General features: G+C 43.6%; 2 protein-coding genes across 3 annotated transcripts; one reads left to right on the top strand and one right to left on the bottom strand.

Annotated features, from left to right (window-relative positions):
- The first annotated feature begins 36282 nt into the window (after window positions 1-36282).
- LOC109888183 (beta-1-syntrophin) lies at window positions 36283-105257 on the top strand. Of its 2 annotated transcripts, none has more exons than XM_031816391.1 (7): window positions 36283-37217; window positions 67337-67553; window positions 72150-72357; window positions 78954-79090; window positions 80069-80265; window positions 95825-96039; window positions 104477-105257. In XM_031816391.1, exons 1-7 carry the CDS (start codon window positions 36692-36694, stop codon window positions 104567-104569), a joined length of 1593 nt encoding a protein of 530 aa, XP_031672251.1. In that variant the 5' UTR covers window positions 36283-36691; the 3' UTR covers window positions 104570-105257. The 2 variants fall into 2 exon arrangements, with proteins under 2 accessions (XP_031672251.1, XP_031672252.1); XM_031816392.1 differs by having other exon boundaries at window positions 36284-37217; window positions 104480-105257.
- Window positions 105258-111107: 5850 nt separating this feature from the next.
- Window positions 111108-141063, bottom strand: LOC116362113 (mdm2-binding protein). The gene is made up of 11 exons (XM_031816390.1): window positions 140979-141063; window positions 134671-134784; window positions 132050-132223; window positions 128193-128283; window positions 127866-128033; window positions 124123-124218; window positions 119540-119803; window positions 114168-114444; window positions 112412-112525; window positions 111709-111774; window positions 111108-111554 (listed from the first exon to the last, which is right to left on the bottom strand). The coding sequence occupies exons 1-11, from the start codon at window positions 141061-141063 to the stop codon at window positions 111519-111521; spliced, it is 1485 nt and encodes a 494-aa protein (XP_031672250.1). The 3' UTR covers window positions 111108-111518.
- Window positions 141064-144179: the final 3116 nt, after the last annotated feature.

Here is a 144179-nt window from a genome sequence, read left to right as displayed (position 1 = left end):
GGTTGCCCCCAACACTTTCAAACTAAAATCCCCGTCTTGGGGAGACATCAGGCAAAAATCATCCTTGGCCCTGGTTAATTTTAATCTTAAATCAACCGAATTTAAGAGTAACCGTTCTTGAAAGAAAATGTCAGAGTGTATAGGGCCTAGCAAATGAAACTCTCGAGATTCGGCGCAGTAGCGAGCTCGTGCCGCTAGTCCTTTGTTTGCACCGGTGGAAGGGTCTGTCGATTCCATAGAGGCTCCTGCAGTATCCTTGCTAAACAGCCCGGCGCTAAATTGGGTTTTGAGAGTGTCTTCGGAGTAGTTTAGTAAACACTCCATGATGGCTCTATAAGGGTATGTAGCGCTGCTTTGACTGATTAGGCGTTCACCCAAAGTCACATCAACTTGGGAGAAAATGGTGGCCAAGGGGTAATTAATGAGACTCACTTTGGCATCGTCTGCAATATTAGACCCATCTCTTTTGGTCACTTTTAGACGTAAATGCACCAAGGTGTTGTTGAGGTCCAGATAGTTGTCACCATGGCCTGGTATGAAAAATTCGATAGGCCCGTTATCGGTAATAGCAGAGAGAGGGGCTATCTCCACATAACTGGATCTATCTATTGAATGCTGCGTTAACGGTGCCGTGAAAAGATCAAGTTCTGTCTTTATAGCTTCAGAGGACATTCGATGTAAAAGAGCCATGTCACTTATTCTTTTAGAAAATACTTCCTAGTATTCTTTTAGCCTGTTTTGGTACAGACCTCCTCACTTTACCCCGTCTTTGACTTACTGAGGTTCTTTTAACAGTTAACCGCCGCTTTTTAGGTGCAGGTCTACGCCTTAAACCAGGAGGTCTCTTTTTTGGCCTTCGAGACAATATCATAAGCCCCGAGCCTTCTTGATGCTCCACCTCTGGTGACGCCCTTCGGGTCATAGCATTGGCTACAACCTCACTTACTATATTTTTAGCCGCTGATTTTAAATGTGGTTTGGCTATGCTGAAGCCTCTCTTCATAAACGGTAAAACCATCCTGAAGAGGTTACGGAATATACCTCCTATCCCCGAACCATACATTGTCGGCGCTCCATGATATCCTGGTAGTCCATTACCCACTTGATCCACATAGTATGAAACATAACGGTTAGGGTCGAGCTGATGGAGCTCCATAACCCTTTTATTTGTATTATGTTTATAAATATAATACAGCTATTATATATGTAGAGAGGTTTTGGTGGGTCTAAAGTGGAGTTTTACAATCGTTTTACCATAAGTAAATTCAATGTTTTCGTTCTGATCCGTTTTAAGCTCAACCAGAATGTTTTCAATATAGTTCTTGCTGACATGTACGTAGTGCGGCTTGTCATAATTGACAGTGACGATGTCCCCATCCTTGCCGTCTATATGAACTGTTCGCAGGAGGGGGACACAGCTGTCTCCGACCCTTTGATAGGTTATGATGTCGGTATAGACAAATATGTTGTAAAAGCCTGCATGTATATCCGCAGGGAATGGGAATAATTTATCGTTCACATACGTCCATTTATTGGGACCCATCCCCAACATGTAGGATAAATTACCGCTGGTCTTTATACCTCCGTTAGCAGGCCCTGAGATTTGTATCCTTTTATGGATTGGATTGTAGAATAGGAATATTTCCATCTTGTTCAGGGTTAGGTGTTCATTCAACTCTGAGACGATCCTGTCGACGGTTCTATAGAAACCTTTTTTAAGCTTAATAAGTTTCGCAGGTTCCGAGAACCTTTTGCAATAAAAATCACGGTCCTTAGCTTTGATATTATACCAACTATGGGGGTATGTAATCTCGCTGAGACCTACTTCCCAAGCCTCTGATAACTCTATAGGCTTTGGAAAATTGGTTGTATACTTCGAACTCTGATTATTCCGATATATCTGTGCCGACGCATTACTGGGGAGAGTCAGGTAGAAGCCGCTGTGTTCCATGATGCCCAACTGTGTACACGCGAATGATGCGCTAGTTATCATGACTAGGGGTTTAAATTAACCCCCGTTGCCTCCACCACATCCTGCTCCAATACCCAACTGTTGAACTTTTGAGGCCAGTTTTTCCAGCGGACCAGCAACCATTTTTTACCCTTTTCTCTCTTCTGATCTAGAATCTCCTCCACGTGAAAGACTTTGTCTTTACCCAACTGGACCTTCTGTAATTCCTTCTCATAAAAAGATCCCTCTATAAGATCCCCGTCATAATCTTTTAATTTGTAGACCGGCGGAATGCGTGGCAGACATTCGGTAACGGTAAACAACTCCGAGCTAAAGCCTTGTTCGTATTTTTTGTCGAAAACACCCCTCAACTTTGATATACGCACCAAGTCACCCACTAGGAATTTAAAAGTCATTTTTTTCTTACGGCGAAGTGGGAACAAACCATACATATTTTTAAAGACTTGAAAAGAGTTTTCCGAAGAGACCTCCGAGGGCTTCATACGTATAGTCTTATGGTAGCTGTGGTTGTAACCGTTTACTAAATCCTGAACTATGTCTGTATATCGGTTGGTGTTGTGAGCTGTAAAATAGCGCCACATCCGCTCTTTCAAAGTCCTATTAAAGCGTTCCACAACCGAAGCTTTCAAATCAGAGCCTGTAGCAAAATGTACTATATTATACTTATTCATTAGCTTCTGAAATGTTTGATTAAAAAATTCTTTTCCGCCATCCGTCTGCACTTTCTTGGGGGCGCCTCCTGCCTTCAAGATCGATTCAAAGGCCCTGGTCACCTCTGCCCCGCTCTTATTTTTTAACACCCTTACATAGGCTAATTTAGAGAAAATATCTATAACCGTTAGCATGTAGCGATTTCCATCATTTTTATCGGCAAGGGACTGCATGTCACATAGATCCGCCTGAAATTGGGATAATGGATGCGTAGAAAAAACTCTATTTCTTGGAAAATGTTTTCTTACAGGTTTATGTAGAGTGTAGGCATCTTGCTCTGATAACCATTCATTCACTTTAGCATCGCTTAACAGACTACCTGTTTCTTCGACTATAGCTCTCTGTAAACGCTCTTTACCCCCATAAGACCCGGGGTTAGAGGGATTATAATATATGTTTTTCAACAGCTGCTCAGCCATCCTTCTTGCCTCTCTGAGGTACAATAACTGTAATGAGCCACTTTCATATAACGACAACATTTCAGTTTGTGAATTTTTATTTTAAGAATGCAACAATTATTACGTATACAGACAATTCAGGATTTGTTGCAAGATACAAGTCCCCGTTTTCTCAACAATCACAGCATGCAACACCCTGTATATATTGTTTAGATTTACAGGTTTGTTTCGCTGAATTTTTAAAACACACACGTCTGATATATAAGTATATAAACAACAAATATGATACACATTCACATTAAAGGGTGGTTCAAACAAATAATGTAAAATCTTAGCCAAAGTTATTTCTAGTTCTTCAGAATCCTCAACAAGCCTTGATACCATATGTGACCATTGTAAACTCTCGCCCGTATGTCGGACATGTTTCATGATTTGCTCCATTTTTAACACACGCTCTACAATAACCCCTGTATTGTGGGTTGTGTAGAACTTTACATTGTTCACTTTATTTTCAATAATCTGATGCATAACATTTGTAAGGTCTCTCAAAAGAAAAAATGTATTTATTCGCTCAAACATCGTAGACACATAGTTACCCATAGCTCTAAATAAACAAAATGTCACTCGGTCTCTTGGGATTTATTGAGCCAGAAAAGCATCACATCAGCCATCACAGCTTCCCTGTATTTGTTGTCGTCCACCAGGGTGTGTCGGATTTCTTTGAGTTTCTCATGGATGAAGAGGGCCTCCTTCAGTTCATGTAGGAAGGCTTCGGTTACCCCGTAAACTCTAGGGATAGACGGCGCAATACCCATAGACTCCAGGGCGATGACCAGCGCTGGTATAAAACGGCAGGACCACAGTCTTTTCACCAGCTCCTCAAAATGATTGAAAAAGTAGTATCTAGGAGGGTCGTAGAGGCAAGGATGACGACGCTGGCTGGGATGATTGATCTCACAGCCGATGCATTTTTCTCGTATATATTCGCCAATCACCACGTTTAAAAGTGTAGCTACAGAGGCCTTGATTGTATCCACAAAAACAGTACTGGCCACCCCATCAAACACATCCTCAGGCTGGGTAAATGTCGGGGGTGTCACGGGTCTTGCCAGGGGTGCGTAGAGTGTAGGGCTTCGTGGCATAGAGTCTTTAGTGTCGGGCCCCCATGACGTAGTGGCTTCCTCGTAGATGGTCTGGAGATCCATGGTGTATGCTGAAATGAAGAACTGTCTGCTTTTTTTCTTTTTATTGTAGAACAAGGCCCTTGGGTATCTGGGGGGGCGGGGTTAAAGCATCCGCTTACTTAGTTTTCTTCTGACGCTGTATCTTCTTGAGGCTCTTTTGCATCGTAATCTTTACGATTCGTATATATTATGCACTTCTTTAAATGAACAAGGCTCTGACGCTGTTGGCTCTGTACAAAGAGAGCATCCAACGGTTGCAACATTTTCAATTCCAGTACATCCCAACTGTTAAAAGGAATAAGCAGACGCAGTCGGGTATCCCCAGTCAGGCCACCACCCCTAAGTTTGTGGTTTCGGATTGCCTCGGTGCCGATATAGAACTCCACGCTGCCGCACGGTCGGCCATTCTTTCTTTGTATTTTCACCCTGTGAAATATTTGTCCTGAGGAGTCCGGGGTACCTTCCCAACGGGTCTCGTGGCCCGTGAACACACTATACCCCTTGGTGATAAGGCTCAGTTCAGGACACACAACCTTGCGAAAAACCGACCAGTCTTCAACACCATATTCCAAGCCTACAGTCTGGTCTGTATATTCTTCTCCTTCATCTACCGTATAGAGGGTCACTCTACAGGCCAGGTAATCAAACCGATACCCCCACTGCTGGCCATTAGACATCAGCACTTGATCTGTCAGAGCATGTGCTGGCGGTATTTGGGTTCTATACACATTTAAAAAACGTTTTTTTGGCGCATCATATATTGCTGGTTGATACTTTGCCCTTTCTCTATGGGCAACCCGAAGGCCTGTTTCAGTTGTTACAGTCATCACTGCTTTGGTACCGATCCCAAATTCCATGGTTATTCTTAAGATCTTGTGCACTCTTAAACAGGTATTGTTCAGCGGCTTTATAAGGGGCCTTAACCAACCCAAACCGTGAGAAACAGTAACAGGTTGACGTGACACATGGTCACTTACTCAACCCAGGGCATGCACCCTTCTACATGACATAGGGTCATAAATCATTACATAGGGTCATAAATCAGGCTTGGGTCATCAATCATTAACGGCCTGTCAAAGGGACCCTTACTCACCCCATAGCCCCCACCTAACCAGGCTTGTCTATCAGGCTTGGGTCATCAATCATTAACGGCCTGTCAAATGGACCCTTACTCACCCCATAGCCCCCACCTAACCAGGCTTGCCTGGCCAGAAGACATGCACACGTCATCACTACATAGGGTTCACATAGAGTTCACATAGGGTCATCAATCAACATTTTGACCCGTGACATCTACTCTATTCTCTCTGATACCATCTACTGTATCTTGCCTATGCTGCTCTGTACCATCACTCATTCATATATCTTTATGTACATATTCTTTATCCCCTTACACTGTGTATAAGACAGTAGTTTTGAAATTGTTAGTTAGATTACTTGTTGGTTATTACTGCATTGTCGGAACTAGAAGCACAAGCATTTCGCTACACTCGCATTAACATCTGCTAACCATGTGTATGTGACAAATAAAATTTGATTTGATTTGATAACACGCTGGAGGATGTTAACAACATGCCCATGGAGAGGACACATCAGACGCTGTGATGCAGATGTTAACAACATTTTATATGTTGAAGCGGTTTCTTGAGTCAACGGATGCCATCATCTATACCCTGGTCATTGTCAATGCACCTGTTGATGCTCTGACCCAAGAGGAATGGGAGGTGATGGAGGAGGTGGTGGAGGAGGTGGTGGAGGAGGTGGTGGCGGAGGTGGTGGAGGAGGTGGGCGGAGTCCTGGAACCCTTTGAGCAGGTCACTGTGGAGATCAGTGGAGAGAGGTACAGTAAGCAGTTATTACTACATCATTATTTAATCCAGTATTATATATGTATATGAGCAGTAGATGAGAATGTAGTATCAGTAGACAAAACACGAACCTGTTACTGTTCTCTCTTTTGAGCTATGTGACAGCCTCAAAAATGATACTCCTGTGTAAGGATCTGCAGCCAATCACAGCCAGCCGCCAGAGAGAAGCAAATGTAACCACAGGACATGTGACAGAGTTGATGGACACCCTATGTTCATCAATGGACAGAAAGATCCACAGGATGGAATATGATCATGCGCTGTCAGAAACCGCTGCACTTGACCCCAGGTTTAAGAAGTTAGCCTTCAGTGATGCCAGAACGATTGATGAGGCTCTTCAAAGAATAACCTCAGCAGCAGGGAGGGACAGCCCCAGCAGTCAGCTGGCTCAGGCATCAGGGCAGCAGGAAGAAGAGGGATCAGATGGAGGAACAGCCCCAGCAGTCAGCTGGCTCAGGCACCAGGGCAGCAGGAAGAAGAGGGATCAGATGGAGGAACAGCCCCAGCAGTCAGCTGGCTCAGGCACCAGGGCAGCAGGAGGAAGAGGGATCAGATGGAGGAACAGCCCCAGCAGTCAGCTGGCTCAGGCACCAGGGCAACAGGAAGAAGAGGGATCAGATGGAGGAACAGCCCCAGCAGTCAGCTGGCTCAGGCACCAGGGCAACAGGAAGAAGAGGGATCAGATGGAGGAACAGCCCCAGCAGTCAGCTGGCTCAGGCACCAGGGCAACAGGAAGAAGAGGGATCAGATGGAGGAACAGCCCCAGCAGTCAGCTGGCTCAGGCACCAGGGCAACAGGAAGAAGAGGGATCAGATGGAGGAACAGCCCCAGCAGTCAGCTGGCTCAGGCACCAGGGCAGCAGGAGGAAGAGGGATCAGATGGAGGAACAGCCCCAGCAGTCAGCTGGCTCAGGCACCAGGGCAACAGGAAGAAGAGGGATCAGATGGAGGAACAGCCCCAGCAGTCAGCTGGCTCAGGCACCAGGGCAACAGGAAGAAGAGGGATCAGATGGAGGAACAGCCCCAGCAGTCAGCTGGCTCAGGCACCAGGGCAGCAGGAAGAAGAGGGATCAGATGGAGGAACAGCCCCAGCAGTCAGCTGGCTCAGGCACCAGGGCAACAGGAAGAAGAGGGATCAGATGGAGGAACAGCCCCAGCAGTCAGCTGGCTCAGGCACCAGGGCAACAGGAAGAAGAGGGATCAGATGGAGGAACAGCCCCAGCAGTCAGCTGGCTCAGGCACCAGGGGCAACAGGAAGAAGAGGGATCAGATGGAGGAACAGCCCCAGCAGTCAGCTGGCTCAGGCACCAGGGCAACAGGAAGAAGAGGGATCAGATGGAGCAGAAGCACCAGCAGTAGTGCTACAAACGTCTGCTGTTTGGATGCTGTTTGACGAGAGAGAAACTGGGGATGCAGCACGAAGGAATCCCTCAGCAGATGCCATAACGGAGGTCCGATCCTATTTGGAGGAGCCGCTGCAGATCCTCTGAGCTGGTAGAAGAACAAGGCCTCTGTCTACCCACGGCTTACTAATGTCAAGACAGGGAGACTCTGCATAGTGGTCACATCCGTTCACCTCTGAGAGGGTCTTCTCGAAAACTGGACAAATAATTACTGAGCGATTGAAACTACATCAGCCCCTCGAAAGTGAGGCAGCTTGCATTTCTGAATGCACATCTCTCATAAAAGCTAAATCTGGTCAGCATTGCTGTGTGCTGCTGGTTATAACATGGCAATAAAGGAGAGAAAATAGGGACCAGTTTAATGTTTTAAGTGGGATGATGCAGTTTTACACATTGTTATTTATTTTTCTTTGATGGTGCAATATTGTATGATGCTGTTCAGATTGTATTCGTTTTGAATGATCAGATTTATAGCCACTTTGTTTAGATACATTACAAACGTTTTCATGTTTAATATCATTATTTTCCAAAACAAACCAAGGCATTTTTAAATACATTGTGGTTCAGGTAGAGTTTGATTTCATTTAATTATTGTTTTAACACCAATCAAATCAAACTATCGCAAACTGTTTCGACTTGAAAAACAAAAACAAAACATATATATTTTTAAAGAGACGTTTGGGAGCCAGAAGAGTCTGTTCTTTTTGGTGAGCTGAGCCGAACGAGCCGGTTCACTGAAAAGAGTCGGAATGCCCATCACTACCAAGTGTTAGTCCGTTTATTTGATCATTATGACTTATACCGGTCTATCTTTAGTGGCTGACCTCAGTTTACATTCCTGTCTTTAGGAGTTATACAGTTCATGTGTCAGTCTACAAGAGAAAGGTCATCTCTTCTCTTTACGAGAATAATGATCAGCCTGTCTTTATGTTTGAGGTTTTGGTTGGTTTATGTCATCTCTATGACATGTCATATCTGTCATTTCAAAATGTATATGGTCACGCCTATATTTGGCGTTGGTAAAAACGAGCTAATTCTAGTTGGAGCGTCAGCGCTCGGGAAGACTTCGGGACACTTCACACGGATGAAGGCCTGGTTTAGGGGGGAAGGAGATGTCAGCGCTCAGGAAGACTTCGGGACACTTCACACGGATGAAGGCCTGGTTTAGGGGGGAAGGAGATGTCAGCGCTCAGGAAGACTTCGGGACACTTCACACGGATGAAGGCTTGGTTTAGGGGGGAAGGAGATGTCAGCGCTCAGGAAGACTTCGGGACACTTCACACGGATGAAGGCCTGGTTTAGGGGGGAAGGAGATGTCAGCGCTCAGGAAGACTTCGGGACACTTCACACGGATGAAGGCCTGGTTTAGGGGGGAAGGAGATGTCAGCGCTCAGGAAGACTTCGGGACACTTCACACGGATGAAGGCCTGGTTTAGGGGGGAAGGAGATGTCAGCGCTCAGGAAGACTTCGGGACACTTCACACGGATGAAGGCCTGGTTTAGGGGGGAAGGAGATGTCAGCGCTCAGGAAGACTTCGGGACACTTCACACGGATGAAGGCCTGGTTTAGGGGGGAAGGAGATGTCAGCGCTCAGGAAGACTTCGGGACACTTCACACGGATGAAGGCCTGGTTTAGGGGGGAAGGAGATGTCAGCGCTCAGGAAGACTTCGGGACACTTCACACGGATGAAGGCCTGGTTTAGGGGGGAAGGAGATGTCAGCGCTCAGGAAGACTTCGGGACACTTCACACGGATGAAGGCCTGGTTTAGGGGGGAAGGAGATGTCAGCGCTCAGGAAGACTTCGGGACACTTCACACGGATGAAGGCCTGGTTTAGGGGGGAAGGAGATGTCAGCGCTCAGGAAGACTTCGGGACACTTCACACGGATGAAGGCCTGGTTTAGGGGGGAAGGAGATGTCAGCGCTCAGGAAGACTTCGGGACACTTCACACGGATGAAGGCCTGGTTTAGGGGGGAAGGAGATGTCAGCGCTCAGGAAGACTTCGGGACACTTCACACGGATGAAGGCCTGGTTTAGGGGGGAAGGAGATGTCAGCGCTCAGGAAGACTTCGGGACACTTCACACGGATGAAGGCCTGGTTTAGGGGGGAAGGAGATGTCAGCGCTCAGGAAGACTTCGGGACACTTCACACGGATGAAGGCCTGGTTTAGGGGGGAAGGAGATGTCAGCGCTCAGGAAGACTTCGGGACACTTCACACGGATGAAGGCCTGGTTTAGGGAGGAAGGAGATGTCAGCGCTCAGGAAGACTTCGGGACACTTCACACGGATGAAGGCCTGGTTTAGGGGGGAAGGAGATGTCAGCGCTCAGGAAGACTTCGGGACACTTCACACGGATGAAGGCCTGGTTTAGGGGGGAAGGAGATGTCAGCGCTCAGGAAGACTTCGGGACACTTCACACGGATGAAGGCCTGGTTTAGGGGGGAAGGAGATGTCAGCGCTCAGGAAGACTTCGGGACACTTCACACGGATGAAGGCCTGGTTTAGGGGGGAAGGAGATGTCAGCGCTCAGGAAGACTTCGGGACACTTCACACGGATGAAGGCCTGGTTTAGGGGGGAAGGAGATGTCAGCGCTCAGGAAGACTTCGGGACACTTCACACGGATGAAGGCCTGGTTTAGGGGGGAAGGAGATGTCAGCGCTCAGGAAGACTTCGGGACACTTCACACGGATGAAGGCCTGGTTTAGGGGGGAAGGAGATGTCAGCGCTCAGGAAGACTTCGGGACACTTCACACGGATGAAGGCCTGGTTTAGGGGGGAAGGAGATGTCAGCGCTCAGGAAGACTTCGGGACACTTCACACGGATGAAGGCCTGGTTTAGGGGGGAAGGAGATGTCAGCGCTCAGGAAGACTTCGGGACACTTCACACGGATGAAGGCCTGGTTTAGGGGGGAAGGAGATGTCAGCGCTCAGGAAGACTTCGGGACACTTCACACGGATGAAGGCCTGGTTTAGGGGGGAAGGAGATTTTTATTTTGTATGTTAATTGTTTTGGTACTGTGTGGAGTTGGGGGATGTTTATGACATATTTGTTCTATGGAAAGTTTAGTGTTCGAGGTGGGGGGGGGGGGGGGGGGGGGGGGTACTGCCAGTTGTTCACTTTCATTAATTCGCAAAGCAGTGGCTATCAGAAACGCATCGATTAAAAATATTCTAACACTCGTCATGTTGTGGTAATAATATAATTTACAACTTTTCAGATATAATGACCAATGTGATTAAAGTTAGGTTGTGGAATGTGAACGGACTAGGTTCATAGGGGGGATTATAATCAGGTCCCTGATGCTTTTTTAGATGAATCCAAAACGGGTCTAACCAGGACCTCAAACTCAAGAAGCAATTAAAACACTGTGTGAAGATGTTGGTCTTTATGATGTATGGAGAATGATGAATCCAAACGCTCACGATACCACATTCTTTTCAAATAGCCACACTGTTTATTCACGCATCCACTACTTTCTGATCTCACACTCTCTCATAGATAAAGTGGGTGCTTGCAATGTGGGCACGATAGCTATGACAGATCATGCACCCACTGATCTGACTGTTGGAATAGGAGAAGAAAGAAACATTTGTAAATGTTGGTGAATGAACAGTAGCCTCTTAGAGGACAAGGTGCTTTGTGAATTCCTTAAAACACACATTACGATATTCTTTAAAAAACAAAACAATAGTGTGTAACAGGTACATGTCTGGGAGGCTTTTAAAGCGTACATACGTGGAGTAATAATTCAATGATCAGCTACCGTTAAGAAATTAGATAAACAGAAAATGAATCAACTTGAAATGGAGTTTAAAATGCTGGAAAGGGAATATCGGTCCAATTCTAAGAACGTTTCTCTGGTAAATCTGACGAAAAACAAATACGAGCTGAATATTCTGTTCAGTAAAAAAAGCAGAATATTCCCTGTACAGGTTGAAGCAGAGATGGTACGAATCTGGGGAAAAGGCAGGAAAATTGTTGGCCAGTCAATTGTAATCCAGAGAAACAGATGGTCAAGTAGGTGCAATCAGAAATAAGACAGGCAAGTTGATTACCGATCATAAAGAAATTAACAATATATTCGGAGACTTCTATCAGGGGCTTTCTACTTCAGACCGTCCTTTAGATATGCAGAAAGCAGAGGCACTTTTTCAGAATCTGAACCTTCCTAAACTAACAGAGGAAGACAGGAAGTGGCTCGACCGACCTATTACTTTAGAGGAATTGACTGAAACTATAAGACAAGCACCCAGTGGTAAAACTCCAGGGTTGGATGGGATACCCAGGGATTTCTATAAAAGGTTTGCAGAGCAGCTTAGCCCAGAAATATTGAAAACATTTAACACATTGATTGACAGAGGCGAGCTCCCACCTTCTATGCATGATGTAGTAATCACCCTAATTCTCAGAAAGGGAACCGGATCCCCACGAGGGTGGGAGCTACCGTCATGAGGGTGGGAGCTACCGTCATGAGGGTGGGAGCTACCGTCATGAGGGTGGTAGCTACCGTCATGAGAGTGGGAGCTACCGTCATGAGGGTGGGAGCTACCGTCATGAGAGTGGGAGCTACCGCCATGAGAGTGGGAGCTACCGTCATGAGAGTGGGAGCTACCGTCATGAGGGTGGGAGCTACCATCATGAGAGTGGGAGCTACCGTCATGAGAGTGGGAGCTACCGTCATGAGAGTGGGAGCTACCGTCATGAGAGTGGGAGCTACCGTCATGAGAGTGGGAGCTACCGTCATGAGAGTGGGAGCTACCGTCATGAGAGTGGGAGCTACCGTCATGAGGGTGGGAGCTACCGTCATGAGGGTGGGAGCTACCGTCATGAGAGTGGGAGCTACCGTCATGAGAGTGGGAGCTACCGTCATGAGGGTGGGAGCTACCGTCATGAGGGTGGGAGCTACCGTCATGAGAGTGGGAGCTACCGTCATGAGAGTGGGAGCTACCGTCATGAGAGTGGGAGCTACCGTCATGAGGGTGGGAGCTACCGTCATGAGAGTGGGAGCTACCGTCATGAGAGTGGGAGCTACCATCATGAGGGTGGGAGCTACCGTCATGAGAGTGGGAGCTACCGTCATGAGAGTGGGAGCTACCGTCATGAGGGTGGGAGCTACCGTCATGAGGGTGGGAGCTACCGTCATGAGGGTGGCAGCTACCGTCATGAGAGTGGGAGCTACCGTCATGAGGGTGGGAGTTACCATCATGAGAGTGGGAGCTACCGTCATGAGAGTGGGAGCTACCGTCATGAGAGTGGGAGCTACCGTCATGAGAGTGGGAGCTACCGTCATGAGAGTGGGAGCTACCGTCATGAGAGTGGGAGCTACCGTCATGAGGGTGGGAGCTACCGTCCAATTTCTTTGATAAATTGGGATGTAAAATTGTTTAATAAACTTCTGGCTATGAGGGTGAATCATATCATTGTGAAAATCATAAATCCAGATCAGGTGGGATTTGTGAAAGGCATCTGATAATCTTAGATGCCTTTTGCTTGTCATCTGGAAGGCGAAAGGTTTAGATACTTCAGTGGCAGCCTTCTCCCTAGACGCAGACAAAGCATTTGATGGCGTGGGCTGGGACTACCTGCAATATACTAGAAATATAATAGGATTTGGACAGGGCTTTCAAAATAGTATTAAACTTCTGTACAACGACCCCAAATCCACAGTAGTCATCTCCATTTTCTGTAGGACGAGACACAAAACAAGGTGACTGTCTCTCGCCTCTCCTATGTAAAAAGGCCAGGATGAAACTAACGCGATTAACAGACAAAGACTGAGAAGGGAGGATTTAAAGTTCCCTGACATGCAATGGTATCAAGAATCCTTTGTAGCTTCCCAAATAGGCCCTCTCTTTATTGAGGACTCGACTGGGCCAATCTGGGTGGACATGGAAGAGGAAGTTAATTCCCCATTCGGAGCATCATATTATTTGAGTCAACAAAAAGGTGGGACCCCAGAATCCAATAATGTCCCATACTAAAAAACTATATGGAGCCAGATTCATAAGAGAGAGAGAGAGAGATCTTCACCTTTAAACTCTGCTTTGTTATGGAACAACCCTAAATTGAAAATAGAGGGACACGTGGTTTTCTGGAAAGGTTGGTATAGAAAGGGGATCAAGAACATTGGTTGTCTGAATCAAGAAAAACACTTTTATCTCTTTAGAAGACTTAAGATCCAAGTATAATGTACAGAACCAAGACTTTTGAAGGTATCTCCAGCTTAGAGATTGTTTGCTTAAGGTAGGACAAAACAACAAATTCCCAGTACATTCCGATATAAGCGTTAAGATAGAAATCCTATGCAAATTACCACACACCACAGGGCTTATATACAGCCACCTTAAAGGTGCATTTAATGGAACTTGTAAGGGGCTAAAGGCCGTATGGGAAAAATACCTTGAGGTAACATTTAGAGAGAAGGAATGGAATGTAATAGTACCACAGATGCTCCTCCCTATGAGAGATGCCCGGTCCAAGATGATTCAATTTAAAGTGTAGTAGAGATGCTGCTCCCTATGAGAGATGCCCGGTCCAAGATGATTCAATTTAAAGTGTAGTAGAGATGCTGCTCCCTATGAGAGATGCCCGGTCCAAGATGATTCAATTTAAAGTGTAGTAGAGATGCTGCTCCCTATGAGAGATGCCCGGTCCAAGATGATTCAATTGAAAGTGTTCAACAGGATTCATTGGACTCGTCTGAGGTTGAACAGGTTTAATAGAATCCAGTCTATGCTGGAGATGTCAATCAAGTACAGGTGACTCCACTGCAGCATCCAGCGAGAGGCTCTTGGGTACACTGCAGCATCCACCGAGAGGCTCTTGGGTCCACTGCAGCATCCACCGAGAGGCTCTTGGGTACACTGCAGCATCCACCGAGAGGCTTTTTGGTACACTGCAGCATCCACCGAGAGGCTCTTGGGTACACTGCAGCATCCACCGAGAGGCTCTTGGGTACACTGCAGCATCCACCGAGAGGCTTTTGGGTACACTGCAGCATCCACCGAGAGGCTCTTGGGTACACTGCAGCATCCACCGAGAGGCTCTTGGGTACACTGCAGCATCCACCGAGAGGCTTTTGGGTACACTGCAGCATCCACCGAGAGGCTCTTGGGTACACTGCAGCATTCAATGAGAGGCTCTTGCTGCCAAAGGAATGCCTGACAGCTTGACAGATGTTTTGGACTCTACAGTGAAAATGGTTAACTTGGTTAAAACAAGGCCCCTGAACTATTGTGTATTTTCTGCATTATGCAATGATATGGGCAGCGACCATGTAACGCTTTTACAACATACAGAAGTGCGCTGGTTATCAAGGGGCAAAGTATTGACACGTTTTTTAAATTGAGGGACGAGCTTAAAGTTTTCTTTACTGACCATCATTTTCACTTGTCTGACCGCTTGCATGAGGATGACTTTCTCACACGACTGGTCTATCTGGGTGATGTTTTTTCTAGTCTGAATGATCTCAATCTAGGATTACAGGGACTCTCTGCAACTATATTCAATGTGCAGAACAAAATTGATGCTATGATTAAGAAGTTCTTCTTAGTTAGTTCTTCTCTCTCTGCATTAACAAGGACAACACACAGGTCTTTCCATCATTGTATGATTTTTTTATGTGTAAATGAACTCAAGCTTACGGACAATGTCAAATGTGATATAGCGAAGCACCTGAGCGAGCTGGGTGCGCAATTACGCAGGTACTTTCCCGAAACGGACGACACAAACAACTGGATTCGTTATCCCTTTCATGCCCTGCCTCCAGTCCACTTACCCATATCTGAACAAGAGAGCCTCATCGTAATTGCAACAATTGAATTTAATCAGAAGCTACTGCCAGATTTCTGGATAGGGCTGCACTCAGAGTATCCGGCTTTGGCAAATCGTGCTGTTAAGACATTGATGCCCTTTGCAACTATGTACTGTACCTATGTGAGAGTGGATTCCCGGCTCTCACTGGCATGAAAAGTAAATACAGGCACAGACTGTGTGTGGAAAATGATTTAAGACTGAGACTCTCCAATACAACCCAACATTGCAGAGTTTTGTGCATCCTGTCAAGCAGACCCTACTCATTAACCTGTGGTGAGTTATTCACACCCTTCTCATTAACCTGTGGTGAGTTATTCACACCCTTCTCATTAACCTGTGGTGAGTTATTCACACCCTTCTCATTAACCTGTGGTGAGTTATTCACACCCTTCTCATTAACCTGTGGTGAGTTATTCACACCCTTCTCATTAACCTGTGGTGAGTTATTCACACCCTTCTCATTAACCTGTGGTGAGTTATTCACACCCTTCTCATTAACCTGTGGTGAGTTATTCACACCCTTCTCATTAACCTGTGGTGAGTTATTCACACCCTTCTCATTAACCTGTGGTGAGTTATTCACACCCTTCTCATTAACCTGTGGTGAGTTATTCACACCCTTATCATTAACCTGTGGTGAGTTATTCACACCCTTCTCATTAACCTGTGGTGAGTTATTCACACCCTTCTCATTAACCTGTCGTGAGTTATTCACACCCTTCTCATTAACCTGTGGTGAGTTATTCACATCCTTCTCATTAACCTGTGGTGAGTTATTCACACCCTTCTCATTAACCTGTGGTGAGTTATTCACACCCTTCTCATTAACCTGTGGTGAGTTATTCACACCCTTCTCATTAACCTGTGGTGAGTTATTCACACCCTTCTCATTAACCTGTGGTGAGTTATTCACACCCTTCTCATTAACCTGTGGTGAGTTATTCACACCCTTCTCATTAACCTGTGGTGAGTTATTCACACCCTTCTCATTAACCTGTGGTGAGTTATTCACACCCTTCTCATGAACCTGTGGTGAGTTATTCACACCCTTCTCATTAACCTGTGGTGAGTTATTCACACCCTTCTCATTAACCTGTGGTGAGTTATTCACACCCTTCTCATTAACCTGTGGTGAGTTATTCACACCCTTCTCATTAACCTGTGGTGAGTTATTCACATCCTTCTCATTAACCTGTGGTGAGGTATTCACACCCTTCTCATTAACCTGTGGTGAGTTATTCACACCCTTCTCATTAACCTGTGGTGAGTTATTCACACCCTTCTCATTAACCTGTGGTGAGTTATTCACACCCTTCTCATTAACCTGTGGTGAGTTATTCACACCCTTCTCATTAACCTGTGGTGAGTTATTCACACCCTTCTCATTAACCTGTGGTGAGGTATTCACACCCTTCTCATTAACCTGTGGTGAGTTATTCACACCCTTCTCATTAACCTGTGGTGAGTTATTCACACCCTTCTCATTAACCTGTGGTGAGTTATTCACACCCTTCTCATTAACCTGTGGTGAGTTATTCACACCCTTCTCATTAACCTGTGGTGAGTTATTCACACCCTTCTCATTAACCTGTGGTGAGTTATTCACACCCTTCTCATTAACCTGTGGTGAGTTATTCACACCCTTCTCATTAACCTGTGGTGAGTTATTCACACCCTTCTCATTAACCTGTGGTGAGTTATTCACACCCTTCTCATTAACCTGTGGTGAGTTATTCACACCCTTCTCATTAACCTGTGGTGAGTTATTCACACCCTTCTCATTAACCTGTGGTGAGTTATTCACACCCTTCTCATTAACCTGTGGTGAGTTATTCACACCCTTCTCATTAACCTGTGGTGAGTTATTCACACCCTTCTCATTAACCTGTGGTGAGTTATTCACACCCTTCTCATTAACCTGTGGTGAGTTATTCACACCCTTCTCATTAACCTGTGGTGAGTTATTCACACCCTTCTCATTAACCTGTGGTGAGTTATTCACACCCTTCTCATTAACCTGTGGTGAGTTATTCACACCCTTCTCATTAACCTGTGGTGAGTTATTCACACCCTTCTCATTAACCTGTGGTGAGTTATTCACACCCTTCTCATTAACCTGTGGTGAGTTATTCACACCCTTCTCATTAACCTGTGGTGAGTTATTCACACCCTTCTCATTAACCTGTGGTGAGTTATTCACACCCTTCTCATGAACCTGTGGTGAGTTATTCACACCCTTCTCATTAACCTGTGGTGAGTTATTCACATCCTTCTCATTAACCTGTGGTGAGTATTCACACCCTTCTCATTAACCTGTGGTGAGTTATTCACACCCTTCTCATTAACCTGTGGTGAGTTATTCACATCCTTCTCATTAACCTGTGGTGAGTTATTCACACCCTTCTCATTAACCTGTGGTGAGTTATTCACATCCTTCTCATTAACCTGTGGTGAGTTATTCACACCCTTCTCATTAACCTGTGGTGAGTTATTCACACCCTTCTCATTAACCTGTGGTGAGTTATTCACACCCTTCTCATTAACCTGTGGTGAGTTATTTAGATTCTTTTTGAACAAATAAGGTTTTATATGTCAGATGGTTAAATAAAGAGCAAAATTATTGACTGTTAATATATTATTATTTCTGCCCTGGTCCTATAATCTTTGTCACTTCCCACGAGCTTATGTTTAATAAGTGTATTGTATAGTGTGTGTGTGACAGGCTTACAATTAAGGCAAAAAACCACATTTGAGAGTGCGCTGCCCCTGGTGCTTAGAGGGGTACGCAGCTGGAGGTTGAATGCTTGAAGGGGTACGAGACTATAATACGTTTGGGAACCACTGCATTAGACGTAAATATCTTTTCCACGTTAAACAAAATACACTGATATATTCACGAGTCAGGACATTTTTACCATTACACGGACACACACACTCGTGCACGAAGGCACACACACACACAAACACACACACACACAAACGCACGCAAGCACAAACGCACGCACGCACGCACGCACGCACGCACGCACTCACTCACACACACACACACACAAACACACACACAAACGCACGCACGCACGCACGCACGCACTCACTCACACACACACACACACACACAAACACACACACACAAACGCACGCACGCACGCACTCACACACACACACACACACACACACACACACACACACAAACGCACGCACGCACGCACGCACACACACACACACACACACACACACACACACACACACAGTGTCAAAAGGTGTTTCTTTTTATTGAAAGTCCTTCCTGCTCTCTGCCTCTGGGCCGGTTGGCCATCAGAAAGGTCTTCAGAAAGGCAGAGAGGACCTTTGGGGGGACTGGCCTGGACTGCAATCTGGTAAATATTACATGTATCATATTCACTGTGGGAGACAAACCGCTGAGTTGGCCCTAACGGTTCCACATGTGGCCTCACTGCCATCGAATCTGCCGAGCCACTGATGAGGGGAGAGGACAGAGAGAACCACTATGTCTGTCTGTCTTTCTTTCTGCCTGCCTGTCTGTCTGTCTGCCTGCCTGTCTGTCTGCTTGCATGTCTGTCTGCTTGTCTGTCTGTCTTTCTTTCTGCCTGCCTGTCTGCCTGCCTGTCTGTCTGCTTGCCTGTCTGTCTGCTTGCTTGCCTGCCTGTCCCTCTGTCCGACAGAGAGAAAGAGAGAAAAACAGAGAGAGCGAACCAGTCTGCCTGTTAATCTGAAATACAGTGAGGGAAAAAAAGTATTTGATCCCCTGCTGATTTTGTACGTTTGCCCACTGACAAAGAAATGATCAGTCTAGGTTTATTTAGGTTTATTTGAACAGGGAGAGAGAATAACATGAAAAAGATCCAGAAAAAACGCATGTCAAAAATGTTATAAATTGATTTGCATTTGAATGAGGGAAATAAGTATTTGACCCCTCTGTAAAACATGACTTAGTACTTGGTGGCAAAACCCTTGTTGGCAATCACAGAGGTCAGACGTTTCTTGTAGTCGGCCACCAGGTTTGCACACGTCTCAGGAGGGATTTTGTCCCACTCCTCTTTGCAGATCTTCTCCAAGTCATTAAGGTTTCGAGGCTGACATTTGGCAACTCGAACCTTCAGCTCCCTCCACAGATTGTCTATGGGATTAAGGTGTGGAGACTGGCTAGGCCACTCCAGGACCTTAATGTGCTTCTTATTGAGCCACTCCTTTGTTGCCTTTGGCTGTGTGTTTTGGGTCATTGTCATGCTGGAAAACCCATCCACGACCCATTTTCAATGCCCTGGCTGAGGGAAGAAGGTTCTCACCCAAGATTTGACGGTACATGGCCCCGTCCATCGTCCCTTTGATGCAATGAAGTTGTCCTGTCCCCTTAGGAGAAAAACACCCCCAAAGCATAATGTTTCCATCTCCATGTTTGATGGTGTTCTTGGGGTCATAGGCAGCATTCCTTCTCCTCCAAACACGGCGAGTTGAGTTGATGCCAAAGAGCTCCATTTCGGTCTCATCTGACCACAACACTTGTGGTTGTCCTCCTCTGAATCATTTAGATGTTCATTGGCAAACTTCAGAAGGCATATATATGCATATGTGCTTTCTTGAGCAGGAGGACCTTGCAGGCACTGCAGGATTTCAGTCCTTCACAGCGTAGTGTGTTACCAACATTTTTCTTGGTAACTATGGTCCCAGCTGCCTTGAGATCATTGACAAGATCCTCCCGTGTAGTTCTGGGCTGATTCCTCACCATTCTCATGATCATTGCAACTCCACGAGGTGAGATCTTGCATGGAGCCCCAGGCGTAGGGAGATTGACAGTTCTTTTGTGTTTCTTCAATTTGCGAATAATCGCACAAACTGTTGTCACCTTCTCACCAAGCTGCTTGGCGATGGTCTTGTAGCCCATTCCAGCCTTGTGTAGGTCTACAATCTTGTCCCTGACATCCTTGGAGAGCTCTTTGGTCTTGGCCATGGTGGAGAGTTTGGAAACTGATTGATTGATTGCTTCTGTGGACAGGTATCTGTTATACAGGTAACAAACTGAGATTAGGAGCACTCCTTTTAAGAGTGTGCTCCTAATCTCAGCTCGTTACCTGTATAAAAGACACCAAGGAGCCAGAAATCTTTCTGATTGAGAGGGGGTCAAATACTTATTTCCCTCATTAAATTGCAAATTATTTTGTTGTTATTCTGTCTCTCACTGTTCAAATAAACCTACCATTAAAATTATAGACTGATCATTTCTTTGTCAGTGGGCAAACATACAAAATCAGCAGGGGATCAAATACTATTTTCCCTCACTGTAGATCGGCTCCCAGAGCCTACAGCCATATGAACCCAACCAACTCGACCAACCAACCTCTTTTCATTTCACAACCGCCTTAATCAGTCCATCCTGCCGCTATGACGGAAGCCCCTATGCTGGGGTGAATTATTTTACACAGCACCGCCTGCTTTCACTTAGGGGCTGGAACCTCAGCACTGGTGTCCAAGGATCCAAGGACAGTGTCGTGACGTTGGCCTGGGGGATTGGTTTATGACAGTCATAAATACTCTTCCCCCCTTTTTCCTCTCCCTACCCTACTGAGGTTACATTCGCAAAACCCTTGGTTAACATAGAGATTCTGGGAACATCAGTAGGGGGGGGGGGGGGAATGAACTATATTCTGGTAATCTGAACAATTGAACATATGCGGTGGTACTTAATGAATATGATGTCAGTTGGGTTGTCATCTGAGACATTCTCATCAATGATAAGATGACATAAACTCTACAGTGGAAAGTCTACACATCAGAGTTATCGGATTCACATGGAATTGTTGTTCAATTTAAATGTTTGACTATTAAATTATTCATGATGGGATGAAATGTGATTTTACCTTCGAAAATGTGAGATTTGAGTTTTCATAAGACAGGGCTCTGCTCAATCAGTGGCCCGTCCCTGTGAAGGGACATGGGATATATCGTCAGGCTAAATCCAGCTAGCCAGGCTGCCAGCTAGTTAATACTAGCAAAGGGACGGCGACTCTTCCTTGATTTCACTATAATGAAAAGACACAAATAAAAAACGTTGCTATCATTAATGGGACCAGTGGGGACAGGATGTTACAAAAAGATGTCCGCCACTTCCACCCACGTGTACAAACGCACATAGATGTGATTTATTGAACCTTTATTTAACTAGGCAAGTCAGTTAAGATCAATGGCGTAACGCTTGTAGCAACCTTTAGGAGGGGGACAGGCTGCGTCCCAGAGTGGCAACCTATTCCCTATATAGTGCACTACTTTTGAACATAGACCTATGGGCCCTGGTTGAAAGTAGTGCACTACATAGGGAATAGGCTGCCATTTGGGACTCGATCGGGCTCCAGTCAGCCTGGCTGTTCACTCCAACTCTCTTTGATCCGACTGTGCATAGTGAAAACCACGAGAAGTGTGATTCTCTGTGTGTGTGTGTGTGTGTGTGTGTGTGTGCGTGTGTGTGTGTGTGTGTGTGTGTGTGTGTGTGTCTGGATCTCTGTCTGTATGTAGTCCTGCACGTATAGATACATGGTGTTGGTGGAGGTACCGACCCAGATGGATCTGGGAGTCCTGCTGCAGCACACAGGGGGGAGGTGGAAACGTGGGTCTGAAAGCCTGGAGCCCTGAAACAGTAGCCTATAGAACCCCCACTAACTACCAGAAAAACCATGAATTCCATATGAAATGAATACATTGATTTAGGTGTTAATGCAAATCATTCTGTAACCCTACACCTCTTAAAAACTAAACTATGAGTACTGTAAGTCAAACCCTGGATGGGAATATGTTTTAAATGAGACCACATGTCCTTAAGTACAGTCTCCTCAGCACACACACACACGCACCCCCCCACACACACACCCCACACACACACACACACACACACACACACACACACACACCCCACACACACACACACACGCACGCACCCCCCCCCCACACACCCCCCCCACACACACACACACGCACGCACCCCCCCCCCACACACACACCCCCCACACACACGCACGCACCCCCCCCCCCCCCCCCACACACACGCACCCCCCCCCCCCCCCCCCCCCCCACACACACACGTGAGAACAGTACCACGTGAGAACAGTACCACGTGAGAACAGTACCACGTGAGAACAGTACCAACTCGTCAACATAGCTCTTTATTCTGAGCAGCTTGTTTCTTCCCTGCTGTTTCACTGACAGGAACCACGTCCTACATTTCATTACAGAAAAATAATAAGCACATTTTTTTACATGGCATCCTATTCCCTACATAGTACACTACTTTTGACCAATGCCCAATGGCGCCCTATGCCATATACAATGCACTACAAATGTAGTGCACTACAAATGTAGTGCACTATAAAAGGAATAAGCAGCCGTTTGGGACGTGGACTAAGTGCTATGCTTGTTTGGGTCATCCTTCCTTTGGAGTTCCACAGTGGAGTCAGACACTCGTAAATCAGGGCCAAGAAATACTCAGGCCAGATTTATCCCAATCTAAAGTCATAAATGACACTGGAAGTTTTGATTTAATCTCTGTATACCCACTGGATAATACTGCTGCAACACTGTGGGCCAGACAGACTCTCCTGGATCTAGTCTGTCAACATTATAAAGAGAAAGGTGTTCTTTAAATAATATTATGAGGTTGAACCAGGGGTAGGATATTAACAGTGAGGATGCTGACGAAGTTGATGGGGGTTTTGTTGCCCAAGTGAGGCTTTTTATTTGGAAGGTGAAGAACTAATATTGCCGGCCACTGTACAAGTATTTACAAAAAACACAAATAAACAGGACGACGAACAAAAAGTTGGCATAATAAACTCACATGAAAACTTCACTCATGCCTGTACCAGGGAGGGAGGGAGGGAGGGAGTCAGTGAGTGAGTGAGTGAGTGAGTGAGTGAGTGAGTGAGTGAGTGAGTGAGTGAGTGAGTGAGTGAGGGAGTGAGTGAGTGAGTGAGTGAGTGAGTGAGTGAGTGAGTGAGTGAGTGAGTGAGTGAGTGAGTGAGGGAGTGAGGGAGTGAGTGAGTGAGTGAGTGTTAAAAAGGAATGTCACTCCCCGATCTGTTTCACTTGTGCTCGTCTCCACACCCCTCCAGGTGTCGCTCATCTTCCCCCACTTATACCCTGGGTATTTATACCTGTGTTGTCTGTCTGTGCCAGTTGGTCTCGTTTGTCAAGTTGACCAGCGGTCATCCTGTCAGCGCCTGTGGTTTCCCAGTCTCTATTTTTCTTGTCCTCCTGGTTTTTGACCGTTGCCTGTCCTGACCCTGTACCCGCCCGCATGACCACTCTGCCTGACCCTGACCCGTGCCTGTCCTGACACTGTACCCACCCGCATGACCACTCTGCCTGACCCTGACCCTGTACCCACCCACATGACCACTCTGCCTGACCCTGACCCTGTCCTGACCCTGTACCCACCCACATGACCACTCTGCCTGACCCTGTACCCACCCACATGACCACTCTGCCTGACCCTGTACCTGCCCACATGACCACTCTGCCTGACCCTGTACCCACCCACATGACCACTCTACCTGACCCTAACCCTGATCCTGTACCCGCCCGCATGACCACTCTGCCTGACCCTGACCCTGTACCCGCCCTCATGACCACTCTGCCTGACCCTGACCCTGTACCCACCCGCATGACCACTCTACCTGACCCTATACCCACCCACATGACCACTCTGCCTGACCCTGTACCCACCCACATGACCACTCTACCTGACCCTAACCCTGATCCTGTACCCGCCCGCATGACCACTCTGCCTGACCCTGACCCTGTACCCGCCCACATGACCACTCTGCCTGACTCGGTACCCGCCCACATGACCACTCTGCCTGACCCTGACCCTTGCCTGTCCTGACCCTGTACCCACCCGCATGACCACTCTGCCTGACCCTGACCCTGTACCCACCCACATGACCACTCTGCCTGAGCCTGACCCACCCCCCTTTACCCACCCACATGACCACTCTGCCTGACCCTGTACCCACCCACATGACCACTCTACCTGACCCTAACCCTGATCCTGTACCCGCCCTCATGACCACTCTGCCTGACCCTGACCCTGTACCCACCCGCATGACCACTCTGCCTGACCCTGTACCCACCCACATGACCACTCTGCCTGACCCTGTACCCGCCCACATGACCACTCTGCCTGACCCTGACCCTATACCCACCCACATGACCACTCTGCCTGACCCTGTACCCACCCACATGACCACTCTGCCTGACCCTGTACCCGCCCACATGACCACTCTGCCTGACCCTGTACCCACCCACATGACCACATACCCTGTACCCACCCACATGACCACTCTGCCTGACCCTGACCCTGTACCCACCAACATGACCACTCTGCCTGACCCTGACCCTGTACCCACCCACATGACCACTCTGCCTGACCCTGTACCCACCCACATGACCACTCTGCCTGACCCTGACCCTGTCCTAACCCTGTACCCACCCACATGACCAATCTGCCTGTCCCTGACCCTGACCCTGTCCCTGACCCTGTACCCACCCACATGACCACTCTGCCTGTCCCTGTCCCTGATCCTGACCCTGTACCCACCCACATGACCACTCTGCCTGACTCGGTACCCGCCCACATGACCACTCTGCCTGTCCCTGTCCCTGATCCTGACCCTGTACCCACCCACATGACCACTCTGCCTGACTCGGTACCCGCCCACATGACCACTCTGCCTGACCCTGACCCTTGCCTGTCCTGACCCTGTACCCACCCGCATGACCACTCTGCCTGACCCTGACCCTGTACCCACCCACATGACCACTCTGCCTGAGCCTGACCCACCCCCCTTTACCCACCCACATGACCACTCTGCCTGACCCTGTACCCACCCACATGACCACTCTACCTGACCCTAACCCTGATCCTGTACCCGCCCTCATGACCACTCTGCCTGACCCTGACCCTGTACCCACCCGCATGACCACTCTGCCTGACCCTGTACCCACCCACATGACCACTCTGCCTGACCCTGTACCCGCCCACATGACCACTCTGCCTGACCCTGACCCTATACCCACCCACATGACCACTCTGCCTGACCCTGTACCCACCCACATGACCACTCTGCCTGACCCTGTACCCGCCCACATGACCACTCTGCCTGACCCTGTACCCACCCACATGACCACATACCCTGTACCCACCCACATGACCACTCTGCCTGACCCTGACCCTGTACCCACCAACATGACCACTCTGCCTGACCCTGACCCTGTACCCACCCACATGACCACTCTGCCTGACCCTGTACCCACCCACATGACCACTCTGCCTGACCCTGACCCTGTCCTAACCCTGTACCCACCCACATGACCAATCTGCCTGTCCCTGACCCTGACCCTGTCCCTGACCCTGTACCCACCCACATGACCACTCTGCCTGTCCCTGTCCCTGATCCTGACCCTGTACCCACCCACATGACCACTCTGCATGACCCTGACCCTGTCCTGACCCTGTACCCACCCACATGACCACTCTGCCTGTCCCTGACCCTGTACCCACCCACATGACCACTCTGCCTGTCCCTGACCCTGTACCCACCCACATGACCACTCTGCCTGTCCCTGACCCTGACCCTGTACCCACCCACATGACCACTCTACCTGACCCTAACCCTGATCCTGTACCCGCCCGCATGACCCCTCTGCCTGACCCTGACCCTGTACCCGCCCTCATGACCACTCTGCCTGACCCTGACCCTGTACCCACCCGCATGACCACTCTACCTGACCCTATACCCACCCACATGACCACTCTGCCTGACCCTGTACCCACCCACATGACCACTCTACCTGACCCTAACCCTGATCCTGTACCCGCCCACATGACCACTCTGCCTGACCCTGACCCTGTACCCGCCCACATGACCACTCTGCCTGACTCGGTACCCGCCCACATGACCACTCTGCCTGACCCTGACCCTTGCCTGTCCTGACCCTGTACCCACCCGCATGACCACTCTGCCTGACCCTGACCCTGTACCCACCCACATGACCACTCTGCCTGAGCCTGACCCACCCCCCTTTACCCACCCACATGACCACTCTGCCTGACCCTGTACCCACCCACATGACCACTCTACCTGACCCTAACCCTGATCCTGTACCCGCCCTCATGACCACTCTGCCTGACCCTGACCCTGACCCTGTACCCACCCGCATGACCACTCTGCCTGACCCTGTACCCACCCACATGACCACTCTGCCTGACCCTGTACTCGCCCACATGACCACTCTGCCTGACCCTGACCCTATACCCACCCACATGACCACTCTGCCTGACCCTGTACCCACCCACATGACCACTCTGCCTGACCCTGTACCCGCCCACATGACCACTCTGCCTGACCCTGTACCCACCCACATGACCACATACCCTGTACCCACCCACATGACCACTCTGCCTGACCCTGACCCTGTACCCACCAACATGACCACTCTGCCTGACCCTGACCCTGTACCCACCCACATGACCACTCTGCCTGACCCTGTACCCACCCACATGACCACTCTGCCTGACCCTGACCCTGTCCTAACCCTGTACCCACCCACATGACCAATCTGCCTGTCCCTGACCCTGACCCTGTCCCTGACCCTGTACCCACCCACATGACCACTCTGCCTGTCCCTGTCCCTGATCCTGACCCTGTACCCACCCACATGACCACTCTGCCTGACCCTGACCCTGTCCTGACCCTGTACCCACCCACATGACCACTCTGCCTGTCCCTGACCCTGTACCCACCCACATGACCACTCTGCCTGACTCGGTACCCGCCCACATGACCACTCTGCCTGACCCTGACCCTTGCCTGTCCTGACCCTGTACCCACCCGCATGACCACTCTGCCTGACCCTGACCCTGTACCCACCCACATGACCACTCTGCCTGAGCCTGACCCACCCCCCTTTACCCACCCACATGACCACTCTGCCTGACCCTGTACCCACCCACATGACCACTCTACCTGACCCTAACCCTGAACCTGTACCCGCCCTCATGACCACTCTGCCTGACCCTGACCCTGTACCCACCCGCATGACCACTCTGCCTGACCCTGTACCCACCCACATGACCACTCTGCCTGACCCTGTACCCGCCCACATGACCACTCTGCCTGACCCTGACCCTGACCCTATACCCACCCACATGACCACTCTGCCTGACCCTGTACCCACCCACATGACCACTCTGCCTGACCCTGTACCCGCCCACATGACCACTCTGCCTGACCCTGTACCCACCCACATGACCACATACCCTGTACCCACCCACATGACCACTCTGCCTGACCCTGACCCTGTACCCACCAACATGACCACTCTGCCTGACCCTGACCCTGTCCTAACCCTGTACCCACCCACATGACCAATCTGCCTGTCCCTGACCCTGACCCTGTCCCTGACCCTGTACCCACCCACATGACCACTCCGCCTGTCCCTGTCCCTGATCCTGACCCTGTACCCACCCACATGACCACTCTGCCTGACCCTGACCCTGTCCCTGACCCTGACCCTGCCTGTCCTGACCCTGTACCCACCCACATGACCACTCTGCCTGACCCTGTCCTGACCCTGTACCCACCCACATGACCACTCTGCCTGTCCCTGTCCCTGACCCTGACCCTGTCCCTGACCCTGACCCTGACCCTGACCCTGTCCCTAACCCTGTCCCTGACCCTGTCCCTGTCCCTGACCCTGTCCCTGACCCTGTCCCTGTCCCTGACCCTGTCCCTGACCCTGTCCCTGACCCTGTCCCTGTCCCTGTCCCTGACCCTGACCCTGACCCTGTCCCTGACCCTGACCCTGTCCCTGACCCTGACCCTGTCCCTGACCCTGTCCCTGACCCTGTCCCTGTCCCTGACCCTGACCCTGTCCCTGTCCCTGACCCTGACCCTGCCTGCCGTCCGGTACCTTTTTTGGTTACTACATGATTCCTGTTATTTCATAGTTTTGATGTCTTCACTATTATTCTACAATGTAGAAAAGAGTAAAAATAAAGACAAACCCTTGAATGAGTCGGTGTTGTAAAACCTTTGACCGGTAGTGTATATTTTGGGGATATAAACACGTACATCGCCTCGGGAATAAGAGACTTCCGCTATACCTGTAGTCTGTATCATGCACTCCAACACACCCACTGTTTGTCTGTAAAAATACCATCAGAAACAAGACTCAACCCTCTTCAATAAACAAGAAAAATACGAGGTGAGCCTTTACATTTCTGCAGCTTTATCTCTTTCAGCTGATATAAATATGTTCACGTCATAGTTGGAACTGTTGATCGTTACGTACATGTTTAGACAGGCAGACACACAACAAAAGGTTTGGATTTTTTTTATTAACCTTGGCAAGTCAGTTAATAACACGGTCTTATTTTCAATGACGGCCTAGGAACAGTGGGTTAAGTGCCTGTTCAGGGGCAGAATGACAGATTTGTACCTTGTCAGCTCGGGGATTTGAACTTGCAACCTTTCGGTTTCTAGTCCAACGCTCTAACCACTAGGCTACGCTGCTGCTGATTGACAGGTGTGCGACAACAAACTCTCATACATGTCTCGTCTCGTTTGCAGGTGATCAACAATCAAGACATCGAAATACATCGCTAGTCACACATTATATTCAATAAATACATGTGTCTCATAAACAGTTCCATAAACACTGTCTGGTTATTCATAATCAGGCCTAACTGTAGTTTAGGGGACAGAGATAAGAGGACGATCATCACAGATATCCTTCACATTATTAACCAGGAATTGACTCTGATCATTAAATAGAACCGCAGAGGAAAATACTTCTATGTTTAGACCTCACTATAAATGTGTTCGTCTGTAGTTAATTAATTAGCTAATGGCATGGTGATGACTATTTAAATTATACAAAATAAAGTTATATGATTATTAATGACATTCACTGCTATTGTTTGTTTACTTTGAAGGTAATTCACACAAATAACATAATTAGTCTTGTTTCATATCTAATTTGCACATAAAAGTAACAATATGCCTCATTAGACTAAAATGCTTATTTTTGGAATATCAGTTCTCTCGCTCGCTCTCTTCTTCTCTCTCCTATCTTGTTAATGCTCTCTCTTCCTCTCTCTCCTCTCTTGTTAATGCTCTCTCTTCCTCTCTCTCCTATCTTGTTAATGCTCTCTTCCTCTCTCCTCTCTTGTTAATGCTCTCTCTTCCTCTCTCTCCTCTCTTGTTAATGCTCTCTCTTCCTCTCTCTCCTCTCTTGTTAATGCTCTCTCTTCCTCTCTCTCTTCCTCTCTCCTCTCTTGTTAATGCTCTCTCTTCCTCTCTCCTCTCTTGTTAATGCTCTCTCTTCCTCTCTCTCCTCTCTTGTTAATGCTCTCTCTTCCTCTCTCTCCTCTCTTGTTAATGCTCTCTCTTCCTCTCTCTCCTCTCTTGTTAATGCTCTCTCTTCCTCTCTCTCCTCTCTTGTTAATGCTCTCTCTTCCTCTCTCCTCTCTTGTTAATGCTCTCTCTTCCTCTCTCCTCTTGTTAATGCTCTCTCTTCCTCTCTCTCCTCTCTTGTTAATGCTCTCTCTTCCTCTCTCCTCTCTTGTTAATGCTCTCTCTTCCTCTCTCCTCTTGTTAATGCTCTCTCTTCCTCTCTCTCCTCTCTTGTTAATGCTCTCTCTTCCTCTCTCCTCTTGTTAATGCTCTCTCTTCCTCTCTCTCCTCTCTTGTTAATGCTCTCTCTTTCTCTCTCCTCTCTTGTTAATGCTCTCTCTTCCTCTCTCCTCTTGTTAATGCTCTCTCTTCCTCTCTCTTCTCTCTTGTTAATGCTCTCTCTTCCTCTCTCCTCTCTTGTTAATGCTCTCTCTTCCTCTCTCCTCTTGTTAATGCTCTCTCTTCCTCTCTCCTCTCTTGTTAATGCTCTCTCTTCCTCTCTCCTCTTGTTAATGCTCTCTCTTCCTCTCTCTCTTCCTCTCTCCTCTCTTGTTAATGCTCTCTCTTCCTCTCTCCTCTCTTGTTAATGCTCTCTCTTCCTCTCTCCTCTTGTTAATGCTCTGACTTCCTCTCTCTCCTCTCTTGTTAATGCTCTCTCTTCCTCTCTCTCCTCTCTTGTTAATGCTCTCTCTTCCTCTCTCTCCTATCTTGTTAATGCTCTCTCTTCCTCTCTCTCCTCTCTTGTTAATGCTCTCTCTTCCTCTCTCTCCTCTCTTGTTAATGCTCTCTCTTCCTCTCTCCTCTCTTGTTAATGCTCTCTCTTCCTCTCTCTCCTCTCTTGTTAATGCTCTCTCTTCCTCTCTCCTCTTGTTAATGCTCTCTCTTCCTCTCTCTCCTCTCTTGTTAATGCTCTCTCTTTCTCTCTCCTCTCTTGTTAACGCTCTCTCTTCCTCTCTCCTCTTGTTAATGCTCTCTCTTCCTCTCTCTCCTCTCTTGTTAATGCTCTCTCTTCCTCTCTCCTCTCTTGTTAATGCTCTCTCTTCCTCTCTCCTCTTGTTAATTGCTCTCTCTTCCTCTCTCCTCTCTTGTTAATGCTCTCTCTTCCTCTCTCCTCTTGTTAATGCTCTCTCTTCCTCTCTCTCTTCCTCTCTCCTCTCTTGTTAATGCTCTCTCTTCCTCTCTCCTCTCTTGTTAATGCTCTCTCTTCCTCTCTCCTCTTGTTAATGCTCTGACTTCCTCTCTCTCCTCTCTTGTTAATGCTCTCTCTTCCTCTCTCTCCTCTCTTGTTAATGCTCTCTCTTCCTCTCTCTCCTCTCTTGTTAAAGCTCTCTCTTCCTCTCTCTCCTCTCTTGTTAATGCTCTCTCTTCCTCTCTCTCTTCCTCTCTCCTCTCTTGTTAACGCTCTCTCTTCCTCTCTCTCCTCTCTTGTTAATGCTCTCTCTTCCTCTCTCTCCTCTCTTGTTAACGCTCTCTCTTCCTTTCTCTCTTCCTCTCTCTCCTCTCTTGTTAATGCTCTCTCTTCCTCTCTCCTCTCTTGTTAATGCTCTCTCTTCCTCTCTCTCCTCTCTTGTTAATGCTCTCTCTTCCTCTCTCTCCTCTCTTGTTAATGCTCTCTCTTCCTCTCTCTCCTCTCTTGTTAATGCTCTCTCTTTCCTCTCTCTCCTCTCTTGTAAACGCTCTCTCTTCCTTTCTCTCTTCCTCTCTCTCCTCTCTTGTTAATGCTCTCTCTTCCTCTCTCCTCTCTTGTTAATGCTCTCTCTTCCTCTCTCTCCTCTCTTGTTAATGCTCTCTCTTCCTCTCTCTCCTCTCTTGTTAATGCTCTCTCTTCCTCTCTCTCCTCTCTTGTTAATGCTCTCTCTTCCTCTCTCTCCTCTCTTGTAAACGCTCTCTCTTCCTCTCTCTCTTCCTCTTTCTCCTCTCTTGTTAACGCTCCTCTCTTCCTCTCTCTCTCTTTCTCTCTCTCCTCTCTTGTTAATGCTCTCTCTTCCTCTCTCTCCTCTCTTGTTAACGCTCTCTCTTCCTCTCTCTCTTCCTCTCTTGTTAATGCTCTCTCTTTCTCTCTCTCTTTCTCTCTCTCCTCTCTTGTTAATGCTCTCTCTTCCTCTCTCTCTTCCTCTCTCTCCTCTCTTGTTAATGCTCTCTCTTCCTCTCTCTCCTCTCTTGTTAATGCTCTCTCTTCCTCTCTCTCCTCTCTTGTTAATGCTCTCTCTTCCTCTCTCCTCTCTTGTTAATGCTCTCTCTTCCTCTCTCTCCTCTCTTGTTAATGCTCTCTCTTCCTCTCTCTCCTCTCTTGTTAATGCTCTCTCTTCCTCTCTCCTCTCTTGTTAAAGCTCTCTCTTCCTCTCTCTCCTCTCTTGTTAATGCTCTCTCTTCCTCTCTCTCCTCTCTTGTTAATGCTCTCTCTTCCTCTCTCTCCTCTCTTGTTAATGCTCTCTCTTCCTCTCTCCTCTCTTGTTAATGCTCTCTCTTCCTCTCTCTCCTCTCTTGTTAACGCTCTCTCTTCCTCTCTCCTCTCTTGTTAATGCTCTCTCTTTCTCTCTCTCCTCTCTTGTTAACGCTCTCTCTTCCTCTCTCTCCTATCTTGTTAACGCTCTCTCTTCCTCTCTCTCCTCTCTTGTTAATGCTCTCTCTTCCTCTCTCTCCTCTCTTGTTAATGCTCTCTCTTCCTCTCTCTCCTCTCTTGTTAATGCTCTCTCTTCCTCTCTCTCCTCTCTTGATAATGCTCTCTCTTCCCCTCTCTCCTATCTTGTTAACGCTCTCTCTTCCTCTCTCTCCTCTCTTTTTAATGGTCTCTCTTCCTCTCTCTCCTCTCTTGTTAATGCTCTCTCTTCCTCTCTCTCCTCTCTTGTTAATGCTCTCTCTTCCTCTCTCCTCTCTTGTTAATGCTCTCTCTTCCTCTCTCTCCTCTCTTGTTAATGCTCTCTCTTCCTCTCTCTCCACTCTTGTTAATGCTCTCTCTTCCTCTCTCTCCTCTCTTGTTAATGCTCTCTCTTCCTCTCTCCTCTCTTGTTAATGCTCTCTCTTCCTCTCTCCTCTCTTGTTAACGCTCTCTCTTCCTCTCTCTCCTCTCTTGTTAATGCTCTCTCTTCCTCTCTCTCCTCTCTTGTTAATGCTCTCTCTTCCTCTCTCTCCTCTCTTGTTAATGCTCTCTCTTCCTCTCTCCTCTCTTGTTAATGCTCTCTCTCCCTCTCTCCTCTCTTGTTAATGCTCTCTCTTCTTCTCTCTCCTCTCTTGTTAATGCTCTCTCTTCCTCTCTCCTCTCTTGTTAATGCTCTCTCTCCCTCTCTCCTCTCTTGTTAATGCTCTCCCTCCCTCTCTCCTCTCTTGTTAATGCTCTCTCTTCCTCTCTCTACATTCTTGTTAATCGAACTGCACTGTCCAATTTACGGTAGCTATTACAGTGAACAAATACCATGCTGTTGCACAACAACAACAAAAATGTTTATCAGGGAAACTGGTTTGATACATTCACCTCTGAAGATAAATAATGTACTTCCATTCAGTAATCTGGCTCTGATTGGTCATCCTGAGGATCAGAGATACAATGTAGGATAGTTTTGTTTGATAAAATCTATTTTTATATTAAAATGTAGGAACTGGTATCTACAGTTTGAACCTCTGCTGTCTCTGGACAGAGCCTGGGATTGAACCCGGGTCTGTAGTGACACCTCAGGCACTGCGATGCAGACTTCTGCGCCACTCGGAAGGCCGGATGGGCACTTCTAATGTACCTCTATGGCAGCACCCAAGGAGCTTGAATTTATTTTCTGGTGAAGTAGTGTCCCCATGAGTGACAGAACACTGAGCCAATCACAGCGCAACTAGAGAATATTACCAACCCCTACGCTCCGTATATTCCGCTGGCTGCCCCACCGCCACAGAAAGCACTGAGGTAGGCTGAAACACCTGCATTTTGGAGCTGTCTTAACTAAAGAAAGTACTGAGCTGGGCTGAAACAACAAAATGAAGATTGGTTTTCAGAAACAGGCCTATAAATATTGAAAGACGCAGAGAAAGGATTAGCTATAGACCAGGGATCATCAACTAGATTCAGCCGATCATCAACTAGATTCAGCCAATCATCAACTAGATTCAGCCAATCATCAACTAGATTCAGCCAATCATCAACTAGATTCAGCCAATCATCAACTAGATTCAGCCAATCATCAACTACATTCAGCCAATCATCAACTACATTCAGCCAATCATCAACTACATTCAGCCAATCATCAACTACATTCAGCCAATCATCAACTACATTCAGCCAATCATCAACTACATTCAGCCAATCATCAACTACATTCAGCCAATCATCAACTACATTCAGCCAATCATCAACTAGATTCAGCCAATCATCAACTAGATTCAGCCAATCATCAACTACATTCAGCCAATCATCAACTACATTCAGCCAATCATCAACTACATTCAGCCAATCATCAACTACATTCAGCCAATCATCAACTACATTCAGCCAATCATCAACTACATTCAGCCAATCACATATATCTCTCGATTATGCATGGAAATACTTTAGAACAGATTTCAGAAATTAAAATCACTTGGATCTGATTTGCTGGTGTTTTTACAGTTTTATGTCCAACATCAATTTTTTTAACTAAAAATAAATATTTATACATTTTTGCTCAGGAAACTTATATACTGCATATTATGACAGACAGCAGGACTATAGACTGTATATTGTGACAGACAGCAGGACTATAGACTGTATATTGTGACAGACAGCAGGAGTATAGACTGTATATTGTGACAGACAGCAGGAGTATAGACTGTATATTGTGACAGACAGCAGGAGTATAGACTGTATATTGTGACAGACAGCAGGAGTATAGCCTGTATATTGTGACAGACAGCAGGACTATAGCCTGTATATTGTGACAGACAGCAGGACTATAGACTGTATATTGTGACAGACAGCAGGACTATAGACTGTATATTGTGACAGACAGCAGGAGTATAGACTGTATATTGTGACAGACAGCAGGAGTATAGACTGTATATTGTGACAGACAGCAGGAGTATAGACTGTATATTGTGACAGACAGCAGGACTATAGCCTGTATATTGTGACAGACAGCAGGAGTATAGACTGTATATTGTGACAGACAGCAGGAGTATAGACTGTATATTGTGACAGACAGCAGGAGTATAGACTGTATATTGTGACAGACAGCAGGACTATAGACTGTATATTGTGACAGACAGCAGGAGTATAGACTGTATATTGTGACAGACAGCAGGAGTATAGACTGTATATTGTGACAGACAGCAGGAGTATAGACTGTATATTGTGACAGACAGCAGGAGTATAGACTGTATATTGTGACAGACAGCAGGAGTATAGACTGTATATTGTGACAGACAGCAGGACTATAGCCTGTATATTGTGACAGACAGCAGGACTATAGCCTGTATATTGTGACAGACAGCAGGACTATAGACTGTATATTGTGACAGACAGCAGGACTATAGACTGTATATTGTGACAGACAGCAGGACTATAGACTGTATATTGTGACAGACAGCAGGACTATAGCCTGTATATTGTGACAGACAGCAGGAGTATAGACTGTATATTGTGACAGACAGCAGGACTATAGCCTGTATATTGTGACAGACAGCAGGAGTATAGACTGTATATTGTGACAGACAGCAGGAGTATAGACTGTATATTGTGACAGACAGCAGGACTATAGCCTGTATATTGTGACAGACAGCAGGAGTATAGACTGTATATTGTGACAGACAGCAGGAGTATAGACTGTATATTGTGACAGACAGCAGGAGTATAGACTGTATATTGTGACAGACAGCAGGACTATAGACTGTATATTGTGAGACAGCAGGACTATAGACTGTATATTGTGACAGACAGCAGGGCTATAGACTGTATATTGTGAGACAGCAGGACTATAGCCTGTATATTGTGAGACAGCAGGACTATAGCCTGTATATTGTGAGACAGCAGGACTATAGACTGTATATTGTGACAGACAGCAGGGCTACGCCGGTTCTCTCTCCACCATCAGATGGCGCTAACATACAGTACTTCTGTAACGTTCTCTCCTCGTGTTTCAGATGGCGTTGACATATTTCTGTAAAGTTCTCATCGTTTTTCGTTGGAAAAATGTAACCACCACGCCTAGTATATGATCCATTACAAATAACTCATAGAATATGCTCATTCCCAATTTGCCTATAATAATGCATATTTGTAGATTATTAGGTTATTATAGGCTATTTTACACGTGTATTGAACATTGAAAGTGCATTTAGTCCGTGAGATGTTAGGAAATACGACTTCACTTGTTTTTAATGCAAGTTTTGTGTTTAACCCCCACAACAAATCCGCTGCCGAAGCCGAGCAAACCGTGCGCACCTGGCACGCTGCACAAGAGAGAGGGCGGGACAGGCAAAAGTCTACTAGTGGACACCTCCAAAGTTCCAACTGTCCCAACACTGGGACATTCCTTTACACGGGTCGCCCTCTGAATAAAACCCAGCATGCCTGGTAATGTTTGTTAACGGGTGGTAATAATGTATGTAATACGGCTGTGATAAGGTATGACGCTCTATATTTACGTTAGTGTGGGCTACACATGTCATTTGAACTTCAGCACAGCTCTCGGCAGTGTTCTGTGTGGATAGAAATGTGATTTGCTTAGTGGGATTGCCCTTCGAGTTTGCTCCACCCAAAGAGGATATGGGCTGTTGGAGCAGGGACTGGGTTATGTTGCCAAAAAAAAGAGCCGTTAGCTGAAGTTGCTGAACTATTGGAAAGCCATGCTGAGAAGTTCGGGGGTAAAGTCCTATTTGAGTTTTAATCACATGGCATTTTAAGAATGCTTCAAAGATGGCGGTAGCTACAGTAATATCGGGGAACCGAGTAGAAAAAAGTGGATTTTTAGAGGTTTTAGTGAGGGACCGATGGCACAATGTTTTGGCCAACTTGAACGGAGAAGCTCTAACGTTGAGTTGCGAGGACCTGGGAGAGAATGTGACCCTAAACGGCCTCACCAATGGATCTTACGGGTGCAACGCAACTCAACCGGATCACACAAACAGTCCGAAAACTGCGGTGAGGACAGCTTTCACGGATTTACAGGAGCAAGTCCCAGAGGCGATCGCAAACAGAAAAAGATGTGTGAAAGTAATAAAGCAAGAGGTAGGAGGACTCGGCATCAGCATAAAGGGAGGAAAAGAGAATAAAATGCCGATACTTATTAGTAAGATCTTCAAAGGTCTGGCTGCGGATCAAACCCAAGCCTTGTATGTCGGTGACGCGATTCTGTCCGTGAACGGTGTGAACCTGCGGGACGCTACGCATGACGAGGCGGTGCAGGGGCTCAAACGAGCCGGGAGAGAGGTGACGCTAGAAGGTAAGAACGGAACGGGACCAACTGTCGTTCGATACATTCTTTCTTGGTGAAGTGTGGGGGCCCGGGGGCGTCCTCAAATCTAAATGCAGGCTGCCAGAGGAATTACGCACATTAATATTTCTGCTCTCAAACATATGAGTGATCAACCTCTGTCAACTGGGTCCACAAACAAACATGAATCTTTTTTTTCTTCTTTGATTTTCTAAATACTTTCAATATTATTACTTTCAATATTAATTTCCAATCATTTCCAATTTCCAATGCCGGGGCAAAAGGATGCCCATTTGAAACTCCAAAATAGTGTTCATTTTTTGGGGCAATAATGAAGATTAACTGAAAAATTCTTATGTTGTTTCTTGCAATAGCCTTCCCTGACTTTAAAGATGATTTATCTCGAAACTGTGATTCCTAAAAGATGTGTCTGGAGATTTGGTCAACTCAAATCAGGAATGAGCAGGGTGAGCTCTACCATAATGACCTCTTATTCATGTTCTCATTACATGTAGTGCAACAAGACCACTTATGGTCTGTAAAGTTCTCAAATTAAGCAATAATGCAGGAGGGGGTGTGGTATATGGCCAAAATACCACGGCTAAGGGCTGTGTCGGAGTGCCTGGACACAGCCCTTAGCCGTGGTATATAGGCCATATATCACAAAACCCTGAGGTGTATTATAGCATAAATATATTTAAACAAACATAATTGGAATTACCATGGTAACAACCAACTATCAACTCTCTCTCCCTGATTTATAGATCAAATCAAATGTATTTATAAAGCTCTTCATACATCAGCTGATATCTCAAAGTGCTGTACAGAAACCCAGCCTAAAACCCCAAACAGCAAGCAATGCAGGTGTAGAAGCACGGTGGCTAGGAAAAACTCCCTAGAAAGGCCAAAACCTAGGAAGAAACCTAGAGAGGAACCAGGCTATGTGGGGTGGCCAGTCCTCTTCTGGCTGTGCCGGGTGGAGATTATAACAGAACATGGCCAAGATGTTAAAATGTTCATAAATGACCAGCATGGTCAAATAATAATAATCCCAGTAGTTGTCGAGGGTGCAGCAAGTCAGCACCTCAGGACTAAATGTCAGTTGGCTTTTCATAGCCGATTATGATAGAATATGAATCTGAATGAAGTAAAACATCAACTCTGTCAGAGTGCTGAACAATCTAATAGGATGGTTGTTTTTATTGGGGATTTTTTAAATTAATTATTTTCCATAACTTTACAAACGTTTTTGTATTTAACTTCAACTTTTAGAGGCAAAAATATCTGTTTTGAGTATCTGTTGTCAACTCTGTAAGTGGCTTGTCAACTCTGTCACTTGATGGCTAACCACCTTAAAATCTTCTTTTTTTGTGTGTCAATATTCTGAGAAAATAATGTGTAATCACTGTTCTGCAGCAATAGGCTTAAACAATGTAACTATTTTCTGTACAAGACTTAAGGGTTCATGTTTGCTTTATAAATGTTGTTTTACGTTCTAAATCTAGAAAAACTCAAATTAGCCATGGAGCATTATATATTGCTATAAAACAAAACATTTTCACCTGCTAAAATAAATGTTTTCAATAGGCCTATCAGCAACGTCAACAGTTTACAGAATAAGGATATCATATTATGTCCCTTGTTGGTAAATATTTAGGTGACTCCCTCTCCATGTTGCGAAATCAAATACTTTGAATTTCTGAGGAAATCTTTATCATCCAACCTTGGGAATCGTACATCACAGGACTGGGAGTATAATATCAAGTTTTGCCCAAAACAACACTGGCTGGTTGATGGCTGGCACGCACGCACGCACGCACATAAACAACCTCTACCTCACTATGTAACCAGACAACATAAACAACCTCTACCTCACTCTATAACCAGTAACTAGACAACATAAACAACCTCTACCTCACTCTGTAACCAGACAACATAAACAACCTCTACCTCACTCTGTAACCAGACAACATAAACAACCTCTACCTCACTATGTAACCAGGCAACATAAACAACCTCTACCTCACTCTATAACCATTAACCAGGCAACATAAACAACCTCTACCTCACTCTATAACCAGTAACCAGACAACATAAACAACCTCTACCTCACTATGTAACCAGACAACATAAACAACCTCTACCTCACTCTATAACCAGTAACCAGGCAACATAAAGCCTGTATAAACAGTGTGACCTTCCCCTGAGAGAACAGGGTTATTACAGTTGCACACACACACACACACACACACACACACACACACACACACACACACACACACACACCACACACACACACACACACACACACACACACACACACACACACACACACACACACACACACACACACACACAGCAGGGTTATTACAGTTCAGCAGAAGGAAGTAGGGTCCCAGCAGGGTAGAGCAGAGGTCTGCTGTAATGATAAGCTCAAAGACAGTACGGGGTTGAAGTCAGAGGAGGCTAGTGGGAGGAGCTATAGGAGGGCGGCCTCATTGTCATCGCTGGAATGGAACTATTGGAACGGTATCAAACATATGGAAAACACATGTTTGACTACATTCCATGTATTTCATTCCAGCCATTACAATGAGCCTGTCCTCCTACAGCTCCCCCCACCAGCCTCCTCTGGTTGGAATGCATTGTCCTCCTGAGAGTTCTCTCACTCCAGACATTCAACGTCATGTGTGTGTGTGTAAAGACTGTTCTGAAGAGCTAATAACAATATGTACATACTGTAGCATGTTCTATGTTTGTGAATTATGAATGAAGCATGGGGGTAATGTACAGCAATGACTACAACATGATTACAATGTATGCCTTTGAGTACACCGTGTATGAGATACAGTATTGTACCTGAGAAGCTGAGTTCTGGTCAGAGGAATTGGAGTGAAGATGAGGAAACAGCTGAGTTGTGCTTTACTGTAATACTCAGAGGACTCCCGTGTTTCAGCTTCTCTCTAACCTGAAGCCTCACTACACCAGAGGACTCCCGTGTTTCAGCTTCTCTCTCTCTCAGTTGAAGCCTCACTACACCAGAGGACTCCCGTGTTTCAGCTTCTCTCTCAGTTGAAGCCTCACTACACCAGAGGACTCCCGTGTTTCAGCTTCTCTCTCAGCTGAAGCCTCACTACACCAGAGGACTCCCGTGTTTCAGCTTCTCTCTCAGCTGAAGCCTCACTACACCAGAGGACTCCCGTGTTTCAGCTTCTCTCTCAGCTGAAGCCTCACTACACCAGAGGACTCCCGTGTTTCAGCTTCTCTCTCAGTTGAAGCCTCACTACACCAGAGGACTCCCGTGTTTCAGCTTCTCTCTCAGCTGAAGCCCCACTACACCAGAGGACTCCCGTGTTTCAGCTTCTCTCTCAGCTGAAGCCTCACTACACCAGAGGACTCCCGTGTTTCAGCTTCTCTCTCAGCTGAAGCCTCACTACACCAGAGGACTCCCGTGTTTCAGCTTCTCTCTCAGTTGAAGCCTCACTACACCAGAGGACTCCCGTGTTTCAGCTTCTCTCTCAGCTGAAGCCCCACTACACCAGAGGACTCCCGTGTTTCAGCTTCTCTCTCAGCTGAAGCCTCACTACACCAGAGGACTCCCGTGTTTCAGCTTCTCTCTCAGTTGAAGCCTCACTACACCACAGGACTCCCGTGTTTCAGCTTCTCTCTCAGCTGAAACTTCACTACACCAGAGGACTCCCGTGTTTCAGCTTCTCTCTCAGTTGAAACTTCACTACACCAGAGGACTCCCGTGTTTCAGCTTCTCTCTCAGTTGAAACTTCACTACACCTTTTCCCAGTAGGGAAGTCCTTCACTTAAAGGCGGACAAACAGTTGTTACATCACAATGTCAATATCATTTTCTAGAAAAGGTACAATGTTTGTATTACACACACACACACACACACACACACACACACACACACACACACACACACACACACACACACACACACAATGATGTTATATCCTGTGTAATACACAGTGTGGTAGTCTCTAGTGCTGAAGTGACCTCTCATTGAGTCTCTACTGTCTACTGCGTGGCTGCCATCAAAATTCACCTCTCTGTGTGTGTGTCTCATTGAGCCTCTACTGTCTACTGCCTGGCTGTCATCACATTCACCTGTGTGTGTGTGTGTGTGTGTGTGTGTGTGTGTGTGTGTGTGTGATCAGCAGGCAGTCAGGACTACAACGCTCTCTGCATGTTGACTGGTTGTTGTGTCATCAGAGAAGCTCTCATGACTACACCAGCTGTTAGTAGTAGTGAGGCCATACACACACACGCACACGCACGCGCACGCACACGCACACACACACACACACACACACACACACACACACACACACACACACAAGCTGTGATGACAGAGTGAACCATCTACTCCTGGCCCTAGTACAGTTTATCAGTTTTCTCAACACTCCTGTAATCCACTCTGTGAATTTACTGTTCGTTTACTTTGCCTGAATTCATTATTTGAATATTGTCCTTTAACTTGTTTCCCCATAAAGCTCCAGTACAGACTCCCCACCTTGTTGTTCTTAACATAGAAGTCATGCTATGAACACAGTCAATCTCACTGTGATATTATCTAATAGTGTCACGTTCTGACCTTAGTTCTTTTGTTATGTCTTTGTTTTAGTATGGCCAGGGCGTGAGTTGGGTGGGTTGTCTATGTTAGTTTTTCTATGAGTTGATATTTCCGTGTTTGGCCTGGTATGGTTCTCAATCAGAGGCAGCTGTCAATCGTTGTCCCCGATTGAGAACCGTACTTAGGCAGCCTGTTTCCACCCTGTTAGTTGTGGGTAGTCGTTGTCCCCGATTGAGAACCGTATTTAGGCAGCCTGTTTTCACCCTGTTAGTTGTGGGTAGTCGTTGTCCCCGATTGAGAACCGTACTTAGGCAGCCTGTTTCCACCCTGTTAGTTGTGGGTAGTCGTTGTCCCCGATTGAGAACCGTATTTAGGCAGCCTGTTTTCACCCTGTTAGTTGTGGGTAGTCGTTGTCCCTGATTGAGAACCGTACTTAGGCAGCCTGTTTCCACCCTGTTAGTTGTGGGTAGTCGTTGTCCCTGATTGAGAACCGTACTTAGGCAGCCTGTTTCCACCCTGTTAGTTGTGGGTAGTCGTTGTCCCTGATTGAGAACCGTACTTAGGCAGCCTGTTTCCACCCTGTTAGTTGTGGGTAGTCGTTGTCCCCGATTGAGAACCGTACTTAGGCAGCCTGTTTCCACCCTGTTAGTTGTGGGTAGTCGTTGTCCCCGATTGAGAACCGTACTTAGGCAGCCTGTTTCCACCCTGTTAGTTGTGGGTAGTCGTTGTCCCCGATTGAGAACCGTACTTAGGCAGCCTGTTTCCACCCTGTTAGTTGTGGGTAGTCGTTGTCCCCGATTGAGAACCGTACTTAGGCAGCCTGTTTTCACCCTGTTAGTTGTGGGTAGTCATTGTCCCTGATTGAGAACCGTACTTAGGCAGCCTGTTTCCACCCTGTTAGTTTTGGGTTGTCGTTGTCCCCGATTGAGAACCGTACTTAGGCAGCCTGTTTCCACCCTGTTAGTTGTGGGTAGTCGTTGTCCCTGATTGAGAACCATACTTAGGCAGCCTGTTTCCACCCTGTTAGTTGTGGGTAGTCGTTGTCCCTGATTGAGAACCATACTTAGGCAGCCTGTTTCCACCCTGTTAGTTGTGGGTAGTCGTTGTCCCTGATTGAGAACCATACTTAGGCAGCCTGTTTCCACCCTGTTAGTTGTGGGTAGTCATTGTCCCTGATTGAGAACCGTACTTAGGCAGCCTGTTTCCACCCTGTTAGTTGTGGGTAGTCGTTGTCCCCGATTGAGAACCGTACTTAGGCAGCCTGTTTCCACCCTGTTAGTTGTGGGTAGTCGTTGTCCCCGATTGAGAACCGTACTTAGGCAGCCTGTTTCCACCCTGTTAGTTGTGGGTAGTCGTTGTCCCCGATTGAGAACCGTACTTAGGCAGCCTGTTTCCACCCTGTTAGTTGTGGGTAGTCGTTGTCCCCGATTGAGAACCGTACTTAGGCAGCCTGTTTCCACCCTGTTAGTTGTGGGTAGTCGTTGTCCCCGATTGAGAACCGTACTTAGGCAGCCTGTTTCCACCCTGTTAGTTGTGGGTAGTCGTTGTCCCCGATTGAGAACCGTACTTAGGCAGCCTGTTTCCACCCTGTTAGTTGTGGGTAGTCGTTGTCCCCGATTGAGAACCGTACTTAGGCAGCCTGTTTCCACCCTGTTAGTTGTGGGTAGTCGTTGTCCCCGATTGAGAACCGTACTTAGGCAGCCTGTTTCCACCCTGTTAGTTGTGGGTAGTCGTTGTCCCCGATTGAGAACCGTACTTAGGCAGCCTGTTTTCACCCTGTTAGTTGTGGGTAGTCATTGTCCCTGATTGAGAACCGTACTTAGGCAGCCTGTTTCCACCCTGTTAGTTGTGGGTAGTCGTTGTCCCTGATTGAGAACCATACTTAGGCAGCCTGTTTCCACCCTGTTAGTTGTGGGTAGTCGTTGTCCCCGATTGAGAACCGTACTTAGGCAGCCTGTTTCCACCCTGTTAGTTGTGGGTAGTCGTTGTCCCTGATTGAGAACCATACTTAGGCAGCCTGTTTCCACCCTGTTAGTTGTGGGTAGTCGTTGTCCCTGATTGAGAACCATACTTAGGCAGCCTGTTTCCACCCTGTTAGTTGTGGGTAGTCGTTGTCCCCGATTGAGAACCGTACTTAGGCAGCCTGTTTCCACCCTGTTAGTTGTGGGTAGTCGTTGTCCCCGATTGAGAACCATACTTAGGCAGCCTGTTTCCACCCTGTTAGTTGTGGGTAGTCGTTGTCCCTGATTGAGAACCGTACTTAGGCAGCCTGTTTCCACCCTGTTAGTTGTGGGTAGTCGTTGTCCCCGATTGAGAACCATACTTAGGCAGCCTGTTTCCACCCTGTTAGTTGTGGGTAGTCGTTGTCCCTGATTGAGAACCGTACTTAGGCAGCCTGTTTCCACCCTGTTAGTTGTGGTTAGTCGTTGTCCCCGATTGAGAACCATACTTAGGCAGCCTGTTTCCACCCTGTTAGTTGTGGGTAGTCGTTGTCCCTGATTGAGAACCGTACTTAGGCAGCCTGTTTCCACCCTGTTAGTTGTGGGTAGTCGTTGTCCCCGATTGAGAACCATACTTAGGCAGCCTGTTTCCACCCTGTTAGTTGTGGGTAGTCATTGTCCCTGATTGAGAACCGTACTTAGGCAGCCTGTTTCCACCCTGTTAGTTGTGGGTAGTCGTTGTCCCCGATTGAGAACCATACTTAGGCAGCCTGTTTCCACCCTGTTAGTTGTGGGTAGTCGTTGTCCCTGATTGAGAACCGTACTTAGGCAGCCTGTTTCCACCCTGTTAGTTGTGGGTAGTCGTTGTCCCTGATTGAGAACCGTACTTAGGCAGCCTGTTTCCACCCTGTTAGTTGTGGGTAGTCGTTGTCCCTGATTGAGAACCATACTTAGGCAGCCTGTTTCCACCCTGTTAGTTGTGGGTGATTATTTTCTGTTCAGTGTTTTTCAGCACCACACAGGACTGTTTGTTTTTGTCGTTTTATTAGTTTTGTTCAGTGTTCATTACGGTATTAAACATATGAACACTTTACCTGCTGCATCCTGGTCCTCACCTTCTTCCACCAAACGGTCGTTACAAATATTTGATATAAACTGTAGTCCATTTAACCGGGGCGTTGAAGTACCTGTTGTTGCTTCGATAACATCAGACCTTTTCAGGCAGCAGGGGGGGGGAAAAGATACCTTGTAGACCTCTGTGTATTCTGTACAAGGTGTTTTGTTCTGCAGCAGTATCTACCTGCCCATTCAGAGGAGGTAAAAAAAAAGAGTTCCATTCTATTCTGCAATTAAAGTCTCATTAAAAAAAAGTCCCTTCTTTTGTTCCTGGTTGTTTTATTCATCCAGAAGTTACTCACGTCAAATCAGCCATTTTCTTTTCTCGGCTCCATAAGAGCAGCTAACAAAGCTCTCCATTCTGTTCCCACGTTAATACATGTAACTAGCTCTAATGGCTGTGTCTAGTTAACAGGCTGACAACACAAAGACTTGGTTATTATTACACCTGACAATAGGGCAGATAGATTTTAATGTTATTTCAGAATTCAGAGACATGCCGGCTTCTATAATGGCTTCCATTGTATGGATAATAACTGAAGAAGAAATGACTTGTACCCAACCATTAGGTTGAGATTCTCTCAATGACTTGGGGTTTCTACCAGCTGGGTTTCTATGGTGACGTTGATTCATTCAGAAAGCTCATTCGGACCGTTTTTCTACGAACAAGCAGGTTGGAGTAGAGACGTACTGCCCGAACCACATGAATTAACAGGACAATGTGGTCGATGAGTAAGAACACAACCAAACCATGATACATTTTTAGATGTTATTTCTATTTCAATGCAGTCATTATTCTCTCCTGCTATATTTTGCAAATACATTCATTATCAAAAAAGGAAATCTTACACAAGTTAATTATTCAGATTCAGTTTGAGCTCATGTCTTTTGTAGCAAAAACGATGTAACGAATGTGGTCGGGAGTAGGAGAAGAGGACCAAGGTGCAGCGTGGGTAAGTATTCAGTTCTGCAAGGTGCAATGGTCCTTTGGTGGTGGGTAGTTCTGTAACGAATGTGGTCGGGAGTAGGAGAAGAGGACCAAGGTGCAGCGTGGGTAAGTATTCAGTTCTGCAAGGTGCAATGGTCCTTTGGTGGTGGGTAGTTCTGTAACGAATGTGGTGGGGAGAAGGAGAAGAGGACCAAGGTGCAGCGTGGGTAAGTATTCATAATGTGTTTAATAAATACCAACACTTGAACAAAAACAACAAACGAACAGTTCTGCAAGGTGCAAATACACAAAACAGAAAACAACTACCCACAAAACCCATGTGGGAACAGGCTACCTAAGTATGGTTCTCAATCAGAGTCAACGACAGACAGCTGTCCCTGATTGAGAACCATACCCGGCCAAAAACAACAACACACAAAAACATAGAAAAAAATAACATAGAATTCCCACCCTAGTCACACCCTGGCCTAACCAAATTAGAGAATAAAAAGCCTCTCTATGGCCAGGGCGTGACAAACAATCCCCACAGGAAGTACAGACTCCTAGGCAGGAAGTACAGACTCCTTGGCAGGAAGTACAGACTCCTAGGCAGGAAGTACAGACTCCTAGGCAGGAAGTACAGACTCCTAGGCAGGAAGTACAGACTCCAAGGCAGTGAGTTCAGACTCCTTGGCAGGAAGTACAGACTCCTTGGCAGGAAGTACAGACTCCTTGGCAGGAAGTACAGACTCCTTGGCAGGAAGTACAGACTCCTAGGCAGGAAGTACAGACTCCTAGGCAGGAAGTACAGACTCCTTGGCAGGAAGTACAGACTCCTAGGCAGGAAGTACAGACTCCTTGGCAGGAAGTACAGACTCCTTGGCAGGAAGTACAGACTCCTAGGCAGGAAGTACAGACTCCTAGGCAGGAAGTATATACTCCAAGGCAGGAAGTACAGACTCCTAGGCAGGAAGTACAGACTCCTTGGCAGGAAGTACATACTCCTAGGCAGGAAGTACAGACTCCTTGGCAGGAAGTACAGACTCCTTGGCAGGAAGTACAGACTCCTTGGCATGAAGTACAGACTCCTTGGCAGGAAGTACAGGCTCCTAGGCAGGAAGTACAGACTCCTTGGCAGGAAGTACAGACTCCTTGGCAGGAAGTACAGACTCCTTGGCAGGAAGTACAGACTCCTAGGCAGGAAGTACAGACTCCTTGGCAGGAAGTACAGACTCCTAGGCATAGCAATAAACATAATGGACCCCCGCCTGCTTTTATTTCCCCCTCTACTAAAATGGAACATTTCTATTTTGGAACAGAGTTGAGAACACAGAGGTACAGATTCTAATGATTCTGGTTATTGACAGTTTCCAGGATATTGGTTTAGTTGAGTTTCTAAATGTGTTGACACACACACACACACACACACACACACACACACACACACACACACACACACACACACACACACACACACACACACACACACACACACACACACACACAGAGAGAACACAGTGGAGAACAGAACATAGCGAGCCAAAGCCAACAGAGAGGGTGATAGTGAGTGTTTATAAGTGTTTATAAAAGTGGCAGCGATATAGAGAGAACCAGTAGGAAGGAGAGAGCAGAACCAGTAGATAGGAGAGAGAACCAGTAGGAAGGAGAGAGCAGAACCAGTAGATAGGAGAGAGAACCAGTAGGAAGGAGAGAGAACCAGAAGGAAGGAGAGAGAACCAGAAGGAAGGAGAGAGCAGAACCAGTAGATAGGAGAGAGCTAAACCAGTAGATAGGAGAGAGAATCAGTAGGAAGGAGAGAGCAGAACCAGAAGGAAGGAGGCAGAACCAGTAGGAAGGAGAGAGAACCAGTAGATAGGAGAGAGCAGAACCAGTGGGAAGGAGAGAGCAGAACCAGTAGATAGGAGAGAGCAGAACCAGTAGGAAGGAGAGAGCAGAACCAGTAGGAAGGAGAGTGCAGAACCAGTAGATAGGAGAGAGCAGAACCAGTTGATAGGAGAGAGCAGAACCAGTAGATAGAAGAGAGCAGATCCAGTAGATAGGAGAGAGCAGAACCAGTAGATAGGAGAGAGCAGAACCAGCAGATAGGAGAAAGCAGAACCAGTAGGAAGGAGAGAGCAGAACCAGTAGATAGGAGAGAGCAGAACCAGTAGATAGGAGAGAGCAGAACCAGTAGATAGGAGAGAGCAGAACCAGTAGGAAGGAGAGAGAACCAGAAGGAAGGAGAGAGAACCAGAAGGAAGGAGAGAGCAGAACCAGTAGATAGGAGAGAGCTAAACCAGTAGATAGGAGAGAGAATCAGTAGGAAGGAGAGAGCAGAACCAGAAGGAAGGAGGCAGAACCAGTAGGAAGGAGAGAGAACCAGTAGATAGGAGAGAGCAGAACCAGTGGGAAGGAGAGAGCAGAACCAGTAGATAGGAGAGAGCAGAACCAGTAGGAAGGAGAGAGCAGAACCAGTAGGAAGGAGAGAGCAGAACCAGTAGGAAGGAGAGAGCAGAACCAGTAGGAAGGAGAGTGCAGAACCAGTAGATAGGAGAGAGCAGAACCAGTTGATAGGAGAGAGCAGAACCAGTAGATAGAAGAGAGCAGATCCAGTAGATAGGAGAGAGCAGAACCAGTAGATAGGAGAGAGCAGAACCAGCAGATAGGAGAAAGCAGAACCAGTAGGAAGGAGAGAGCAGAACCAGTAGATAGGAGAGAGCAGAACCAGTAGATAGGAGAGAGCAGAACCAGTAGATAGGAGAGAGCAGAACCAGTAGATAGGAGAGAGCAGAACCAGAAGGAAGGAGAGAGCAGAACCAGTACATAGGAGAGAGCAGAACCAGTAGGAAGGAGAGAGCAGAACCAGTAGGAAGGAGAGAGCAGAACCAGTAGGAAGGAGAGAGCAGAACCAGTAGATAGGAGAGAGCAGAACCAGTAGATAGGAGAGAGCAGAACCAGCAGATAGGAGAGAGCAGAACCAGTAGATAGGAGAGAGCAGAACCAGTAGGAAGGAGAGAGCAGAACCAGTAGATAGGAGAGAGAACCAGTAGATAGGAGAGAGCAGAACCAGTAGATAGGAGAGAGAACCAGTAGATAGGAGAGAGAACCAGTAGATAGGAGAGAGCAGAACCAGTAGATCGGAGAGAGCAGAACCAGTAAATAGGATGGAGCAGAACCAGTAAATAGGATGGAGCAGAACCAGTAAATAGGAGAGAGCAGAACCAGTAGATAGGAGAGAGCAGAACCAGTACATAGGAGAGACCAGAACCAGTAGATCGGAGAGAGCAGAACCAGTAGATCGGAGAGAGCAGAACCAGTAGATAGGAGAGAGCAGAACCAGTAGGAAGGAGAGAGCAGAACCAGTAGATAGGAGAGAGCAGTACCAGTAGATAGGAGAGAGCAGAACCAGTAGATAGGAGAGAGCAGAACCAGTAGATAGGAGAGAGCAGAACCAGTAGCTAGGAGAGAGCAGGACCAGTAGGAAGGAGAGAGCAGAACCAGTAGGAAGGAGAGAGCAGAACCAGTAAATAGGAGAGAGCAGAACCAGTAGATAGGAGAGAGCAGAACCAGTAGGAAGGAGAGAGCAGAACCAGTAGATAGGAGAGAGCAGAACCAGTAGGAAGGAGGGAGCAGAACCAGTAGATAAGAAAGAGCAGAACCAGTAGATAGGAGAGAGCTAAACCAGTAGATAGGAGAGAGCAGAACCAGTAGATAGGAGCGATTAGTGACAGAGAGAGAGGCAAATGAGAGAGGAATACTCAGAGTTCTGTGTATGACCTCACTCTGAAAGCATCCCGCTGGCGCCTGAACTAATGACACCACAACTACTACATAAGCGTGAGGATTAGATGAAAGGGCTTCAGCAAGGAATTCCCGTAAGACTACTTCATACCCTGCCCTTGCAGAGGTAGGCCTATTTGTCTGCCAGATCTGTCAGCTTCTATGCATAATGATAGTCTTACGCTTCTGTTAGATGTTGATACCTTTCTTTACTTATTCTCCTTCGTTCCTTAAAGAACAGGGCCTGTACTCGTGTTTCAGGGGAGGTTTCTTTACTTGGTTCCTTAAAGAACAGAGCCTGTACTCGTGTTTCAGGGGAGGTTTCTTTACTTCGTTCCTTAAAGAACAGGGCCTGTACTCGTGTTAGGGGAGGTTTCTTTACTTGGTTCCTTAAAGAACAGGGCCTGTACTCGTGTTTCAGGGGAGGTTTCTTTACTTGGTTCCTTAAAGAACAGAGCCTGTACTCGTGTTTCAGGGGAGGTTTCTGAGGGGAGGACAGCTCATAATAATAGCCGGAATGGAGTTGATGGAATGGCATCAAACGGATGGAAACCATGTGTTTGATGTATTTGATACCATTCCACTGATTCCACTCCAGTCATTACCACGAGCCCCGTCCTCCCCAATTAAGGATTCACCAACCTCCTGTGTCGTGTTTGTACACCTTTTCAGTACATCTTTGTCATGTTATCCTCTGAAACCTTCCCCTTGGATTGATGAAAAACGAACAGTGAATGCCAGAACTGTTCATCAGCTGATACGTTTAGAGCTCCATAGTTTAGGAATATAAACTGTTAAATATAAACTGTTAAAACCTAATATATTTCTGTAATACATTGCCACTTCTCTTTAGAGATTGATGTAATGCAGTCAGACAGATCACTGTTGGTGGAAGCAGGTCCCTGCCTTCTGCAGGGAGTAAATGGTTGACATCAGTGTTGTTCACATGGCCCTGTAATTTAAACTAACTCCATACAGTCTGATACATTTTCTTTATAGCAGGGTAATAATAGCTATGTTATTCATGTCTACTGTGACTCGTGATCAATGCTGTGGATTTAACGTGATTCACAGATTGTGTCTATGAAACTGTGTAGCCACCAAATGACTAATGAATCCCATGTCCCAGACTTGTGGTCTTTGGTCGGATTAGGCCTCTTGTGTGGTGTGGAATACTTCTAATGACTCTCATCTCTCAGCTGTTGGCCAGGTCCACATCCATAGTTTGGAGCGATCCATCTAATCCTCTTAAACAATGTTTTCCCATGGAGGTGCATTATCTTTGAGATCACAGAAAGTGTTAAACTGGGTACAAGGTATGATGTGTGTTGTGACTCATAGATGTGAGTTCAGAACATGTTATAGAATGGATTAACACTTCTAACAGACCTGGACCACTAATAGAACTGGACCTCTAATAGAACTGGACCACCAATAGAACTGGACCACTAGTAGAACTGGACCACTAATAGAACTGGACCACTAATAGAACTGGACCACTAATAGAACTGGACCACTAATAGAACTGGACCACCAATAGAACTGGACCACCAATAGAACTGGACCACTAATAGAACTGGACCACTAATAGAACTGGACCACTAATAGAACTGGACCACTAATAGAACTGTATAATAGAACTGGACCACTAATAGAACTGGACCTCTAATAGAACTGGACCACTAGTAGAACTGGACCACTAGTAGAACTGGACCACTAATAGAACTGGACCACTAATAGAACTGGACCACTAATAGAACTGTATAATAGAACTGGACCACTAATAGAACTGTATAATATATTTGGACACTAATAGAACTGGACCACTAGTAGAACTGTATAATATATTTGGACACTAATAGAACTGGACCACTAATAGAACTGGACCACTAATAGAACTGGACCTCTAATAGAACTGGACCACTTATAGAACTGGACCACTAATAGAACTGTATAATATAGTTGGACCTCTAATAGAACTGGACCACTAATAGAACTGGACCACTAGTAGAACTGGACCACTAATAGAACTGGACCACTAATAGAACTGGACCACTAATAGAACTGGACCTCTAATAGAACTGGACCACTAATAGAACTGGACCACTAATAGAACTGGACCACTAATAGAACTGGACCACTAATACAACTGTATAATAGAACTGGACCACTAATAGAACTGGACCACTAGTAGAACTGGACCACTAATAGAACTGGACCACTAATAGAACTGTATAATAGAACTGGACCACTAATAGAACTGGACCACTAATAGAACTGGACCACTAATAGAACTGGACCACTAGTAGAACTGGACCTCTAATAGAACTGGACCACTAGTAGAACTGGACCACTAATAGAACTGGACCTCTAATAGAACTGGACCACTAATAGAACTGGACCTCTAATAGAACTGGACCACTAATAGAACTGGACCTCTAATAGAACTGGACCACTAATAGAACTGGACCACTAGTAGAACTGGACCACTAGTAGAACTGGACCACTAATAGAACTGTGTAATATATTTGGACCTCTAATAGAACTGGACCTCTAATAGAACTGGACCACTAATAGAACTGGACCACTAGTAGAACTGGACCACTAATAGAACTGGACCACTAATAGAACTGGACCTCTAGTAGAACTGTATAATATATTTGGACCACTAATAGAACTGGACCTCTAATAGAACTGGGCCACTAATAGAACTGGACCACTAATAGAACTGGACCACTAATAGAACTGGACCACTAGTAGAACTGGACCACTAATAGAACTGGACCACTAATAGAACTGGACCACTAATAGAAATGGACCTCTAATAGAACTGTGTAATATATTTGGACCACTAATAGAACTGGACCACTAATAGAACTGGACCACTAATAGAACTGGACCACTAATAGAACTGGACCTCTAATAGAACTGGACCACTAGTAGAACTGGACCACTAATAGAACTGGACCACTAATAGAACTGGACCACTAATAGAACTGGACCACTAATAGAACTGGACCTCTAATAGAACTGGACCACTAATAGAACTGTATAATAGAACTGGACCACTAATAGAACTGGACCACTAATAGAACTGGACCACTTATAGAACTGGACCACTAATAGAACTGTATACAATAGTTGGACCTCTAATAGAACTGGACCACTAATAGAACTGGACCACTAATAGAACTGGACCACTAATAGAACTGGACCACTTATAGAACTGGACCACTAATAGAACTGGACCACTAATAGAACTGTATAATATAGTTGGACCTCTAATAGAACTGGACCACTAATAGAACTGGACCACTAATAGAACTGGACCACTAATAGAACTGGACCACTAATAGAACTGGACCACTTATAGAACTGGACCACTAATAGAACTGTATAATATAGTTGGACCTCTAATAGAACTGGACCACTAATAGAACTGGACCACTAATAGAACTGGACCACTAATAGAACTGGACCACTAATAGAACTGGACCTCTAATAGAACTGGACCACTAATAGAACTGTATAATAGAACTGGACCACTAATAGAACTGTATAATAGAACTGGACCACTAATAGAACTGGACAACTAATAGAACTGGACCACTAGTAGAACTGGACCACTAATAGAAATGGACCTCTAATAGAACTGGACCACTAATAGAACTGGACCACTAATAGAACTGGACCACTAATAGAACTGGACCACTAATAGAACTGGACCTCTAGTAGAACTGGACCACTAATAGAACTGGACCACTAATAGAACTGGACCACTAGTAGAACTGGACCTCTAATAGAACTGTATAATAGAACTGGACCACTAATAGAACTGTATAATAGAACTGGACCACTAATAGAACTGTATAATAGAACTGGACCACTAATAGAACTGGACCACTAATAGAACTGGACCACTAATAGAACTGGACCACTAATAGAACTGGACCTCTAATAGAACTGGACCACTAGTAGAACTGGACCACTAATAGAACTGGACCACTAATAGAACTGGACCACTTATAGAACTGGACCACTAATAGAACTGGACCACTAATAGAACTGGACCACTAATAGAAGTGGACCACTAATAGAACTGTATATTAGAACTGGACCACTAATAGAACTGGACCACTAATATAACTGTATAATAGAACTGGACCACTAATAGAACTGTATAATAGAACTGGACCACTAATAGAACTGGACCACTAATAGAACTGGACCACTAGTAGAACTGGACCTCGAATAGAACTGGACCTCGAATAGAACTGGACCTCTAATAGAACTGGACCACTAATAGAACTGGACCACTAATAGAACTGTATAATATATTTGGACCTCTAATAGAACTGGACCACTTATAGAACTGGACCACTAGTAGAACTGTATAATATAGTTGGACCTCTAATAGAACTGGACCACTAATAGAAATGGACCTCTAATAGAACTGGACCACTAATAGAACTGGACCACTTATAGAACTGGACCACTAATAGAACTGTATAATATAGTTGGACCTCTAATAGAACTGGACCACTAATAGAACTGGACCACTAATAGAACTGGACCTCTAATAGAACTGGACCACTAATAGAACTGGACCACTAATAGAACTGGACCACTAATAGAACTGGACCACTAATAGAACTGGACCTCTAATAGAACTGGACCACTAATAGAACTGTATAATAGAACTGGACCACTAATAGAACTGTATAATAGAACTGGACCACTAATAGAACTGGACCACTAATAGAACTGGACCACTAATAGAACTGGACCACTAGTAGAACTGGACCACTAGTAGAACTGGACCACTAATAGAAATGGACCACTAATAGAACTGGACCACTAATAGAACTGGACCACTAATAGAACTGGACCACTAATAGAACTGGACCTCTAGTAGAACTGGACCACTAATAGAACTGGACCACTAATAGAACTGGACCACTAGTAGAACTGGACCACTAATAGAACTGTATAATAGAACTGGACCACTAATAGAACTGGACCACTAATAGAACTGGACCACTAATAGAACTGGACCACTAGTAGAACTGGACCACTAATAGAACTAGACCTCTAGTAGAACTGGACCACTAATAGAACTGGACCACTAATAGAACTGGACCACTAATATAACTGGACCACTAATAGAACTGGACCTCTAATAGAACTGGACCACTAATAGAACTGTATAATAGAACTGGACCACTAATAGAACTGTATAATAGAACTGGACCACTAATAGAACTGGACCACTAATAGAACTGGACCACTAATAGAACTGGACCACTAGTAGAACTGGACCACTAGTAGAACTGGACCACTAATAGAAATGGACCTCTAATAGAACTGGACCACTAATAGAACTGGACCACTAATAGAACTGGACCACTAATAGAACTGGACCACTAATAGAACTGGACCTCTAGTAGAACTGGACCACTAATAGAACTGGACCACTAATAGAACTGGACCACTAGTAGAACTGGACCTCTAATAGAACCTTATAATAGAACTGGACCACTAATAGAACTGTATAATAGAACTGGACCACTAATAGAACTGGACCACTAATAGAACTGGACCACTAATAGAACTGGACCACTTATAGAACTGGACCACTAATAGAACTGGACCACTAATAGAACTGGACCACTAATAGAACTGTATATTAGAACTGGACCACTAATAGAACTGGACCACTAATAGAACTGGACCACTAATAGAACTGGACCACTAATAGAACTGGACCTCTAGTAGAACTGGACCACTAATAGAACTGGACCACTAATAGAACTGGACCACTAGTAGAACTGGACCTCTAATAGAACTGTATAATAGAACTGGACCACTAATAGAACTGTATAATAGAACTGGACCACTAATAGAACTGGACCACTAATAGAACTGGACCACTAATAGAACTGGACCACTTATAGAACTGGACCACTAATAGAACTGGACCACTAATAGAACTGGACCACTAATAGAACTGTATATTAGAACTGGACCACTAATAGAACTGGACCACTAATAGAACTGTATAATAGAACTGGACCACTAATAGAACTGGACCACTAATAGAACTGTATAATAGAACTGGACCACTAATAGAACTGGGCCACTAATAGAACTGGGCCACTAATAGAACTGGACCACTAATAGAACTGGACCACTAGTAGAACTGGACCACTAATAGAACTGGACCTCTAATAGAACTGGACCTCTAATAGAACTGGACCACTAATAGAACTGGACCACTAATAGAACTGTATAATATATTTGGACCTCTAATAGAACTGGACCACTTATAGAACTGGACCACTAGTAGAACTGTATAATATAGTTGGACCTCTAATAGAACTGGACCACTAATAGAAATGGACCTCTAATAGAACTGGACCACTAATAGAACTGGACCACTAATAGAACTGGACCGCTAATAGAACTGGACCACTAGTAGAAACTGGACCACTAATAGAACTGGACCACTAATAGAACTGGACCACTAATAGAACTGGACCACTAGTAGAACTGGACCACTAATAGAACTGGACCACTAATAGAACTGGACCACTAATAGAACTGGACCACTAATAGAACTGTATAATAGAACTGGACCACTTATAGAACTGGACCACTAATAGACCTGGACCACTAATAGAATGGACCACTAGTAGAACTGGACCACTAATAGAACTGGACCACAAATAGAACTGGACCACTAATAGAACTGGACCACTAATAGAACTGGACCACTAGTAGAACTGGACCACTAGTAGAACTGGACCACAAATAGAACTGGACCACTCACTAATAGAACTGGACCACTAATAGAACTGGACCACTAATAGAACTGTATATAGAACTGGACCACTAATAGAACTGGACCACTAATAGAACTGGACCACTAATAGAACTGGACCACTAGTAGAACTGGACCACTAATAGAACTGGACCACTAATAGAACTGGACCACTAATAGATCTGGACCACTAATAGAACTGGACCACTAATAGAACTGGACCACTAATAGAACTGGACCACTAATAGAACTGGACCACTAGTAGAACTGGACCACTAATAGAACTGTATAATAGAACTGGACCACTAATAGAACTGGACCACCAATAGAACTGGACCACTAGTAGAACTGGACCACTAATAGAACTGTATAATAGAACTGGACCACTAATAGAACTGGACCACTAATAGAACTGGACCACTAATAGAACTGTATAATAGAACTGGACCACTAATAGAACTGGACCACTAGTAGAACTGGACCACTAATAGAACTGTATAATAGAACTGGACCACTAATAGAACTGTATAATAGAACTGCGACCACCTAATATAACTGGACCACTAGTAGAACTGGACCACTAGTAGAACTGGACCACTAATAGAACTGGACCTCTAGTAGAACTGGACCACTAATAGAACTGTATAATAGAAACTGGACCACTAGTAGAACTGGACCACTAATATAACTGGACCACTAATAGAACTGGACCACTAATAGAACCGTATAATAGAACTGGACTACTAATAGAACTGGACCACTAGTAGAACTGGACCACTAATAGAACTGGACCACTTATAGAACTGGACCACTAATAGAACTGTATACAATAGTTGGACCTCTAATAGAACTGGACCACTAATAGAACTGGACCACTAATAGAACTGGACCACTAATAGAACTGGACCACTTATAGAACTGGACCACTAATAGAACTGGACACTAATAGAACTGTATAATATAGTTGGACCTCTAATAGAACTGGACCACTAATAGAACTGGACCACTAATAGAACTGGACCACTAATAGAACTGGACCACTTATAGAACTGGACCACTAATAGAACTGTATAATATAGTTGGACCTCTAATAGAACTGGACCACTAATAGAACTGGACCACTAATAGAACTGGACCACTAATAGAACTGGACCACTAATAGAACTGGACCTCTAATAGAACTGGACCACTAATAGAACTGTATAATAGAACTGGACCACTAATAGAACTGTATAATAGAACTGGACCACTAATAGAACTGGACAACTAATAGAACTGGACCACTAGTAGAACTGGACCACTAATAGAAATGGACCACTAATAGAACTGGACCACTAATAGAACTGGACCACTAATAGAACTGGACCACTAATAGAACTGGACCTCTAGTAGAACTGGACCACTAGTAGAACTGGACCTCTAATAGAACTGTATAATAGAACTGGACCACTAGTAGAACTGGACCTCTAATAGAACTGTATAATAGAACTGGACCACTAATAGAACTGTATAATAGAACTGGACCACTAATAGAACTGTATAATAGAACTGGACCACTAATAGAACTGGACCACTAATAGAACTGGACCACTAATAGAACTGGACCACTAATAGAACTGGACCTCTAATAGAACTGGACCACTAGTAGAACTGGACCACTAATAGAACTGGACCACTAATAGAACTGGACCACTTATAGAACTGGACCACTAATAGAACTGGACCACTAATAGAACTGGACCACTAATAGAAGTGGACCACTAATAGAACTGTATATTAGAACTGGACCACTAATAGAACTGGACCACTAATATAACTGTATAATAGAACTGGACCACTAATAGAACTGTATAATAGAACTGGACCACTAATAGAACTGGACCACTAATAGAACTGGACCACTAGTAGAACTGGACCTCGAATAGAACTGGACCTCGAATAGAACTGGACCTCTAATAGAACTGGACCACTAATAGAACTGGACCACTAATAGAACTGTATAATATATTTGGACCTCTAATAGAACTGGACCACTTATAGAACTGGACCACTAGTAGAACTGTATAATATAGTTGGACCTCTAATAGAACTGGACCACTAATAGAAATGGACCTCTAATAGAACTGGACCACTAATAGAACTGGACCACTTATAGAACTGGACCACTAATAGAACTGTATAATATAGTTGGACCTCTAATAGAACTGGACCACTAATAGAACTGGACCACTAATAGAACTGGACCTCTAATAGAACTGGACCACTAATAGAACTGGACCACTAATAGAACTGGACCACTAATAGAACTGGACCACTAATAGAACTGGACCTCTAATAGAACTGGACCACTAATAGAACTGTATAATAGAACTGGACCACTAATAGAACTGTATAATAGAACTGGACCACTAATAGAACTGGACCACTAATAGAACTGGACCACTAATAGAACTGGACCACTAGTAGAACTTGACCACTAGTAGAACTGGACCACTAATAGAAATGGACCACTAATAGAACTGGACCACTAATAGAACTGGACCACTAATAGAACTGGACCACTAGTAGAACTGGACCACTAATAGAACTGTATAATAGAACTGGACCACTAATAGAACTGGACCACTAATAGAACTGGACCACTAATAGAACTGGACCACTAGTAGAACTGGACCACTAATAGAACTAGACCTCTAGTAGAACTGGACCACTAATAGAACTGGACCACTAATAGAACTGGACCACTAATATAACTGGACCACTAATAGAACTGGACCTCTAATAGAACTGGACCACTAATAGAACTGTATAATAGAACTGGACCACTAATAGAACTGTATAATAGAACTGGACCACTAATAGAACTGACCATAATAGAACTGGACCACTAGTAGAACTGGACCACTAGTAGAACTGGACCACTAATAGAAATGGACCTCTAATAGAACTGGACCACTAATAGAACTGGACCACTAATAGAACTGGACCACTAATAGAACTGGACCACTAATAGAACTGGACCTCTAGTAGAACTGGACCACTAATAGAACTGGACCACTAATAGAACTGGACCACTAGTAGAACTGGACCTCTAATAGAACTGTATAATAGAACTGGACCACTAATAGAACTGTATAATAGAACTGGACCACTAATAGAACTGGACCACTAATAGAACTGGACCACTAATAGAACTGGACCACTTATAGAACTGGACCACTAATAGAACTGGACCACTAATAGAACTGGACCACTAATAGAACTGTATATTAGAACTGGACCACTAATAGAACTGGACCACTAATAGACTGGACCACTAATAGAACTGGACCACTAATAGAACTGGACCTCTAGTAGAACTGGACCACTAATAGAACTGGACCACTAATAGAACTGGACCACTAGTAGAACTGGACCTCTAATAGAACTGTATAATAGAACTGGACCACTAATAGAACTGTATAATAGAACTGGACCACTAATAGAACTGGACCACTAATAGAACTGGACCACTAATAGAACTGGACCACTTATAGAACTGGACCACTAATAGAACTGGACCACTAATAGAACTGGACCACTAATAGAACTGTATATTAGAACTGGACACTAATAGAACTGGACCACTAATAGAACTGTATAATAGAACTGGACACTAATAGAACTGGACCACTAATAGAACTGTATAATAGAACTGGACCACTAATAGAACTGGGCCACTAATAGAACTGGGCCACTAATAGAACTGGACCACTAATAGAACTGGACCACTAGTAGAACTGGACCACTAATAGAACTGGACCTCTAATAGAACTGGACCTCTAATAGAACTGGACCTCTAATAGAACTGGACCACTAATAGAACTGGACCACTAATAGAACTGTATAATATATTTGGACCTCTAATAGAACTGGACCACTTATAGAACTGGACCACTAGTAGAACTGTATAATATAGTTGGACCTCTAATAGAACTGGACCACTAATAGAAATGGACCTCTAATAGAACTGGACCACTAATAGAACTGGACCGCTAATAGAACTGGACCACTAGTAGAACTGGACCACTAATAGAACTGGACCACTAATAGAACTGGACCACTAATAGAACTGGACCACTAGTAGAACTGGACCACTAATAGAACTGGACCACTAATAGAACTGGACCACTAATAGAACTGGACCACTAATAGAACTGTATAATAGAACTGGACCACTTATAGAACTGGACCACTAATAGAACTGGACCACTAATAGAACTGGACCACTAGTAGAACTGGACCACTAATAGAACTGGACCACAAATAGAACTGGACCACTAATAGAACTGGACCACTAATAGAACTGGACCACTAGTAGAACTGGACCACTAGTAGAACTGGACCACAAATAGAACTGGACCACTCACTAATAGAACTGGACCACTAATAGAACTGGACCACTAATAGAACTGTATAATAGAACTGGACCACTAATAGAACTGGACCACTAATAGAACTGGACCACTAATAGAACTGGACCACTAGTAGAACTGGACCACTAATAGAACTGGACCACTAATAGAACTGGACCACTAATAGATCTGGACCACTAATAGAACTGGACCACTAATAGAACTGGACCACTAATAGAACTGGACCACTAATAGAACTGGACCACTAGTAGAACTGGACCACTAATAGAACTGTATAATAGAACTGGACCACTAATAGAACTGGACCACCAATAGAACTGGACCACTAGTAGAACTGGACCACTAATAGAACTGTATAATAGAACTGGACCACTAATAGAACTGGACCACTAATAGAACTGGACCACTAATAGAACTGTATAATAGAACTGGACCACTAATAGAACTGGACCACTAGTAGAACTGGACCACTAATAGAACTGTATAATAGAACTGGACCACTAATAGAACTGTATAATAGAACTGGACCACTAATATAACTGGACCACTAGTAGAACTGGACCACTAGTAGAACTGGACCACTAATAGAACTGGACCTCTAGTAGAACTGGACCACTAATAGAACTGTATAATAGAACTGGACCACTAGTAGAACTGGACCACTAATATAACTGGACCACTAATAGAACTGGACCACTAATAGAACCGTATAATAGAACTGGACTACTAATAGAACTGGACCACTAGTAGAACTGGACCACTAGTAGAACTGGACCACTAATAGAACTGTATAATAGAACTGGACCACTAATAGAACTGGACCACTAATAGAACTGGACCTCTAATAGAACTGGACCACTAATAGAACTGGACCACTAATAGAACTGGACCACTAATAGAACTGGACCACTAATAGAACTGTATAATAGAACTGGACCACTAGTAGAACTGGACCACTAATAGAACTGGACCACTAATAGAACTGTATAATAGAACTGGACCACTAATAGAACTGGACCACTAATAGAACTGGACCACTAATAGAACTGTATAATAGAACTGGACCACTAATAGAACTGGACCACTAATAGAACTGTATAATAGAACTGGACCACTAATAGAACTGGACCACTAATAGAACTGTATAATATATTTGGACCTCTAATAGAACTGGACCACTTATAGAACTGGACCACTAGTAGAACTGTATAATATAGTTGGACCTCTAATAGAACTGGACCACTAATAGAAATGGACCTCTAATAGAACTGGACCACTAATAGAACTGGACCACTAATAGAACTGGACCGCTAATAGAACTGGACCACTAGTAGAACTGGACCACTAATAGAACTGGACCACTAATAGAACTGGACCACTAATAGAACTGGACCACTAGTAGAACTGGACCACTAATAGAACTGGACCACTAGTAGAACTGGACCACTAATAGAACTGGACCACTAATAGAACTGGACCACTAATAGAACCGTATAATAGAACTGGACTACTAATAGAACTGGACCACTAGTAGAACTGGACCACTAGTAGAACTGGACCACTAATAGAACTGTATAATAGAACTGGACCACTAATAGAACTGGACCACTAATAGAACTGGACCTCTAATAGAACTGGACCACTAATAGAACTGTATAATAGAACTGGACCACTAGTAGAACTGGACCACTAATAGAACTGGACCACTAATAGAACTGTATAATAGAACTGGACCACTAATAGAACTGGACCACTAATAGAACTGGACCACTAATAGAACTGTATAATAGAACTGGACCACTAATAGAACTGGACCACTAATAGAACTGTATAATAGAACTGGACCACTAATAGAACTGGACCACTAATAGAACTGTATAATATATTTGGACCTCTAATAGAACTGGACCACTTATAGAACTGGACCACTAGTAGAACTGTATAATATAGTTGGACCTCTAATAGAACTGGACCACTAATAGAAATGGACCTCTAATAGAACTGGACCACTAATAGAACTGGACCACTAATAGAACTGGACCACTAATAGAACTGGACCGCTAATAGAACTGGACCACTAGTAGAACTGGACCACTAATAGAACTGGACCACTAATAGAACTGGACCACTAGTAGAACTGGACCACTAATAGAACTGGACCACTAATAGAACTGGACCACTAATAGAACTGTATAATAGAACTGGACCACTTATAGAACTGGACCACTAATAGAACTGGACCACTAATAGAACTGGACCACTAGTAGAACTGGACCACTAATAGAACTGGACCACAAATAGAACTGGACCACTAATAGAACTGGACCACTAATAGAACTGGACCACTAGTAGAACTGGACCACTAGTAGAACTGGACCACAAATAGAACTGGACCACTCACTAATAGAACTGGACCACTAATAGAACTGGACCACTAATAGAACTGTATAATAGAACTGGACCACTAATAGAACTGGACCACTAATAGAACTGGACCTCTAATAGAACTGGACCACTAATAGAACTGGACCACTAGTAGAACTGGACCACTAATAGAACTGGACCACTAATAGAACTGGACCACTAATAGAACTGGACCACTAATAGAACTGGACCACTAATAGAACTGTATAATAGAACTGGACCACTAATAGAACTGGACCACTAATAGAACTGGACCACTAGTAGAACTGGACCACTAATAGAACTGTATAATAGAACTGGACCACTAATAGAACTGGACCACTAATAGAACTGTATAATAGAACTGGACCACTAATAGAACTGTATAATAGAACTGGACCACTAATAGAACTGTATAATAGAACTGGACCACTAGTAGAACTGTATAATAGAACTGGACCACTAGTAGAACTGGACCACTAGTAGAACTGGACCACTAATAGAACTGGACCTCTAGTAGAACTGGACCACTAATAGAACTGTATAACAGAACTGGACCACTAGTAGAACTGGACCACTAATATAACTGGACCACTAATAGAACCGTATAATAGAACTGGACCACTAATAGAACTGGACCACTAGTAGAACTGGACCACTAGTAGAACTGGACCACTAATAGAACTGTATAATAGAACTGGACCACTAATAGAACTGGACCACTAATAGAACTGGACCTCTAATAGAACTGGACCACTAATAGAACTGGACCACTAATAGAACTGGACCACTAATAGAACTGTATAATAGAACTGGACCACTAGTAGAACTGGACCACTAATAGAACTGGACCACTAATAGAACTGTATAATAGAACTGGACCACTAATAGAACTGGACCACTAATAGAACTGGACCACTAATAGAACTGGACCTCTAATAGAACTGGACCACTAATAGAACTGGACCACTAATAGAACTGGACCACTAATAGAACTGTATAATAGAACTGGACCACTAATAGAACTGGACCACTAATAGAACTGGACCACTAATAGAACTGTATAATAGAACTGGACCACTAATAGAACTGGACCACTAATAGAACTGGACCTCTAATAGAACTGGACCACTAATAGAACTGGACCACTAATAGAACTGGACCACTAATAGAACTGTATAATAGAACTGGACCACTAATAGAACTGGACCACTAATAGAACTGGACCACTAATAGAACTGTATAATAGAACTGGACCACTAATAGAACTGGACCACTAATAGAACTGGACCACTAATAGAACTGGACCTCTAATAGAACTGGACCACTAATAGAACTGGACCACTAGTAGAACTGGACCACTAATAGAACTGGACCACTAATAGAACTGGACCACTAATAGAACTGGACCACTAATAGAACTGGACCACTAATAGAACTGTATAATAGAACTGGACCACTAATAGAACTGGACCACTAATAGAACTGGACCACTAGTAGAACTGGACCACTAATAGAACTGTATAATAGAACTGGACCACTAATAGAACTGGACCACTAATAGAACTGTATAATAGAACTGGACCACTAATAGAACTGTATAATAGAACTGGACCACTAGTAGAACTGTATAATAGAACTGGACCACTAGTAGAACTGGACCACTAGTAGAACTGGACCACTAATAGAACTGGACCTCTAGTAGAACTGGACCACTAATAGAACTGTATAATAGAACTGGACCACTAGTAGAACTGGACCACTAATATAACTGGACCACTAATAGAACCGTATAATAGAACTGGACCACTAATAGAACTGGACCACTAGTAGAACTGGACCACTAGTAGAACTGGACCACTAATAGAACTGTATAATAGAACTGGACCACTAATAGAACTGGACCACTAATAGAACTGGACCTCTAATAGAACTGGACCACTAATAGAACTGGACCACTAATAGAACTGGACCACTAATAGAACTGTATAATAGAACTGGACCACTAGTAGAACTGGACCACTAATAGAACTGGACCACTAATAGAACTGTATAATAGAACTGGACCACTAATAGAACTGGACCACTAATAGAACTGGACCACTAATAGAACTGGACCTCTAATAGAACTGGACCACTAATAGAACTGGACCACTAATAGAACTGGACCACTAATAGAACTGTATAATAGAACTGGACCACTAATAGAACTGGACCACTAATAGAACTGGACCACTAATAGAACTGTATAATAGAACTGGACCACTAATAGAACTGGACCACTAATAGAACTGGACCACTAGTAGAACTGGACCACTAATAGAACTGGACCACTAATAGAACTGGACCACTAGTAGAACTGGACCACTAATAGAACTGGACCACAAATAGAACTGGACCACTAATAGAACTGGACCACTAATAGAACTGGACCACTAGTAGAACTGGACCACTAGTAGAACTGGACCACAAATAGAACTGGACCACTAATAGAACTGGACCACTAATAGAACTGGACCACTAATAGAACTGGACCTCTAATAGAACTGGACCACTAATAGAACTGGACCACTAGTAGAACTGGACCACTAATAGAACTGGACCACTAATAGAACTGGACCACTAATAGAACTGTATAATAGAACTGGACCACTAATAGAACTGGACCACTAATAGAACTGGACCACTAATAGAACTGGACCACTAGTAGAACTGGACCACTAATAGAACTGGACCACTAATAGAACTGTATAATAGAACTGGACCACTAATAGAACTGGACCACTAATAGAACTGGACCACTAATAGAACTGTATAATAGAACTGGACCACTAATAGAACTGTATAATAGAACTGGACCACTAATATAACTGGACCACTAATAGAACTGGACCACTAATAGAACTGGACCACTAATATAACTGTATAATAGAACTGGACCACTAATAGAACTGTATAATAGAACTGGACCACTAATAGAACTGGACCACTAATAGAACTGTATAATAGAACTGGACCACTAGTAGAACTGGACCACTAGTAGAACTGGACCACTAATAGAACTGGACCTCTAGTAGAACTGGACCACTAATAGAACTGTATAATAGAACTGGACCACTAGTAGAACTGGACCACTAATATAACTGGACCACTAATAGAACTGGAACACTAATAGAACCGTATAATAGAACTGGACCACTAATAGAACTGGACCACTAGTAGAACTGGACCACTAGTAGAACTGGACCACTAATAGAACTGGACCACTAATAGAACTGGACCACTAATAGAACTGTATAATAGAACTGGACCACTAATAGAACTGGACCACTAATAGAACTGGACCACTAGTAGAACTGGACCACTAATAGAACTGGACCACTAATAGAACTGTATAATAGAACTGGACCACTAATAGAACTGGACCACTAATAGAACTGGACCACTAGTAGAACTGGACCTCTAATAGAACTGGACCACTAGTAGAACTGGACCACTAATAGAACTGGACCTCTAATAGAACTGGACCACTAATAGAACTGGACCACTAATAGAACTGTATAATAGAACTGGACCACTAATAGAACTGGACCACTAATAGAACTGGACCACTAATAGAACTGTATAATAGAACTGGACCACTAATAGAACTGGACCACTAATAGAACTGGACCACTAATGGAACTGTATAATATATTTGGACCTCTACCGGCCTGGTACAGATTGTGGGGTTACAGCAGGGTCACTTTATGAGTCTCCATGTCAATCTCCTCCATAGGACACTAGCTAGCTCTACTGAAGTTACGTTGGCAAGGACTATCCTCACCAAACATAACAGCAGTAAAGGCATGACCTCTCTACCAATGAAAACATCGTAAATGATTCCTTTGTCTTGTTGGTCCAGTGAAGTACATGAGAGAAGCCAGCCTCAAGACAGATTGTGAAAAAGCTTACTCATAATTCTCCTCTCTCATATTCCCAGTGAAGTACATGTGGGAAGCCAGCCTCAAGACAGGTTGTGAAAAAGCTTACTCATAATTCTCCTCTCTCATATTCCCAGTGAAGTACATGAGAGAATCCAGCCTCAAGACAGGTTGTGAAAAAGCTTACTCATAATTCTCCTCTCTCATATTCCCAGTGAAGTACATGAGAGAAGCCAGCCCCTATGTGAAGAAGGGTTCTCCTGTGTCAGAGATAGGCTGGGAGACGCCCCCACCTGAGTCCCCGAGGCTGGGTAGCCCCCACTGTGACGTCCCCATCAGCCCCACCATGTCCCTACAGGGGGACAGGAGGTACATCCCCTTAAAGATGTGTTACGTGTCCAGGAGCATGACTTCTCCAGACCCTGGAAACAGGTAAAGGCTCCAGCATCATTCTGTATTACTATTATTCTGTTTCCCCTGTATATTATTATCTACAGGGGCGTAACGGCAGGGGGTGCAGAGCTAGGTGGGGTACCACTTCTACAATTAGAACTGATTGGATTTATATTGCGAGTGTTTTGCCAGATGCAGTGCCTTCAGAAAGTAGTCACACCCCTTCACTTGAAAGGGGTGGCCATCAGAGCCATGGCAATTTGACTAGAAAGTGAATTGTCCTACAGTTCTAGTAGTTCTATGTCTATGCTCTTTGGTCTGTGAGATGAACCACTATGAAGAGGAAATCAGTCACTGAGGGGTTAGACCACAGCTAACCTACTTAATGAAGAGCCAATGGCTCACATACGGTGCATTCAGAAAGTATTCAGACCTGGTCTTTATACAGTCATTTAGACAGGCCTGGTATTTATACAGTCACTTAGACAGGCCTGGTATGACAGGCCTGGTATTTATACAGTCACTTAGACAGGCCTCGTCTTTATACAGTCACTTAGACAGGCCTGGTCTTTATACAGTCATTTAGATAGGCCTGGTATGACAGGCCTGGTATTTATACAGTCACTTAGACAGGCCTGGTATTTATACAGTCACTTAGACAGGCCTGGTATTTATACAGTCATTTAGACAGGCCTGGTCTTTATACAGTCATTTAGACAGGCCTGGTATTTATACAGTCATTTAGACAGGCCTGGTATTTATACAGTCATTTAGACAGGCCTGGTCTTTATACAGTCATTTAGACAGGCCTGGTCTTTATACAGTCATTTAGACAGGCCTGGTCTTTATACAGTCATTTAGAAATGCCTGGTCTTTATACAGTCATTTAGATATGCCTGGTCTTTATACAGTCATTTAGACAGGCCTGGTATTTATACAGTCATTTAGACAGGCCTGGTATGACAGGCCTGGTATTTATACAGTCATTTAGACAGGCCTGGTCTTTATACAGTCATTTAGACAGGCCTGGTATTTATACAGTCATTTAGACAGTAGACAGGCCTGGTATTTATACAGTCATCTAGACAGGCCTGGTATTTATACAGTCATTTAGACAGGCCTGGTCTTTATACAGTCATTTAGACAGGCCTGGTATTTATACAGTCATCTAGACAGGCCTGGTATTTATACAGTCATTTAGATATGCCTGGTCTTTATACAGTCATTTAGATATGCCTGGTCTTTATACAGTCATTTAGACAGGCCTGGTATTTATACAGTCATTTAGACAGGCCTGGTATGACAGGCCTGGTATTTATACAGTCATTTAGACAGGCCTGGTCTTTATACAGTCATTTAGACAGGCCTGGTATTTATACAGTCATTTAGACAGTAGACAGGCCTGGTATTTATACAGTCATTTAGACAGGCCTGGTATTTATACAGTCATTTAGACAGGCCTGGTATTTATACAGTCATTTAGACAGGCCTGGTCTTTATACAGTCATTTAGACGGCCTGGTATTTATACAGTCATTTAGACAGGCCTGGTATTTATACAGTCATTTAGACAGGCCTGGTATTTATACAGTCATTTATACAGTCATTTAGACAGGCCTGGTATGACAGGCCTGGTATTTATACAGTCATTTAGACAGGCCTGGTCTTTATACAGTCATTTAGACAGGCCTGGTATTTATACAGTCATTTAGACAGTAGACAGGCCTGGTATTTATACAGTCATTTAGACAGGCCTGGTATTTATACAGTCATTTAGACAGGCCTGGTATTTATACAGTCATTTAGACAGGCCTGGTCTTTATACAGTCATTTAGACGGCCTGGTATTTATACAGTCATTTAGACAGGCCTGGTATTTATACAGTCATTTAGACAGGCCTGGTATTTATACAGTCATTTATACAGTCATTTAGACAGGCCTGGTATTTATACAGTCACTTAGACAGGCCTGGTCTTTATACAGTCATTTAGACAGGCCTGGTATTTATACAGTCATTTAGACAGGCCTGGTATTTATACAGTCATTTAGACAGGCCTGGTATTTATACAGTCATTTAGACAGGCCTGGTATTTATACAGTCATTTAGACAGGCCTGGTATTTATACAGTCATTTAGGCAGGCCTGGTATTTATACAGTCATTTAGACAGGCCTGGTCTTTATACAGTCATTTAGACAGGCCTGGTCTTTATACAGTCATTTAGACAGGCCTGGTATTTATACAGTCATTTAGACAGGCCTGGTATTTATACAGTCATTTAGACAGGCCTGGTATTTATACAGTCATTTAGACAGGCCTGGTATTTATACAGTCATGTAGACAGGCCTGGTATTTATATAGTCAATTAGACAGGCCTGGTCTTTATACAGTCATTTAGACAGGCCTGGTATTTATACAGTCATTTAGACAGGCCTGGTCTTTATACAGTCATTTAGATATGACACACAAACATCACTACTTAGATGGTTATATTGTCATGTTTGTTACTATCGTTCTACTGTTAGTGTGATACTGCAACACTGACAACAGAGGTAAGACCTATGTGCTGTGTCACAGAAATATAATTACTAGAAGGGGAAGGCCCTCAGAGCCATGGCAATTTGACTTGAAAGTGAATTGTCCCACAGTTCTAGTAGTTCTATGTCTATGCTCTTTGGTCTGTGAGATGAACCACACTATGAAGAGGAAATCAGTCACTGAGGGGTTAGACCACAGCAAACCTACTTAATGAAGAGCCAATATGGCTCACATACGGTGCATTCAGAAAGTATTCAGACTCCTTGACTCTTTCCACAGTTTGCTACGTTAAAGTCTTATTCTAAAATGAAAAAATTTATAAAATCCTCATCAATCTACACACAATACCCCATATTTACAAAGCAAATACTTGTTTTGGTGTTTATAACAAAAATGAAATATCACTTTTACAGCACATAGGTCTTACCTCTGTTGTCAGTGTTGCAGTATCACACTAACAGTAGAACGACAGTAACAAACATGACAATATAACCATCAAAGTAGTGAATGTTTTATCCAGTCTGCCCCAAAACACATCAGATGTAAATCACACACTACCACAACCTAGTATCTGTTTGTATTGAGTGATATTTACTGGCGTCACTACAATGTTTTGGTGGTGTATTAAATACCTCCATCGTTTCAGCACGTTGCTCACAACAACAGACCAACCTTCAGGTACTTTAGAGCTACATACTGGAAGATGCCTGTTACCACACAAACACACATGCTGCTATCTGAGATGTTCCGGACGTGTGCTGCTGGCTTGTTGTAGCTGACACTGGTAGAGAGGAGCAGAGCTCTCGTCACTAGTGGAAATGTAAACAGCTGTTAGGTGAGATGTCCACACTACCCAGCCAGGAGAGAGAGACAGAGCCAGACAGACACAGAGAGACAGAGACAGAGAGAGAGTAAAACGATGCTCAAGTGTAAAACAGTTTTTGCATGCTTATTTTAGCTTGAGATATTTGCCTTTTGCGAGCAGTTTTTTTCCCTCTCAAATAAAAAGCAGTTTGTCAGTGGAAAACGAACAGGTAGACAGACCATCATTGACCAGGAAAGGCATTGAAAGATTTGCCACACAGTGAGTCCACTTTCTAAATCTGGCCTTGGCTTCTTTAATGGCTCAGTAGTTAGTGTCCCATGTTGGAGAGATGACTGGATGTGGATGGGCCTTGAATGGGGAGAACACACCTGGGTTCAAATACTATTTGAAGTCTTTCAAATATTTTAGTTGTGCTTGATTGAGCTTGTAAGTGCAATGCCCACCCATCTGGCACTCCAGGCAGACTAAAGCAAACGCTCAAAGTATACAAAATGATTCCAAATAGTCTTTGAACCCAGCAGGTCTGGGGGAGAGCTTGGACCTCTTTCCAGGAACCAACCAGCCAGCCAGCCTCTAACTAACGTAAACACTCCCTCCATATGACTTCTGTTTCCCCTCAATCAAGTCTCTGGTTTCTATTTTTAACTGTGGTGGGGGTTGGTGGGGGCGAGTAGGAGAGAGAGCACCTGCAGTTGATCTAGTGGTTTGTGACATCATGATAACATGGTCTCCCACTGTCTCTGATTAATGACAGGTAGATGTATCAACAGTGGTCATACTCAAGGCCCAGGTCTGAGGTGAAAACGGTTTCCTTCAACCTTGTTCATTTTATGTATTTTTTGTTGTTAGCTGAATGTTTTCATAATATACTTAGCTAATGTTTCCAATACCAAAAAGGCTTGAAACTTACTGCACATCCCACAAGTGACAAACCAAACTTTATCAACCCATGATGAGGAAGCAGGTCTGTAAATAAATACATACCCACTGTACACAGTGCTAGGTACATCAAAGGAAATGTTTATCTTAGCCAGAAGAAGAGACGCTGTGTGAAACAGTCTTTTAGTGGTGCTTGGGATCATTTCCATTCACTTAGGACATCATCAAGCACACAGGGGCCATCTTCCTTTCCCTTCAAAGGGAAGTAGTCTTTGTTGAACTGAAGAAGCCTTTTTCTCATGTCCACTGAAAGCTGTGCTATGGGAGCTATTTGCCTGTGTCCAAACTAATTCACAGCTTTGTGAATGTCTCTCCGTCTGTTTGTGTCCTCCAGGCAGTTAGAGCTGCACTCTCCGGACGCCAAGCATACGGTGGTGTTACGGTGTAGAGACACAGCCTCGGCCCAGGCCTGGTTCGAGGTCATGCAGTCGGCGACCTCTAACCTCATCCACAAGGTCATCACAGAGGTCAAAGAGCACACGGGAAGAACAGGAATCGCAGGGAGCAGAGAGATCAGACACTTGGGCTGGCTGGCTGAGAAGGTAGGATTTACTCTGTACTTTATTGAATGTTGGTGCAGGAAAACACCTGAAAGAAACGTGCTCACCTTTAATCAGACCTATAATATACCTTCACAGACCACCTTCTCATAATAGCTCATATGTGATGTTTGTGAATCAGACCTATAATATACCTTCACAGACCACCTTTTGATAATAACTCATATGTGATGTTTGTGAATCAGACCTATAATATACCTTCACAGACCACCTTCTGATAATAGCTCATATGTGATGTTTGTGAATCAGACCTATAATATACCTTCACAGACCACCTTCTGATAATAACTCATATGTGATGTCTGTGAATCAGACCTATAATATACCTTCACAGCCCACCTTCTGATAATAACTCATATGTGATGTTTGTGAATCAGACCTATAATATACCTTCACAGACCACCTTTTGATAATAACTCATATGTGATGTTTGTGAATCAGACCTATAATATACCTTCACAGACCACCTTCTGATAATAGCTCATATGTGATGTTTGTGAATCAGACCTATAATATACCTTCACAGACCACCTTCTGATAATAACTCATATGTGATGTCTGTGAATCAGACCTATAATATACCTTCACAGCCCACCTTCTGATAATAACTCATATGTGATGTTTGTGAATCAGACCTATAATATACCTTCACAGCCCACCTTCTGATAATAACTCATATGTGATGTCTGTGAATCAGACCTATAATATACCTTCACAGACCACCTTCTGATAATAACTCATATGTGATGTCTGTGAATCAGACCTATAATATACCTTCACAGCCCACCTTCTGATAATAACTCATATGTGATGTCTGTGAATCAGACCTATAATATACCTTCACAGCCCACCTTCTGATAATAACTCATATGTGATGTCTGTGAATCAGACCTATAATATACCTTCACAGCCCATCTTCTGATAATAACTCATATGTGATGTTTGTGAATCAGACCTATAATATACCTTCACAGCCCACCTTCTGATAATAACTCATATGTGATGTCTGTGAATCAGACCTATAATATACCTTCACAGACCACCTTCTGATAATAACTCATATGTGATGTCTGTGAATCAGACCTATAATATACCTTTACAGCCCACCTTCTGATAATAACTCATATGTGATGTTTGTGAATCAGACCTATAATATACCTTCACAGCCCACCTTCTGATTATAGCTCATATGTGATGTTTGTGAATCAGACCTATAATATACCTTCACAGCCCACCTTCTGATAATAGCTCATATGTGATGTTTGTGAGGCAGTTATACGATGGTGAGCCAAGCATTCTTGGAACCAGTATAGATGATGCAGTAGTTTCCAACAGAAGAAGCCCGGATGGGGGCTTTGTAGTGTTCCTTCTATACAGTACAGCACCTATTGATCCCAGGTGACTTTTCCCTGCCTGACTCCAGGTTTTCCCCCCCTTCCTCGTCCTCCTCTAAATCCTCTTTCATCACTCTCTTATTAGTCAGGGCCTGCCTGGCAGAGAGAGAGCGAGACGGCTAATACTGAGTAGACTATAGCCCTGTACTTTGGGCAGTCAGTCAACCAGTCAGCCAGTCAGTCAGCCAGTCAGTCAGCCAGTCAGTCAGTCAGTCAGTCAGTCTGCCAAGCCAAGCCAGAGGATGCTCTCCAGGCTTCTTAATGAGTTCCTCTTGTATTACTGCCTGCCTGCCCCATTGTGAGTCACAAATGCCTAGTGCACTATATAGGGAATATGGTGCCATTTGGGATGCAGTTTCTGCAGTCTGTGAATAATTATAAGGGCCTAAAGCCTTTCAGCGTGTGTGGAGTGGAGTGGTCTGCCTAGGCTTCGCCTGCCGTCCCATGTTCCTTTGCACAACATCAATCTGACACACTCAGGAGTCTGAGTCTCTACTTAGCTGTGTGATGGTCAACACACTACAGACTGGAGTCAGTCTCTACTTAGCTGTGTGATGGTCAACACACTACAGACTCAGGAGTCTGAGTCTCTACTTAGCTGTGTGATGGTCAACACACTACAGACTGGAGTCAGTCTCTACTTAGCTGTGTGATGGTCAACACACTACAGACTCAGGAGTCTGAGTCTCTACTTAGCTGTGTGATGGTCAACACACTACAGACTGGAGTCAGTCTCTACTTAGCTGTGTGATGGTCAACACACTACAGACTCAGGAGTCTGAGTCTCTACTTAGCTGTGTGATGGTCAACACACTACAGACTCAGGAGTCTGAGTCTCTACTTAGCTGTGTGATGGTCAACACACTACAGACTCAGGAGTCTGAGTCTCTACTTAGCTGTGTGATGGTCAACACACTACAGACTCAGGAGTCTGAGTCTCTACTTAGCTGTGTGATGGTCAACACACTACAGACTGGAGTCAGTCTCTACTTAGCTGTGTGATGGTCAGCACACTACAGGCTGGAGTCAGTCTCTACTTAGCTGTGTGATGGTCAGCACACTACAGACTCAGGAGTCTGAGTCTCTACTTAGCTGTGTGATGGTCAACACACTACAGACTCAGGAGTCTGAGTCTCTACTTAGCTGTGTGATGGTCAACACACTACAGACTCAGGAGTCTGAGTCTCTACTTAGCTGTGTGATGGTCAACACACTACAGACTGGAGTCAGTCTCTACTTAGCTGTGTGATGGTCAGCACACTACAGGCTGGAGTCAGTCTCTACTTAGCTGTGTGATGGTCAGCACACTACAGGCTGGACTCTGAGTCTCTACTTAGCTGTCTGATGGTCAACACACTACAGAATGGAGTCAGTCTCTACTTAGCTGTGGGATGATCAACACACTACAGACTGGAGTCAGTCTCTACTTAGCTGTGTGATGGTCAACACACTACAGGCTGGAGTCAGTCTCTACTTAGCTGTGTGATGGTCAACACACTACAGGCTGGAGTCAGTCTCTACTTAGCTGTGTGATGGAGAGGAGAGGAAAGGAGAGGAGAGGAGAGGAGAGGAGAGGAGGGGAGGGGAGAGGAGAGGAGAGGATCCTTGTTTTACAGCCTTGTTGAAGTTGCTCTGTGCAACTGTCCTGAGCCTGGTTTTTAACCACAGACTTTATATTCACTCTCATACTATAGGCAATTATACTGTGGCAGCGTTTTAAATTGAATGATTGTTACACACTAACTATGTGGTTGTGTAGGCTTTAGTTAGAGCGACGTTTGTGAGCCTGTATATGGTGTTTTAATATGGTTACCTGGCAACATGTGTTGGTAATGTTATAGGATTGACCTATGGCCACCAGAATCACATGCTCTCACAACTAGCTGAGGACCTCATAGTGAGACAAGAAGCTTATGGTTATGAGGATTGTGCTGTAACTTTCATAATGAGGATTCTGCTGTAACTAAGCTTTTATAATGAGGATTCTGCTGTAACTAAGCTTTTATAATGAGGATTCTGCTGTAACTAAGCTTTTATAATGAGGATTCTGCTGTAACTAAGCTTTTATAATGAGGATTCTGCTGTAACTAAGCTTTTATAATGAGGATTGTGCTGTAACTTTCATAATGAGGATTCTGCTGTAACTAAGCTTTTATAATGAGGATTCTGCTGTAACTAAGCTTTTATAATGAGGATTCTGCTGTAACTAAGCTTTTATAATGAGGATTGTGCTGTAACTTTTATAATGAGGATTGTGCTGTAACTAGGTGTTCATAATGAGGATCGTGCTGTAACTAGGTGTTCATAATGAGGATTGTGCTGTAACTAGGTGTTCATAATGAGGATTGTGCTGTAACTAGGTGTTCATAATGAGGATTGTGCTGTAACTAGGTGTTCATAATGAGGATTGTGCTGTAACTAGGTGTTCATAATGAGGATTGTGCTGTAACTAGGTGTTCATAATGAGGATTGTGCTGTAACTAGGTGTTCATAATGAGGATTGTGCTGTAACTAGGTGTTCATAATGAGGATTGTGCTGTAACTAGGTGTTCATAATGAGGATTGTGCTGTAACTAGGTGTTCATAATGAGGATCGTGCTGTAACTAGGTGTTCATAATGAGGATTGTGATGTACCTTTCATAATGAGGATTGTGCTGTAACTAGGTGTTCATAATGAGGATGGTGCTGTACCTTTCATAATGAGGATGGTGCTGTACCTTTCATAATGAGGATGGTGCTGTACCTTTCATAATGAGGATGGTGCTGTACCTTTCATAATGAGGATGGTGCTGTAACTAGGTGTTCATAATGAGGATGGTGCTGTAACTAGGTGTTCATAATGAGGATGGTGCTGTACCTTTCATAATGAGGATGGTTATGCTGTATAATGTTATGGAAGCCGGTGTTGTATTGGGTGTCTGGGAGTTGAGAGTTTATCTACAGGCCAAGATAAATAAACTGTATAAAGTGCCTTCCTGTGAAAAATAACCAAGATTTTGTTACTAAGACTCAGTTACATAGAGAAAAATGCTGAAGACGTTCAAGGTTGTGTCTTTGATGTTAGTTTTATGTGCTTATCACTCTTGCTAAATTGTATTTTCTAGTCCATAACATTCCCTCCATTGCACCAGTAACCCCCATGCAAATGACAGCAGCAGCCCGTCACTGTGTGTGGTGTGTTTTCTCCTAGACAGAGAGTATTCTAACACGGTGTGCTGTGTTTTCTCCTAGACAGAGAGTATTCTAACACGGTGTGGTGTGTTTTCTCCTAGACAGAGAGTATTCTAACACGGTGTGGTGTGTTTTCTCCTAGACAGAGAGTATTCTAACATGGTGTGGTGTGTTTTCTCCTAGACAGAGAGTATTCTAACACGGTGTGGTGTGTTTTCTCCTAGACAGAGAGTATTCTAACACGGTGTGGTGTGTTTTCTCCTAGACAGAGAGTATTCTAACACGGTGTGGTGTGTTTTCTCCTAGACAGAGAGTATTCTAACACGGTGTGGTGTGTTTTCTCCTAGACAGAGAGTATTCTAACACGGTGTGCTGTGTTTTCTCCTAGACAGAGAGTATTCTAACACGGTGTGGTGTGTTTTCTCCTAGACAGAGAGTATTCTAACATGGTGTGGTGTGTTTTCTCCTAGACAGAGAGTATTCTAACATGGTGTGGTGTGTTTTCTCCCAGACAGAGAGTATTCTAACACGGTGTGGTGTGTTTTCTCCCAGACAGAGAGTATTCTAACACGGTGTGGTGTGTTTTCTCCTAGACAGAGAGTATTCTAACACGGTGTGGTGTGTTTTCTCCTAGACAGAGAGTATTCTAACACGGTGTGGTGTGTTTTCTCCTAGACAGAGAGTATTCTAACATGGTGTGGTGTGTTTTCTCCTAGACAGAGAGTATTCTAACATGGTCTGTGTGGTGTGTTTCCTCCCAGACAGAGAGTATTCTAACATGGTGTGGTGTGTTTTCTCCTAGACAGAGAGTATTCTAACACGGTGTGGTGTGTTTTCTCCTAGACAGAGAGTATTCTAACACGGTGTGGTGTGTTTTCTCCTAGACAGAGAGTATTCTAACACGGTGTGCTGTGTTTTCTCCTAGACAGAGAGTATTCTAACACGGTGTGGTGTGTTTTCTCCTAGACAGAGAGTATTCTAACACGGTGTGGTGTGTTTTCTCCTAGACAGAGAGTATTCTAACACGGTGTGGTGTGTTTTCTCCTAGACAGAGAGTATTCTAACACGGTGTGGTGTGTTTTCTCCTAGACAGAGAGTATTCTAACACGGTGTGGTGTGTTTTCTCCTAGACAGAGAGTATTCTAACATGGTGTGGTGTGTTTTCTCCTAGACAGAGAGTATTCTAACACTGTGTGGTGTGTTTTCTCCTAGACAGAGAGTATTCTAACATGGTGTGGTGTGTTTTCTCCTAGACAGAGAGTATTCTAACACTGTGTGGTGTGTTTTCTCCTAGACAGAGAGTATTCTAACACGGTGTGGTGTGTTTTCTCCTAGACAGAGAGTATTCTAACACGGTGTGGTGTGTTTTCTCCTAGACAGAGAGTATTCTAACACGGTGTGTTTTCTCCTAGACAGAGAGTATTCTAACACGGTGTGTTTTCTCCTAGACAGAGAGTAATCTAACACGGTGTGTTTTCTCCTAGACAGAGAGTATTCTAACACAGTGTGTTTTCTCCTAGACAGAGAGTATTCTAACATGGTGTGGTGTGTTTTCTCCCAGACAGAGAGTATTCTAACATGGTGTGGTGTGTTTTCTCCTAGACAGAGAGTATTCTAACACTGTGTGGTGTGTTTTCTCCCAGACAGAGAGTATTCTAACACTGTGTGGTGTGTTTTCTCCTAGACAGAGAGTATTCTAACACGGTGTGTTTTCTCCTAGACAGAGAGTATTCTAACATGGTGTGGTGTGTTTTCTCCCAGACAGAGAGTATTCTAACATGGTGTGGTGTGTTTTCTCCTAGACAGAGAGTATTCTAACACGGTGTGGTGTGTTTTCTCCCAGACAGAGAGTATTCTAACACGGTGTGGTGTGGTGTGTTTTCTCCTAGACAGAGAGTATTCTAACACTGTGTGGTGTGTTTTCTCCTAGACAGAGAGTATTCTAACACTGTGTGGTGTGTTTTCTTCTAGACAGAGAGTATTCTAACACTGTGTGGTGTGTTTTCTTCCAGACAGAGAATGAGAAGAAGCAGTGGAAGCCAGTGCTGGTGATGGTGACAGAGAAAGACCTGCTCCTCTATCACAGCCTTCCACGCATGAAGGCTTCCTGGCACAGCCCTGCACACACATACCCACTGTTAGCTACACGGTACGCTACACACACCCTCACTCTACTAGCCACAAGAGAAATAACTGCTGCTATCCACACAGTAAGCAAAAGACACCGTCTTCCTGCTAGTCAAATAGCAAAACACAGTTATCTTATCTTAGCCACATGGTTAGTAGCATCCACCCTGAACAACCCAACCATGACCACATGATAACCCTCAGCCACTCCAAACACACGTACCCTCTATTGGCACAGCAATAATCAGAACCCACGTACCCTCTATTGGCCAAGCAATAATCAGAACACACGTACCCTCTATTGGCCAAGCAATAATCAGAACCCACGTACCCTCTATTGGCACAGCAATAATCAGAACACACGTACCCTCTATTGGCCAAGCAATAATCAGAACCCACGTACCCTCTATTGGCCAAGCAATAATCAGAACACACGTACCCTCTATTGGCCAAGCAATAATCAGAACACACGTACCCTCTATTGGCCAAGCAATAATCAGAACCCACGTACCCTCTATTGGCCAAGCAATAATCAGAACCCACGTACCCTCTATTGGCCAAGCAATAATCAGAACCCATGTACCCTCTATTGGCCAAGCAATAATCAGAACACACGTACCCTCTATTGGCCAAGCAATAATCAGAACACACGTACCCTCTATTGACACAGAAATAATCAGAACACATGTACCCTCTATTGGCCAAGCATTAATCAGAACACATCTAAACTCTATTGGCCTCATGGTGCAGAACACATCTACCCTCTATTGGCCTCATGGTGCAGTACACACATGAAAGATGAGGTGGCACTGGAGGACAGGTCCACAACATGTTTCCATTACTGAACACAGCCAATAACTCTGTTGCTATTTATAATGTTATCAATCATTACACCTTTATGTCCTTGATGTGAAGAGGGTTATATGGTTACAGCCCTGACTAGCTAGTCTCTCTCAACAGCAGGCACTTAGAATACAACAGAATGTGTGTCTGTCTGTAGGCTGGTGCACTCTGGTCCCGACCGAGGCTCTCCCCAGCCGGGCGTGGAGCTGTCCTTCGCCACACGTACGGGAACCAGACTGGGCATCGAGGCCCACCTGTTCAGAGCTGAGACCTGTCAGGACCTTTCACTGTGGACCAGGCACATTGTTACGGGCTGTCACTCCTCTGCCCAGATGATCAAAGAAGTCACTACCAGTGAGTACCACTACACCGACCCTGCTATAAGACTGTGTGAGCCCGCTGAGCTAAAGCCTTGATTAACCAAGTCACTACCAGTGAGTACCACTACACCGACCCTGCTATAAGACTGTGTGAGCCCGCTGAGCTAAAGCCTTGATTAACCAAGTCACTACCAGTGAGTACCACTACACCAACCTTGCTATAAGACCGTGTGAGCCCGCTGAGCTAAAGCCTTGATTAACCAAGTCACTACCAGTGAGTACCATTACACCGACCCTGCTATAAGACCGTGTGAGCCCACTGAGCTAAAGCCTTGATTAACCAAGTCACTACCAGTGAGTACCACTACACCGACCCTGCTATAAGACTGTGTGAGCCCACTGAGCTAAAGCCTTGATTAACCAAGTCACTACCAGTGAGCCTAGGTAGACATTAGCTTGGGGAGTAACTCAAATCAAGGTTAGTTGTGATGTTAAGTGTGGTTGTAACATAGACGGGTTTGTCAGTCTCAGTACTCATAGCTGCAGTATTTGGTAAGGGGGAGTTACTGATGGTCAGTCACATGGAAGACATTGAGAAAGGAACGGAATGTCACTGTGAGATCCTGTGTGTGTGTAGTCTGTGTGTGTAATCTGTGTGTGTGTGTCTGTGTGTGTGTAGTCTGTGTGTGTGTAGTGTGTGGTCAGTGTGTAGTCTGTGTGTGTGTGTGGTCTGTGTGTGGTCTGTATGTGTGTGTAGTGTGGTCTGTCTGTGTGTGATCTGTCTGTGTCTGTGGTCTGTGTGTGTGTGGTCTGTGTGTGTGTGTGTGTGTGTGTGGTCCGTGTGTGTGTGTAGTGTGTGTGAGGTGTGTGTGGTCTGTGTGACCTGTGTGTGGTCTGTGTGTGTTTGGTCTGTGTGTGTGTGGTCTGTGTGTGTGTGGTCTCTGTGTGTGTGAGGTCTGTGTGTGTGGTCTCTGTGTGTGTAAGGTTTGTGTGTCTGTGAGGTATGTGTGTATGTGTGGTCTGTGTGTGTGTGTGTGAGGTATGTGTGTGTGTGTGTGTGAGGTCTGTGTGTGTGTGTGAGGTATGTGTGGTCTGTGTGTGTGTGTGTGAGGTATGTGTGTGTGTGTGTGTGAGGTCTGTGTGTGTGAGGTCTGTGTGTGGTATGTGTGTGTGTGTGTGTGTGAGGTCTGTGTGTGTGTGTGTGAGGTCTGTGTGTGTGTGTGTGTGTGTGTGTGTGTGTGTGTGTGTGTGTGTGTGTGTGTGTGTGTGTGTGTGTGTGTGTGTGTGTGTGTGTGTGTGTGTGTGTGTGTGTGTGTGATAATAAACAAAAGTGAAATAACCAATCATAATGAACAGTAAACATAACACCTACAATTTCCAGAGGAATATTATGTATATGTACAGTATTGTAACAATGTGCAAATAGTTAAAGTACAAAAGGGAAAATAAATAAACATAAATATGAGTTATATTCTCTCTCTCAATATGGCTCACATTACTTTTACTGGCGTCACTACAATGTTTTGGTGGTGTATTAAATACCTCCATCGTTTCAGCACATTGCTCACAACAACAGACCAACCTTCAGGTACTTTAGAGCTACATACTGGAAGATGCCTGTTACCACACAAACACACATGCTGCTATCTGAGATGTTCCGGACGTGTGCTGCAGGCTTGTTGTAGCTGACACTGGTAGAGAGGAGCAGAGCTCTCGTCACTAGTGGAAATGTAAACAGCTGTTAGGTGAGAGACGTCCACACTACCCAGCCAGGAGAGGAGAGAGTTTCCTGCACGTTTCACAGCTTTATTTAGCTGCTAAACAGCTGCTTCATTTATAAGGACGATCTCTCTCTCTCTCCTCGCCCTCTGTCATAAGCTACAGTGGAGATCAGACACATGTTGGGAATGGGAGAGACAAAGGGAGGAGGGATTTTACTCACTGACTTAGTTCAGTTGATCAGAGTTTATTACAACATGTCAAAAATCGGTGTCCCAAATAGCACCCTAATACCTATACAGTATAGTGCACTACATCTGACTAGAGCCCAATGGGGAATAGGGCGCTGTTTGGGACGCAGCCCCTGTTTATCAACTGTGTTGTTACTGATCCAGTGTTCTGAGGGAACTATGTCACAACATGTTGTTACTGATCCAGTGTCTGAGGGAACTATGTCACAACATGTTGTTACTGATCCAGTGTCTGAGGGAACTATGTCACAACATGTTGTTACTGATCCAGTGACTCAGGGAACTATGTCACAACATGTTGTTACTGATCCAGTGACTCAGGGAACTATGTCACAACATGTTGTTACTGATCCAGTGACTCAGGGAACTATGTCACAACATGTTGTTACTGATCCAGTGACTCAGGGAACTATGTCAAATATGTTGTTTTCACTAAGAGCTCTTTAGGAATGGATCATATATCACTTCACTTATTGTGACATGGCATCAGCTGTCAGACATAAGCTTTGCTGTCTTTGCTAGGCCCAGGTAAACATTGTTGTCATAGGAGGGTATACAATGGGAACCTAATATACTATGTCTGGACAGTGTATAGAAACAAAGAAACGTCCTCTCTCTGTCAACTGTGTTTATTTTCAGCAAACTTAACATGTGTAAATATTTGTATGAACATAAAAAGATTCAACAACTGAGACATAAACTGAACAAGTTCCACAGACATGTGACTACCGGAAATGGAATAATGTGTCCCTGAACAAAGGGGGGGGTCAAAATCAAAAGTAACAGTCAGTATCTGGTGTGGCCACTCCTCGTCATTGACTGCACCAGATTTGCCAGTTCTTGCTGTGAGATGTTACCCCACTCTTCCAACAAGGCACCTGTAAGTTCCCGGACATTTCTGTGGGGAATGGGCCCTAGCCCTCACCCTCCGATCCAACAGGTCCCAGACGTGCTCAATGGAATTGAGATCCGGGCACTTCGCTGGCCATGGCAGAACACTGACATTCCTGTCTTGCAGGAAATTACGCACAGAACGAGCAGTATGTCTGGTAGCATTGTCATGCTGGAGGGTCATGTCAGGATGAGCCTGCAGGAAGTGTACCACATGAGGGAGGAGTAATACACAGCATTGAGATTGCCTGCTCAGTCAGATTATGCTGTTACACACCGCCCCAGACCATGACGGACCCTCCACCTCCAAATCGATCCCGCTCCAGAGTACAGGCCTCGGTGTAACGCTCATTCCTTCGACGATAAACGCAAATCAGACCATCACCCCTGGTGAGACAAAACCGCGACTCGTCAGTGAAGAACACTTTTTGCCAGTCCTGTCTGGTCCATAGACGGGGGGTTTGTGCCCATAGGCGACGTTGTTGCCGGTGATGTCTGGTGAGGACCTGCCTTACAACAGGCCTACAAGCCCTCAGTCCAGCCTCTCTCAACCTATTGCGGACAGTCTGAATACTGATGGCGGTTTTGTGCGTTCCTGGTGTAACTTGGGCAGTTGTTGTTGCCATCCTGTACCTGTCCCGCAGGTGTGATGTTCAGATGTATCAATCCGGGGCAGGTGTTGTTACACGTGGTCTGCCACTGCGAGGACGATCAGCTGTCCGTCCTGTCACCCTGTAGCGCTGTCTTAGGCGTCTCTCATTACGGACATTGCAATTTATTGCCCTGGCCACATCTGCAGTCCTCATGCCTCCTTGCAGCATACCTAAGGCACGTTCACGCAGATGAGCAGGGACCCTGGGCAACTTTCTTTTGGTGTTTTTCAGAGTCAGTAGATAGGCCTCTTTAGTGTCTTAAGTTTTCATAACTGTGACCTTTTTTGCCTACTGTCTTTAAGCTGTTAGTGTCTTAACGACCGTTCCACAGGTGCATGTTCATTAATTGTTTATGGTTCATTGAACAAGCATGGGAAACAGTGTTTAAATCCTTTACAATGAAGATCTGTGTAGTTATTTGGATTTTTACGAATTATCTTTGAAAGACAAGGTGCTTGAAAAAGGGCTGTTTCTTTTTTTTTGCTGAGTTGATATAGATGACGCTAACAGAGATGGCCGCCTCGCTTCGAGTTCTTAGGAAACTATGCAGTATTTTTTATTTTTTAATGTATTATTTCTAACATTGTTACGCCAGGAAAGCAACGTCAACTTACCAACATTACGACCAGGAATACAACTTTCCCGAAGCGGATCCTCTGTTCGGACCACCACCCAGGACAATGGATCTAATTCCAGTAGTCGACCCAAAACATCGGCGATGCAGAAGGGGCAGACGGAGCGGCCACCTGGTCAGACTCCGTAGAAGTGCATATCGCCCACCGCTCCCGGGTATACTACTCGCCAATGTCCAGTGTCTTGACAACAAGGTAGACGAAATTCGAGCAACGATTGCCTTCCAGAGAGACATCAGAGATTGTAACATTCTCCGTTTCACGGAAACATGGCTCGGGATATGTTGTCGGAATCAGTTCAGCCACCGGGCTTCTCCATGCATCGCGCCGACAGAGATAAACACCTCTCTGGGAAGAGGAAGGGCGGGGGTGTATGCTGTATGATTAACGACTTATGGTGTAATCATAACAACATACAGGAACTCAAATCCGTCTGCTCACCCAACCTAGAATTCTTTACAATCAAATTTTACCTACCAAGAGAATTCTCGTCAGTTATAGTCACAGTTGTGTACATTCCCCCTCAAGCAGACACCAAGATGGCCATCAAGGAATTTCACTGGACTATACGCAAACTGGAAACCATACATCCTGAGGCTGTATTTATTGTAGCTGGAGATTTTAACAAAGCACATTTGAGAACAAATGGCTACCTAAATTCTACCAGCATATCGATTGCGCTACGCGCATGAACAATACCCTCCACCACTGCTACTCAAACCTCCGTGATGCATAAAAAGACATCCCCCGCCCTCCCTTCGGCAAATCCGACCACAACGCCATCTTGCTCCTACCGTCTTATAGGCAGAAACCCAAACAGGATGTACCAGTAACGAGAACCATTCAACGCTGGTCCGACCAATCGGAAGCCACGCTTCAAGATTGTTTTGATCACGCGGACTGGAAAATGTTTCTGTCAGCCTCAGAGAACAACGTCGACCTATACGCTGATTCTGTGATTGTGTCTATAAAGAAGTGCATTGGAGATGATGTACCCACTGTGACTATTAAAACCTACCCTAACCAGAAACCATGAACGGAAGGCGGCATTCGTGCAAAACTGAAAGCGCGATCCACCACATTTAACCATAGAATTAGGTCTGGGAATATGACTGAATATAAACAGTGTAGCTATTCCCTCTGCAAGGCAATCAAACAAGCGAATTGCCAGTACAGGGACAAGGTGGAGTTGCAATTCAACGGCTCAGACACTAGACGTATGTGGCAGGGTCTACAGGAAATCACGGACTACAAAAAGAAAACCAACCACGTCACAGACACTGACGTCATGCTTCCAGACAAACTAAACACCTTTGCTTTGAGGATAATACAGTGCCACCGCCGCGGCCCACTAACAAGGACTGCACCCCCCCCCCCCTCCTTCGCCGTGGCTGACGTGAGTAAAACGTTTAAACATGTTAACCCTTGCAAGGCTGCTGGTCTAGACGGCATCCCTAGCCACGTCCTCAGAGCATAGGCAGACCAGCTGGCTGGTGTGTTTACGGACATATTCAATCGCTCCTTATCCCAGTCTGTTGTTCCCACATGCTTCAAGATGGCTGCCATTGTTCCTGTACCCAAGAAGGAAAAGATAACTGAATTAAATGACTACCACCCCGTAGCACTCACTTCTGTCATCATGAAGTGCTTTGAGAGACTAGTCAAGGATCATATCACCTCTACCTTACCGGCCATCCTAGACCCACTTCAGTTTGCTTACCTCCCTAATAGGTCCACAGACGACGCAATCACCATCCCACTGCTCACTGCCCTAACCCATCTGGACAAGAGGAATACCTATGTAAGAATGATGTTCATTGACTACAGCTCAGCATTCAACCCCATAGTACCCTCCAAGCTCATCATAAAGCTAGAGGCCCAGGGTCTCAACCCAACCGTGTGCAATTAGATCCTGGACTTTCTGACGGGCCGCCCCCAGGTGGTGAAGGTAGGAAACAACATCTCTACTTCCCTGACCCTCAACATTGGGGCCTCACAAGGGTGCATGCTCAGCCCCCTCTTGTACTCCCTGTTCACCCACGACTGGGTGGCCATGCATGCCTCCAACTCAATCATCAAGTTTACAGACAACACAACATTAGTGGGCTTGATTACCAACAATGACGAGACAGCCTATAGGGAGGAGGTGAGGGCCCTCTGAGTGTGGTGTCAGGAAAAAAAACTCTCACTCAATGTCAACAAAACAAAGGAGATGATCGTGGACTTCAGGAACCAGCAGAGGGAGCACCTGCCCTATCCACATCGACGAGACCGCAGTGGAGAAGGTGGAAGGTTTTAAGTTCCTCGGTGTACACATCACAGACAAACTGAATTGGTCCACCCACACAGACAGTGTGGTTAAGAAGGCGCAACAGTCCCTCTTCAATCTCAGGAGGCTGAAGAAATTTGGCTTGTCACCCAAAACCCTGACAAGCTTTTACAGATGCACAATCGAGAGCATCCTGTCGGGCTGCATCAAAGCCTGGTACGGCAACTGCACCTGCCTCAACCGCAACGCATCACCGGGGGCAAACTACCTGCCCTCCATGACACCTACAGCACCCAATGTCACAGGAAGGCCAAAAGGATCATTGAGGACATCAACCACCTGAGCCACTGCCTGTTCACACCACTACCACCCAGAAGGCGAGGTCAGTACAGGTGCATCAAAGCTGGGACCAAAAAACTGAAAAAAAGCTTCTATCTCAAGGCCATCAGACTGCTAAACAGCCATCACTAGCACAGAGAGGCTGCTGCCTACATTGAGACCCAATCACTGCCCACTTTAGTAAATGGATCACTTGTCACTTTATACAATGCCACTCTAAATAATGGCACTTTAATAATGTTTACATATCTTGCATTACTCATATCACATGTATATACTGTATTTTATGCTCATCCGTATACTTACATGTACATATTCTCATTCACCCCTTTAGATTTGTGTGTATTAGGTAGTTGTTGGGGAATTGTTAGATTACTTGTTAGATATTACTGCACTGTCGGAACAAGAAGCACAAGCATTTCGCTACACTTGCATTAACATCTGCTAACCATGTGTATGTGACAAATACAATTTGATTTGAAACTAATACAATATGTCTGGACAGGGTATAGAATAGGAAACTAATAAACTTTGTCTGGACAATGTCTGTGAATCTGTGAAAGAGGCATGCTATGGAACTCTATGATCCTCTATGGTCCTCTATGGTCCTCTATGGACCTCTATGATCCTCTATGGACCTCTATGGTCCTCTATGGACCTCTATGATCCTCTATGGGCCTCTATGGGCCTCTATGATCCTCTATGGGCCCCTATGATCCTCTATGGACCTCTATGATCCTCTATGGACCTCTATGGTCCTCTATGGACCTCTATGGTCCCCTATGGTTCTCTATGGTCCTCTATGGTCCTCTATGGTCCTCTATGGTCCTCTATGGACCCCTATGGACCTCTATGGTTCTCTATGGTCCTCTATGGTCCTCTATGGACCCCTATGGTCCTCTATGGTCCTCTATGGACCCCTATGATCCTCTATGGACCCCTATGGTTCTCTATGGTCCTCTATGTTTTTGTGTCTTTGTAGACTGTGACATTTGGCTAAATCTTTTATTTACAGTGAGAACGTTGTTAATATTAGTATTACAATATCCTAAGAATAGCTGAACTCTACGTCGGGGTCTGGGCCTAGTGCCATATTGTGGGGTTTTAGAGGAAAAAGGCCCCTTTTGGCTGAGGAGTTACATTTCCATTGATGATTATTACGGCGACTGCGTCCCAAACGGCACCCTATTCCCGAACGCAGTGCACTACATATGGTGCCATTTAGGACGCATCTTGAGGGATTTGGGTTTTCGCGTTTGAGGCCAACTTGACCGTTATTCAACTGGCTCAAAATAAAACGATGGTCAGAATCAGATATTGTCCAGGGACTGTTTTATTATTTGTAATGTATTCACGATTTATTATGTATTATTTCTTATCTCTTATTTATTGTTAAGGGCATGTATTTATCCACTGGCAAGTTCCTGTTGTGATCAGTGGTCTGTAATACAGAGGTATTGTTGATAGACTGACTATAGGGGTTTATGATGTCATCACAGTTGTGTTTCCTTGGTAGACTGACTATAGGGGTTTATGATGTCATCACAGTTGTGTTTCCTTGGTAGACTGTTGACTATAGGGGTTTATGATGTCATCACAGTTGTGTTTCCTTGGTAGACTGTTGACTATAGGGTTTATGATGTCATCACAGTTGTGTTTGCTTGGTAGACTGTTGACTATAGGGGTTTATGATGTCATCACTGTTGTTTGCTTGGTAGACTATTGACTATAGGGGTTTATGATGTCATCACAGTTGTGTTTCCTTGGTAGACTGTTGACTATAGGGGTTTATGATGTCATCACAGTTGTGTTTCCTTGGTAGACTATTGACTATAGGGGTTTATGATGTCATCACAGTTGTGTTTCCTTGGTAGACTGTTGACTAGGGATTTATGATGTCATCACAGTTGTGTTTGCTTGGTAGACTGTTGACTATAGGGGTTTATGATGTCATCACAGTTGTGTTTCCTTGGTAGACTGTTGACTATAGGGGTTTATGATGTCATCACAGTTGTGTTTGCTTGGTAGACTGTTGACTATAGGGGTTTATGATGTCATCACTGTTGTTTGCTTGGTAGACTATTGACTATAGGGGTTTATGATGTCATCACAGTTGTGTTTCCTTGGTAGACTGTTGACTATAGGGGTTTATGATGTCATCACAGTTGTGTTTCCTTGGTAGACTATTGACTATAGGGGTTTATGATGTCATCACAGTTGTGTTTCCTTGGTAGACTGTTGACTAGGGATTTATGATGTCATCACAGTTGTGTTTGCTTGGTAGACTGTTGACTATAGGGGTTTATGATGTCATCACAGTTGTGTTTCCTTGGTAGACTGTTGACTATAGGGGTTTATGATGTCATCACAGTTGTGTTTGCTTGGTAGACTGTTGACTATAGGGGTTTATGATGTCATCACAGTTGTGTTTCCTTGGTAGACTGTTGACTATAGGGGTTTATGATGTCATCACAGTTGTGTTTGCTTGGTAGACTGTTGACTATAGGGGTTTATGATGTCATCAACGGTTGTGTTTCCTTGGTAGACTGTTGACTATAGGGGTTTATGATGTCATCACAGTTGTGTTTCCTTGGTAGACTGTTGACTATAGGGGTTTATGATGTCATCACAGTTGTGTTTCCTTGGTATACTGTTGACTATAGGGGTTTATGATGTCATCACTGTTGTTTGCTTGGTAGACTATTGACTATAGGGGTTTATGATGTCATCACAGTTGTGTTTCCTTGGTAGACTGACTATAGGGGTTTATGATGTCATCACAGTTGTGTTTCCTTGGTAGACTGTTGACTATAGGGGTTTATGATGTCATCACAGTTGTGTTTCCTTGGTAGACTGTTGACTATAGGGTTTATGATGTCATCACAGTTGTGTTTGCTTGGTAGACTGTTGACTATAGGGGTTTATGATGTCATCACTGTTGTTTGCTTGGTAGACTATTGACTATAGGGGTTTATGATGTCATCACAGTTGTGTTTCCTTGGTAGACTGTTGACTATAGGGGTTTATGATGTCATCACAGTTGTGTTTCCTTGGTAGACTGTTGACTATAGGGGTTTATGATGTCATCACTGTTGTTTGCTTGGTAGACTATTGACTATAGGGGTTTATGATGTCATCACAGTTGTGTTTCCTTGGTAGACTGTTGACTAGGGATTTATGATGTCATCACAGTTGTGTTTGCTTGGTAGACTGTTGACTATAGGGGTTTATGATGTCATCACAGTTGTGTTTCCTTGGTAGACTGTTGACTATAGGGGTTTATGATGTCATCACAGTTGTGTTTGCTTGGTAGACTGTTGACTATAGGGGTTTATGATGTCATCACAGTTGTGTTTCCTTGGTAGACTGTTGACTATAGGGGTTTATGATGTCATCACAGTTGTGTTTGCTTGGTAGACTGTTGACTATAGGGGTTTATGATGTCATCACAGTTGTGTTTCCTTGGTAGACTGTTGACTATAGGGGTTTATGATGTCATCACAGTTGTGTTTCCTTGGTAGACTGTTGACTATAGGGGTTTATGATGTCATCACAGTTGTGTTTCCTTGGTATACTGTTGACTATAGGGGTTTATGATGTCATCACTGTTGTTTGCTTGGTAGACTATTGACTATAGGGGTTTATGATGTCATCACAGTTGTGTTTCCTTGGTAGACTGTTGACTAGGGATTTATGATGTCATCACAGTTGTGTTTGCTTGGTAGACTGTTGACTATAGGGGTTTATGATGTCATCACAGTTGTGTTTCCTTGGTAGACTGTTGACTATAGGGGTTTATGATGTCATCACAGTTGTGTTTGCTTGGTAGACTGTTGACTATAGGGGTTTATGATGTCATCACAGTTGTGTTTCCTTGGTAGACTGTTGACTATAGGGGTTTATGATGTCATCACAGTTGTGTTTGCTTGGTAGACTGTTGACTATAGGGGTTTATGATGTCATCACAGTTGTGTTTCCTTGGTAGACTGACTATAGGGGTTTATGATGTCATCACAGTTGTGTTTCCTTGGTAGACTGTTGACTATAGGGGTTTATGATGTCATCACAGTTGTGTTTGCTTGGTAGACTGTTGACTATAGGGGTTTATGATGTCATCACAGTTGTGTTTCCTTGGTAGACTGTTGACTATAGGGGTTTATGATGTCATCACAGTTGTGTTTGCTTGGTAGACTGTTGACTATAGGGGTTTATGATGTCATCACAGTTGTGTTTGCTTGGTAGACTGTTGACTATAGGGGTTTATGATGTCATCACAGTTGTGTTTCCTTGGTAGACTGTTGACTATAGGGGTTTATGATGTCATCACAGTTGTGTTTCCTTGGTAGACTGTTGACTATAGGGGTTTATGATGTCATCACAGTTGTGTTTGCTTGGTAGACTGTTGACTATAGGGGTTTATGATGTCATCACAGTTGTGTTTCCTTGGTAGACTGTTGACTATAGGGGTTTATGATGTCATCACAGTTGTGTTTCCTTAATATTGTAACTTAAGCACCTAAAGCCCACAAGCAGGAGAAGGGCTCTCTATCAAGGAGTGACCCCTATTCTGAATATCATACTGTATGTCACGTGTGGGAAAGAAATCTAACATAGACATTGGTTTGGGGATAAACTACTCCCAGACCCTATATGGTTAGAGCTTGGGGATACACTACTCCTAGACCATACAGGGTTAGAGCTTGGGGAAACACTACTCCTAGACCATACAGGATTAGAGCTTGGGGGTAAACTACTCCTAGACCCTACAGGGTTAGAGCTTGGGGATAAAATACTCCTAGACCCTACAGGGTTAGAGCTTGGGGGTAAACTACTCCTAGACCCTACAGGGTTAGAGCTTGGGGATACACTACTCCTAGACCATACAGGGTTAGAGCTTGGGGGTAAACTACTCCTAGACCCTACAGGGTTAGAGCTTGGGGATACACTACTCCTAGACCATACAGGGTTAGAGCTTGGGGGTAAACTACTCCTAGACCCTACAGGGTTAGAGCTTGGGGATAAACTACTCCTAGACCCTACAGGGTTAGAGCTTGGTGATATACTACTCCTAGACCCTATATGGTTAGAGCTTGGTGATAAACTACTCCTAGACCCTACAGGGTTAGAGCTTGGGGATAAACTACTCCCAGACCCTACAGGGTTAGAGCTTGGGGATAAACTACTCCTAGACCCTACAGGGTTAGAGCTTGGGGATAAACTAGGACTCCCAGACCCTACAGGGTTAGAGCTTGGTGATAAACTACTCCCAGACCCTACAGGGTTAGAGCTTGGGGATAAACTAGGACTCCCAGACCCTACAGGGTTAGAGCTTGGGGATAAACTAGGACTCCCAGACCCTACAGGGTTAGAGCTTGGGGATAAACTACTCCCAGACCCTATATGGTTAGAGCTTGGGGATAAACTAGGACTCCCAGACCCTACAGGGTTAGAGCTTGGTGATATACTACTCCTAGACCCTACAGGGTTAGAGCTTGGGGATAAACTAGGACTCCCAGACCCTACAGGGTTAGAGCTTGGGGATAAACTACTCCTAGACCCTACAGGGTTAGAGCTTGGGGATAAACTACTCCTAGACCCTACAGGGTTAGAGCTTGGTGATATACTACTCCTAGACCCTACAGGGTTAGAGCTTGGGGATAAACCACTCCTAGACCATATATGGTTAGAGCTTGGGGATAAACTACTCCTAGAGCTTGGGGATAAACTACTCCCAGACCCTACAGGGTTAGAGCTGGAGGATAAACTACTCCCAGACCCTACAGGGTTAGAGCTTGGTGATAAACTACTCCTAGACCCTACAGGGTTAGACCTTGGGGATAAACTACTCCCAGACCCTACAGGGTTAGAGCTTGGGGATAAACTACTCTCAGACCCTATGTGGTTAGAGCTTGGGGATAAACTACTCCTAGACCATATATGGTTAAAGCTTGGGGATAAACTACTCCTAGAGCTTGGGGATACACTACTCCCAGACCCTACAGGGTTAGAGCTTGGGGATAAACTACTCCCAGACCCTACAGGGTTAGAGCTTGGGGATGAACTACTCCTAGAGCTTGGGGATACACTACTCCCAGACCCTACAGGGTTAGAGCTTGGGGATAAACTACTCCTAGACCCTACAGGGTTAGAGCTTGGGGATAAACTACTCCTAGACCGTACAGGGTTAGAGCTTGGGGATAAACTACTCCTAGACTCTACAGGGTTAGAGCGTGGGGATACACTACTCCCAGACCCTACAGGGTTAGAGCTTGGGGATAACCTCCTCCCAGGCCCTATATGGTTAGAGCTTGGGGATAAACTACTCCTAGACCCTACAGGGTTAGAGCTTGGGGATAAACTACTCCTAGACCCTACAGGGTTAGAGCTTGGGGATAAACTACTCCTAGACCCTACAGGGTTAGAGCTTGGGGATAAACTACTCCCAGACCCTACAGGGTTAGAGCTTGGGGATAAACTAGGACTCACAGACCCTACAGGGCTAGAAATCACTCAAAAGTCAGTAAATGACCTTTTAAGGATTCTGGTAGTTATAGTAACCAAACTGGATCCACCTTGCTTTCCTTGGGGAGGTTTCTGTGTTTTGCCACTCTGAAAGGAGGGTCTTTGTGTCTGACTGAAAGCATCTTTGTGTGTGTGTTTCCCTGTTGGTGGGAAAGTGGTGGGAGTCACACAGGTCAAGCTTTCAGGTAGGGAGTAGTATTTCCTTATTGTGGAACAAAAAAAACACAAACACCTGAGAGTGTTGGGTACATGTTAGTTTGACCTCTGACCTTTCCATACAACTTCTTCCCACAGGTAATTCTAAGTCAGTATTAAGAGAATGTTGTTGTGACAGCAATATGAGGACGATATGATACGGACAATGCCTTTAACACAACAATACCTTTCGGACTACCCTCTAAAGAAGATAAGTCCTTTGTGAAACTGAAACTTCCAAGCATTGCTTGCTGTTTGGGGTTTTAGGCTGGGTTTCTGTACAGCACTTTGAGATATCAGCTGATGTACGAAGGGCTATATAAATAAATTTGATTTGATTTGATTTGATTTAAAGTGTTCCATCTTAGCTTGAGTCTTTACAAAAGGCTTCACAGAGAGCCACACAAGCCTTAGAGGGATGGGCAGAGCTTTACTGGAACACATGTCAAGTGGTTTCAGAAGTAGCTTGTTGACACTCATACAATAGAGCTGGTCCATCCTGCTCTTAGCACAGGAGATCCTGTCTGACGAGCATGGAGCAATGGCGAGGGCTGGGATTGACAGCATGGGAATCGATATATCTGACACACAGATCAGTGTATTGTATATGGGACAGACAAGGAATCAGACTTTCAAAGAGTACAACATTATATATTAAAAAACATCTATAGGCAGGGGCGGAAGGTAGCCTAGAGGTTAGAGTGTAGGGGCGGCCGGTAGCCTAGAGGTTAGAGTGTAGGGACGGCAGGTAGCCTAGTGGTTAGAGTGTAGGGACGGCAGGTAGCCTAGTGGTTAGAGTGTAGGGACGGCAGGTAGCCTAGTGGTTAGAGCGTTGGAATAGTAACCGAAAGGTTGCAAGATTGAATCCCCAAGCTGACAAAGTCCAAATCTGTCTTTCTGCCCCGGAACAAGGCAGTTAACCCACTGTTCCTAGGCCATCATTGAAAATAAGAATTTGTTCTTAACGGACTTGCCTAGTAAAATAAAACAGGCAAGGCAGGGACATAAATGGTAGTTTTAAAAGGGATTGATTAGAAAAACAACAAATGTGAAATACAGCCGTTGTCTGTTTTTTGTCTAAGTACGATTACAAGCCAAATCCCTTATCTGGTTTTAAAATGGCTGACATCTGCTCCAGAACTAATTTCCTACCCACTAGCACGAAGCAGCAGTTGTCCTAATATACAGCCAGGACAGGGCCTTGTTTTCACCCAGCTGTTGTCCTGTTACAGGCTGGATGTACAAGGTTCAGGAATGACCTAGCAGTACATAGCTTGTTGTGGTCTAGTAGCAACACTCCCAGCACAAGAACATACTGTATATTGCAAGCCCGGAGACAGTGGTTCGAATCCTGCGTCCTCCCTTCCTACTGTTCCTAGCTGTTCTCTAGTTCCCCCTTTGATTTGGGATGTGTGTACAGTTTAAAAAATACTGAAAGATTAGTGGAACTTTATTCACCCAGCAGTATGTTGTCTTGTTCCAGGCTGTGTGTTCAAGGGCCAGGAGTTACCCCATTCTATTGTCCTGTTCCAGGCTGTGTGTTCAAGGGCCAGGAGTTACCCCATTCTATTGTCCTGTTCCAGGCTGTATGTACAAGGGCCAGGAGTCACCCCATTCTATTGTCCTGTTCCAGTATGTACAAGGGCCAGGAGTTACCCCATTCTATTGTCCTGTTCCAGGCTCTATGTTCAAGGGCCAGGAGTTACCCCATTCTATTGTCCTGTTCCAGGCTCTATGTACAAGGGCCAGGAGTTACCCCATTCTATTGTCCTGTTCCAGGCTCTATGTACAAGGGCCAGGAGTTACCCCATTCTATTGTCCTGTTCCAGGCTGTATTTACAAGGGCCAGGAGTTACCCCATTCTATTGTCCTGTTCCAGGCTCTATGTACAAGGGCCAGGAGTTACTCATTCTATTGTCCTGTTCCAGGCTGGTTGTACAAGGGCCAGGAGTTACCACATTCTATTGTCCTGTTCCAGTATGTACAAGGGCCAGGAGTTACCCCATTCTATTGTCCTGTTCCAGGCTGTATTTACAAGGGCCAGGAGTTACTCATTCTATTGTCCTGTTCCAGGCTGTGTGTACAAGGGCCAGGAGTTACTCATTCTATTGTCCTGTTCCAGGCTGTGTGTACAAGGGCCAGGAGTGCAGGCTGGTGATCCACTACGAGCAGGGCTTCTCTGTCCTGGCTGAGCAGAAGGGGGAGGACCAGGTGGACCAGGGGAACCAGAACCAAGCCAAACCTCTCCTCTGCTACCCCTTCGAACGCCTCAAGATGTCCTCCGACGACGGGGTCAGGATGCTCTTCCTGGATTTCAGTGGAAAAGAGGGTGAAATTGTAAGTGTGTTTTTTTAAAACAAGAAGCAAGGCATCCTCCTCTCGATATTCCACACTACAGTAGATCCACCATGTGACCTTTCCCCTACATTAACCTGGTTATCATTCACCTATCAGGACCATTGTTTCTACTAGGGACAGGATCACTCTTAACAACCATCTCTGTTAGTTGATGACTGTACATGAGACCGTATTTCATGGAGGATAAAAACACCCAGTTGACTCATATTTCATTGCAGTTTCTCTTCTGCTCTACTTAGCCACGGTTAAATTAACACAAACAAGTAAAGATGGAAAAGTTTCCACAGAATCCCCTATACGTTAAACAGGAAATGAGTCATACATGGGCATACTGAAACACTGTCCTGCAAGTCCCTCTGCTGTTTATGAAAATAACTCTGTTTAGATGTGTTCTACTCTCAGAACACTACAACTGTAATAGAAAATAACTAATGGAACTCACCATTAGATCTCATGGAACTGTAATATAATAGAACTAATGGAACTCACCATTAGATCTCATGGAACTGTAATATAATGGAACTCACCATTAGATCTCATGGTACTGTAATTTAATAGAACTCACCATTAGATCTCATGGAACTGTAATACAATAGATCTCACCATTAGATCTCATGGAACTGTAATATAATGGAACTAATGAAACTCACCATTAGAACTAATGGAACTGTAATATAATAGAACTCACCATTAGATCTCATGGAACTGTAATATAATATAACTCACCATTAGATCTCATGGAACTGTAATATAATGGAACTCACCATTAGATCTCATGGAACTGTAATACAATATAACTAATGGAACTCACCATTAGATCTCATGGAACTGTAATATAATGGAACTAATGGAACTCACCATTAGAACTCATGAAACTGTAATATAATAGAACTAATGGAACTCACCATTAGATCTCATGGAACTGTAATATAATATAACTCACCATTAGATCTCATGGAACTGTAATATAATATAACTAATGGAACTCACCATTAGATCTCATGGAACTGTAATATAATAGAACTCACCATTAGATCTCATGGAACTGTAATACAATATAACTAATGGAACTCACCATTAGAACTCATGGAACTGTAATATAATAGAACTCACCATTCGAACTAATGGAACTCACCATTAGATCTCATGGAACTGTAATATAATAGAGCTCACCATTAAGTCTCATGGAACTGTAATATAATAGAACTAATGGAACTCACAATTAGAACTCATGGAACTGTAATATAATAGAACTCACCATTAGATCTCATGGAACTGTAATATAATAGAACTAATGGAACTCTCCATTAGATCTCATGGAACTGTAATATAATGGAACTCACCATTAGATCTCATGGAACTGTAATATAATAGAACTAATGGAACTCACAATTAGAACTCATGGAACTGTAATATAATAGAACTCACCATTAGATTTCATGGAACTGTAATATAATAGAACTAATGGAACTCACCATTAGATCTCATGGAACTGTAATATAATATAACTCACCATTAGATCTCATGGAACTGTAATATAATAGAACTAATGGTACTCACCATTAGAACACATGGAACTGTAATATAATGGAACTCACCATTAGAACTAATGGAACTGTAATATAATGGAACTCACCATTAGAACTCATGGAACTGTAATATAATGGAACTCACCATTAGATCTCATGGAACTGTAATATAATAGAACTAATGGAACTCACCATTAGATCTCATGGAACTGTAATATAATAGAACTCACCATTAGATCTCATGGAACTGTAATATAATAGAACTAATGGAACTCACCATTAGATCTCATGGAACTGTAATATAATATAACTCACCATTAGATCTCATGGAACTGTAATATAATAGAACTAATGGTACTCACCATTAGATCTCATGGAACTGTAATATAATGGAACTCACCATTAGAACTAATGGAACTGTAATATAATATAACTCACCATTAGATCTCATGGAACTGTAATATAATAGAACTAATGGAACTCACCATTAGATCTCATGGAACTGTAATATAATATAACTCACCATTAGATCTCATGGAACTGTAATATAATAGAACTAATGGTACTCACCATTAGATCTCATGGAACTGTAATATAATAGAACTCATCATTAGAACTAATGGAACTGTAATATAATAGAACTAATGGAACTCACCATTAGAACTAATGGAACTGTAATATAATAGAACTAATGGAACTCACCATTAGATCTCATGGAACTGTAATATAATAGAACTCACCATTAGATCTCATGGAACTGTAATATAATAGAACTCACCAGTAGAACTAATGGAACTCACCATTAGATCTCATGGAACTGTAATATAATAGAACTCACCAGTAGAACTAATGGAACTCACCATTAGATCTCATGGAACTGTAATATAATAGAACTCACCATTAGATCTCATGGAACTGTAATACAATAGAACTAATGGAACTCACCATTAGATCTCATGGAACTGTAATATAATAGAACTCACCAGTAGAACTAATGGAACTCACCATTAGATCTCATGGAACTGTAATATAATAGAACTCACCATTAGATCTCATGGAACTGTAATACAATAGAACTAATGGAACTCACCATTAGATCTCATGGAACTGTAATATAATAGAACTCACCAGTAGAACTAATGGAACTCACCATTAGATCTCATGGAACTGTAATATAATAGAACTCACCATTAGATCTCATGGAACTGTAATACAATAGAACTAATGGAACTCACCATTAGATCTCATGGAACTGTAATACAATAGAACTCACCAGTAGAACTAATGGAACTCACCATTAGATCTCATGGAACTGTAATACAATAGAACTAATGGAACTCACCATTAGATCTCATGGAACTATAATATAATAGAACTCACCAGTAGAACTAATGGAACTCACCATTAGATCTCATGGAACTGTAATATAATAGAACTCACCATTAGATCTCATGGAACTGTAATATAATAGAACTCACCATTAGATCTCATGGAACTGTAATACAATAGAACTAATGGAACTCACCATTAGATCTCATGGAACTGTAATATAATAGAACTCACCATTAGATCTCATGGAACTGTAATATAATAGAACTCACCATTAGGTCTCATGGAACTGTAATATAATAGAACTCACCATTAGATCTCATGGAACTGTAATATAATAGAACTAATGGAACTCACCATTAGATCTCATGGAATTGTAATATAATAGAACTAATGGAACTCACCATTTGATCTCATGGAACTGTAATATAATAGAACTAATGGAACTCACCATTAGATCTCATGGAACTGTAATATAATGGAACTCACCATTAGAACTCATGAAACTGTAATATAATAGAACTAATGGAACTCACCATTAGATCTCATGGAACTGTAATATAATAGAACTCACCATTAGATCTCATGGAACTGTAATATAATAGAACTAATGGAGCTCACCATTAGAACTAATGGAACTCACCATTAGATATCATGGAACTGTAATATAATAGAACTCACCATTAGATCTCATGGAACTGTAATATAATAGAACTAATGGAACTCACCATTAGATCTCATGGAACTGTAATATAATAGAACTCACCATTAGATATCATGGAACTGTAATATAATGGAACTCACCATTAGATCTCATGGAACTGTAATATAATAGAACTCTCCATTAGATCTCATGGAACTGTGATATAATAGAACTAATGGAACTCACCATTAGAACTCATGGAACTGTAATATAATAGAACTCACCATTAGAACTAATGGAACTGTAATATAATAGAACTAATGGAACTCACCATTAGAACTAATGGAACTGTAATATAATAGAACTAATGGAACTCACCATTAGATGTCATGGAACTGTAATATTTTAGAACTCACCATTAGAACTAATGGAACTGTAATATAATAGAACTAATGGAACTCACCATTAGAACTAATGGAACTGTAATATAATAGAACTAATGGAACTCACCATTAGATCTCATGGAACTGTAATATAATAGAACTCACCATTAGATCTCATGGAACTGTAATATAATAGAACTCACCAGTAGAACTAATGGAACTCACCATTAGATCTCATGGAACTGTAATATAATAGAACTCACCATTAGATCTCATGGAACTGTAATATAATAGAACTAATGGAACTCACCATTAGATCTCATGGAACTGTAATATAATAGAACTCACCATTAGATCTCATGGAACTGTAATATAATAGAACTAATGGAACTCACCATTAGATCTCATGGAACTGTAATATAATATAACTCACCATTAGATCTCATGGAACTGTAATATAATAGAACTAATGGTACTCACCATTAGATCTCATGGAACTGTAATATAATGGAACTCACCATTAGAACTAATGGAACTGTAATATAATATAACTCACCATTAGATCTCATGGAACTGTAATATAATAGAACTAATGGAACTCACCATTAGATCTCATGGAACTGTAATATAATATAACTCACCATTAGATCTCATGGAACTGTAATATAATAGAACTAATGGTACTCACCATTAGATCTCATGGAACTGTAATATAATAGAACTCATCATTAGAACTAATGGAACTGTAATATAATAGAACTAATGGAACTCACCATTAGAACTAATGGAACTGTAATATAATAGAACTAATGGAACTCACCATTAGATCTCATGGAACTGTAATATAATAGAACTCACCATTAGATCTCATGGAACTGTAATATAATAGAACTCACCAGTAGAACTAATGGAACTCACCATTAGATCTCATGGAACTGTAATATAATAGAACTCACCAGTAGAACTAATGGAACTCACCATTAGATCTCATGGAACTGTAATATAATAGAACTCACCATTAGATCTCATGGAACTGTAATACAATAGAACTAATGGAACTCACCATTAGATCTCATGGAACTGTAATATAATAGAACTCACCAGTAGAACTAATGGAACTCACCATTAGATCTCATGGAACTGTAATATAATAGAACTCACCATTAGATCTCATGGAACTGTAATACAATAGAACTAATGGAACTCACCATTAGATCTCATGGAACTGTAATATAATAGAACTCACCAGTAGAACTAATGGAACTCACCATTAGATCTCATGGAACTGTAATATAATAGAACTCACCATTAGATCTCATGGAACTGTAATACAATAGAACTAATGGAACTCACCATTAGATCTCATGGAACTGTAATACAATAGAACTCACCAGTAGAACTAATGGAACTCACCATTAGATCTCATGGAACTGTAATACAATAGAACTAATGGAACTCACCATTAGATCTCATGGAACTATAATATAATAGAACTCACCAGTAGAACTAATGGAACTCACCATTAGATCTCATGGAACTGTAATATAATAGAACTCACCATTAGATCTCATGGAACTGTAATATAATAGAACTCACCATTAGATCTCATGGAACTGTAATACAATAGAACTAATGGAACTCACCATTAGATCTCATGGAACTGTAATATAATAGAACTCACCATTAGATCTCATGGAACTGTAATATAATAGAACTCACCATTAGGTCTCATGGAACTGTAATATAATAGAACTCACCATTAGATCTCATGGAACTGTAATATAATAGAACTAATGGAACTCACCATTAGATCTCATGGAACTGTAATATAATAGAACTAATGGAACTCACCATTTGATCTCATGGAACTGTAATATAATAGAACTAATGGAACTCACCATTAGATCTCATGGAACTGTAATATAATGGAACTCACCATTAGAACTCATGAAACTGTAATATAATAGAACTAATGGAACTCACCATTAGATCTCATGGAACTGTAATATAATAGAACTCACCATTAGATCTCATGGAACTGTAATATAATAGAACTAATGGAGCTCACCATTAGAACTAATGGAACTCACCATTAGATATCATGGAACTGTAATATAATAGAACTCACCATTAGATCTCATGGAACTGTAATATAATAGAACTAATGGAACTCACCATTAGATCTCATGGAACTGTAATATAATAGAACTCACCATTAGATATCATGGAACTGTAATATAATGGAACTCACCATTAGATCTCATGGAACTGTAATATAATAGAACTCTCCATTAGATCTCATGGAACTGTGATATAATAGAACTAATGGAACTCACCATTAGAACTCATGGAACTGTAATATAATAGAACTCACCATTAGAACTAATGGAACTGTAATATAATAGAACTAATGGAACTCACCATTAGAACTAATGGAACTGTAATATAATAGAACTAATGGAACTCACCATTAGATGTCATGGAACTGTAATATTTTAGAACTCACCATTAGAACTAATGGAACTGTAATATAATAGAACTAATGGAACTCACCATTAGAACTAATGGAACTGTAATATAATAGAACTAATGGAACTCACCATTAGATCTCATGGAACTGTAATATAATAGAACTCACCATTAGATCTCATGGAACTGTAATATAATAGAACTCACCAGTAGAACTAATGGAACTCACCATTAGATCTCATGGAACTGTAATATAATAGAACTCACCATTAGATCTCATGGAACTGTAATACAATAGAACTAATGGAACTCACCATTAGATCTCATGGAACTGTAATATAATAGAACTCACCAGTAGAACTAATGGAACTCACCATTAGATCTCATGGAACTGTAATATAATAGAACTCACCATTAGATCTCATGGAACTGTAATACAATAGAACTAATGGAACTCACCATTAGATCTCATGGAACTGTAATACAATAGAACTCACCAGTAGAACTAATGGAACTCACCATTAGATCTCATGGAACTGTAATATAATAGAACTCACCATTAGATCTCATGGAACTGTAATATAATAGAACTCACCAGTAGAACTAATGGAACTCACCATTAGATCTCATGGAACTGTAATATAATAGAACTCACCATTAGATCTCATGGAACTGTAATACAATAGAACTAATGGAACTCACCATTAGATCTCATGGAACTGTAATATAATAGAACTCACCAGTAGAACTAATGGAACTCACCATTAGATCTCATGGAACTGTAATATAATAGAACTCACCATTAGATCTCATGGAACTGTAATACAATAGAACTAATGGAACTCACCATTAGATCTCATGGAACTGTAATACAATAGAACTCACCAGTAGAACTAATGGAACTCACCATTAGATCTCATGGAACTGTAATACAATAGAACTAATGGAACTCACCATTAGATCTCATGGAACTGTAATACAATAGAACTCACCAGTAGAACTAATGGAACTCACCATTAGATCTCATGGAACTGTAATACAATAGAACTAATGGAACTCACCATTAGATCTCATGGAACTGTAATATAATAGAACTCACCAGTAGAACTAATGGAACTCACCATTAGATCTCATGGAACTGTAATATAATAGAACTCACCATTAGATCTCATGGAACTGTAATATAATAGAACTCACCATTAGGTTTCATGGAACTGTAATATAATAGAACTCACCATTAGATCTCATGGAACTGTAATATAATAGAACTAATGGAACTCACCATTAGATCTCATGGAACTGTAATATAATAGAACTAATGGAACTCACCATTAGATCTCATGGAACTGTAATATAATAGAACTCACCATTAGATCTCATAGAACTGTAATACAATAGAACTAATGGAACTCACCATTAGATCTCATGGAACTGTAATATAATAGAACTCACCATTAGATCTCATGGAACTGTAATATAATAGAACTCACCATTAGGTCTCATGGAACTGTAATATAATAGAACTCACCATTAGATCTCATGGAACTGTAATATAATAGAACTAATGGAACTCACCATTAGATCTCATGGAACTGTAATATAATAGAACTAATGGAACTCACCATTAGATCTCATGGAACTGTAATATAATAGAACTCACCATTAGATCTCATGGAACTGTAATATAATAGAACTAATGGAGCTCACCATTAGAACTAATGGAACTCACCATTAGATATCATGGAACTGTAATATAATAGAACTCACCATTAAATCTCATGGAACTGTAATATAATAGAACTAATGGAACTCACCATTAGATCTCATGGAACTGTAATATAATAGAACTCACCATTAGATCTCATGGAACTGTAATATAATAGAACTCACCATTAGATATCATGGAACTGTAATATAATGGAACTCACCATTAGATCTCATGGAACTGTAATATAATAGAACTCACCATTAGATCTCATGGAACTGTAATATAATAGAACTAATGGAACTCACCATCAGAACTGGAATGTAACATCTAACATTCTCTCCTGTTCTATGTTCAGCAGCTGGACCTCCACTCGTGCCCAAAGCCTATCGTCTTCATCCTCCACTCATTCCTCTCGGCAAAGATCGCCAGACTCGGCCTGGTAGCATAAAGGTTCTGTTTACCACCAACGGACCACAAGGACTGAACTGTTCCAGACTTCTAGAGTGGAGTGTCCCGGAGTTCCACAGTGGAGTGTACAGAACAGAGGAGGACATGGCTGATAACTGAACTACAAGAACAAGGACTGTGATGTGCAGTGAACTAGACACAGGATCTACCCTGATTCAAAGTCCACACAAACAGCTCAAAATGAATGGATCATGTTTCAAAAAACTGGAACGAGTTGTTTTGTGTATTTATAGAAACACAGGCATTACTGATGACATCATAGTGAGAGATCAGTTACAACAGAAGAAGTTGTTTTGTGTATTTATAGAAACACAAGGCATTACCGATGACATCATAGTGAGAGATCAGTTACAACAGAAGAAATTGTTTTGTTCAAATCGTCGTTAAGCTGTACAAGAACAATAATCTATTGTTTTGGTACTAAAAACATACTGGAAGTATGATCTATCTAGCATCCATCCATCCTACGCTAATTGTTTATTCGGCAATCTCTGTCTGCAAATAATTCAGCGATTACTGTTAACTTAAATGAAAAAGTTACGGTGAAAAAGATTGTAAAGGCTGCTTGAAAATGTAAATTGTCCTACGCCTTTGGCAGCTATTATAATTCAAGGCTTAGTTTTATTTGATCTCTGTTAATGATGCACATAAATGACATATTTCTGGATCGTTTTTGTATTTCAGGTTGTTCTTGTGGTCTAACTGGTCTTCACTGTATTTCCTCAACAAGAACCAATCAAACCAACGTCCCACAAAACACGCACCCTGAAATGTGTTCAAGTCTCTGTCCAAAAGACAAAATAGAGTAGAATAGACTAGAATATAATAGAGTAGAGTCTACTAAAATATAATAGAGTAGAATAGACAAGAATAGAGTAGACTAGAACATAATAGAATAAAATAGAATAGAATAGACTAAAATATCATAGAGTAGAATAGACTAAAATATAATAGAGTAGAATAGACTAAAATATAATAAGAGTAGAATAGACTAATAGAATATACTAAAATATAAGAGTAGAAGCGAAGACTATATTATAATGACTATAAAATAATAAACTATAAGAGTAGAATAGAAGACTATAATATGACTATAATATAATAGACTAGAAGACTATAATATAATATGACTATAATATAATAGACTAGAAGACTATAATATAATATGACTATAATATAATAGAGTAGAATAGACTAGAAGACTATAATATAATATGACTATATTATGATAGACTAGAAGACTAGAATATAATATGACTAATATAATAGACTAGAATATAATATGACTATAATATAATAGAGTAGAATAGACTAGAAGACTATAATATAATATGACTATAATAGAGTAGAATAGACCAGAAGACTATATTATAATATGACTATAATATAATAGACTAGAAGCCTAATATAATATGACTATAATAGAGTAGAATACACTAGAAGACTATAATATAATATGACTATAATATAATAGACTAGAAGCCTAATATAATATGACTATAATATAATAGAGTAGAATAGACTAGAATATAATATGACTATAATAGAGTAGAATAGACTATAAGACTATATTATAATATGACTATAATATAATAGACTAGAAGACTATAATATAAGAGTAGAATAGAAGACTATAATATAATAGAGTAGAATAGACTAGAAGACTAGAATATAATATGACTATAATAGAGTAGAATAGACTATAAGACTATATTATAATATGACTATAATATAATAGACTAGAAGACTATAATAGAGTAGAATAGACCAGAAGACTATAATATAATATTACTATAATAGAGTAGAATAGACTAGAAGACTATATTATAATATGACTTTAATATAATAGAGTAGAATATAAGACTATAATATAATATGACTTTAATATAATAGAGTAGAATAGAAGACTTTAATATAATATGACTATAATATAATAGAGTATAATAGAATAGACTATAATATATGACTATAATATAATACACTATAATATAAGAGACTAGAATAGAATACCTCAGCAGAGAATTCACCAAAGAAGCACAACACACCTCCTGATTGGGGTTTACATGCCACTGAGTAAGGAGCAGGTATCCAAGCCACTCACACACAACCTGTTGTTCAGCGTCAGAGCTGTTCAGAGCCACTGTCCACAGCTTGAAGCCATCATTCAGCCCATCTAATCTAACACAAAGGGCATTGATATACTTTCTGAATGTCAACTTATAGAAATCAGAGAACTGCTGGAGACTTTCCAAATTAAATCAGCCATTAGTATGGCGTTTGTTGTGTCCTGAGGGCTCCGTGTCCCAGCAGCCTGCCCGTTTCTAGGAGTACGGTGAGTGTGTGTGTGTAAGCAAGTGTTTGTGTGTGTGTGGGGGGGGGGGGGGAATGATTCTTCAGGGCACTTTTGGGGATTTTAGGTCCCCACAAGGATAGTAAAACAAGGAAAATTGTCCCCCATGAGGACATTTCCCACATCCGCATGAGGACAAAGGCTATTCTAAATTTAGGGGGTAGGTTTAGAATTAGGGTTAGGTTTAGAATTAGGGTTGGGTTTAGAATGAGGCTTAGGTTTAGAATTAGGCTTAGGTTTAGAATTAGGCTTAGAATTATGGTTAGGTTTAGAATTAGGCTTAGGTTTAGAATTAGGGTTAGATTTAGAATTAGGCTTAGAATTATGGTTAGGTTTAGAAATAAGGTTAGATTTAGAATTAGGGGGAAGTAGGATTTTGAATGGAAATCAATTATAGGTCCCCACGAGGATAGAAGAACAAAATGGGTGTGTACCATTTTCCTACCTTATCAGGACCACACTGTCCTGACAAGTCAAAACAATGTCCTGATAAGATAGGAAAACAAGAACAATTTAGAAAAGTCAGGACTTGTTTTATGTCCTGAATTTGTTAAAATGCTATGTTAAGTTTAAGGGTTAAGGTTAGGACAAGCTCACTCTCCTTGCTTGTTTTATTACATGAGTCTAAATCACTGATCTGATTTCACCTCCACTAATTAATTGAATTTAACTCCAACTCTCCTCTATCATGACTGAGGGTGGTTGGTCCTGATTCTGTTGAGTACGACTGAACAGAAGGAGCAGATTTTGAATATCACTAATGAGGACAGAACTCGACCTCAGTAATTCTCTACTAATATTTACTTATATCGTTTTTTTTTGTTGCCTTAAGTTATTGAGAACAGGTTCTCTTTTACAATAAGGACATAGCCAAGCTAAATATTGGAGATGCTATATTTATAACATAAAAATAGAATGCTTGGTAGTTATCCCAAAATAGTTGTTTAAGTCTAATTGGGTGGCCTGTGGTGGGATGAGACCAAACACAATGGGGTGTGTGGAGCACCTATAGGGGAGCATTGTTAGCCTGGATGCCGGTCTGTTGTTTGGCAGTAGAGCAGGAACAGACTGGCACCCAGGCCAGAGGAGAAAACAAAGCCCCCTCAGAATGTATCAGGTCCCAAGGTTGCTAACCACAGAGGCTCGACCCCCAGTTCATTCCCATCATCCCTTTCATGCTCTTGGCCAGGGGAGAGAGGAGAGTTTCGACCCCCAGTTCATTCCCATCTCCCCTTTCATGCTCTTGGCCAGGGGAGAGGACGTATAGAGTACTGAGGACCGAGGATGGTATATAGTAGTGAGGACTAAGGGTGGTATAGAATAGTGAGGACTGAGTGGTATAGAGTAGTGAGGACTGAGGGGGGTATAGAGTAGTGAGGACTAAGGGTGGGTGGTATAGAGTAGTGAGGACTGAGGGGGGTATAGAATAGTGAGGACTGAGTGGTATAGAGTAGTGAGGACTAAGGGGGGTATACAATAGTGAGGACCGAGTGGGGTATAGAGTAGTGAGGACTGAGGGGGGTATAGAATAGTGAGGACAGAGGGGTATAGAATAGTGAGGACTGAGGGGGGTATAGTATATTGAGGACTGAGGGGGGTATAGAATAGTGAGGACTGAGGGGGGTATAGTATATTGAGGACTGAGGGGGGTATAGAATAGTGAGGACTGAGGGGGGTATAGAATAGTGAGGACTGAGGGGGTATAGTATATTGAGGACTGAGGGGGGTATAGAATAGTGAGGACTGAGGGGGGTATAGAATAGTGAGGACTGAGGGGGGTATAAAATAGTGAGGACAGAGGGGTATAGAGTAGTGAGGACTGAAGGGGGTATAGAATAGTGAGGACTGAGGGGGGTATAGAATAGTGAGGACTGAGGGGGGTAAAGAATAGTAAGGACTGAGGGGGGTATAGAATAGTGAGGACCGAGGGGGGTATAGAGTAGTGAGGACCGAGGGGGGTATAGAGTAGTTAGGACCGAGGGGGGTATAGAGTAGTCAGGACCGAGGGGGGTATAGAGTAGTGAGGACCGAGGGGGGTATAGAGTAGTGAGGACTGAGGGGGGTATAGAATATTGAGGACTGAGGGGGGTATAGAATAGTGAGGACTGAGGGGGGTATAGAATAGTGAGGATTGAGGGGGGTATAGAATAGTGAGGATTGAGGGGGGTATAGAATAGTGAGGACTGAGGGGGGTATAGTATATTGAGGACTGAGGGGGGTATAGAATAGTGCGGACTGAGGGGGGTATAGAATAGTGAGGACTGAGAGGGGTATAGAGTAGTGAGGACTGAAGGGGGTATAGAATAGTGAGGACTGGGGGGGTATAGAATAGTGAGGACTGAGGGGGGTAAAGAATAGTAAGGACTGAGGGGGGTATAGAAAATTGAGGACTGAGGGGGGTATAGAAAATTGAGGACTGAGGGGGGTATAGAGTAGTGAGGACTGAGGGGGGTATAGAGTAGTGAGGACCGATGGGGGTATAGAATAGTGAAGACTAAGGGGGGTATATAGTAGTGAGGACTAAGGGGGGTGGTATAGAGTAGTGAGGACCGAGGGGGGTATGGAGTAATGAGGACCGAGGGGGGGGGGGGGGTGGTATCGAGTAGTGAGGACTAAGGGGGTATACAATAGTGAGGACCGAGGGGGGTATAGAGTAGTGAGGACCGAGGGGGGTATAGAGTAGTGAGGACCGAGTGGCGTATAGAGTAGTGAGGACCGAGGGGGGTATAGAGTAGTGAGGACCGAGTGGCGTATAGAGTAGTGAGGACCGAGGGGGGTATAGAGTAGTGAGGACTGAGGGGGGTATAGAATATTGAGGACTGAGGGGGTATAGAATATTGAGGACTGAGGGGGGTATAGAATAGTGAGGATTGAGGGGGGTATAGAATAGTGAGGACTAAGGGGGGTATAGAGTAGTGAGGACTGAGGGTAGTATAGAGTAGTTAGGACTGAAGGGGGTATAGAATAGTGAGGACAGAGGGGGGTATAGAATAGTGAGGACTGAGGGGGGTATAGTATATTGAGGACAGAGGGGTATAGAATAGTGAGGACTGAGGGGGGTATAGTATATTGAGGACTGAGGGGGGTATAGAATAGTGAGGACTGAGGGGGGTATAGTATATTGAGGACTGAGGGGGGTATAGAATAGTGAGGACTGGGGGGGTATAGTATATTGAGGACTGAGGGGGGTATAGTATATTGAGGACTGAGGGGGGTATAGAATAGTGAGGACTGAGGGGGTATAGTATATTGAGGACTGAGGGGGGTATAGAATAGTGAGGACTGAGGGGGGTATAGAATAGTGAGGACTGAGAGGGGTATAGAGTAGTGAGGACTGAAGGGGGTATAGAATAGTGAGGACTGAGGGGAGTAAAGAATAGTAAGGACAGAGGGGGGTAAAGAATAGTAAGGACAGAGGGGGGTATAGAGTAGTGAGGAACGAGGGGGGTATAGAGTAGTGAGGACCGAGGGGGGTATAGAGTAGTGAGGACCGAGGGGGGTATAGAGTAGTGAGGACCGAGGGGGGTATAGAATAGTGAGGACTGGGGGGGGGGGGGGTATAGAATAGTAAGGACTGGGGGGGGGTATAGAATAGTGAGGACTGGGGGGGGGTATAGAATAGTGAGGACTGGGGGGGGTATAGAATAGTGAGGACTGGGGGGGGGTATAGAATAGTGAGGACTGGGGGGGGTATAGAATAGTGAGGACTGGGGGGGGGGTATAGAATAGTGAGGACTGGGGGGGGGGGGTATAGAATAGTGAGGACTGGGGGGGGGGGGGGTATAGAATAGTGAGGACTGGGGGGGGGGGTATAGAATAGTGAGGACTGGGGGGGGGGTATAGAATAGTGAGGACTGGGGGGGGGGGTATAGAATAGTAAGGACTGGGGGGGGGTATAGAATAGTGAGGACTGGGGGGGGGGGTATAGAATAGTGAGGACTGGGGGGGGGGGGTATAGAATAGTGAGAACTGGGGGGGGGTATAGAATAGTGAGGACTGGGGGGTACAGTTCTGATTTTGAAAGCATTGTTTTGTTCATATGTGTGAGAGAAAGTGACATTCTCTGTTGGCTTTGCATTTGTTCCTACTGTGAACTGAGATAGACCAATGTTACGTCACTAGAAACTGACAGTGTTGTACTGCACAGAACAGTCGTAGTACGCACACAAAGATCACAAAACACATTTTATTAGATTTCATCAAATTGATGGCACAACTAAAAGAAATAGTGATATCTACAATTCTACCAATGCTTTACAACAAACAGAGACATACACACATGTTAAATAAAGCATGTAAACACATCGAAAAGACAAACCTCCCAGTTTGTGGAATTTCCTATTAAAACAACATAAGAGAGAACTCATTAAAACAAACAATGGAATTACAATGAATGGTTGCCTGGCAACTGACAGTCACTGAGGTTCTTAAGACACAAACAAACATGCTAATCACACGTTCACATCCTGACAGACTGTACTGATGTTTCCTGTGGTGAAACTACATTCCACTGATGGTTGCGGTTTGCCGTGACTATAAAACCAGTCTAAAACCACTAGTGATTGTTTAACTTCCCTCGTCACTTAGAGGCCCGCTCCGTAACCCAGTCAATGACCTGCAATACAACCAATAAAAACACATGGTTCTGTTTACAATTTACAAACTCCTCATGAACAATTTCTACCTGAACACCCCTCGTGAAGGACATGGTTCAAAGTTCACCTTCGTAAGGGGAAGGTAAAATATGTAATAAATGGTTGACAGGTTACCTGCTTGGCATTGCTGCTGGCTGCTTTCATCATTTCCTCATGAAGGCCCCTGGACGTCTTCAGATCCTTTTGGAGAAAAGGAATATATTGTGATGCCAGCTTATAGTCTCTGGGGTGATGTTGTAACAGTCATCTTATCTCTCTATAGTCTCTGGGGTGATGATGTAACAGTCAGCTTATCTCTCTATAGTCTCTGAGGTGATGATTTAACAGTCAGCTTATCTCTCTATAGTCTCTGGGGTGATGATGTAACAGTCAGCTTATCTCTCTATAGTCTCTGGGGTGATGATGTAACAGTCAGCTTATCTCTCTATAGTCTCTGGGGTGATGATGTAACAGTCAGCTTATCTCTCTATAGTCTCTGAGGTGATGATGTAACAGTTAGCTGCTATAGTCAGGTCCGACAGCCAGCTTATCTCTCTATAGTCTCTGGGGTGATGATGTAACAGTCAGCTGCTATAGTCAGGTCAGACAGCCAGCTGATCTATCTTATTTAACATAGTTGAACAGGGCAAATTAAAAGCTCAGTACACGGCAATACAAGACAATCCGTCTAACAATCTGTCTTACGGTCTTAGTTGTCATTCTGTCATTGAAAACTTTTTCAAAGAGGGGCCAAGGGACTTCTAGTTGAAGTTTTCACGTTAACTCACGGTTGGTGCTAAATGTCAAATTCAAAGAATGGAGAAAAAAGGAGAGGAACCTTCAGATAGAATTTGGAGATTTCAAACAGTCTTTGACTGCAGGCGGCAAGATTCTTGTGTTCTCTGGTGATCCCATGATGCTTCAGCGTCTTCGCCACAACCTCTTCTAGCATCTGGAACAGAAACACCAGAAAACACTCTGCATGCTGTTCTGACTTGCCTAGTTAAATAAAGGTTAAATAAATAAAAAATGTGTGTGTGTGTCAATGGGAATCACTGACATTTCTCTACTTCAGGGATGGGCAACTTTGATGGGGGTGAGGGCTACCAAAATATGAATTTATCATGGGGGGCCGCAGTGGCTCGCGGGTCTGTGTACCCACATCCATACCCCCACCTTGAGGCAAAACGTCTCGAAATAAACCTGTATTTCTCTAAATAAACCTGTGTTTCTCTAAATAAACCTGTGTTTCTCTAAATAAACCTGTGTTTCTCTAAATAAACCTGTATTTTTCTCCACAGGGCCACGTTGTTCTTGTTGTGGTTGATAAGCTTGGGTTTGCGTAGTAATCAGAACAGCTCAACGTCTTGTTCCTTGAAACTGAAACTTATCTCAAGGATATTTTTAAAATGTATTTATTTTTTGTACTTTTACCCCATTTTCTCTCCAATTGGTAGTTACAGTCTTGTCTCATCGCTGCAACTCCCCTACGGACTCAGGAGAGGCAAAGGCCGAGAGCCGTGCGTCCTCCGAAACACCCAACCAAGCCGCACTGCTTCTTGACACACACTTAACCCGGAAGCCAGACGCACCAATGTGTCAGAGGAAACACCGTACAACTGGAGACCGGATGCCAGCTTGCAGGCGCCCGGCCCGCCACAATGAGTCGCTAGAGCGCGATGGGACAAGGATATCGCGGTCGGCCAAAACCTCCCCCAACCAGGACGATGCTGGGCCAATTGTGCGACCGCCTCATGGGTCTCCTGGGTGAAGGCCGGCTGTGACACTGCGATGTGCCTTAGACCGCTGCGCCACTCAGGAGGCCCCTCACAGATCTTAACATTGTGAATAATGGTAGGACAGACAGGAATGTACCGCTGTCCCTCACAGGAGGCCCCTCACAGACCTTAACATTGTGAATAATGGTAGGATAGAAAGGAATGTACCGCTGCCCCTCACAGATCTTAACATTGTGGATAATGGCAGGACAGAAAGGAATGTACCGCTGTCCCTCACAGGAGGCCCCTCACAGACCTTAACATTGTGGATAATGGTAGGATAGAAAGGAATGTACCGCTGCCCCTCACAGATCTTAACATTGTGGATAATGGCAGGACAGAAAGGAATGTACCGCTGTCCCTCACAGGAGGCCCCTCACAGACCTTAACATTGTGAATAATGGTAGGATAGAAAGGAATGTACCGCTGCCCCTCACAGACCTTAACATTGTGAATAATGGTAGGATAGAAAGGAATGTACCGCTGCCCCTCACAGATCTTAACATTGTGGATAATGGTAGGACAGAAAGGAATGTACCGCTGCACCACACAGGAGGCCCCTCACAGACCTTGACATTGTGGATAATGGTAGGACAGAAAGGAATGTACTGCTGTCGTTAGAGATCAGCAGCAGCGTCATCATGTCCTAGTTAACTAGTGGAGGGCTACAATATGGCAGTATAGTACAGCACAACCTAATGGAAGACTATGTATCTAGATGTTGTGTGTCTGTCTATAGAGATAAATACTCTATGTGAATATCTACATGCTGTACAACACAGAAATATTTCCCCAACAGATACAATAACCTCTTACCCGGGCATGTTTCTGGGAGCGAGACTCCTTGCTGGCCTTGTCCTCTGCCTGTCCCTGTCTGTGTCCCTGGCCCAGGGGGGCTCTGTGGCTGTTTTGGGGGTCAGGGTGGTGCTTCTCTGGCCCGCGGGTGCCCATTCTTAGGGCTGAGACTGAGGAGGAGGAGGACTGAGACCTGGTTTTCTGCAGTCTCAAGCCTCTCACAGCTGGGTGGGTATCAGTTCCACCGCTGCCACTGCAGACAGAGCCCAGGGACTCACTGCTCTCCGACTTGGCCAGCCTGAACAACACAGACACACAGACAGTTAAACACACACAGAGCCCAGGGACTCACTGCTCTCCGACTTGGCCAGCCTGAACAACACAGACACACAGACAGTTAAACACACACAGAGCCCAGGGACTCACTGCTCTCCGACTTGGCCAGCCTGAACAACACAGACACACAGACAGTTAAACACACACAGAGCACAGGGACTCACTGCTCTCCGACTTGGCCAGCCTGAACAACACAGACACACAGACAGTTAAACACACACAGACACGCGCACACACACAGAATACTTTTTTGACAAAGTGGTGTCACTATCTCTGCCAGAAATCTGTCGAATCTACTCTACTAATGACCTCAGCGGTCACCATAATCAATTAAGGTTCAATTCCATTGCAACAGACAACATATTTCATCTCTATGCAATTATATAGTAGCCAAGAGGGCTCCTGAAGACACTCATCTGGAAAGTAATGTAGAGAGGCATCAACCTGTTTATCATTTATATCTACTGGTCACATCACCTGAGGAATAAAACCATCATTGATATCTACTGGTCACATCACCTGAGGAATAAAACCATCATTGATATCACCTGAGGAATAAAACCATCATTTATATCACCTGAGGAATAAAACCATCATTTATATCACCTGAGTAATAAAACCATCATTTATATCACCTGAGGAATAAAACCATCATTTATATCTACTGGTCACATCACCTGAGGAATAAAAGCATCATTTATATCTACTGGTCACATCACCTGAGGAATAAAACCATCATTTATATCACCTGAGGAATAAAACCATCATTTATATCTACTGGTCACATCACCTGAGTAATAAAACCATCATTTATATCACCTGAGGAATAAAACCATCATTTATATCTACTGGTCACATCACCTGAGTAATAAAACCATCATGTATATCTACTGGTCACATCACCTGAGGAATAAAACCATCATTTATATCTACTGGTCACATCACCTGAGTAATAAAACCATCATGTATATCTACTGGTCACATCACCTGAGGAATAAAACCATCATTTATATCTACTGGTTACATCACCTGAGGAATAAAACCATCATTTATATCACCTGAGGAATAAAACCATCATTTATATCTACTGGTCACATCACCTGAGGAATAAAACCATCATTTATATCTACTGGTCACATCACCTGAGGAATAAAACCATCATTTATATCTACTGGTCACATCACCTGAGGAATAAAACCATCATTTATATCTACTGGTCACATCACCATTTATATCACCTGAGTAATAAAAACATCATGTATATCTACTGGTCACATCACCTGAGGAAAAAACCATAATTTATATCTACTGGTCACATCACCTGAGGAATAAAACCATAATTTATATCTACTGGTCACATCACCTGAGTAATAAAACCATAATTTATATCTACTGGTCACATCACCTGAGTAATAAAACCATCATTTATATCTACTGGTCACATCACCTGAGTAATAAAACCATCATTTATATCTACTGGTCACATCACCTGAGTAATAAAACCATAATTTATATCTACTGGTCACATCACCTGAGGAATAAAACCATCATTTATATCTACTGGTTACATCACCTGAGGAATAAAACCATCATTTATATCTACTGGTTACATCACCATTTATATCACCTGAGGAATAAAACCATCATTTATATCTACTGGTCACATCACCTGAGTAATAAAACCATCATTTATATCACCTGAGTAATAAAACCATCATGTATATCTACTGGTCACATCACCTGAGGAATAAAACCATCATTTATATCTACTGGTTACATCACCTGAGGAATAAAACCATCATTTATATCACCTGAGGAATAAAACCATCATTTATATCTACTGGTCACATCACCTGAGGAATAAAACCATCATTTATATCTACTGGTCACATCACCTGAGGAATAAAACCATCATTTATATCTACTGGTTACATCACCTGAGGAATAAAACCATCATTTATATCTACTGGTCACATCACCTGAGGAATAAAACCATCATTTATATCTACTGGTTACATCACCTGAGGAATAAAACCATCATTTATATCACCTGAGGAATAAAACCATCATTTATATCTACTGGTCACATCACCTGAGGAATAAAACCATCATTTATATCTACTGGTCACATCACCTGAGGAATAAAACCATCATTTATTTCACGTGAGGAATAAAACCATCATGTATATCTACTGGTTACATCACCTGAGGAATAAAACCATCATTTATATCTACTGGTCACATCACCTGAGGAATAAAACCATCATTTATATCTACTGGTCACATCACCATTTATATCACCTGAGTAATAAAAACATCATGTATATCTACTGGTCACATCACCTGAGGAATAAAACCATAATTTATATCTACTGGTCACATCACCTGAGTAATAAAACCATAATTTATATCTACTGGTCACATCACCTGAGTAATAAAACCATAATTTATATCTACTGGTCACATCACCTGAGGAATAAAACCATCATTTATATCACCTGAGGAATAAAACCATCATTTATATCACCTGAGGAATAAAACTACTGTTAGGTTGAAACCCATTTCAGCTTGATGTTAACTACTGTTAGGTTGAAACCCATTTCAGCTTGATGTTAACTACTGTTAGGTTGAAACCCATTTCAGCTTGATGTTAACTATTGTTAGGTTGAAACCCATTTCAGCTTGATGTTAACTACTGCTAGGTTGAAACCCATTTCAGCTTGATGTTAACTACTGTTAGGTTGAAACCCATTTCAGCTTGATGTTAACTACTGTTAGGTTGAAACCCATTTCAGCTTGATGTTAACTACTGTTAGGTTGAAACCCATTTCAGCTTGATGTTAACTACTGCTAGGTTGAAACCCATTTCAGCTTGATGTTAACTACTGTTAGGTTGAAACCCATTTCAGCTTGATGTTAACTACTGTTAGGTTGAAACCCATTTCAGCTTGATGTTAACTACTGTTAGGTTGAAACCGATTTCAGCTTGATGTTAACTACTGTTAGGTTGAAACCCATTTCAGCTTGATGTTAACTACTGCTAGGTTGAAACCCATTTCAGCTTGATGTTAACTACTGTTAGGTTGAAACCCATTTCAGCTTGATGTTAACTACTGTTAGGTTGAAACCCATTTCAGCTTGATGTTAACTACTGCTGCTCTGAAAGGCTGAGGAGCTGCTTCACCTCCAGCTGACATGAGAAATAACCCTGATGTCCTCAGATGTGACAGCGCCTCTCTAGGGACTAATCTATAGATGAACATGACTGAATGACTGGTGTTAACCCAGGGGGCATGGAAACAACAACCAAGATAAAACACTGATGAGCCTAGAAAGAAGAAGATAAATCCTGTTGTTTCTGGTCAAAGAGAACAGAGAAATCCTGTTGTTTCTGATCAAAGAGAACAGAGAAATCCTGTTGTTTCTGATCAAAGAGAACAGAGAAATCCTGCTGTTTCTGGTCAAAGAGAACAGAGAAACCCTGCTGTTTCTGATCAAAGAGAACAGAGAATTCCTGCTGTTTCTGGTCAAAGAGAGCAGAGAAATCCTGCTGTTTCTGATCAAAGAGAACAGAGAAATCCTGCTGTTTCTGGTCAAAGAGAACAGAGAAATCCTGCTGTTTCTGATCAAAGAGAACAGAGAAACCCTGTTGTTTCTGATCAAAGAGAACAGAGAAATCCTGCTGTTTCTGATCAAAGAGAACAGAGAAACCCTGCTGTTTCTGATCAAAGAGAACAGAGAAATCCTGCTGTTTCTGATCAAAGGAAACATAAATTTCCATTAGGGAACGTCTACTTTGTGAAGTGTGTGTGTGCAATAACTAAATTCTCCTTTGCACTCCTTCTAAAACAATGCAATTTAAAAAAACTTTGTCAAAGAGTAAAGTCAACTAAACTTAGTCCACTCTGTTCATAACATAATCTAGTTTTGGGAACAGAAAACTGTATCGAGATTAAATGTTTCATCGATGAAAAAAATGAAACAGAACGTCGGCTAAAATCCATTTCGCTCCATCATTCCCCACCGCCGACCACTGGGCTTCCTCTAATCACCATATTTGGTCGTGAGTGGAACAGCCAAGCGAATGCTTCTCCTTTATTCATCCTGTGAAATATCTGTGTGTAAAATCTGGAATTTGATGAACAAATATACTGAGACTTGCAAACATCCCAAGATGAAATGTAACGAGTAGAGATAGTGGGTGGCCAATACAACCTAGCAGTAGAAGACTATCACATTGTAATCTATTCCCCTACGAAGTTTATTGTTACAAAAACATCTTCTGTTGAATATAGTCTTTGACCTCTAGGATCTGCTCTAAACCACAGGATGTACGTACGTAACCTTTGACCTCTAGCACCTGCTCCAAACCACAGGATGTACGTACGTAACCTTTGACCTCTAGCACCTGCTCCAAACCACAGGATGTACGTACGTAACCTTTGACCTCTAGCACCTGCTCCAAACCACAGGATGTACGTACGTAACCTTTGACCTCTAGCACCTGCTCTAAACCACAGGATGTACGTACGTAACCTTTGACCTCTAGCACCTGCTCCAAACCACAGGATGTACGTACGTAACCTTTGACCTCTAGCACCTGCTCTAAACCACAGGATGTACGTATGTAACCTTTGACCTCTAGCACCTGCTCCAAACCACAGGATGTACGTACGTAACCTTTGACCTCTAGCACCTGCTCCAAACCACAGGATGTACGTACGTAACCTTTGACCTCTAGCACCTGCTCTAAACCACAGGATGTACGTATGTAACCTTTGACCTCTAGCACCTGCTCCAAACCACAGGCTGTACGTACGTAACCTTTGACCTCTAGCACCTGCTCCAAACCACAGGCTGTACGTACGGACCCTTCGCCTATATAGAACACGATGCCTCTAATATGCCATTTAACAGACACTTTTATCCAAAGCGACTTACTGTGCAAACATTTGTTTTATGTGAAGGTGGCTCCGGGAATTAAACCCCCTATCCTGGCGTTGTAAGAGCCATGCTCTACCAACTGAGCTCCAGAGGACCATACAAACCTCACTAACCTCTTATGGGGGTGGGTGGCGTCTGTATCCCAGGATCGTCTCTTGATCCTGGGCAGGTCTGAGTTGAGGAGGGCCTCTCCGTCCGGGACACTTCCTGGTTCAGACAGCACGGCCGGCGAGGGGGCGGGGCTTAAGGCGAAGGGGACGGGGCAAGGTTCCTTGGAGCAGGTGGTCTGGGTCTCGTAGCGAATCAGACGAGACTGCAGCCGGACGAAGCCCTGGTCCCGGTCCAAGGCCTTGTGGCCCTGCTCGTCCAGACAGAACCTGGGTAGGGTCAAGAAATTAGTGATTCAAAACAGACCAGTCTGGACCAGGGAGAAGAGAGAGCTTAGTGATTCAACACAGAGACAGGACTGGACCTGGGAGAAGAGAGAGCTTAGTGATTCAACACAGAGACAGATCTGGACCAGGGAGAAGAGAGAGCTTAGTGATTCAACACAGAGACAGGACTGGACCTGGGAGAAGAGAGAGCTTAGTGATTCAACACAGAGACAGATCTGGACCAGGGAGAAGAGAGAGCTTAGTGATTCAAAACAGAGACAGGTCTGGACCAGGGAGAAGAGAGAGCTTAGTGATTCAAAACAGAGACAGGTCTGGACCTGGGAGAAGAGAGAGCTTAGTGATTCAACACAGAGACAGGTCTGGACCAGGGAGAAGAGAGACCTTAGTGATCCAGGGAGTAGAGCCAGTCAATAAGCCAGTACTTGGTAGTAGATAAAGTATAAAAGAGCAGGGGGAGGGTTCCAGAAGGAACATCAACATTCATAAGACTGAAAGATCAGAACTAAATTAGCATAAAGAGAGAGAGAGAGAGAGAGAGAGAGAGAGAAACTAGGCCTCGACTTGTTGAAGTCTCTTAGGTGTCATTTACACGAGTAAAATAAGTCTAGTGAGATCAATCTCTCTTCAAAATTTGATTTGTAACTTTTCTGTTAACTCCAGCCGTGGATGTGGTATGTCCAAAACACATTCCTGCTTCATGTGTTGGTGCAGCTATTAGCATACCGTAAATACCATAGTATATGGACTAACAAAATAAGGATCTCAATTCAAACTACACAGGATTTTCTCATCTAAACCATATTGCACATAGTGTTGCACACTTGATTAATGCAATGATTCACAAATGTGTGGATATTTTAAAAGCCTTTCATTTTCAAATGTGTCCTACAGAGCAAAAACGCTGTGCGGGTATTATGGTAATTAAGGTAATTCTTGCAGGACCGTGTGGACTCAGATGGGGCATCAACCTCTTAAAGAGAGAGCTGACTCTAGATCAGTCTCTGTACACTGTACCACTCAGATGGGGAATCAACCTTTAGGAGGTAGTTTGGTAGAGATCTCTTAAAGAGAGAGCTGACTCTAGATCAGTCTCTTTACACTGTACCACTCAGATGGGGAATCAACCTTTAGGAGGTAGTTTGGTAGAGATCTCTTAAAGAGAGAGCTGACTCTAGATCAGTCTCTTTACACTGTACCACTCAGATGGGGAATCAACCTTTAGGAGGTAGTTTGGGAGACATCTCTTAAAGAGAGAGCTGACTCTAGATCAGTCTCTTTACACTACACAAGTATATGTCCTGGAACTAGTTTGTGTCGTCAGGCCCTCAGTACTCTACCCTAAGAGGTGGATAGGTTCGTGTCGTCAGGCCCTCAGTACTCTACCCTAAGAGGTGGATAGGTTCATGTGGTCAGGCCCTCAGTACTCTACCCTAAGAGGTGGATAGGTTCATGTGGTCAGGCCCTCAGTACTCTACCCTAAGAGGTGGATAGGTTCATGTGGTCAGGCCCTCAGTACTCTACCCTAAGAGGTGGATAGGTTCATGTGGCGGTTAGCGTGGCGGTTAGAGCGTTGGGTCAGTAACCGAAAGGTTGCTGGATCGAAATCACCGAGCTGACAAGGTACAAATCTGTCGTTCTGCCCCTGAACAAGGCAGTTAACCCACTGTTCCCTGGTAGGCCGTCATTGTAAATAAGAATTTGTTCTTAACTGACATGCCTAGTTAAATAAAGGTTAAATAAATAAATAAAGATTAACCTATATTCCATGGTAGTGGTAGGGTCTTGTATGTATAAAGACACCTACTCTAGTCCATGGTAGGGTCTTGTATGTATAAAGACACCTACTCTAGTCCATGGTAGGGTCTTGTATGTATAAAGACACCTACTCTAGTCCATGGTAGGGTCTTGTATGTATAAAGACACCTACTCTAGTCCATGGTAGGTTCCTGTATGTATAGTCCATGGTAGTGTCCTGTATGTATAAAGACACCTACTCTAGTCCATGGTAGGTTCCTGTATGTATAAAAACACCTACTCTAGTCCATGGTAGTGTCCTGTATGTATAAAGACACCTACTCTAGTCCATGGTAGGTTCCTGTATGTATAAAAACACCTACTCTAGTCCATGGTAGTGTCCTGTATGTATAAAGACACCTACTCTAGTCCATGGTAGGTTCCTGTATGTATAAAGACACCTACTCTAGTCCATGGTAGTGTCCTGTATGTATAAAGACACCTACTCTAGTCCATGGTAGTGTCCTGTATGTATAGTCCATGGTAGTGTCCTGTATGTATAAAGACACCTACTCTAGTCCATGGTAGTGTCCTGTATGAATAAAGACACCTACTCTAGTCCATGGTAGGGTCCTGTATGTATAGTCCATGGTAGTGTCCTGTATGAATAAAGACACCTACTCTAGTCCATGGTAGTGTCCTGTATGTATAAACACACCTACTCTAGTCCATGGTAGTGTCCTGTATGTATAGTCCATGGTAGTGTCCTGTATGAATAAAGACACCTACTCTAGTCCATGGTAGTGTCCTGTATGAATAAAGACACCTACTCTAGTCCATGGTAGTGTCCTGTATGTATAGTCCATGGTAGTGTCCTGTATGAATAAAGACACCTACTCTAGTCCATGGTAGGGTCCTGTATGTATAGTCCATGGTAGTGGTAGTGTCCTGTATGTATAAAGACACCTACTCTAGTCCATGGTAGGGTCCTGTATGTATAAACACACCTACTCTAGTCCATGGTAGTGTCCTGCATGTATAGTCCATGGTAGTGTCCTGTATGAATAAAGACACCTACTCTAGTCCATGGTAGTGTCCTGTATGTATAAAGACACCTACTCTAGTCCATGGTAGTGTCCTGTATGTATAAAGACACCTACTGTAGTCCATGGTAGTGTCCTGTATGAATAAAGACACCTACTCTAGTCCATGGTAGTGTCCTTTATGAATAAAGACACCTACTCTAGTCCATGGTAGTGTCCTGTATGTATAAAGACACCTACTCTAGTCCATGGTAGTGGTAGTGTCCTGTATGAATAAAGACACCTACTCTAGTCCATGGTAGTGTCCTGTATGAATAAAGACACCTACTCTAGTCCATGGTAGTGGTAGTGTCCTGTATGTATAAAGACACCTACTCTAGTCCATGGTAGTGGTAGTGTCCTGTATGAATAAAGACACCTACTCTAGTCCATGGTAGTGTCCTGTATGAATAAAGACACCTACTCTAGTCCATGGTAGTGGTAGTGTCCTGTATGTATAAAGACACCTACTCTAGTCCATGGTAGTGGTAGTGTCCTGTATGAATAAAGACACCTACTCTAGTCCATGGTAGTGTCCTGTATGTATAGTCCATGGTAGTGTCCTGTATGAATAAAGACACCTACTCTAGTCCATGGTAGTGTCCTGTATGTATAAAGACACCTACTCTAGTCCATGGTAGGGTCCTGTATGTATAAAGACACCTACTCTAGTCCATGGTAGGGTCCTGTATGTATAGTCCATGGTAGTGTCCTGTATGTATAAAGACACCTACCCTAGTCCATGGTAGTGTCCTGTATGTATAGTCCATGGTAGTGTCCTGTATGAATAAAGACACCTACTCTAGTCCATGGTAGTGTCCTGTATGAATAAAGACACCTACTCTAGTCCATGGTAGGGTCCTGTATGTATAGTCCATGGTAGTGTCCTGTATGTATAAAGACACCTACTCTAGTCCATGGTAGTGTCCTGTATGTATAAAGACACCTACTCTAGTCCATGGTAGGGTCCTGTATGTATAAAGACACCTACTCTAGTCCATGGTAGGGTCCTGTATGTATAAAGACACCTACTCTAGTCCATGGTAGTGTCCTGTATGTATAAAGACACCTACTCTAGTCCATGGTAGGGTCCTGTATGTATAGTCCATGGTAGTGTCCTGTAAGAATAAAGACACCTACTCTAGTCCATGGTAGTGTCCTGTATGTATAGTCCATGGTAGTGTCCTGTATGTATAAACACACCTACTCTAGTCCATGGTAGTGTCCTGTATGTATAAAGACACCTACTCTAGTCCATGGTAGTGTCCTGTATGAATAAAGACACCTACTCTAGTCCATGGTAGTGTCCTGTATGTATAAACACACCTACTCTAGTCCATGGTAGTGTCCTGTATGTATAGTCCATGGTAGTGTCCTGTATGTATAAACACACCTACTCTAGTCCATGGTAGTGGTAGTGTCCTGTATGAATAAAGACACCTACTCTAGTCCATGGTAGTGTCCTGTATGAATAAAGACACCTACTCTAGTCCATGGTAGTGGGAGCTGGCTGCTTGGCTGAAGGGGATCTGGGTCACTTTCCTGGGGGTCAAGTCTGGAGACATCTGGAATGCGTTTCCCCTGGAAACACACAGAGACACATTATTGTACAGGAGCTGTGAACATTTTCTATTCAAATCCAAGACTGCAGAGAAGAACACACAGTACTGCAGAGAAGAACACACACTACTGCAGAGAAGAACACACACTACTGCAGAGAAGAACACACAGTACTGCAGAGAAGAACACACAGTACTACAGAGAAGAACACAGTACTACAGAGAAGAACACAGTACTACAGAGAAGAACACAGTACTACAGAGAAGAACACACAGTACTTCAGAGAAGAACACACAGTACTTCAGAGAAGAACACACAGTACTTCAGAGAAGAACACACAGTACTTCAGAGAAGAACACACAGTACTGCAGAGAAGAACACACAGTACTGCAGAGAACACACAGTACTGCAGAGAAGAACACACAGTACTGCAGAGAAGAACACACAGTACTACAGAGAAGAACACACAGTACTACAGAGAAGAACACATAGTACTGCAGAGAAGAACACACAGTACTACAGAGAAGAACACACACTACTACAGAGAAGAACACACAGTACTGCAGAGAAGAGCACACAGTAGTGCAGAGAAGAACACACAGTACTGCAGAGAAGAACACACACTACTACAGAGAAGAACACACAGTACTACAGAGAAGAACACACACTACTGCAGAGAAGAACACACACTACTACAGAGAAGAACACACAGTACTACAGAGAAGAACACACAGTACTACAGAGAAGAACACACAGTACTACAGAGAAGAACACACAGTACTGCAGAGAAGAACACACAGTACTACAGAGAAGAACACACAGTACTGCAGAGAAGAACACACACTACTGCAGAGAAGAACACACAGTACTGCAGAGAAGAACACACACTACTGCAGAGAAGAACACACAGTACTGCAGAGAACACACACTACTGCAGAGAAGAACACACAGTACTGCAGAGAACACACACTACTGCAGAGAAGAACACACAGTACTGCAGAGAAGAACACACACTACTGCAGAGAAGAACACACAGTACTGCAGAGAACACACACTACTGCAGAGAAGAACACACAGTACTGCAGAGAAGAACACACACTACTGCAGAGAAGAACACACAGTACTGCAGAGAAGAACACACACTACTGCAGAGAAGAACACACAGTACTGCAGAGAAGAACACACAGTACTACAGAGAAGAACACACAGTACTACAGAGAAGAACACACAGTACTACAGAGAAGAACACACAGTACTGCAGTGAAGAACACACAGTACTGCAGTGAAGAACACACAGTACTACAGAGAAGAACACACAGCACTGCAGAAGAACACACAGTACTACAGAGAAGAACACACAGTACTACAGAGAAGAAAACACAGTACTGCAGTGAAGAACACACAGTACTACAGAGAAGAACACACAGTACCAGAACACACACTACTGCAGTGAAGAACACACAGTACTACAGTGAAGAACACACAGTACTGCAGTGAAGAACACACAGTACTACAGAGAAGAACACACAGTACTACAGAGAAGAACACAGTACTACAGAGAAGAACACAGTACTACAGAGAAGAACACACAGTACCAGAACACACAGTACTGCAGAGAAGAACACAGTACTGCAGAGAAGAACACAGTACTGCAGAGAAGAACACACAGTACTACAGAGAAGAACACACAGTACTACAGAGAAGAACACACAGTACCAGAACACACACTACTGCAGTGAAGAACACACAGTACTACAGTGAAGAACACACAGTACTACAGTGAAGAACACACAGTACTGCAGTGAAGAACACACACTACTACAGAGAAGAACACACAGTACTACAGAGAAGAACACACAGTACCAGAACACACACTACTGCAGTGAAGAACACACGGTACTACAGTGAAGAACACACAGTACTGCAGTGAAGAACACACAGTACTACAGAGAAGAACACACAGTACTACAGAGAAGAACACACAGTACTACAGTGAAGAACACACAGTACTACAGAGAAGAACACAGTACTACAGAGAAGAACACAGTACTACAGAGAAGAACACACAGTACCAGAACACACAGTACTGCAGAGAAGAACACACAGTACTGCAGAGAAGAACACAGTACTGCAGAGAAGAACACACAGTACTGCAGAGAAGAACACACAGTACTGCAGAGAAGAACACACAGTACTGCAGAGAAGAACACACAGTACTGCAGAGAAGAACACACAGTACTGCAGAGAAGAACACAGTACTGCAGAGAAGAACACACACTACTACAGAGAAGAACACACACTACTACAGAGAAGAACACAGTACTGCAGTGATCTGAAGTGAAACTAAACTCTCCTGTCCTCTGCACCCAAACTGATTCAGTGTGTAAAACAACTTCCTAATGAACTGACAGCTCGAATGTCTAGAACGCCTCTTAATGAACATAAATTACTAATTACTAATATTCTTCTCTGCCTTCTGTAAGAGCACTGTCTGATAAAGGCTCTTTATAAATCAGAGGAATTCAATTAGGCGAAAACCTTTTGATTCGAATGCATATCAGAGGTAGACAGCCACATGAAATCATCGTCGCTACATGGTGTCTGGAACATCCTAACTGAATAGTTGTCTGCTGAATGGAGTGGTTTCTCCTCGAGGGAAGAGATAGTTAGAAACAGATTATTCAACATGTTGACGCCACTTTTTTTAGGGGGGGGGGGGGGGATTCCAGTTTCAGACAGTGACTAAACTGATTTGCCCAGAGTCACACTGAAGCGCCGGAACACATTTCTACATCCATATTAGAAGCCTGAAATGTCATTCATAGACAGACTGGGGGGGTGTGTCAGACAGATTGGGGGGGATTCAGACAGATTGTCTGGGGGGGGGGGGGGGGGGGGGGGGGGTCAGACAGACTGGGGGGGGGGGGGGTTGTCAGACAGATTGGGGGGTTCAGACAGATTGTCTGGGGGGGGGTCAGACAGACTGGGGGGGTGTGTCAGACAGATTGGGGGGGATTCAGACAGATTGTCTGGGGGGGGGTCAGACAGACTGGGGGGGTGTGTCAGACAGATTGTCCCATTGTTGAGCTACCCTCAGTAGCTGGGTTTCCATCCATTCCATGCACTTTAACCACTCCTGTGTAGTTCGTCATCATAATTAATTTAATCTGTAGCCAAGATCATCTAAATACGTTAGACAACTTTCTGTAGTAGAGAGAGAATGAGTCAAACCACAATGCCTTTGAACAACTCCCTAAAGCATCTGAACTGAACAGTATCTGAATTGAACAACTCTCTAGAGTTACCCTAGTCTCCAGAATAACAGAGTTACCCTAGTCTCCAGACTAACAGAATTACCCTAGTCTCCAGAATAACAGAGTTATCCTAGTCTCCAGACTAATAGAGTTACCCTAGTCTCCAGACTAACAGAGTTACCCTAGTCTCCAGACTAATAGAGTTACCCTAGTCTCCAGACTAATAGAGTTACCCTAGTCTCCAGACTAATAGAGTTACCCTAGTCTCCAGACTAATAGAGTTACCCTAGTCTCCAGACTAACAGAGTTACCCTAGTCTCCAGACTAATATAGTTACCCTAGTCTCCAGAATAACAGAGTTACCCTAGTCTCCAGACTAACAGAGTTACCCTAGTCTCCAGACTACAGAGTTACCCTAGTCTCTGGACTAATAGAGGCTGCAGTTCTCCGGTGGGCAGGCCATCTGGTGTGAAGTGTCTAAGCAGCTCTTTGGCATCCAGCAAGGCTGGGGTGGTTCTCTGGCCCTGGACATCTTTAGGCCCCAGCAGACAGTCAGATGAGCTGCCAGACAGCAGACCAAACCTGTGAAGGGAGGAGACCAAAGATGAGATGGTTAAACGAGTCAAGTGTGAGGAACCAAAGATACTGTCGGACTCTCTATTCCCATAAGCCACCTTGCTTGCTTATGTTGACGGAAGATGAGATGTATGTACCGATGTGAAGAGCATTATTCAAGTTTACCTCAGCTTCTGACGAGTCCTCTGGAGGTTCTCATAGTTCTGCAGAACACTTCTCTCTGGCCAATCAGCATGTTGGGAGTGTTTAATGAACTCTACATTGGAATGGGAAAAGAGTCATTTTTGTTTTATCAGTCAAGGTTTCTAGTAGGAGTCAGTTTTAGAGAAGGCAAATACAGTGTATTCAGAAAGTATTCAGACCCCTTGACTTTTTCCACATTTTGTTACGTTACAGCCTTGTTCTATTTATTATTATTATTTTTAAATCAATACCCAATAATGACAAAGCAAAAACAAGTAAAGATTTTATTTTTGCAAATGTATAAAATTAAAAATAGAAATAGCTTATTTACATAAGTATTCAGACCCTTTGCTATGAGACTTCGAAATTGAGTTCAGGTGCATCCTGTTTCCATTGATCATCCTTGAGATGTTTCTACAACTTGATTGGAGTCCACCTGTGGTAAATTCAATTTATTGGACATCATTTGGAAAGGCACACAGCTGTCTATATAAAGGTCCTACAGTTGACAGTGCATGTCAGAGCAAAAACCAAGCCATGAGGTCAAAGGAATTGTCTGTAGAGCTCCGAGACAGGATTGTGTCGAGGCACAGATCTGGGGAAGGGTACCAAAACATTTCTGCAGCATTGAAGGCCCCCAAGAACACAATGGCCTCCATCATTCTTAAATGGAAGAAGTTCGGAAGCACCAAGACTATTCCTAGAGCTGGCCACCCGGCCAAAATGAGCAAGGGCCTTGGTCAGGGAGGTGACCAAGAACCCAATGGTCTCTCTGACAGAGCTCCAGAGTTTCTCTGTGGAGATGGGAGAATCTTTCATAAGGACAACCATCTCCGCAGCACTCCCCCAATCAAGCCTTTATAATAGTGTGGCCAAAAGGCACCTAAAGGACTCTCAGACCATGAGAAACAAGATTCTCTGGTCTGATGAAAACCAAGATTGAACTCTTTGGCCTGAATGCAAAACCTCATGTCTGGAGGAAACCTGTCACCATCCCTACGGTGAAGCATGGTGGTGGCAGCATCATGCTGTGGGGATGTTTTTCAGAGACAGGGACTGGGAGACTAGTTAGGATCGAGGGAAAGATGAACAGAGCAAAGTACTGAGAGATTCTTGATGAAAATCTGCTCCAGAGCGCTCAGGACCTCAGACTGGGGCGAAGGTTCACCTCCCAACAGGACAATGACCCTAAGCAAACAGCCAAGACAACGCAGGAGTAGCTTCGGGCCAAGACAACGCAGGAGTAGCTTCGGGACAAGTCTCTGAGTGTCCTTGAATGGCCCAGCCAGAGCCCGGACTTGAACCTGATCTAACATCTCTGGAGAGACCTGAAAATAGCTGTGCAGCGATGCTCCCCATCCAACCTGACAGAGCTTGAGAGGATCTGCAGAAAAGAATGGGAGAAACTCCCAAATACAGGTGTGCCAAGCTTGTAGCGTCATACCCAAGAAGACTCAATGCTGTAATCGCTGCCAAAGGTGCTTCAACAAAGTACTGAGTTAAGGGCCTGAATACTGATGTAAATGTGATATGTTTTTCTTTGCGTGTTTAAAAAAAATATTTGCAAACATTTTTTTTTTTAAACGTGTTTTTGCTTTGTCATTATGGGGTATTGTGATGTCATTATGGGGTATTGTGATGTCATTATGGGGTGTTGTGATGTCATTATGGGGTATTGTGATGTCATTATGGGGTATTGTGATGTCATTATGGGGTATTGTGATGTCATTATGGGGTATTGTGATGTCATTATGGGGTATTGTGATGTCATTATGGGGTATTGTGATGTCATTATGGGGTATTGTGATGTCATTATGGGGTGTTGTGATGTCATTATGGGGTGTTGTGATGTCATTATGGGGTATTGTGATGTCATTGTGGGGTATTGTGATGTCATTATGGGGTGTTGTGATGTCATTATGGGGTGTTGTGATGTCATTATGGGGTATTGTGATGTCATTATGGGGTATTGTGATGTCATTATGGGGTATTGTGATGTCATATATGGGGTATTGTGATGTCATTATGGGGTATTGTGATGTCATTATGGGGTATTGTGATGTCATTATGGGGTGTTGTGATGTCATTATGGGGTGTTGTGATGTCATTATGGGGTGTTGTGATGTCATTGTGGGTATTGTGATGTCATTGTGGGGTGTTGTGATGTCATTATGGGTGTTGTGATGTCATTATGGGGTATTGTGATGTCATTATGGGGTATTGTGATGTCATTATGGGGTATTGTGATGTCATTATGGGGTATTGTGATGTCATTATGGGGGTATTGTGATGTCATTATGGGGTATTGTGATGTCATTATGGGGTATTGTGATGTCATTATGGCGTATTGTGATGTCATTATGGGGTATTGTGATGTCATTATGGGGTATTGTGATGTCATTATGGGGTGTTGTGATGTCATTATGGGGTGTTGTGATGTCATTATGGGGGTATTGTGATGTCATTATGGGGTATTGTGATGTCATTATGGGGTATTGTGATGTCATTATGGGGTATTGTGATGTCATTATGGGTATTGTGATGTCATTATGGGGTATTGTGATGTCATTATGGGCGTATTGTGATGTCATTATGGGGGTATTGTGATGTCATTATGGGGTATTGTGATGTCATTATGGGGTATTGTGATGTCCATTATGGGTGTTGTGATGTCATTATGGGGGTATTGTGGATGTCATTATGGGGTATTGTGATGTCATTATGGGGTGTTGTGATGTCATTATGGGGGTATTGTGATGTCATTATGGGGGTGTTGTTATGTCATTATGGGGTATTGTGATGTCATTATGGGGTGTTGTGATGTCATTAATGGGGTTGTGATGTCATTATGGGGGTGTTGTGATGTCATTATGGGGTGTTGTGATGTCATTATGGGGTATTTGTGATGTCATTATGGGGTTAGTTGTGATGTCATTATGGGGTATTGTGATGTCATTATGGGGTGTTGTGATGTCATTATGGGGGTTGTGTGATGTCATTATGGGGTTGGTGATGTCATTATGGGGTATTGTGATGTCATTATGGTGGTGTTGTGATGTCAGTATGGGGTATTGTGATGTTCATTATGGGTATTGTGATGTCATTATGGGGTATTGTGATGTCATTATGGGGTATTGTGATGTCATTATGGGGTGTTGTGATGTCATTATGGGGTATTGTGATGTCATTATGGGTGTTTGTGATGTCATTATGGGGTGTTGTGATGTCATTATGGGGTATTGTGATGTCATTATGGGTTGTTGTGATGTCATTATGGGTATTGTGATGTCATCTTATGGGGTGTTGTGATGTCATTATGGGGTATTGTGATGTCATTATGGGGTGTTGTGATGTCATTAGGGGTAGTGTGATGTCATTATGGGGTATTGTGATGTCATTATGGGGTATTGTGATGTCATTATGGGGTATTGTGTGAAGGTTTGATGTCATTATGGGGTATTGTGATGTCATTATGGGGTATTGTGATGTCATTATGGGGTATTGTGATGTCATTATGGGGTATTGTGATGTCATTATGGGGTATTGTGATGTCATTATGGGGTATTGTGATGTCATTATGGGGTATTGTGATGTCATTATGGGGTATTGTGATGTCATTATGGGGTATTGTGATGTCATTATGGGGTATTGTGATGTCATTATGGGGTATTGTGTGTAGATTGATGAAGGGGAAAAAAACAATTGAATCCATTTCAGAATAAGGCTGTAACATAACAAAATGTGAAAAAAGTCAAGGGGTCTAAATACTTCCTGGATGCGCTGTAAAAGTTACTGAGCTGTGTTACGGGGAGTAAGGAGGGACTGGAACAGCAGAATACCTGTAGTCTTGAGGTTCATCTCCTCTGCTCCACAGGGCTCAACTCTGGGCAGACTGGAGTCTTTAGGCAGGGTAGAGTCATGCATCTTGAGGTACTGTTCTCTGGCCAGGCTGAGCAAGATCTTCAGGTCATTGACTGGTATTGAAGCTGGCTTCTCTGCCTCTTCTCTACGTCCTAGTCAATATGGAATAACGAGAGTAGTCAGTAAGTAGCCTTGTCCGAGCCAGGCTGGCCCATAAGGGCTGGAGACTCAGGTTTCTGTAGCGTGAGGCTGCTTGATGTTATTGGATGTTTAATACTGGAGGAACCACCTACCTGTCTGGCTGCGATACAGACTGACATTAATACTGGAGGAACCACCTACCTGTCTGGCTACGATACAGACTGACTTTAATACTGGAGGAACCCCCTACCTGTCTGGCTACGATACAGACTGACTTTAATACTGGAGGAACCACATACCTGTCTGGCTGCTACACAGACTGACTTCAATACTGGAGGAACCCCCTACCTGTCTGGCTGCTACACAGACTGACTTCAATACTGGAGGAACCACCTACCTGTCTGGCTGCTTCACAGACTGACTTCAATACTGGAGGAACCACCTACCTGTCTGGCTGCTTCACAGACTGACTTCAATACTGGAGGAACCACCTACCGGTCTGGCTGCTACACAGACTGACTTCAATACTGGAGGAACCACCTACCGGTCTGGCTGCTACACAGACTGACTTCAATACTGGAGGAACCACCTACCGGTCTGGCTGCTACACAGACTGACTTCAATACTGGAGGAACCACCTACCGGTCTGGCTGCTACACAGACTGACTTCAATACTGGAGGAACCACCTACCTGTCTGGCTGCTTCACAGACTGACTTCAATACTGGAGGAACCACCTACCGGTCTGGCTGCTACACAGACTGACTTCAATACTGGAGGAACCACCTACCGGTCTGGCTGCTACACAGACTGACTTCAATACTGGAGGAACCACCTACCGGTCTGGCTGCTACACAGACTGACTTCAATACTGGAGGAACCACATACCTGTCTGGCTGCTACACAGACTGACTTCAATACTGGAGGAACCACCTACCTGTCTGGCTGCTACACAGACTGACTTCAATACTGGAGGAACCACCTACCTGTCTGGCTGCTACACAGACTGACTTCAATACTGGAGGAACCACCTACCTGTCTGGCTGCTTCACAGACTGACTTCAATACTGGAGGAACCACCTACCTGTCTGGCTGCTACACAGACTGACTTCAATACTGGAGGAACCACCTACCGGTCTGGCTGCTTCACAGACTGACTTCAATACTGGAGGAACCACCTACCTGTCTGGCTGCTACACAGACTGACTTCAATACTGGAGGAACCACCTACCGGTCTGGCTGCTACACAGACTGACTTCAATACTGGAGGAACCACCTACCGGTCTGGCTGCTACACAGACTGACTTCAATACTGGAGGAACCACCTACCGGTCTGGCTGCTACACAGACTGACTTCAATACTGGAGGAACCACCTACCGGTCTGGCTGCTACACAGACTGACTTCAATACTGGAGGAACCACCTACCGGTCTGGCTGCTACACAGACTGACTTCAATACTGGAGGAACCCCCTACCTGTCTGGCTGCTACACAGACTGACTTCAATACTGGAGGAACCACCTACCGGTCTGGCTGCTACACAGACTGACTTCAATACTGGAGGAACCACCTACCGGTCTGGCTGCTTCACAGACTGACTTCAATACTGGAGGAACCACCTACCTGTCTGGCTGCTTCACAGACTGATTTCAATACTGGAGGAACCACCTACCGGTCTGGCTGCTTCACAGACTGACTTCAATACTGGAGGAACCACCTACCTGTCTGGCTGCTACACAGACTGACTTCAATACTGGAGGAACCACCTACCGGTCTGGCTGCTACACAGACTGACTTCAATACTGGAGGAACCCCCTACCGGTCTGGCTGCTACACAGACTGACTTCAATACTGGAGGAACCACCTACCGGTCTGGCTGCTACACAGACTGACTTCAATACTGGAGGAACCACCTACCGGTCTGGCTGCTACACAGACTGACTTCAATACTGGAGGAACCCCCTACCGGTCTGGCTGCTACACAGACTGACTTCAATACTGGAGGAACCACATACCTGTCTGGCTGCTACACAGACTGACTTCAATACTGGAGGAACCACCTACCGGTCTGGCTGCTACACAGACTGACTTCAATACTGGAGGAACCCCCTACCGGTCTGGCTGCTACACAGACTGACTTCAATACTGGAGGAACCACCTACCGGTCTGGCTGCTACACAGACTGACTTGCTTTATTAAACTATGCTAGATATGTTTGTTTTGTTGTCAAATAGAATGTTTTGAATAAAATATCTGGTTAAATAAACTGCAATAAAACAGACTAGGCTCTATTTGGTGGCAATAAAGCTCACTGCAAATGGAAAGACCGTGTCGAGTACAGACATTTTAATATATATTCTGCGTCAGACATGATTCCGCTTGAAAAATCTTTTTATTTTTATCTCAACGGGACTTACCTGGCTAAATAAAGGATGAATAAAATATGATGTTGTACTTACTCAGGCACTCCTTTAGGACCAGAGTCTGCACCTCGGCCAACTTCCTCTCCCTCTGTAGCAGTTGGTCTCCATGGAGACAGGGCAGGGAGCGCAGCCAGTCTGTAGTGGTGGAACCTGGGAGAAGAGACCAAGTGGACTGCTTTATCAATCAATTGGCTGAACCCTTCTCAATAACATCAGAGAAAAGAGAAACCCGCACACTGCTCTCGCTAGTATTACTTATTTTTATTAAAGGCCCACTGCAGTCAAAATTCAGTTTTTCCTGTGTTTTGTATGATATTGTACAACAGCTGATGAAAGTAACACTGTAAAAAAGTGTGACAATGTGATCTGTGATATTTCCTGATAGAAGCTGGTTGAAAATACAATCTACACAGGACCTTCTAAATCAGCAGGTTTTGCATGGGTAGAGTTTAATAATGTTGAATAAAATAAGTGACATTAGTAAGAGCAGTGTTCAGATTTCTCTTTCCCCCCCTGAAGTAATCACATTATTCACACCTGAAACAACATAACTCAGACGTGGGAGTTCTTTTTAGGATGTTCAATAACCTGGTAGCGTGGCTTATGAGTTCAAATGAAGTTCATATGAATGGGACAACACAAACTCTATCAAAGGAGACAGGGGAGTTTAATACAAGCACACTGCATTAAGGGGACAGGGGAGTTTAATACAAGCACACTGCATTAAGGAGACAGGGGAGTTTAATACAAGCACACTGCATTAAGGAGACAGGGGAGTTTAATACAAGCACACTGCATTAAGGAGACAGGGGAGTTTAATACAAGCACACTGCATTAAGGAGACAGGGGAGTTTAATACAAGCACACTGCATTAAGGAGACAGGGGACTTTAATACAAGCACACTGCATTAAGGAGACAGGGGAGTTTAATACAAGCACACTGCATTAAGGAGACAGGGGAGTTTAATACAAGCACACTGCATTAAGGAGACAGGGGAGTTTAATACAAGCACACTGCATTAAGGAGACAGGGGAGTTTAATACAAGCACACTGCATTAAGGAGACAGGGGAGTTTAATACAAGCACACTGCATTAAGGAGACAGGTGAGTCTAATACAAGCACACTGCATTAAGGAGACAGGGGAGTCTAATACAAGCACACTGCATTAAGGAGACAGGGGAGTTTAATACAAGCACACTGCATTAAGGAGACAGGGGAGTCTAATACAAGCACACTGCATTAAGGAGACTTTGTGAATGCACCGTATGTGAGCCATATTGGCTCTTCATTAAGTAGGTTAGCTGTGGTCTAACCCCTCAGTGACTGATTTCCTCTTCATAGTGGTTCATCTCACAGACCAAAGAGCATTTTTTATTTATTTATTTCACCTTTATTTAACCAGGTAGGCAAGTTGAGAACAAGTTCTCATTTACAACTGAGACCTGGCCAAGATAAAGCAAAGCAGTTCGACACAAACAACAACACAGAGTTACACATGGAGTAAAACAAACATACAGTCAATAATACAGTAGAAAAATAAGTCTATATACAGTGTGAGCAAGTGAGGTGAGATAAGGGAGGTAAAGGCAAAAAAAAGGCCATGGTGGCGAAGTAAATACAATATAGCAAGTAAAACACTGGAATGGTAGATTTGTAGTGAAAGAATGTGCAAAGTAGAAATAAAAATAATGGGGTGCAAAGGAGCAAAATAAATAAATAAATAAATACAGTAGGGGAAGAGGTAGTTGTTTGGGCTAAATTATAGATGGGCTATGTCCAGGTGCAGTAATCTGTGAGCTGCTCTGACAGCTGGTGCTTAAAGCTAGTGAGGGAGATAAGTGTTTCCAGTTTGATTAATCAATGAAGATTGAAAAAAGATGTTTAAACCACAACAATCAATCAGTTTGGCCTTCTGGGTTGACTCACCCTTTCTCAATAAATTGACACGACTCATGAATTTAAATTCGGTCTACATTAATTAACATTACTTTAACTCTATAAAACTTTAATCCTATTCGTATTCATATTTTTTAAACTGCATTGTTGGTTAAGGGGCTTGTAAGTAAGCATTTCACTGTAAGGTCGACACCTGTTGTATTCGGTGAATGTGACTAATAACATTTGATTTGATTCTGAAGTTCCAAGCAAACACAGCACTATTGACAGGGTGACTACTTTACACTTTACACTTTACACTTTACACTTTACACAGGGTGACTACTTTACACTTTACACAGGGTGACTACTTTACACTTTACACAGGGTGACTACTTTACACTTTACACTTTACACAGGGTAACTACTTTACACTTTACACTTTTACACAGGGTAACTACTTTACACTTTACACAGGGTAACAACTTTACAATTTACACTTTACACAGGGTAACTACTTTACACTTTACACAGGGTAACTACTTTACACTTTACACAGGGTAACTACTTTACACTGCAGTGACTGAGGCTCGACTTAGGCCCAAATGGACTGACAGGGGTAACTACTTTACACTGCAGTGACTGAGGCTCGACTTAGGCCCAAATGGACTGATAGGGTAACTACTTTACACTGCAGTGACTGAGGCTCGACTTAGGCCCAAATGGACTGATAGGGTAACTACTTTACACTGCAGTGACTGAGGCTCGACTTAGGCCCAAATGGACCGACAGGGTAACTACTTTACACTGCAGTGACTGAGGCTCGACTTAGGCCCAAATGGACTGACAGGGTAACTACTTTACACTGCAGTGACTGAGGCTCGACTTAGGCCCAAATGGACTGACAGGGTAACTACTTTACACTGCAGTGACTGAGGCTCGACTTAGGCCCAAATGGACTGAGAGGGTAACTACTTTACACTGCAGTGACTGAGGCTCGACTTAGGCCCAAATGGACTGATAGGGTAACTACTTTACACTGCAGTGACTGAGGCTCGACTTAGGCCCAAATGGACTGACATGGTAACTACTTTACACTGCAGTGACTGAGGCTCGACTTAGGCCCAAATGGACTGACAGGGTAACTACTTTACACTGCAGTGACTGAGGCTCGACTTAGGCCCAAATGGACCGACAGGGTATCTACTTTACACTGCAGTGACTGAGGTTTGACTTAGGCCCAAATGGACTGACAGGGTTTCTACTATGCACTACAGTGACTTTGAGGTTTGACTTAGGCCCAAATTGATTTTTTAATCTCCGCTAGCCTATTCTTCACGGCTAATTACACCTTTAATACACAACCTCCAAATAATGCAACTGCTTCTAATTAATTATTAAAGCATTTTGGTCGTAATTAGTCTCTTCCATTTAGGCCCGTTAGGAGACTCTTTCTGCCTTGAATCTGTTTCATCAAAGTTCTCAGAGGGTCGTATAAGAATGACAGAGAAAGCAAAACAGAGAGCGAGAGAGCGAGAGAGAGAGAGAGCGAGAGAGAGTGAGAGAGAGTGAGAGAGAGAGAGAGAGAGAGAGAGACAGACAGAGAGAAGAGAGAGAGAGAGAGAAGACAGACAGAGAGAAGAGAGAGAGAAGAGAGAGACAGAGAGAGAGAGAGAGAGAGAAGAGAGAGAAGAGAGAAGAGAGAGAGAGAAGAGAGAGGGGGGGGGGGAGAGGGAGAGCGAGAGCGAGAGGGAGAGAGAGAGGGAGAGAAGAGAGAGGGGGGAGAGAGGGAGAGAGAGAGAGAGAGGAGGAGGGGGAGAGAGGGAGAGAGAGGGAGAGAGAGAGAGGAGGAGGGAGAGAGAGGAGGAGGTAGAGAGAGGAGGAGGGAGAGAGAGGGAGAGAGAGAGAGGAGGAGGGGAGAGAGAGGAGGAGGGAGAGAGAGGAGGAGGTGGAGAGAGAGAGAGGGAGAGAGAGAGAGGAGGAGGTAGAGAGAGGAGGAGGGAGAGAGAGAGAGAGAGAGAGAGAGAGAGAGAGAGGAGGAGGTGGAGAGAGAGGAGGAGGTGGAGAGAGAGAGAGCGAGAGAGGAGGAGGTAGAGAGAGGAGGAGGGAGAGAGAGAGAGAGAGAGAGAGAGGAGGAGGTGGAGAGAGAGGAGGAGGTGGAGAGAAGAGAGGGAGAGGGAGAGAGAGAGAGGAGGAGGGAGAGAGGGAGAGAGAGAGAGAGAGGGAGAGAGAGAGGGAGAGAGAGAGAGAGAGGGGAGAGGAGGAGGGAGAGAGAGGAGGAGGGAGAGAGAGGAGGAGGTAGAGAGAGAGAGAGAGAGCAAAACAGAAAAAAAATGGAGAACAGAACGGCAGGGCCTTTTAGGAACTATTGCTTGTTCCTCCATTTTGTTCTCTTCAGAAGAAACATGGTTCTTGAGTCAAGGTTTTTCTTTAAGGTTTCTATATAACAAACTCCTACAGAGAGCGAAGGGAACAGGAAGACCTTTCAGGCACTATTGCTTCGTCCACCATTTTGTTATGTTCTCTTTGAGAATGAAAATGCCACATGAGAGTCGATGTATAAAAGAACCATTCTTACGCTTTAATCTTTGGAAGGTACTCAGAGTGAGGGTCATTAAAGTCAGAAAGAGAGGGAACAATTCTTCACCGTGTTATGTTCTCTTCAGAAAATAAATTGCTACAGTGAAAGTTTGGGTGTAAAAGAGAAAACCAAACTCTTTGTAAGTCTCTCCTGGATAAGAGCCCTCTGTTAACCCTGCATGACATATATTTTTTATAAAAGTACACACATCTTTCTTCTTTTGGGGCATTTCATAACGGAACAAAATGTGCTCGCTCCTGGTTGAACGTGGAAGCCTGCAATGCTTTATACTGTACAGCGTACAAACAGGCTGATTAACAGCCATGCTCCCCCGTCCAACATCACAGGGCTTAATACACAGGCAGGGGGAGGGAGAGAGGGAAGAGAGGGAAAGAGAGAAGAGAGGAAAGAGAGAGAGTAAAGAGAGGAAGGAAGGAAGAGAAAGAGGCAAAGATAGAGGGAATGAAGGGGGGCAAAGAAGAGAAAGAGGAAAAGAGACAGAGGAAGAGAGGAAAGTGAGAGAAGAGGAAAGAGAGAGAGAGGAAGGAAGAGAAAGAGGAAAGAGAGAGGAAAGAGAGAGAGAGGAAAGAGGGAGAGCGGAAAGAGTAAAGATAGAGGGAAGAGAGGGGGAATGAAGAGAAAGAGGAAAGAGACAGAGGGAAGAGAGGAAGAGAGAGAGGAAGAGAGAGAGAGGAAGGAAGAGAAAGAGGAAAGAGAGAGAAGAGAGAGAGGAAGAGACAGAGGGAAGAGAGGAAAGCGAGAGAGAGAGGAAAGAGAGAGAGAGAGGAAAGAGAGAGGAAAGATAGAGGAAAGAAATAGAGAGGAAAGAGTAAAGATAGAGGGAAGAGAGGGGGAATGAAGAGAAAGGGGAAAGAGAGAGGAAAGAGAGAGAGAGGAAAGAGAGAGAGGAAGGAAGGAGAGAGGAAAGAAGAGAGAGAGGAACGAGAGAGGAGAGAGAGGAAATAGAGAGAGGAAGGGAGAGAAAAGACAGAGAGAAAAGAGAGAGAGGAAAGAGAGAGCGGAAAGAGAGAGAGGAGAGAGAGAGGAAAGAGAGAGAGGAAAGGGAGAGAGGAAAAAGAGGAAAGAGAGAGGAAAGGGAGAGAGAAAGGAGAGATGAAAGAGAGAGACGAAAGAGGGAGAGGAAAGAGAGAGACGAAAGAGGGAGAGGAAAGACGAGAGACGAAAGAGAGAGGAAGAGAGAGACTACACTGCTGTGTTTCTTCTCTCTTCGTCCTCTGTTTCACTCAGAGGTATGTCTGTCTCTCTTTCTACAGGGCTTTATTATCTGAAAGAAGTGAATATCCAGAGGAAAGAGTCAGAAGAGTAAGGGCAAGGGTTCCCCAACTGGTGGCTCGTGGGTGGTTTTATTTGGCAACCCTTATTTCATTTTTAAAAATGTTTGGAGATAAGACTGTAAAAACACCAGCAAATCAGCTCCAAGTTATTTTAATTTAGGAAATCTTGTTCCCAAGTATTGGCACGCATAATAGAGAGGTATGTGATCTTAATGCAAATGTAAGCAGGCTTGAAATGATTATGTTTTAGTCAAATATTATATCTGTTTGGGATTCTTGCAGTCAATTTGCAGTCTACAAATCATTTGTAATTACGTTCGCAACCCCCCCCCCCCCACTCTTCTTGTCCTTTTCAAACTTCCATGGCGACTGAAGACGCACCGCCTTAGACCCAAGGAACAGGAAATGACCTCAAAGAGACGGAGGCCTCTGAGCCAGTCTTTAAAGAACTGCTGGATACCATGCTGACAGTAGAACCATTCATACTGTCCGTGATATTGACAGGTAAGTCACCAGTCATAATGTAAACAACACTTCATATCAGAGTAGATCTTTGTTTGGTCCCATGTTCTTCTTATTTTAAGTTCTTACCTGAAGACGACACAGAATTCTCTTCAGAAGCCCATTGATGGTTGCCATGGCGCGGCTCAGTGATCTGATTGGCTGAGTGTATCATTGCGGGCCTTGCAGCCTCCGCCTCTGACCCCTGGACCAACAGGAAGTAGTGTCCGCTCTCACCCTTCACCTCCACATATGGAACTATGGCAACCAAATAGGTCAAAATGAGTTGAAAATAAAGAACACACATCCAGGTTATATGTAGGGAAAAAAGCCATAGGAATGCCTAGGGACGTTTATATAGTATAAAAGACTGCCTTGGTTTCTCCTTGTTGCCTTGATTCTGGTTGTTTAAATATGTATAGTTCCTATACAGTTAGTTCTGTGACAGTCGATCCAGGACCAACACGGAGCCAATCCCTTTTCTCACACATGGTCTGTAGCTGACGATCCACATACAGTAACCTACCAGGCACGGTCTTGGGTCTCTTAGCCATGAAGTCCTTCCACTTCTGGGAGCTGAGCTGAGAGGCAGGGGGTAGAGCCATGGAGCTGGACCGTACAGGATAGAGAGAACAGTGGCCCCTACCTGGAGTATAAACCAAATGTGTAAACCAAACACAACCTCAAATCATTATTTGACATATCTCGAGCTTGGAACCAGAAGGTTCTATGTGCAGAAGATGATTCTGAGAGAATTTGTTTTAAAGTTCTGAATCCTAATTGGTTTGAATGGTGTCAACTATTTTTCAATTGTATTATTTGAATGCAACAACATGCATTGGGGTATTTATAGTACCATTTAGGTAGTGAACAAGGCTATGCATTGGGGTATTTATAGTACCATATAGGTAGCGAACAAGGCATGTATTGGGGTATTTATAGTACCATATAGGTAGTGAACAAGGCTATGCATTGGGGTATTTATAGTACCATATAGGTAGCGAACAAGGCAATGTATTGGGGTATTTATAGTACCATATAGGTAGTGAACAAGGCTATGTATTGGGTATTTATAGTACCATATAGGTAGTGAACAAGGGCATGTATTGGGCTATTTTATAGTAGCCATATAGGTAGTGAACAAGGCATGTATTGGGGTAATTTATAGTACCATATAGGTAGTGAACAAGGCTATGTATTGGGGTATTTATAGTACCATATAGGTAGTGAACAAGGCTATGTATTGGGGGTATTTATAGTACCATATAGGTAGTGAACAAGGCATGAATTGGGGTATTTATAGTACCATATAGGTAGTGAACAAGGCATGTATTGGGTATTTATAGTACCATATAGGTAGTGAACAAGGCATGTATTGGGGTATTTATAGTACCATATAGTAGTGAACAAGGCTATGTCAATAACTACATTTCCACACAAATGCAGATTGAACCTTATAGCCCAAAGTTCTCCATTTGCATTCGCCCCATGAATATACTACTACTGCTGCTGCTACTACTACTACTACTACTACTACTACTACTACTGCTGCTGACTACTACTGCTACTACTACTTCTACTGCTGCTACTACTGTTACTACTGCTACTACTGTTACTACTGCTGCTACTGCTACTACTACTGATACTACTACTACTACTACTACTGCTGCTACTACTACTACTACTACTACTGCTACTACTATTACTGCTACTACTAGTACTACTGCTACTACTACTACTAGTACTACTACTGTTATACTACTACTACTGCTGCTACTGCTACTACTACTGATACTACTACTACACTAGTACTACTACTGTTCTTACTACTACTACTACTGTTACTACTACTACTGCTGCTACTACTGATACTACTACTACTACTAGTACTACTACTGTTATTACTACTACTACTACTACTGTTACTACTACTGCTACTACTACTGTTACTACTACTACTACTGTTACTACTACTGTTATTACTACTACTACTGTTACTACTACTACTACTGTTATACTACTACTACTACTACTACTACTGTTATTACTACTACTACTGTTATTACTACTACTACTGTTACTACTACTGCTACTGTTACAACTACTACTGTTACAACTACTACTGCTACTACTACTACTACTACTGTTACTACTGCTACTACTACTGATACTACTGCCTGATAGTCACAGTATATTGAGTCACAAACTGGAGTAGTACTGACTGATTGATGTACCTTTCCAGACAGTGATCTGAACTGATCAAGGAGCCGTTTATCTCTCAGTGATTTGGAGGATAGTTCTCTGTCGTGATTGGTCAAGGGATGTAGAACACTGGGGAGATGTATCTAGCTGTTTCTTATTGGCTTTCATAAACTCGAGCCCTGAATGCTCATTGGCTGACAGCCGTGGTATATCACAGGTATGACAAAACATGTATTTTAACTGCTTTAATTATGTTGGTAACCAGTTTATAATAGCAATAAAGCACCTCGGAGGTTTGTGGTATATTGCCAATATACGGCAGGTAGCCTAGTGGTTAGAGCGTTGGCCTAGTAACCGAAAGGTTGCTAGATCGAATCCCTGAGATGACAAGTTAAAAAATCTGTCGTTCTGCCCTGAACAAGGCAGTTAACCACTGTTCCTAGGCCGTCATTTTAAATAAGAATGTGTTTCTTAACTGACTTGCCTAGTTAGAGGTTAAATAAAGAAATATACACAGCTAAGGGCTGTAACCAGGCACTCTGCGTTGCGTCATGCCTAGTTATAGGTTAAATAAAGGTTAAATAAATAAATATACACGGCTAAGGCTGTAACCAGGCACTCTGCGTTGCGTCATGCCTAGTTAGAGGTAAATAAATAAATATACCACGGCTAAGGGCTGTACCAGGCACTCTGCGTTGCGTCATGCATAGTTAGAGGTTAAATAATAAATATACCACGGCTAAGGGCTGTAACCAGGCACTCTGCGTTGCGTCATGCATAGTTAGAGGTTAAATAAATAAATATACCACGGCTAAGGGCTGTAACCAGGAACTCTGCGTTGCGTCATGCTAGTTAGAGGTTAAATAAATAAATATACCACGGCTAAGGGCTGTACCCCAGGCACTCTGCGTTGCGTCATGCTAGTTAGAGGTTAAATAATAAATATACCACGGCTAAGGGCTGTAACCAGGCACTCTGCGTTGCGTCATGCTAGTTAGAGGTTAAATAAATAAATATACCACGGCTAAGGGCTGAACCAGGCACTCTGCATTGCGTCATGCAAGAAAAGCCTTTAGCCGTGATATATTG

The sequence above is a fragment of the Oncorhynchus kisutch genome, unplaced genomic scaffold (assembly GCF_002021735.2).
Source record: "Oncorhynchus kisutch isolate 150728-3 unplaced genomic scaffold, Okis_V2 scaffold786, whole genome shotgun sequence".
NCBI classification, from domain to species: domain Eukaryota; kingdom Metazoa; phylum Chordata; class Actinopteri; order Salmoniformes; family Salmonidae; genus Oncorhynchus; species Oncorhynchus kisutch.
The sequence above is the reverse complement of the archived record's forward strand: the minus strand, read 5'-3'. Positions and strand labels throughout refer to the sequence as shown.

What these genes read in the sequence shown, in the direction of transcription:
- LOC109888183 (XM_031816391.1), top strand. Translation starts at nt 36,692, where the DNA reads ATGGCGGTAGCTACAGTAATATCGGGGAACCGAGTAGAAAAAAGTGGA. An exon ending in GAGAGAGGTGACGCTAGAAG is followed by an intron (nt 37,218 to 67,336) that starts GTAAGAACGGAA and finishes TCATATTCCCAG; the next exon opens with TGAAGTACATGAGAGAAGCC. An exon ending in TACCCACTGTTAGCTACACG is followed by an intron (nt 79,091 to 80,068) that starts GTACGCTACACA and finishes GTCTGTCTGTAG; the next exon opens with GCTGGTGCACTCTGGTCCCG.
- LOC116362113 (XM_031816390.1), bottom strand. Translation starts at nt 141,063, where the DNA reads ATGATACACTCAGCCAATCAGATCACTGAGCCGCGCCATGGCAACCAT. An exon ending in GAATTCTGTGTCGTCTTCAG is followed by an intron (nt 134,785 to 140,978) that starts GTAAGAACTTAA and finishes CTCTTCTCCCAG; the next exon opens with GTTCCACCACTACAGACTGG. An exon ending in GCTCCCAGAAACATGCCCGG is followed by an intron (nt 112,526 to 114,167) that starts GTAAGAGGTTAT and finishes TTTCTGTTCCAG; the next exon opens with ATGCTAGAAGAGGTTGTGGC.